Here is a 144,179-nt window from a genome sequence, read left to right as displayed (position 1 = left end):
AATTGCAGTTGTTTTCAACAATTTCCAGCAATCATACCCATATAGGTCAGTTATTTTCTGACATTTGAGTTTTTAAAAAAGAAAAGACAAGAAAACCTAATTCAAATGTCAACCCTAAACCCAATAGAAGTATCACACGCTGAAATGAACATTCAAAGTAGCAGTAACAGGCAATCATCAAATTACACAAGTGCCAGAGCACATGATAACTTCAAAACCTGTGGGCATCAATAAATCAAAATTAATTTTTGGCTACCTCTAATACAAACATCCAAACATGAATGACTATTCCATCTTCCAAATATAACCTACTTTCAGCTCAATCTAATACATTCTGTCTGTTCCATAGTATCACAAAATACTAACACCAAGTAAAATACATCACAATCAAACAAAATAGAGAACCTAATAAGCTACCTTCAAATAAACATTGATTCATAGAAGAAAACAGAATCACAAAAGCAAAGAAAATTATATTGGGTATATATAAAAAATTGTCTCTGGTACAAGAAAATTAAGACTCCAGAATGTTAAGTAGTTGATTCTTTCATAAAGTAACAAAGTTTAATCATACACAATCAAATTAGTCAAATTAAGGCTCTATTTGGGTAGAACATATCAGAGAGATTAAAAGGGAAAGGGGGTCGCTGGAACAAGGAAGGAATCAGATTCTTTTTTTTTTCAAAACGAAGCATAAAACGGCAACGTTTCATATAAACCGGCCGGATCCAGGTTCGATCGGCCGGTTCAACGGTTTTTATGCAGTTTTGAAATGGTGGTTTCTTCTGATGGACTGAATCGCAAAAATTTTCCGTTCTTGATCGGACCGGTTCGATTGGTCTGTTCAATTCAGTCCAATTTATAGAACTATAGTTTTAAGTGTATATCAAAATTAATTATTAATGTATAATATATATTAAAATACAAAATTTATATTAAAAACAAATTAAATTATATATATTTATATAAAAATATTTAGTGACTTATTGTACAAATAATATTTTTGCGAAAAAAAAAACTTCCAAATCACACCGTAGATGCCAAATATGTAATTAATTAATAAAAACAATCAACAAGTCCGAAATCAAAGAATTTGATCTGAACATAAAAACACAAAAGGTTCTTTCACTATCTTAAATGGAGCTTCTTTTACGAAGAGCTATCAAATGCAAGTGAAGAAATTTGGGATATTATTTTGTTGTCCCCCCAAATCTCTTGTGAAGAAAGAGAATGGAGTCTTTGTTCAAACCTGCATGGCTGCATGAGTTAATGACCTCTACAAACCTAACCCCACATGTTTCCTGACAGAAGAATATAATCCCTCCTCAATATTTTATTTTTATTTTCTAATTATAATTTCATCATCTAAACATAATTATCAGAATTAAATCGATAATTCATCTAATCAAAATACTTTATTACTGAATCATTAATTCAACAATTAGATTACCAATTAAACTGATCGATTTGTTATAATTAAATAATTATATAAATTTTTTTATAATATTTTTTTTAAACTTTTTATTAACTATTATGTTTGGATTTAAATTTAATTCCAAAACTCTCTGAAGAGTCCCACATCTATAATGATATCTATGTACAATTTATATTTATATACATTTTTTTTTTACCAAAAATAAAAAAAACTCTAACCCGCAACTTTTAAATGAGTATAGAAAGATTATATCATTTGAGTTATAATTTATTGGCATATTTATATATTTTTTAAATATATATGAATATAAAAAATTAACTTTTAATTAGTTAATATTAGTCATTTTTTCTGTAAAATAAATTTTTAACTCTTATTTTTAAAAGAGTTAATTAGAATTTAAAATATAAAATTTAAAATAAAAAATAATATAAAAATTAACAAATATTAGCCGAGAAAAATAATTCTCTAATTGAATTTGTTAAATATTTATTATGCACGTTGATTATGAATTATATCAAAACTATATCAAATGCTTTTCGATTACCATAAATTTTGTAGAGATAATCAATGATACATATACTTTTTGTATCTATTAATCTAATAGCAGGTTTTTTTTTTTTTTTTCTCACAAAAGGTTGCACTAAAAAATTGATTGGTCTATATATTTAGTACATATATATAGGCTTTGTTAAATTGGAGGGCACTATGTATTGTGCTGTATTTTTTTTATTCATTTGATGTGTACACTTGATTGCCGCATGAGTATTTTCTTTGATTTTCACTCATGATTATAGATGTAGGGTTAATATTAAAAGATATTGAAAAATCAAACAATCAATTTAAAAAATTACTACATATATAATTTTATGTTTTAATTTTGACTAATGTTAATTATAAGATTTCATGACCTAAATTTCTCCTCTTACTTATACAAATAAATTAAACACTCCTCTCACAAATAGAAGTATTTTTATGAGCTTTCACATATATACGATTTGAGCTATTTTCTTTTTAATTTTAATAAAATTATTATGAAAGCATATACCCTTTATATTTATCAAATGCACCGTCAGTCGTCAGATAGAAAACGAAAAGAGAAGAGTCACAGTTGATTTTTCGTATATATATATATATATATATATATATATAGTGCACCTGGTCAAATTTCCCGTCCTACCTCTTGACACCTCTGTTAGGTAGTGTTTAGTAGAGAGACGGAGATTGAAAGACTGATATTAAGAGACGGAGACTTAGAAATATAAACTAAAATAAATTTTAATATTCTGTTTGGTGCAAAATGGAAGATAGAAATTGAAACAAAAATGAAACTCTAATTTAATTTGTACAAAGAATAAAATTGGAATTAATTAATTGAAATGAGTGTATTTTAGATATAAAATGTTATTAAAATTTCAGTATCCGTCTCTAAAAATTTCAGTCCCCTGTATCTCTACTTTTTAGAAGTACTGAAATACTGAAATTTTAGAGACAGAGACAAAAATTTTAATACCAGTTTCTGAACCAACAAACATGATATTAAATTTCAGTCTCTCAATATCTATCCTAATACTTCAAAACAAACGGCTACCTTATGTCTAGAAAATAAAAAACATTAATTTTGGAACACAAAAAATGTTTCATGGAAGGTGACGTTGTATCGAACGACATTGAAATAATTGTCAACAACTAGTTTATAAATTTAGTCCTTAATTTTATATAAATATTATCTATATCTATTACTTATATATAAAATGATATCGAGAAAAAAAAAATTAGTACACACGTTTTACTTTTTGAAATATTTTTCATTATAATTAACTTAAAATAAAATATTTATTATATTGACTAATATCACTTATATTATTATTATTATTATTATTATTATTGTTATTATTATTATTATTATATACTTTTTAATTGTTAGAATATAATTGATCCTAATTGCTTTTAATTATATTCTAATATTAATTGTTACGGCCCGGTCCAGAACCAGCTTTGGGCCGACCCGACCCATGTAACACCCGACCCGGGCACGCGCCCTACAACCGACCCGGACACGCGTCCCGTACGGATTACACACGTGCTGCAGGACAGCGTCCTTGGGAATATGGGCCTGTCACGTAAGGGGCCCACTACTGACATGTATATAAGGGGAAGATTGGCTCTTCCCCCGAGGTACGTCACATTCTCTCACTCCATTATTCTGCCCGCCTGCACGTTGCTGACTTGAGTGTCGGAGTGTCTTTGCAGGTGGCCCCCCCCTCGTCCGTTCGCCAGTACAAGTGCTCGCCAGCTCGGCAGACCCACAATCAGTGCGACCAAGACTAAGACATCCTCACCTATCCATCTTGCATCTTCTGTCCACCCGACCTGTTCGGAAGCCGACTAACGAACATTGGCGCCGTCTGTGGGGACTCTAAATGGAGGCTGTACTGGGTCTTGGCGACCAAGGCCGGGCTGCCGGAGCGGAGGGGGCAGCCTCCGTCGCCTCGCAAGGGGGGCGGCAAAGGTCCCCCCATCGACGCACGGGGACACGACCATTCGGAGGAACGGGCGGCGATAGCGCCATAATAATGCAAGAGCTGCGCCACCGAGTCCAGAACCTGGAGCGGCAGCTTGCCGACCGGGAGCGGGACGGACGCTCTACCGATCCGAGCTATACCCCGTCTCCCGGAAGCGAGGAGGAAGACTCTTACCGAAGCCGCCCACGGACGGAAGCAGAGAGTTCGCGGGAGGAGTCACCCATAATGAGGAGACGAAATGACACGATCATCTACTCCCGAGGCAGACCGACCCATCGAGCGACAAGAGGTCGCGAAGACGGAAGAACACGACAACCTGTGATAATGGGCGCCACCCCGTTCCACCGATCTATCCTCGAGGTCCGGCTGCCGAAACACTTCGACAAGCCAACGGACATGAGGTACGACGGAACTCAAGACCCTCTAGAACACCTGACGGCCTTCGAGGCCAGAATGAATCTAGAGGGGGTAGGCGACGAAGTGAGATGCCGCGCCTTCCCGGTGACCTTAGCAGGACCAGCGATCAAATGGTTTAACGGCCTCCCCCAAGGTTCTATCTACAATTTCTCAGACATCAGCCGCGCTTTCCTGGCTCAATTCACAACGCGAATAGCAAAGGCTAAGCACCCCATCAACCTTTTGGGGATAACCCAGAGACAAGGAGAATCGACGAGGAAGTACTTGGATCGGTTCAACGACGAATGCTTGGAAATTGACGGCTTAACCGACTCGGTGGCCAGTCTTTGCCTAACGAACGGCCTCCTCAACGAGAACTTCCGGAAACACCTCACCACGAAACCAGTTTGGACGATGCATGAAATCCAAACAGTGGCCAAGGAGTATATAAACGACGAGGAAGTCAGTCGAGTCGTGGCTGCCAACAAACGGCAGTCCGGTTACAGCCAAGCACGGCAGCCCGTCGACGGAGAGAGAGCTAAGGAAAAAGCTAGGGAAGAGGCGTCAAACAGGGCACCTCGACCATTCCCCAGGGTCGGGAAATTCAACAATTACACCCCACTCACTCTCCCCATCGTGGAGGTCTACCAACAGATAGCGGAGAAGGGAATCATCCCGAAGCCCCGAGCACTTAAGGACCGAACAGGAGGAAACAAGAACCTTTACTGTGATTACCACAAGGGGTATGGCCATCAAACACAGGACTGTTTCGACCTGAAGGATGCACTAGAACAGGCGATAAGGGAAGGAAAGCTAGCCGCGTTCTCCCATCTCATCAGGGAGCCGAGAAGGCGTTATCGCGATCAAGATGAGGAAGCCAAGGCGCGCTCGACCAGGCGACGGCAGGAACCCGAAGGCGGGAACCATGGCCTCACCGTGATAAACGTGGTAACGGCAAAGAACGCCGCACCAAAATCCCGGTCGGCACACAAAAAGGACGCCAAGGTTTTGGCGATCTCATCTCCACCCGTGCAGAGTACCAAGAAACCTCCGTCCATTTCTTTTGGCCCAGAAGACCAATGGTTCAGCAACGCCCCGGAAAACCCTCCCATGGTCATAACGGCCAGAGTGGGAACCGGCCTCGTCAAACGGATCCTTGTCGACACAGGAGCTGATTCAAACATCATGTTCCGCAACGTGTTCGACGCACTAGGGCTGAAGGATGCCGACCTGACGACACACCAGCACGGGGTCATCGGGTTAGGCGACCACTTCATCAAACCAGACGGAGTCATTTCCCTACCAATCTCGGTGGGACAGGCGCAGGGTCGGAGGTCGGCGATGGCCGAGTTCGTAATCCTCCGAGACTCCACAGCCTACAACATCATCTTGGGAAGAAAAACAATCAATGATTTTGAAGCCATAATCAACACCAAGCTACTAGTTATGAAGTTTGTCACCGATGATGGATCCATAGGGACCATAAGAGGAGACCTCGAGACGGCGGTCGCTTGTGACAACGCCAGCCTTTCCCTCAGAAAGAAGTCCAAGGAAGCATCCGGCGTATTCCTAGCCGACCTCGATGCCAGAGTAGAGGACAAGCCGAGGCCGGAACCAGAAGGGGACCTGGAGAAATTTAGCATCGGTAACGAAGGGGAAAAGTTCACATTCGTCAACAAGAACCTCCCACATGAGTTGAAGGAGCCTTTGATTGAAATGATAAGGGCCAACAAAGACCTGTTCGCATGGACGCCAGCCGACATGCCGGGCATAGATCCACAAATCATCTCCCATCACCTAGCCGTCAAGCCGGAAGCACGCCCAGTGGCTCAACGAAGGAGAAAGATGTCGGCGGAAAGAGCAGAGGAGGTAGCCAAGCAAACGGCCGGCCTCCTAGAAGCAGGCTTCATACGAGAAGTGGACTACTCAACGTGGCTCTCAAATGTGGTATTGGTGAAAAAACACAATGGCAGATGGAGAATGTGCGTGGACTACTCTGACCTTAACAAAGCATGCCCCAAAGATTGCTTCCCCCTCCCCAACATAGATGCACTCGTCGACGCCGCGGCAGGGTACCGATATCTGAGTTTCATGGACGCCTACTCCGGTTACAATCAGATACCGATGCACCGACCAGACGAAGACAAAACGGCGTTCATAACGCCAGGAGGAACTTTTTGCTACAAGGTAATGCCGTTTGGCTTGAAAAATGCAGGGGCGACATATCAAAGGCTGATGAACAGGATATTCCACGACCTCATAGGGAAAACGGTCGAAGTTTACGTGGACGACATCCTGGCAAAAACAACACGACCTGACGACCTCCTAAACGACCTGGCAAGTGTGTTTGCGTCCCTCCGTCAACATGGTATGAGGCTGAACCCCCTCAAGTGCGCCTTCGCCATGGAAGCCGGCAAGTTCCTGGGATTCATGATAACTCAGAGAGGGGTAGAAGCCAACCCGGAGAAATGCCAGGCAATACTTCAGATGAAGAGCCCGGGCTGTGTCAAGGACGTCCAGAGGTTGGCAGGGCGATTAACATCACTTTCCCGGTTTCTCGGGGCCTCGGCGACAAAGGCCCTACCATTCTTCAACCTCATGAAGAAAGGGATGGCGTTTGAATGGACACCCGCGTGCGAAGAAGCCTTTCAACACTTCAAGGAAATCCTAGCGGCACCTCCCGTTCTCGGGAAGCCAAGGGACGGAGAACCACTGTACCTGTACCTCGCTATAACAAGCGAAGCCCTGGCCGCAGTACTAGTGCGGGAGGACGGGAGGACCCAGCAACCAGTCTACTTCATAAGCAGGGCCCTACAAGGAGCAGAGTTAAGATATAGCAAGTTGGAAAAGCTAGCCTTAGCACTCCTAACTTCCTCGAGAAGGTTAAAACAGTATTTCCAGAGTCACCAGGTGGTCGTCAGAACGGACCAAGGGATCCGACAAGTTCTCCAAAAACCCGACCTGGCGGGAAGAATGATGACTTGGTCCATCGAGCTCTCTCAATATGACATACGGTACGAGCCCCGACAAGCCATCAAGGCACAGGCCATGGCAGATTTTTTGGTTGAAGTAACAAGAGACCCAGGCGAAGACATGGGTACACGGTGGAAGCTCCATGTAGACGGAGCCTCCAACCAGACCTTCGGAGGAGCCGGGATCATCCTAGAAAGTCCAAACGGGGTCGTATACGAGCAGTCAGTCAGATTCGAGTTTCCCATCTCGAACAACCAAGCAGAATACGAAGCCCTCATAGGAGGCTTGACCCTAGCAACAGAGGTCGGTGCAAAAAGGCTGGAAGTATGCAGCGACTCCCAAGTCATCACTTCCCAAGTAAACGGCAGCTATCAAGCCAAGGACCCCTTGTTGCAGAAGTACTTGGAAAAGGTCAAAAGCTTGAGCCAAAAGTTTGACGAGGTCACGGTCCAGCATGTACCCAGAGAAAGGAACGCACGAGCAGACCTCCTATCAAAATTAGCCAGCACTAAGCCAGGGGAGGGAAACCGGTCTCTCATCCAAGGCATGACAAGGGAACCTGCAATTGCACTACACATAACAACCCTAAGTTCTTCATGGCTAGACCCCATCACCAACTACTTAGAACACGGCCAAGTCCCTGGTGACGAAAAGGATGCGGTGAAATTAAGGAGGGAAGCGGCCAAATACGCCGTCATCCAAGGACAGCTATTCAGAAAAGGGCTCAGCCAGCCCCTACTGAAATGCCTACACCCCGACCAAACGGACTACGTCCTTAGGGAAGTCCACGAGGGCTGCTGTGGGCACCACATCGGAGGAAAAGCCCTAGCAAGGAAGTTGATCCGAGCTGGGTACTTGATGAGCGGATATTTTGTACGCTTTTTGGGGGTAATTTCATGTAGATTTTAGCATGTTTCAGTTAGTTTTTAGTAAAATAATATTAGTTTTTAGGCAAAAATCATATTTCTGGACTTTACTATGAGTGTGTGTATTTTTCTGTGATTTCAGGTATTTTCTGGCTGAAATTGAGGGAGTTGAGCAAAAATCTGACTTAGGCTGAAAAAGGACTGCTGATGCTGTTGGATCCTGACCTCCCTGCACTCGAAATGGATTTTCTGGAGCTACAGGAGTCCAATTGGCGCGCTCTCAACGGCGTTGGAAAGTAGACATCCAGGGCTTTCCAGCAATATATAATAGTCCATACTTTGCGCAAGGATAGACGACGTAACTTGGCGTTGAACGCCAAGTACATGCTGCTGTCTGGAGTTAAACGCCAGAAAAACGTCATGATCCGGAGTTGAACGCCCAAAACACGTCAAAACCTGGAGTTTGACGCCAAGAAAGGCCTTTACACGTGGAAAGCTTTAGTCTCAGCCCCAGCACACATCAAGTGGGCCCCAGAAGTGGATTTCTGCACCAATTATCTTAGTTTACTCATATTCTGTAAACCTAGGTTACTAGTTTACTATTTAAACAACTTTTACAGACTTATCTTGTACCTCATGCTATTTTCAGATCTGAATTACATACTTTGTGACGGCATGAGTCTCTAAACTCCATTGTTGGGGGTGAGGAGCTCTGCAGCGTCTCGATGATTTAATACAATTCCTTTGTTTTCCATTCAAACACGCTTGTTCTTATCTAAGATGTTTATTCGCGCTTAACTGTGGAGAAGGTGATGATCCGTGACACTCATCACCTTCCTCAATCCATGAACGTGTGCCTGACAACCACCTCCGTTCTACATCAGATTGAATGAATATCTCTTAGGTTCCCCAACAGAATCTTCGTGGTATAAGCCGGATTGATGGCAGCATTCATGAGAATCCGGAAAGTCTAAACCTTGTCTGTGGTATTCCGAGTAGGATTCCGGGATTGAATGACTGTGACGTGCTTCAAACTTTAACCTGCTGGGCGTTAGTGACAGACGCAAAAGAGGGATTCTATTCCAGTAGGAGCGGGAACCAACCGGTGATTGGCCGTACTGTGACAGAGTGCGTGCATAGCTTTCACTGCGAGGATGGGAAGTAGCCATTGACAACGGTGACACCCTACATAGAGCTTGCCATGGAAGGAACCTGCGTGTGAGAAAAGGATTTCAAGGAAGAGTTGAAGTCAGAGGACAAAGCATCTCCAAAACTCCAACATATTCCCCAGTGCTGCAAATCAAAGTAACATTGTTCCCTCTTTTATGAAATCCAGTAATTTCACTTTTAATCCAAATTAATCCTTGTTGACATCCTAACTAAGATTAATAAAATAAATATTGATTGCTTCAAACCAATAATCTCTGTGGATTCGACCCTTACTCACGTAAGGTATTACTTGGACGACCCAGTACACTTGCTGGTTAGTTGAACGGAATTGTGCCCACTCGTACCAAAAAATCCTAAGTTCCACAATTCTACAATAAATACATTAATGCTATATTGATGTGATCACAATTTCGTCCACCAAGTTTTTGGCGCCGTTGCCGGGGATTATTGAGTTTGAACAATTAAAGGCTTATTTTATTTCTTAGATTAGGAATAATTTATTTTTATTTTTATTGTTATAGAGTCATTAAATTTATATTGATAGGATAGGATAGTTTCTTTTCAAAAATTATTATTTTTCTTTTAATTAATTGTTAATTTTCGTGAGTTTAGTGTCTTGTTCTAAGTTTGGTGTCAATTGCATATCTCATATTTTTCTTTAAAATTTTCGACTTGTGTTCTTTGTTCTTCATTGATCTTCAAGTTGTTCTTGTTTATTTTTCTTGTTTGATCTTTAATTTTTCTTGTTTTGTGTCTTTTCTTGTTTCTCTTGTGCTTTTTCAAAACATTAGTTTTCAAAAATTTATTTTATTCATAAAAAATAATACATCTTTAAAATACATTACATTTTTAATTCAGTTGGTTATAGTGTTGGCTTATGTTCTTGGCAATTGGGCACCAGTTCTTTTGAAAATCTTTTTCAAAAATAATTTTTCTTGGTTTAATCTGTGCCAAACTTTAAGTTTGGTGTTTTCTTGTTAATTTTAATATAATTTTCGAAAACTTGTCTTGATTTTCTAAAAATTTTAAGTTTGGTGTTCTTTCTTTTGTCCTTGGTGTTCTTGTGAATCTTCAAAGTGTTCTTGAGTTTTTCTTGTGTCTTGATCTTAAAATTTTTAAGTTTGGTGTTCCTTGGTGTTTTCCCTCCAAAAATTTTCGAAAATAAGGAGTACTAGATCTAAAAATTTTAAGTCTTGTGTCTTTTGTGTGTTTTTCTCTTTCATCATAAAATTCAAAATTCAAAAATTTTATATTTTCTAACTAATTTTGAACCACTTTTTCGAAATTTTTATATAAGTTTCAGATTTTAATTTCAATTTTTTTCGAAAAGTTTTCAAAAAAAAAAAAAAAAAAAAAAATTTTATTATCATATTTTCTTTTTATATATTTTGTTTTACTTATTCCATTTTTCTAAATCAACATATAAATTATCTCTTGTATTCCAATTCTAAAGTAAGTATGAATGGACAAGACAAGAGGACTCTGGGGTCATATGCTAACCCCACTACTGCTTCATATGGGAGTAGTATTTGTATACCCTCCATTGGAGTTAGTAGCTTTGAGCTGAATCCTCAGCTCATTATCATGGTGCAGCAAAACTGCCAGTATTCTGGTCTTCCACATGAAGAACCTACAGAGTTTCTGGCACAATTTCTGCAAATTGCTGATACAGTACATGATAAGGAAGTGGATCAGGATATCTACAGATTACTACTGTTTCCATTTGCTGTAAAAGATCAAGCTAAGAGGTGGTTAAATAACCAGCCTAAGAACAGCATAAAAACATGGAAACAGCTGTCAGAAAAATTCCTGAATCACTATTTCCCTCCCAAACGGATGACACAGCTAAGGCTAAACATCCAAGGCTTCAAACAAGGAGATAATGAATCCCTTTATGATGCTTGGGAGAGATACAGAGAGATGCTAAGAAAATGCCCCTCTGAAATGTTTTCAGAATGGGTGCAATTAGACATCTTCTACTATGGGCTTACAGAAAAAGCTCAGATTTCTCTAGACCACTCAGCTGGTGGATCTATACACATGAGAAAAACAATTGAAGAAGCTCAAGAGCTTATTGATACAGTTGCCAGAAATCAACATATGTATCTAAGCAGTGAATCTTCTAAGAAAGGAGAAGCTAAAACAGTAACTGCAGAACTCAGTCCGGTGGATCAGGCTAATGAATTTAATCAGCAATTAGACTTTCTAACTCAGCAGCTAGCCGAATTCAATGAGATATTACAGGAAACAAGAATGGCAAACAGGAACATGGAAGTGCAATTAAAGCAAACAGAAAAACGACTGTCAAAACAAATAGTAGAAGAATGCCAAGCAGTTCAATTAAGAAGTGGGAAAACATTAAATACCTCACTTCAAAGCAGCAAGAAGCAAGGACATGAACGAATAGCTAATCAAAATCCCTCTGAGGACAAGCAGAGCCCAGAAAGGGATAAAGCTGGCGCTGAACGCCCAGACCATGCTGATTCCTGGCGTTCAACGCCAGAAACAAGCTTGAATCTGGCGTTGAACGCCCAAAAGGAGCATGGTTCTGGCGTTCAAACGCCAGTAACAAGCAAGGAAGTGGCGTCTAACGCCACTCCAGCTCCTACCTCTGGCATTCAAATGCCAGTAGGGAATCAGTCACATACAAGTGCTGATAACAAGGCTTCCCAACCCACTTCTGTAGGTAATAAACCTGCAGCAACTAAGGTTGAGGAATACAGAGCCAAAATGCCTTATCCTCAAAAACTCCGCCAAGCGGAACAAGATAAGCAATTTGCCCGCTTTGCAGACTATCTCAGGACTCTTGAAATAAAGATTCCGTTTGCAGAAGCACTTGAGCAAATACCCTCTTATGCTAAGTTCATGAAAGAGATCTTAAGTCATAAGAAGGATTGGAGGGAGACTGAAAAGGTTTACCTCACTGAAGAATGCAGTGCAGTCATTCTAAAAAGCTTACCTGAGAAGCTTAAAGATCCTGGGAGCTTTATGATACCATGCACATTAGAAGGTAATTGCACCAAGCAAGCTTTATGTGACCTTGGGGCAAGTATCAACCTAATACCTGCATCTACTATCAGAAGCTTGGTTTAACTGAAGAAATCAACCAACCAGGATATGTCTTCAACTTGCTGATGGCTCCATTAAATACCCATCAGGCGTGATTGAAGACATGATTGTCAAGGTTGGGCCATTTGCCTTTCCTACTGACTTTGTGGTGCTGGAAATGGAGGAGCACAAGAGTGCAACTCTCATTCTAGGAAGACCTTTCCTAGCAACTGGCCGAACCCTCATTGATGTCCAAAAAGGGGAAGTAACCTTGAGAGTCAATGAGGAGGAATTCAAGTTGAATGTGGTCAAAGCCATGCAACATCCAGACACCCCAAATGACTGCATGAGTGTTGACATGATTGACTCTCTGGTAAGAGAGGTCAATATGGCTGAGAGTCTCGAATCAGAGCTAGAGGACATCTTTAAAGATGTTCAGCCTGATTTGGAGGAGTCAGAGAAGATAATAGAACCTCTGAAAATCCCTCAGGAAGAGGAGAAACCTCCAAAACCCGAGCTCAAACCATTACCACCATCCCTGAAATATGCATTTCTGGGAGAAGGTGAAACCTTTCCTGTAATTATAAGCTCTACCTTGGAGCCACAGGAAGAGGAAGCACTAATTCAAGTGCTAAGGACGCACAAGACAGCTCTTGGGTGGTCCATTAGTGATCTTAAGGGCATTAGCCCAGCCAGGTGCATGCACAAAATCTTGTTGGAAGATGACGCCAAGCCAGTGGTTCAACCACAAAGGCGGCTGAATCCAGCTATGAAAGAAGTGGTGCAGAAAGAGGTCACTAAATTACTAGAGGCTGGGATTATTTATCCTATTTCTGACAGCCCCTGGGTGAGCCCTGTCCAAGTTGTCCCTAAGAAAGGAGGCATGACAGTAGTTCACAATGAAAAAAATGAACTGGTTCCTACAAGGACAGTTACAGGGTGGCGTATGTGTATTGATTATAGAAGGCTCAATACAGCCACCAGAAAGGATCATTTTCCTTTACCATTCATAGACCAGATGCTAGAAAGACTAGCAGGTCATGAATACTACTGCTTTCTGGATGGATATTCAGGTTATAATCAAATTGCAGTAGATCCCCAGGATCAAGAGAAAACGGCATTCACATGCCCTTCTGGAGTATTTGCATACAGAAGGATGCCATTTGGCTTATGCAATGCACCTGCAACCTTTCAGAGGTGCATGCTCTCAATTTTCTCTGATATGGTGGAAAAATTCCTGGAAGTCTTCATGGATGACTTTTCAGTATTTGGAGACTCATTCAGCTCCTGCCTTAACCATTTAGCACTTGTTCTGAAAAGATGCCAAGAGACTAACCTGGTTTTAAACTGGGAAAAATGTCACTTTATGGTGACTGAAGGAATTGTCCTTGGACACAAAATTTCGAACAAGGGGATAGAGGTGGACCAAGCTAAGGTAGAAGTAATTGAAAAATTACCACCACCTGCTAATGTTAAGGCAATCAGAAGTTTTCTGGGACATGCAGGGTTTTATAGGAGGTTTATAAAGGATTTTTCAAAAATCGCCAAACCCCTGAGCAACCTGCTAGCTGCAGACATGCCCTTTATCTTTGATGAGGAGTGTCTGCAGGCATTTGAAACTCTGAAAGCTAAATTGGTCACAGCACCAATCATCTCTGCACCAGACTGGACATTACCATTTGAACTAATGTGTGATGCCAGTGACCATGCCATTGGTGCAGTGTTGGGGCAAAGGCATGACAAGCTTCTGCATGTCATTTACTATGCCAGCCGTGTGCTAAATGATGCACAGAAGAATTACACAACCACAGAAAAAGAGCTACTTGCAGTGGTTTACGCCATTGACAAATTCAGATCCTACTTAGTAGGATCAAAAGTGATTGTGTACACTGATCATGCTGCTCTTAAATATCTACTCACAAAGCAAGATTCAAAACCCAGACTCATCAGATGGGTGCTGCTTCTGCAAGAGTTTGATATAGAAATAAGAGACAGAAAAGGGACAGAAAATCAAGTAGCAGATCACCTGTCCCGAATAGAACCATTGGAAGGGGCGTCCCTCCCTCTCACTGAAATTTCTGAAACCTTTCCGGATGAGCAATTACTAGCCGTCCAGGAAGTGCCATGGTTTGCAGACATTGCAAACTACAAGGCAGTGAGATTCATACCCAAGGAGTACAGTAAGGTGCAATCAAAGAAATTAATCACAGATGCAAAATACTATCTCTGGGATGAACCATATCTCTTTAAGAGATGCGCAGACGGAGTAATCCGTAGATGTGTGCCTAAAGAAGAAGCACAGAAGATCCTTTGGCATTGCCATGGATCACAGTATGGAGGACATTTTGGAAGTGAACGAACAGCCACAAGAGTCCTCCAGAGTGGCTTCTACTGGCCTACTCTCTATAAAGATTCCCGAGCATTTGTGCTTAACTGTGATAGTTGCCAGAGATCAGGCAACCTGCCCCACAGTTATGCTATGCCTCAACAAGGAATCTTGGAAATTGAGTTGTTTGATGTATGGGGTATTGACTTCATGGGACCTTTCCCACCATCATACTCAAACACCTATATTCTGGTGGCAGTGGATTATGTATCCAAATGGGTGGAGGCTATTGCAACACCCACTAATGACACTAAAACAGTGTTAAAATTCCTCCAGAAACATATCTTCAGCAGATTTGGTATCCCCAGAGTGTTAATCAGTGATGGGGGTACTCATTTCTGTAATAAGCAGCTCTACTCTGCTCTAGTCCGTTATGGAGTCAACCACAGGGTGGCTACTCCATATCACCCACAGACTAATGGGCAGGCAGAAGTCTCAAATAGAGAACTTAAAAGAATCCTGGAACGGACTGTAATTAACCGCAGAAAGGATTGGGCAAGAAGCTTGGATGATGCTCTGTGGGCATACAGAACAGCATTTAAGACCCCTATAGGGACCTCTCCATACCAGCTTGTGTATGGAAAGGCGTGTCACTTGCCAGTGGAACTGGAACACAAGGCCTACTGGGCAACCAGATTCCTGAACCTTGATGCCAAATTAGCTGGAGAAAAACGATTGCTCCAGTTAAATGAGCTAGAAGAGTTTAGACTCAATGCTTTTGAAAATGCAAAAATTTACAAGGAAAAAGCAAAAAAATGGCATGATAAGAAATTGTCATCCAGAGTCTTTAAACCAGGGCAGAAAGTTCTGCTATTTAACTCTAGGCTCAAATTATTCCCCGGGAAATTAAAATCCCGGTGGAGAGGTCCATATGTAATTACAAGTGTATCACCATATGGCTACATAGAGCTTCAAGATAATGACTCTAACAAAAAGTTCATTGTCAATGGACAAAGAGTTAAACATTATCTTGAAGGCAATTTTGAGCAAGAATGCTCAAGACTGAGACTTAATTGAAGAATCAGTGATAGTCCAGCTAATGACATTAAAGAAGCGCTTGCTGGGAGGCAACCCAGCCATATACAAAGTTTAATTACTAATTAAATAAATTTTCTTTCTTTACAGGTTTAGGTATAAGTATCTTCAAAGGTGAAATAACAAATTAACTGAAGTCCCAAGAGTTACAGAGAAATTTGGAAGTTCACTGGCATGAAAAAGCCAGTAAGAAACACTTTGGGCGTTAAACGCCCAAAAGAAGCACCCACTGGGCGTTTAACGCCAGTAAGGGTAGCCTTCTGGGCGTTAAACGCCAGAAAGGAGCATCTTCTGGGCGTTAAACGCCAGAAAGATGCACCTTCTGGGCGTTTAACGCCAATCTGCTAGCATTCTGGGCGTTTAGAAAAACGCCCAGTAAAGAAGGACCTCCTGGCGTTCAACGCCAGGAAGAAGCATCACATGGGCGTTGAACGCCCAGGAGAAGCAACATGTGGGCGTTAAACGCCCAAACCATGCACCATGTGGGCGTTTAACGCCAGGATGGTGGGAGGAGGTACAATTTCGTTTTTCTTTGCAATTTTTCAAAATTTTTATGTTTCAATTCATGATTTCTTGCATAAACATATTTTAAATTATCACTTTCAATTCCAAAAAGTTTATCCTAATTTCTAAAATCCAATGATTGCAAATTTTTTTTTAGATTTATCTTAACCCAAAAGAATAAATGGCTTTCCAATTCAATCCATCATCTTTTCAAATTTGTTTCCAACACATCTTTAACTCCTTTTAAAAATCCTTTTCAAAATTAAAATTCAATTCTATCTTTTAAATTTTGATTCATATCTTTTCTTTTTTTTTAAATTATATCTTTTTCTAATCCAATTCTTTTTCAAATATTTTTAATTTCTTCTCATATCTTTTAACTCATCTTATCTTTATGTGAAAATGCCTTTCCTTCTTCTCCTCTCCTTTCCTTTCTTTTGCTTGAGGACAAGCAAACCTCTAAGTTTGGTGTGATTTGCCATGATCACTGAGCTAAAACTCATTAAGATCATGGCACCTAAGAGAACAGGAAGAGCAAGGATGTGAACTTAAGGGAGCTGAAGCATCAGAAATTAATTCTTGAAGGCATCCCACAGACTAAAGGAACATCCACTTCCCAAAATACAGGTTGTTAAGTTCTAATTCCAGCTTTAACTCTGTGATAGTATTATTATAAGATTTTACCTTAGAAGTTATATAGGAGTAGTAGTACTTAGCATATCTATTTTGATTTTATTTCCAATTAAGCTATAATTTATTTTTCTCATCATCATCAGGCATGAATAAAGTAGTAAATTTTTTTTAGAATAAAGAAGTAATTTATATTTTTTGAGTTCTTAGTAATAAAGACTATAATTAATTATATGTGGTGGCAATACTTGTTGTTCTCTGAATGAATGCTTAAACAGTGCATAAATTGTACTTTGAATTTGATGAATATTAGCTCCTGAAAGGATGAGGAACACGAAAAATATTATGGATGATCTGAAAAATCATGAAATTGATTCTTGAAGCAAGAAAAAGCAGTGAAAAAGAAAGCTTGCGAAAAAAAAAAAAAAAAAATGGCGAAAAAAAATAGAAAAAAAAAAAAGAAAAAAAAAAAAAGAGAAGGAGCAGTAGAAAAAGCCAATAGCCCTTAAAACCAAAAGGCAAGGGTAAAAAGGGATCCAAGGCTTTGAGCATCAATGGATAGGAGGGCCTAAGGAAATTAAAATCCAGGCCTAAGCGGCTAAATCAAGCTGTCCCTAACCATGTGCTTGTGTCATGAAGGTCCGAGTGAAAAGCTTGAGACTGAGTGGTTAAAGTCGTGATCCAAAGCAAAAGAGTGTGCTTAAGAGCTCTGGACACCACTGACTGGGGACTCTAGCAAAGCTGAGTCACAATCTGAAAAGGTTCACCCAGTTATGTGTCTGTGGCATTTATGTATCCGGTGGTAATACTGGAAGACAAAGTGCTTAGGGCCACGGCCAAGACTCATAAGTAGCTGTGTTCAAGAATCAACATACTATACTAGGAGAGTCAATAATACTATCTGAATTCTGAGTTCCTAAGGATGCCAATTATTCTGAAATTCTAAAGATACAGGGAGATGCCAAAACTGTTCAGAGACAAAAAGCTACAAGCCCCGCTCATCTAATAAGAATCTGAGCTTCATTTAAAACTCTAAAATATATATTACTTCTTAATTTCTGTTAGAACCTATTTTATTCATCTAGTTGCTTGAGGACAAGCAACAGTTTAAGTTTGGTGTTGTGATGAGCGGATATTTTGTACGCTTTTTGGGGGTAATTTCATGTAGATTTTAGCATGTTTCAGTTAGTTTTTAGTAAAATAATATTAGTTTTTAGGCAAAAATCATATTTCTGGACTTTACTATGAGTGTGTGTATTTTTCTGTGATTTCAGGTATTTTCTGGCTGAAATTGAGGGAGTTGAGCAAAAATCTGACTTAGGCTGAAAAAGGACTGCTGATGCTGTTGGATCCTGACCTCCCTGCACTCGAAATGGATTTTCTGGAGCTACAGGAGTCCAATTGGCGCGCTCTCAACGGCGTTGGAAAGTAGACATCCAGGGCTTTCCAGCAATATATAATAGTCCATACTTTGCGCAAGGATAGACGACGTAACTTGGCGTTGAACGCCAAGTACATGCTGCTGTCTGGAGTTAAACGCCAGAAAAACGTCATGATCCGGAGTTGAACGCCCAAAACACGTCAAAACCTGGAGTTTGACGCCAAGAAAGGCCTTTACACGTGGAAAGCTTTAGTCTCAGTCCCAGCACACATCAAGTGGGCCCCAGAAGTGGATTTCTGCACCAATTATCTTAGTTTACTCATATTCTGTAAACCTAGGTTACTAGTTTACTATTTAAACAACTTTTACAGACTTATCTTGTACCTCATGCTATTTTCAGATCTGAATTACATACTTTGTGACGGCATGAGTCTCTAAACTCCATTGTTGGGGGTGAGGAGCTCTGCAGCGTCTCGATGATTTAATACAATTCCTTTGTTTTCCATTCAAACACGCTTGTTCTTATCTAAGATGTTTATTCGCGCTTAACTGTGGAGAAGGTGATGATCCGTGACACTCATCACCTTCCTCAATCCATGAACGTGTGCCTGACAACCACCTCCGTTCTACATCAGATTGAATGAATATCTCTTAGGTTCCCCAACAGAATCTTCGTGGTATAAGCCGGATTGATGGCAGCATTCATGAGAATCCGGAAAGTCTAAACCTTGTCTGTGGTATTCCGAGTAGGATTCCGGGATTGAATGACTGTGACGTGCTTCAAACTTTAACCTGCTGGGCGTTAGTGACAGACGCAAAAGAGGGATTCTATTCCAGTAGGAGCGGGAACCAACCGGTGATTGGCCGTACTGTGACAGAGTGCGTGCATAGCTTTCACTGCGAGGATGGGAAGTAGCCATTGACAACGGTGACACCCTACATAGAGCTTGCCATGGAAGGAACCTGCGTGTGAGAAAAGGATTTCAAGGAAGAGTTGAAGTCAGAGGACAAAGCATCTCCAAAACTCCAACATATTCCCCAGTGCTGCAAATCAAAGTAACATTGTTCCCTCTTTTATGAAATCCAGTAATTTCACTTTTAATCCAAATTAATCCTTGTTGACATCCTAACTAAGATTAATAAAATAAATATTGATTGCTTCAAACCAATAATCTCTGTGGATTCGACCCTTACTCACGTAAGGTATTACTTGGACGACCCAGTACACTTGCTGGTTAGTTGAACGGAATTGTGCCCACTCGTACCAAAAAATCCTAAGTTCCACAATTCTACAATAAATACATTAATGCTATATTGATGTGATCACAATTTCGTCCACCAGTACTACTGGCCGTCGATGATGGCGGATTCCAAAGAGTTTGTCAAAAAGTGCGTAAAGTGCCAACAGAACGCCAACTTTGCCAAGGCACCGGCAAACGAGTTGAGCTTGCTGACGACTTCCCGGCCATTCGCTCAGTGGGGAATCGACCTCTTGGGGCCTTTCCCTGTCGGCCCTGGGCAGGTCAAATATCTCATAGTGGCAATTGATTACTATACTAAATGGATAGAAGCCGAACCATTGGCTAGCATATCCTCAGCCAATTGCAGAAAATTCATGTGGAGGCAGGTGATAACACGGTTCGGGATACCAGAGGTCGTCATCTCGGACAACGGCACACAATTTGCTGACAAAAAGTTCACAGAATTTCTCAACGGCCTAGGTATAAGGCAAAGGTTCTCTTCGGTAGAACACCCTCGGACGAACGGACAAGTGGAGTCCGCCAACAAGGTTATCCTTTCAGGGCTAAAGAAGAGGTTGGACAACAAAAAGGGCGCTTGGGCCGACGAGCTGGCATCGGTCCTCTGGTCTTACCGAACAACCGAGCAATCCTCCACCAAGGAAACCCCATTCCGACTGACGTACGGGGTGGATGCAGTAATACCCGTGGAAATCGGCGAACCAAGCCCACGATTGCTCTTGAAAGGAGTAGAGGAAACTGTAGAAAAGGACCTGATAGAAGAAGCCCGAGAAATGGCCCACTTGACAGAAACGGCGCTAAAACAAAGAGTGGCGCTCCGTTACAACACCAAAGTGCTCAAGAGGGAATTCGGACCAAACGACCTTGTCCTGAGGCGAAATGATATCGGCCTACCGACCCCAGGAGAAGGCAAGCTAGCGGCCAACTGGGAAGGCCCATACAGAATCAAGAAAGTGATGGGAAAAGGGGCCTTTAAGTTAGAAAGGCTCGATGGCAAGGAGGTCCCGAGAACATGGAACGCGGACAACCTTAGAAGATTCTACTCCTAGAGGACGCAGCGACCTGCCGGCTAATCTAGCTAAGTAGTTAATTTGCCATTTGAACTTCATAGTAACTTTCAAGTCTTTTATGTGGATACCGAATAAGATATACTTGTGCAAATTCTCCACCATGTTCTATCTAAGTTTTTCAGATAAACCGTCCCATCGTGACTGACAACGACGTGCGACCCGGGACTGATCACCCCGGGAAGTCGTCAATCAACGTCTTAACAAACAACTACACGAAAGGCCACGGGCCGCCAGTCTAAACAACTTCAAACCAAAAACGGTTAATAGGAACGATAACACGAGCAAGCGAGTAAACGACGAAGTATAAACCAATACGGTTAGAAATGATAACGCACTCAGACAAATAAAAAGCTTATCACGACAACATGGGCAAACGGCTAAAATGGTCATTAATCACAAGCCAAAATAAAACGGCTAAATTGTTCGCAAGCCAAAAACGGCCAAGACTAAGATAGTTTACAAGTCATAACAAAGCGGCTGCACGAAAGGCTGTAAACAAGAAATTCACTTCTTGGGGACGTCGACAACCTTGCCATCAAGAATAACCTTGCGGACACCAATCGCCGACGTGTCGAACTCAGGAGCAACAACTTTAATTTGAGCTTTGAGGGCTTCCTCAGTACCCAAGATCGCGGCCTTGCCCTGCTTAACGACATCTTTATACTTCGCCTTCCACGTTGCCAGCTCGGCCTCCGCGGCCTGCTTCTCTTTCTCGACTTCGGCCGTACGCTTCTGCGCTTCGCCGACCTGTTTCTCCAGAGCCATCTCACGCTCGACTAGACGTTCAATCGTCGCGTCTGACTCTTTCTGTTTCTTCTCGGCAGCGGTTAACTTTTGTTCGGCGGAAGTAGCTTTCTGCTCGGCGGTGGTGGCTTTTTTCTCGGCGGCATCCAACTTCTCCGAAGTTTGAGTCAACCGCTCCCGAAGAGTTTCCACTTCACTTTTCAATTCATTGTTGGCCTTCCCAGCGGAGTCCAACTTCCGACGGAGAGACTCCATCCCGGATAGCTCAAACTCGGCCTTCCGGGCTATCACGGCGCCCCGCAGAAGAGTTCGGTACATCCACCTCGCCTGCCCGGCAAGGGAAGACTCGTGGAAGTACTCCTCAGTGCCAGGAATGAGTTGGGTATCTATGAAGTTGCTGGCATCGAAATTCCTTTCCATGACGGTAAGGACACCCTCAGGACTAGAGGACGCCGTGGATGTCTTCTTTCTCTTTCTCTTCAGGCTAGAGACCTCCACCACCTCCTCCTCATCATCCGGATTGGGCATCGAACCCCCAGTCCCGACAACCTCACGGATAGGAGAAACACGGGCCGCCTCGCCACCTTCAACCGAGGCGCCCTGAGTCGAGGTCCCGATCCCATCGGTTGCGGCCTTCTGCTCGGGAGCGTCTTTGTCCTCCGGTGCATTAGGTCCCTTTGAGGCGGGTTGCTCGTCACTCTCCTCATCGTCGCCACCACCAAGGAAAGTTTGAAACAAGTCAGGAAGACCCGTCACGGACGCCGACATATCCACTGCGGGAAAACAAGTAAGGTCGGTTAGTCGTCACATAATATCAACAAGAAAGGAAAAAGATAAAGCGTAAAGTAAAGAGCTTCTCACAAATATAATTACGACCGAAATCCCGATCACCCATGAGGAGGTGGGGATTTACTGGGTTCTTCCCAAAAACCGCGTTTAGCACCTCGGCAATCTGCTGATCTTCTGCCGACATGTTTTTATAAACTACCTTAATAAAACTATTGGCTCCTGCCCCGAAGCTCCAATAAGTCGGGATGAGCCGTACCCCCTCCAGAGACAACCAAAAGGGGTGGCGACCTTTGGCCGGACGGACCTTAAAATACTTGTCCTTAAACCCATGGTAAGAATCTTCGAACAAGCCGAAAATCTTCCGACCCTGAGCAGCCCGGAAGGACATGAACCCTTTCCTGTGTTTCCCCTGCTTGGTAGGGTTTGTGAGGGTGAAGAAAAAGAGAAAGACATCTACGGACACCGGCAGGTCGAGATATTCACAAACCATCTCGAAACAGCGGATCGAAGCCCAACTGTTCGGATGCAACTGCGACGGTGACACAGAAATTCGGTTTAAGAGCGCCATTTGAAAGGCTGAGAACGGAATGCGAACTCCGACTTGAGTGAACATGGCCTTGTAGAACCAAATCCAGTCGGCGACCTGGCGGGGTTGGAAGTTGATTTCATACAACCGCTCGTGAGCAGCCGGGACGAAGGCGTCATAATTGGCCTCCTCGTCAGTCCCGCCACACAGATACCCGGCTTGTCGGAACTCGGTGAGCTCCTCTTCGCTCATTTGGTTGGGTGAATCCCTCACATCTGAGACGACCCAAGCATACTGGTCGTAAGCCGCAGGGTTAACGGATGCTCGGGAGACCGTGCGGGCCATACCTACATGGGGGTACCATCCAGTTAGTCTAAGAGATCGGTCGCTCAGGCCGAAAACAAACACCACCCCCCACGACTTCCCGACTAACGGCAAACAAGATTAGAAGACTAAAGGAACGAGAAAAAGCCTACCCTAGAATGGTACTTCCCCCCTAACACGTCTACTCGCAACTAAGGCTACGCAGTAACATTAAAAGAACCAAATAACAAGCATGCAGAAGTAATGCACAAAAGGGAGGATGATCAGGAAAAATTACCTGAATTGATGAGAGGAAGATGGAGTTGAATCTGGTAAAATGCAAGAAACCCGAACGGAGGCACCACAGCAAAGCCTTGTAGCAAGGAGGGGGAAGGGAGAATAGAGGGTGCGGAAAAAGTACATAAAATGAAGAAATACCAAAACCGCTCGTTTAAAAGCTGCCTCCAGAGCGCGAAACGCCTGGGGGCAAAATGGTCTTTTCAAACGGGGTTTTTCACCCCATTATGAGCATTCAATGCTCGGCGCAGGAAACGAGGCGATGAAACGGTTGTTTGAGCAACCAAGAGACGCGCCTTAGGGGCACGTCCTCCCCACGAGCGACCGACCAGACGAGATGCGAGACGACACGCCATTGGTAGCTCCCACGACTACCATTGGCGCGTGGGGGCACTGTTACGGCCCGGCCCAGAACCAGCTTTGGGCCGACCCGACCCATGTAACACCCGACCCGGGCACGTGCCCTACAACCGACCCGGACACGCGTCCTGTACGGATCACACACGTGCTGCAGGACAGCGTCCTTGGGAATATGGGCCTGTCACGTAAGGGGCCCACTACTGACATGTATATAAGGGGAAGATTGGCTCTTCCCCCGAGGTACGTCACATTCTCTCACTCCATTATTCTGCCCGCCTGCACGTTGCTGACTTGAGCGTCGGAGTGTCTTTGCAGGTGGCCCCCCCTCGTCCGTTCGCCAGTACAAGTGCTCGCCAGCTCGGCAGACCCACAATCAGTGCGACCAAGACTAAGACATCCTCACCTATCCATCTTGCATCTTCTGTCCACCCGACCTGTTCGGAAGCCGACTAACGAACATTAATAAATAAAATGTTTGGTTAATAGATGCATTATTGATATACTAGCGTACATAATTAAAATTAGAAAGAATTTGGTGCATAATTCTTTTAAAGAATACTCCTCATTATATATATAATATTGCTATTTCTAAAATTTGAACGCTCTTAGTTTAAGTTTAAAATATTTATCATCTAAATTAATTTCATATTTGTTATTAATTTATATGATACAGTGAGTCAATTTGCTTAGCTATGATCAACTTTATGATTAAAAAAAAAATTAAAGTGAGTGGAATATTTAGACCTTAAAGTAATTATTTCTTGAAAAAAAAATGACTTTTATGATAGCAAAGATTAGATACATAATGTTCTTCTATTAATTCATTATGTAAAATTTAGCGGTGGTAGTTATATAAACCGTTAACTATTGTGACATATTTATTTATAAAAAATTATCACATAGATAATAACTTTTAAAATGAAACTTTACTTATTTTGGAAGAATTTGTAATTGTTTCACTCGATTTTTGGTACTTTTCAATAGGGTATCGAATCGAGCTTCTATCAAAATTTCAGTTTGGGGAGCAGATACGACTCCTCTGAAAAAGAGTGAGTTCGACTTGAAAATTACTTAGTAATAGTGTCGAAACAACTTGCGTCGAAATTACCAGTGACAAATTTATGATGAACAAAATAAAATGAACACATAAATAAATAAAAAAAAGCTTTAAATAAATAAAAATATAAAATTTGAGTTGCAAAGCAAATAAAATAACAACACAACATATAAAGGAATGAATGAAAATGGATTAAACATAAAACAAAAGAAAATAAATTAGACAAAATGACTTCTAACACTCACATGCACTTGTATTCCATGCTTTTCTGTTGCGTCGCTGAGACTGAGAAAATTTATGAGTTTATGTGATGATCTAGTGTTGTTGATTGAAGTCCCCCTTTTCTCTTCTAGATTGTTTTTATTTATAAACATTAAAAGTGGACCTGCTTCTGAAGAATTTTTTTACCACTACCTTGGTTCCTCCTTTTCTCAAGTCATGATCTTACCTTGACCTTGAAGAATCTTCTTCGTATGGTATCATCACATTCTATCTTATTTTATCTTTCAAACCTCACGTTCTTGCATCGTGTGTTCGTATTTGATCACGTGGTGTTGACTCTGATGGAAGCTCGACTTACTCTGAACCAACCAATCCCTCGACCTCAAGTGTCCTTTCTTTTCGTAGTCGCAAGAGGATTTCCATAACCAAGTGACAATCATTTTAGTTCAATCTCAACTCCCTATGAATCGAATCTTTATGGTTTGAAATTTATACCAATAAATTGTCCCTTAAAACTTATCTTTTCAAAATTTGAAATGATAAGTTTTATCTAATCCTGTGCCAATCACGTGCCTTTTTAAATTTTCAAATTTTTGAAAAATCAATTACGAGAACGAAATGGTTTGTGCGTTTCTTGGGAATATGCAACGTTCTCAATGGGTTTTAATGAAACTTTATCATTTAAAATCTTTTCGTGTTCCTCAAATCATCATTATTCATTTTCATTCTTCTTGTTTCAAAATTCTTCATCTTCTCTGCAACATTTTTATTATTGGAAAATTTCACTTTCATGGATTCTTAATCCGGTCTTCACTCCCGTCGTACTCCAGCCATTACGGCTGTATCATCTTCTTCCACCACCATTGCAGCGACTACTACCACTATTATTCTCGTCACCACCTCCATTGTTGGCGCTACTATATCTTCTTCTCTTCCTGCCTCTGCCTCCGCTGCTGTAGCCACTGCTCCAAGTGGGGAACCCGCTACCCCTGGTTCTTCTTCACGAGAAGAAGATGACAACGATGTTCATGTCGTGGATCTTCCTTTTTTTGGTGACAAATGTATCACAGTTTTACAATGATGATAGAATCCTAAGAGCTCCAAACCCTTATGTAGAGACCACCGTTCTATGGCAGAGTCAAGTACTACTTCTATTCAAAGTCTTCAACGTTTTGTATTCATATTTAGGGTCTATCTCTACCCAAGAGCAAGTCGAGTCAATTTCTTCTTTCTTTCCGTTTCCTCTTGAACATCTTCCCTTGATTTTTTGCAAGAACGTTAAAGCCATATATTTTGCTAGTCGAGTTTTTAAGGCTGCACCACCTAAAGAGTTAAGTTCCTTATTTTTGACATGGTTGTTGAGACTTTCTCCAACCTACAAACCTATGTGAAGGTCTTTGGACATAGTATCTACCCTTCGAATGACTACATATGATTTGTCTTACACTGCCCCACTTCTTGGTGCTAGTTTATATTTTTGGTATCTAGCCACAAATAACTTTGATTTTCCATATGGAATGATGGGTCTGACCTTAATGGAGATTTTATCCTGATTGGTCTATCTTCTGATGAGGAAGATGTATGCTGGATAACTTCATGCCCTAAAGACATCTTTGATATCAACTTCGAATCGACTTTTATGTCTGGTTTTATTCATAATAATATGGGTTCCGAGGGTGATCCTATTATTGACAGTGAGCATGTTACCTTTCTCTTTTTATGGTTCAATGCTTTTATTTTTTGCCCAAATTCGATCCAAATTTAAAAAAAGCAATTACTCCCATTAGCTATTATGCTCCATCACAAAAAAATCGACCTTTCCTCTCTTATTGTAGGTCAGTTATATGAGACACTTTTTTTGGTGATTAGTGAAATTTGACGGGTGATGAGCGGATAATTTATACGCTTTTTGGCATTGTTTTTATATAGTTTTTAGTAAGTTTAAGCTACTTTTAGGGATGTTTTCATTAGTTTTTATGTTAAATTCACATTTCTGGACTTTACTATGAGTTTGTGTGTTTTTCTGTGATTTCAGGTAAATTCTGACTGAAATTGAGGGATTTGAGCAAAACTCTGAAAAAGGCTGACAAAAGGACTGCTGATGCTGTTGGATTCTGACCTCCCTGCACTCGAAATGGATTTTCTAGAGCTACAGAACTCCAAATGGCGCGCTCTCAACGGCGTTGGAAAGTAGACATCCAGGGCTTTCCAACAATATATAATAGTCCATACTTTATTCGAAGAATGACGACGTAACTTGGCGTTAAACGCCAAGTACATGCTGCTGTCTGGAGTAAAACGCCAGAAAAACGTCATGATCCGGAGTCAAACGCCCAAAACACGTCATAACCTGAAGTTTGACGCCAAGAAATGCCTCTACACGTGGATTGATCAAGCTCAGCCCAAACACACACCAAGTGGGCCCCGGAAGTGAATTTATGCATCAATTACTTACTCATGTAAACCCTAGTAGCTAGTCTAGTATATATAGGACCTCTTACTATTGTATTAGACATCCTGGATTGTATTTTCTATCCTGTGATCACGTTCAGGGGGCTGGCCATTCGGCCATGCCTGGACCTCTTGCTTATGTATTTTTAACAGTGGAGTTTCTGCACACCATAGATTAAGGGTGTGGAGCTCTGCTGCACCTCAAAGATTAATGAAGTTCTATTTTCTTTTATTCAATTCCTCTCTTATTCTTATTCCAAGATATTCATTCGTACCCAAGAACATGATGAATGTGATGAGTTAATAATCCTCATCAATGTTCTCACTCATGAACGCGCGTGATTGACAACCACTTCCGTTCTACATGCAAAGAAGCTTGAATGTGTATCTCTTAGATTCCCCAACAGAATCTTCGTGGTATAAGCTAGATGGATGGCGGCATTTATCTGGATCCGGAAAGTCCAACCTTGTCTGTGGTGTTCCGAGTAGGATCCTGGGAATCCGGAAAGTCTCACCTTGTCTGTGGTATTCCGAGTAGGATTCCGTTCATGAATGACTGTGACGTGCTTCAAACTTTAACCTGCTGGGCGTTAGTGACAAACGCAAAAGAGGGATTCTATTCCAGTAGGAGCGGGAACCAACCGGTGATTGGCCGTACTGTGACAGAGTGCGTGCATTAGCTTTCACTGCGAGGATGGGATGTAGCTATCAACCATGGGTGATGCCTCCAGACTGGTTAGCTGTGCGAGTGACAGCCGCACAGGTTATTTCCCCGAGAGGAATGAAAGTAGCCACAGCTGATAGTGAACCCCTATACAAAGCTTGCCATGGAAAGGAGTAAGAAGGATTGAGTAGGAGGAATAGGAAGGCAGGCGTCCGAGAGCTCTACAGCACCTCCATTCCGCTTATCTGAAATTCCCACCAATGAATCTGCATAAGTATTTCTATCCCTTTTATTATTCCTTTTTATTTAACAATCCAATTATCACTATTACCCTTTAATCCGCCTAACTGAGATTTGCAAGGTGACCATAGCTTGCTTCATACCAACAATCTCTGTGGATTCGACCCTTACTCACGTAAGGTTATTACTTGGACGACCCAGTACACTTGCTGGTTAGTTGAACGGAGTTGTGAAGAAAATAAACAGTGCCCTAAGAGTAAAATCATACAAGACCAAAAAGTCAAATCACAATTTCGTCCACCAAGTTTTTGGCGCCGTTGCCGGGGATTGTTCGAGTATGGACAACTGACGGTTCATCTTGTTGCTCAGATTAGGTAATTTTCTTTTCAAAAATCTTTTTCAAAATTTTTCTTTTTATTTTTCGTGTTTTTAAACTTTATTTTCGAAAATAATTAATAAAAATCCAAAAAAAAAAAAATAGAAAATCATAAAAATCAAAAATATTTTGTGTTTCTTGTTTGAGTCTTGAGTCAATTTTTAAGTTTGGTGTCAATTGCATGCTTTTAAAATTTTTCTTGCATTTTTTCGAAAATTCCATGCATTCATAGTGTTCTTCATGATTGATGAGCGGATAATTTGTATGCTTTTTGGCATTGTTTTTAGTATGTTTTTAGTAGTTTTAGTTGAGTTTTTATTATATTTTTATTAGTTTTTAGTTAAAATTCACTTTTCTGGACTTTACTATGAGTTTGTGTGTTTTTCTGTGATTTCAGGTATTTTCTGGCTGAAATTGAGGGACCTGAGCAAAAATCTGATTCAGAGACTGAAAAGGACTGCAGATGCTATTGGATTCTGACCTCCCTGCACTCGAAGTGGATTTTCTGGAGCTACAGAAGCCCAATTGGCGCGCTCTCAACGGCGTTGGAAAGTAGACATCCTGGGCTTTCCAGCAATATATAATAGTCCATACTTTGCCCAAGATTTGATGGCCCAAACCGGCGTTCAAAGTCACCTACAGAAATCCCAGCGTTAAACGCCGGAACTGGCACCTAATTGGGAGTTAAACGCCCAAACTGGATTAAAAGCTGGCGTTTAACTCCAGAAAACGTCTCTACACGAAATTCCTTCATTGCTCAGCCCAAGCACACACCAAGTGGGCCCGGAAGTGGATTTTTATGTCATTTACTCATCTATGTACACCCTAGACTACTAGTTTTCTATATATAGGACCTTTTACTATTGTATTTTCATCTATCTTTTGATCATGTTTTGATGATTGAACCCTCATTGGGAGGCTGGCCATTCGGCCATGCCTAGACCTTGTTCTTATGTATTTTCAACGGTGGAGTTTCTACACACCATAGATTAAGGTGTGGAGCTCTGCTGTACCTCGAGTATTAATGCAATTACTATTGTTCTTCCATTCAATTCCGCTTGTTCTTTGTCCAAGATATCACTTGTTCTTCAACTTGATGAAGGTGATGATTGACGCCCATCACCATTCTCACCCATGAATAAGGTGACTGACAACCATTCTTGTTCTACAAGCATCTGAGGCTTAGTGAATATCTCTTGGATTCTTCGGAATCTTCGTGGTATAGGCAGGACCTGATGGCGGCATTCAAGAGAATCCGGAAGGTCTAAACCTTGTCTGTGGTATTCTGAGTAGGATTCAATGATTGAATGACTGTGACGTGCTTCAAACTCCTAGCAGGCGGGGCGTCTGGTGACAGATGCAAAAGTATCGATGGATATTATTCCGGCCTGACCGAGAACCGACAGCTGAATTCCGCTATGCCGTGACAGGACATATGCAATCGCTTTCACTGAGAGGATGGGAGGTAGCTGCTGACAACAGTGAGACCCTACACGAGCTTGCCATGGAAAGGAGTAAGAAAGGATTGGATGAAGACAGTAGGAAAGCAGAGAGACGGAAGGGAAGGCATCTTCATACACTTGTCTGAAGCTCTTACACCAATGAATTACATAAGTATCTCTATCTTTATCTTTATGTTATTTTCGTTCATCACCATTATACATTTGAGTCTGCCTGACTAAGATTTACAAGATGACCATAGCTTGCTTCATACCACCAATCTCCGTGGGATCGACCCTTACTCACGTAAGGTTTTATTACTTGGACGACCCAGTGCACTTGCTGGTTAGTTGTGCGAAGTTGTGTAATGCCATGGTATTGAGCGCACCAAGTTTTTGGAGCCATTACCAGGGATTATGAGAGTTGTGAAAAAGTATAGTTCACAATTTCGCCGACCAAGTTTTTGGCGCCGTTGCCGGGGATTGTTCAAGTTTTGAGCAAGCTCTTTGTCCGGTAACATCAGTGCCAAAATCCGGCAACAGCACCAAGTTTTTGGCGCCGTTGCCGGGGATTGTTCTTGTGTATGGACAACTGACGGTTCATCTTGTTGCTTAGATTAGGCATTTATTTTTCTTCAGAGTTCTTAAGAATGAATTCTAGTGTTTCAAGGTGATGTTCTTATCATCACCAAAGCTGATTGATCATCATCAATTTAGCTCTTGAATGCAATGTCTTGCTGAAGCATAGCTAGCTATGTCTAATTCCTTTAGACTAAAGCTTTAGACTAACATTGCATGATTCCTGGAATTCTCACTAAGAATTTTGATACCTTTATTTTCCCTTTCACTTAATTTTCGAAAAAGCCAAAAAAAAATTACAAAATCATAAAAACCAAAAATATTTCTTGTTTGAGTATAGAGTCTCATCTTAAGTTTAGTGTCAATTGCATGTTTCTGTGCTTAATGCATTCATGCATGTGTCCTCATTTGATCTTCAAGTGTTCTTGATGATCTCCTTGTTTTGATCTTTGAATTTTATTGACTTGAGTGTTTTGTTGTTTCTCATATGCATTCTCATTTTGTTAGTGTCAGTAGTAAACAAACTGCTAAGTTTGGTGTCATGCATGCATTATTATTTGATTTTAGTTGCATTTTGATTATTCCTTATTATTAAAAAAAAAATCCAAAAATATTTTTAATTTGTGTCTTTTCAAGTCAATAATACAAAGAATTGAAGATTCAGAACATACTGCAGAGGAATTATACAGAAAAAGCTGAGCATTCAAAAATGCCCAGTGAAGAAGGCAGACTGGCGTTTAAACGCCAGCCAGGGTACCTGGTTGGGCGTTTAACGCCCAAAGAGGTAGCATTTTGGGCGTTAAACGCCAGAATGTATACCATTCTGGGCGTTTAACGCCAGGATGGTGCTAGGGGGAAGATTTTGTTTTCAAATCAATTTTTTTCAAGTTTTTCAAAATCAAATCTTTTTCAAATCATATCTTTTCAATCAAATGTTTTCAAAATCAATTTCTTTCCTTTTTCAAAGATACTTACTAACAATTAATGATTTGATTGAACATTTTTTGCCTTTTCTGTTAAGGAAGGTTTTATGCTTGAATCATATCTTTTCTTGTTAGGCAAGTCATTAATTTTTAAAATCATATCTTTTCAAATTGTTTTCAAATCATATCTTTTCAATTACATCTTTTTAAAACCAATCATATCTTCTTAACCACATCTTTTTCAAAATAATTTTCAATCAAATCTTTTTGAGTTCTAATTTCAAAATCTTTTTCAAAAATCATTTTATTTCTTTCCCACTTTCATTTTCGAAAATTAAGTAATGTTTTTCAAAAACATTTTCAAAATCTTTCACTTAATTTTCGAAAATTACTTCCCTTCTTCTCACATCCTTCTATTTTTGGACTAACACTATCCCTTAATGCAAAATTTGAACTCCATCTTCTTTGATAAGTTCGAATTTTCTACCTCTGTCTTCCATTTTTCTTTTCCTCTGACACCTCAAGGAATCTCTATACTGTGACATAGAGGATTCCATATTTTCTTGTTCTCTTCTCTTTCATATGAGCAGGAACAAAGACAAAGGCATTCTTGTTAAAGCTGACCCTGAACCTGAAAGGACCTTGAAGAGAAAGCTAAGAGAAGCCAAAACACAACTCTCTTTAGAGGACCTGACCGAATTCTTCAAAGAAGAAGAACACATGGCAGCCGAAAACAACAACAATGCAAACAATGCAAGGAAGGTGCTGGGTGACTTTACTGCACCTACCCCCAACTTCTATGGGAGAAGCATCTCTATCCCTGCCATTAGAGCAAACAACTTTGAGCTTAAGCCTCAATTAGTTTCTCTAATGCAACAGAATTGCAAGTTCCATGGACTTCCAATGGAAGATCCTCATCAGTTTTTAGCTGAGTTCTTGCAAATCTGTGACACAGTCAAGACTAATGGGGTTGACCCTGAGGTCTATAGACTGATGCTATTCCCTTTTGCTGTAAGAGACAGAGCTAGAATATGGTTGGACTCTCAACCTAAAGAAAGCCTGGACTCTTGGGAAAAGCTAGTCAATGCCTTCTTGGCAAAGTTCTTTCCACCTCAAAAATTGAGTAAGCTTAGAGTGGAAGTCCAAACCTTCAGACAGAAGGATGGAGAATCCCTCTATGAAGCTTGGGAAAGATACAAACAACTAATCAGAAAATGTCCCTCAGACATGCTTTCTGAATGGAGCATCATAGGTATTTTCTATGATGGTCTCTCTGAACTATCCAAGATGTCTTTGGATAGCTCTGCTGGAGGATCTCTTCATCTGAAGAAGACGCCTACAGAGGCTCAAGAGCTCATTGAAATGGTTGCAAATAACCAATTCATGTACACTTCTGAAAGTAATCCTGTGAACAATGGGACAAGTCAGAAGAAAAGAGTTCTTGAGATTGACACTCTGAATGCCATATTGGCTCAGAACAAGATATTGACTCAACAAGTCAATCTAATTTCTCAGAGTCTGTCTGGAATGCAAAATGCACATGGCAGTACTAAGGAAGCTTCATCTGAGGAAGAAGCTTATGATCCTGAGAACCCTTCAATGGAAGAGATGAATTACCTAGGAGAACCATATGGAAACACCTATAATTCTTCATGGAGAAATCACCCAAATTTCTCATGGAAGAATCAAGAGAGACCTCAACAAGGTTTCAATAATAATAATGGTGGAAGAAACAGGTTTAGCAATGGCAAGCCTTTTCCATCATCTTCTCAGCAACAGACAGAGAGTTCTAAGCAGAATACTTCTGACTTAGCAACAATGGTCTCTGATCTAATAAAGACCACTCAAAGTTTCATGAATGAAACAAGGTCCTCCATCAGAAATTTGGAAGGACAAGTTGGTCAGCTGAGCAAGAAAATTACTGAACTCCCTCCTAGTACTCTCCCAAGTAATACAGAAGAAAATCCAAAAGGAGAGTGCAAAGCCATAGACATGGCCGAATATGGAGAGGAAAGAGAGGAGGAGGACGCCACTGAGGAAGACCTCAGTGGGCCTGTACCAATCTCCTCTGAGTTCCTCAATGAGGAACAATGGGAATCTGAGGCTCAAAATGAGACCATAGAGATTCCATTGGACTTACTTCTGCCACTCATGAGCTCTGGTGAGTATTCTTCCTCTGAAGAGGATGAGTATGTCACTGAAGAGCAAGTTGCTAAATACTTTGGAGCAATCATGAAGCTAAATGACTAGTTATTTGGAAATGAGACTTGGGAAGATGAACCTCCCTTGCTCACCAAGGAACTGGATGACTTGTCTAGGCAGAAATTGCCTCAAAAGAGACAAGATCCTGGGAAGTGCATGGAAGAATCCATCATCCTTGGCAGACCCTTCCTAGCCACAGCAAAGGCTGTGATTGATGTTGATAGAGGAGAATTGATCATTCAAGTGAATGAAGAATCCTTTGTGTTTAAGGCCCAAGGACATCCCTCTATCACCATGGAGAGGAAGCTTGAAGAGCTTCCCTCAAATCAGAGACAAACAGAGCCCCCACAGTCAAACTCTAAGTTTGGTGTTGGGAGGCCACAACCAAACTCTAAGTTTGGTGTTGAACCCCCACATTCAAACTCTAAGTTTGGTGTTGGGAGGTTCCAACATTGCTCTGATCATTTATGAGGCTCCATGAGAGTCCTCTGTCAAGCTAATGACATTAAAGAAGCGCTTGTTGGGAGGCAACCCAATGTTTTATAATTAACTATTTTCTTTTGTTATTTTATGTTTTTTGTAGGTTGATGATCATGAGAAGTCACAAAATCCATTGAAAAAGCAAAAACAGAATGAAAAACAGGAAGAAAAAACAGCACACCCTGGAGGAAGAACTCACTGGCGTTTAAACGCCAGTGAGGCTAGCAGTTGGGCGTTTAACGCCCAGTCTGGCACCATTCTGGGCGTTTAAACGCCAGAAAGGGGCACCAGACTGGCGTTAAACGCCAGGAAAGGGCAAGAACCTGGCGTTAAACGCCAGGAATGGGCACCAGCCGGCGTTTAACGCCAGAAATGGCTCAAAACGTGGATTTTGATGCTATTTGGTGCAGGGATGACTTTTCCTTGACACCTAAGGATCTGTGGACCCCACAGGATCCCCACCAACCCCACCACCCTCTCTTCTTCTTCACCCATTCACCAATCACCTCAATACCTCTTCACCACTCACATCCATCTCCTCCATTTCTTCTTCTTCTACTCTCTTCTTTCTTCTTTTGCTCGAGGACGAGCAAACCTTTTAAGTTTGGTGTGGTAAAAGCATTGCTTTTTGTTTTTCCATAACCATTTATGGCATCCAAAGCCGGTTCAACTGAGAAGGCATGACCTCAAGCCCATCACTAAGAAGAAGATGGAGCAAACAAGAGACCCCTCTCATCAAGAGATCCCTGAGATACCTCAAGGGATGCACTTTCCTCCACAAGACTACTGGGAGCAAATTAACACCTCCCTAGGAAAATTAAGTTCTAACATGGGACAACTAAGGGTGGAGCACCAAGAACATGCCATCCTCCTCCATGAAATTGGAGAAGATCAAAGGATCATGAGAGAGGAGCAACAAAGACAAGGAAGAAACATTGAGAAGCTCAAGCACTCCATAAGACCTTCAAGAGGAAGAACAAGCCGCCATCACTGAGGTGGACCCGTTCTTTAATCTCCTTGTTCTTTATTCTTCTGTTTTTCGAATTTTTATGCTTATGTTTATCCATGTTTGTGTCTTATGATCATTAGTGTCTTAGTGTCTATGCCTTAAAGCTATGAATATGAATCCATCACCTTTCTTAAATGAAAACTGTTTTTATCACAAAAGAACAAGAAGTACAGGATTTCAAATTCATCTTTAAAACTAGCTTATTTAGTTTGATGTGGTGGCAATACTTTTGTTTTCTGAATGTATGCTTGAACAGTGCATATGTCTTTTGAATTTGTTGTTCATGAATGTTAAAATTGTTGGCTCTTGAAAGAATGATGAAAAAGGAGACATGTTACTGAGGATCTGAAAAATCATTAAAATGATTCTTGAAGCAAGAAAAAGCAGTGAATACAAATTTAAAAAAAAAAAAAAGAGAGAAGCAGAAAAACGAAAAAAAAAAGGAGAAAGAAAAAGAAAAGAAAGAAATAAAGTTGTGATCCAAGGCAAAAGAGTGTGCTTAAGAACCCTGGACACCTCTAATTGGGGACTTTAGCAAAGCTGAGTCACAATCTGAAAAGGTTCACCCAATTATGTGTCTGTGGCATGTATGTATCCGGTGGTAATACTGGAAGACAGAGTGCTTTGGGCCACGGCCAAGACTCACAAAATAGCTGTGTTCAAGAATCATCATACTTAACTAAGAGAATCAATAACATTATCTGGATTCTGAGTTCCTAAAGAAGCCAATCATTCTGAATTTCAAAGGATAAAGTGAGATGCCAAAACTGTTCGGAGGCAAAAAGCTACTAGTCCGCTCATCTAATTTGGAGCTTAGTTTCATTGATAATTTGGAGTCTATAGTATATTCTCTTCTTTTTTATCTTATTTGATTTTCAGTTGCTTGGGGACAAGCAACAATTTAAGTTTGGTGTTGTGATGAGCGGATAATTTGTATGCTTTTTGGCATTGTTTTTAGTATGTTTTTAGTAGTTTTAGTTGAGTTTTTATTATATTTTTATTAGTTTTTAGTTAAAATTCACTTTTCTGGACTTTACTATGAGTTTGTGTGTTTTTCTGTGATTTCAGGTATTTTCTGGCTGAAATTGAGGGACCTGAGCAAAAATCTGATTCAGAGACTGAAAAGGACTGCAGATGCTGTTGGATTCTGACCTCCCTGCACTCGAAGTGGATTTTCTGGAGCTACAGAAGCCCAATTGGCGCGCTCTCAACGGCGTTGGAAAGTAGACATCCTGGGCTTTCCAGCAATATATAATAGTCCATACTTTGCCCAAGATTTGATGGCCCAAACCGGCGTTCAAAGTCACCTACAGAAATCCCAGCGTTAAACGCCGGAACTGGCACCTAATTGGGAGTTAAACGCCCAAACTGGATTAAAAGCTGGCGTTTAACTCCAGAAAACGTCTCTACACGAAATTCCTTCATTGCTCAGCCCAAGCACACACCAAGTGGGCCCGGAAGTGGATTTTATGTCATTTACTCATCTATGTACACCCTAGACTACTAGTTTTCTATATATAGGACCTTTTACTATTGTATTTTCATCTATCTTTTGATCATGTTTTGATGATTGAACCCTCATTGGGAGGCTGGCCATTCGGCCATGCCTAGACCTTGTTCTTATGTATTTTCAACGGTGGAGTTTCTACACACCATAGATTAAGGTGTGGAGCTCTGCTGTACCTCGAGTATTAATGCATTACTATTGTTCTTCCATTCAATTCCGCTTGTTCTTTGTCCAAGATATCACTTGTTCTTCAACTTGATGAAGGTGATGATGACGCCCATCACCATTCTCACCCATGAATAAGGTGACTGACAACCATTCTTGTTCTACAAGCATCTGAGGCTTAGTGAATATCTCTTGGATTCTTCGGAATCTTCGTGGTATAGGCAGGACCTGATGGCGGCATTCAAGAGAATCCGGAAGGTCTAAACCTTGTCTGTGGTATTCTGAGTAGGATTCAATGATTGAATGACTGTGACGTGCTTCAAACTCCTAGCAGGCGGGGCGTCTGGTGACAGATGCAAAAGTATCGATGGATATTATTCCGGCCTGACCGAGAACCGACAGCTGAATTCCGCTATGCCGTGACAGGACATATGCAATCGCTTTCACTGAGAGGATGGGAGGTAGCTGCTGACAACAGTGAGACCCTACACGAGCTTGCCATGGAAAGGAGTAAGAAAGGATTGGATGAAGACAGTAGGAAAGCAGAGAGACGGAAGGGAAGGCATCTTCATACACTTGTCTGAAGCTCTTACACCAATGAATTACATAAGTATCTCTATCTTTATCTTTATGTTATTTTCGTTCATCACCATTATACATTTGAGTCTGCCTGACTAAGATTTACAAGATGACCATAGCTTGCTTCATACCACCAATCTCCGTGGGATCGACCCTTACTCACGTAAGGTTTTATTACTTGGACGACCCAGTGCACTTGCTGGTTAGTTGTGCGAAGTTGTGTAATGCCATGGTATTGAGCGCACCAAGTTTTTGGAGCCATTACCAGGGATTATGAGAGTTGTGAAAAAGTATAGTTCACAATTTCGCCGACCAATGATCTTCAAGTTGTTCTTGACAAGTCTTCTTGTTTGATCTTGATGATTTCTTGTTTTGTGTCTTTTCTTGTTTTTCTTGTGCATTTTTGCATTCATATTTTCCATGCATTAAAAATTTCTAAGTTTGGTGTCTTGCATGTTTTCTTTGCATAAAAAAATTTTTCAAAAATATGTTCTTGATGTTCATCATGATCTTCAAAGTGTTCTTGGTGTTCATCTTGACATTCATAGCATTCTTGCATGCATCTTGTGTCTTGATCCAAAATTTTCATGTTTTGGGTCATTTTTGTGTTTTTCTTTAAAAATTTAAAAATCAAAAATATCTTTTCCTTATTTCCCTCCAAAAATTCGAAATTTTGGGTTGACTTGGTCAAAAATTTTCAAAATTAGTTGTTTCTTACAAGTCAAGTCAAAATTTCAATTTTAAAAATCTTATCTTTTCAAAATCTTTTTCAAAAATTATATCTTTTTCATTTTTTTTTTATATTTTTCGAAAATTTCAAAAATTGTTTTTCAAAATATTTTCAAAATCTTTTTCTTATCTTTATATGTAATTTTCGAAAATTAACTAATGATTAATGTGATTGGTTCAAAAATTTGAAGTTTGTTACTTTCTTGTTAAGAAAGGTTCAATCTTTAAATTCTAGAATCTTATCTTGTAGTTTCTTGTTAGTTAAGTCATTTTAAAAATTAAATCTTTTTCCAAAATGTCTTTTTCTTAAAAATCTTCTTATCTTTTTATCTTATCCCTTTCAAAATTTTATCTTTTTCAAAATTTGATTTTAAAATATCTTATCTAAACTTCCTATCTTCTTTTCTTTTTCAAAATTTGATTTCAAATATTTTTCAATCAACTAACTAACTTGTTGTTTGTTTCTTATCTTTTTCAAAACCACCTAACTACTTTTCCCTCTTCTATTTTCGAAAATATCTCTCTCTTTTTCAAAAATTCTTTTTAATTAATTAATTGTTTCATGTTTTAATTTTAATTTTATTTTATCTTTAATTTTCGAAAATCACTAACTTCTTGTTCAAAATTATTTTCGAAATCTCCCTCCTCTTTTCTTCTTCTATTTAATTATTTAATTACTAACACTTCTCCTCACCTCTCTTCATTCATCTCATCTCACATCTCTGCCATCCTCACAGTTGTGTTTCTTTTCTTCCACTCTTCTTCTACCCCCTTCTTTTTCTACTAACATAAAGGAATCTCTATACTGTGACATAGAGGATTCCTCTTTCTTTTCTTGTTTTCTTCTCTTTCATATGAGCAGGAACAAGGATAAAGGCACTCTTGTTGAAATTGATCCAGAACCTGAAAGGACTCTGAAGAGAAAATTAAGAGAAGCTAAATTACAACAATCCAGAAACAACCTTTCAGAAACATTAGCACAAGAGGTGATGGCCGAAAATTATAATAATAATGCAAGGAGAATGCTTGGTGACTTCACAAAGCCAACATCCAAGTTTGATGGAAGAAGCATCTCCATTCCTGCCATTGGAGCCAATGACTTTGAGCTTAAGCCTCAACTAGTTGCTTTAATGCAACAAAACTGCAAGTTTTATGGACTTCCATCTGAAGATCCTTACCAGTTTTTAACTGAGTTCTTGCAGATCTGTGACACTGTAAAGACAAATGGAGTTAATCCTGAAGTCTACAGACTCTTGCTTTTCCCTTTTGCTGTAAGAGACAGAGCTAGAGTATGGTTGGATTCACAACCCAAGGATAGCCTGGACTCATGGGATAAGCTAGTCACTGCCTTCTTGGATAAGTTCTTTCCTCCTCAAAAGCTGAGCAAGCTGAGAGTGGATGTTCAAACCTTCAAACAAAAAGATGGTGAATCCCTCTATGAAGCTTGGGAAAGATACAAGCAGCTAACAAAGAGATGTCCATCTGACATGTTTTCAGAATGGACCATATTAGATATATTCTATTATGGTCTCTCTGAATTTTCGAAAATGTCATTGGATCATTCTGCAGGTGGATCTATTCACCTGAAGAAAACGCCTGAAGAGGCTCAAGAACTCATTGACATGGTTGCAAACAACCAGTTCATGTACACTTCTGAGAGAAATTCCGTGAATAATGGGGTACCTCAGAAGAAAGGAGTTCTTGAAATTGATGCTCTGAATGCCATATTGGCTCAGAACAAAGTGTTGACACAACAGGTCAACATGATCTCTCAAAATCTGAATGGACTGCAACATGCATCCAACAGTAATAGAGAGGCAGCTTCTGAAGAAGCTTATGATCCTGAGAACCCTGCCATGGCAGAGGTTAATTACTTAGGTGAACCTTATGGAAACACCTATAACTCATCATGGAGAAATCATCCAAATTTCTCATGGAAGGATCAACAAAAACCTCAACAAGGTTTTAACAATGGTGGACGCAACAGGCTGAACAATAGTAAGCCATATACATCATCTTCTCAGCAACAGACAGAGAACTCTGAACAAAACACTTCTAATTTAGCCAATATAGTCTCTGATCTGTCAAAAGCCACTTTCAGTTTCATGAATGAAACAAGATCCTCCATTAGAAATTTGGAGGCACAAGTGGGCCAGCTGAGTAAGAAAGTCATTGACACTCCTCCCAGTACTCTCCCAAGTAATACAGAAGAAAATCCAAAAGGAGAGTGCAAGGCCATTGATTTAATCAAAGTGGCCGAATGCACCAAGGAGGAGGAGGACGAAAATCCTAGTGAGGAAGACCTCCTGGGACGTTCCTCAAGCAAGAAGGGGTTTCCTATTAAGGATCCTGAGGAATCTGAGGCTCATCTAGAGACCATAGAGATTCCTTTAAATCTCCTTCTGCCATTCATGAGCTCTGAAGAATATTCATCCTCTGAAGAGAATGAAGATGTGACTGGAGAGCAAGCTGCTCTATATTTAGGAGCTATCATGAAGCTGAATGCCAAGCTGTTTGGTAATGAGACCTGGGACAGTGAACCTCCCTTGCTCATTAGTGAACTAGATACTTGGATTCAGAGAACTCTACCTCAAAAGAAACAAGATCCTGGCAAGTTCTTAATACCTTGCACCATTGGCACCATGAGCTTTGAAAAAGCTCTATGTGATCTTGGGTCAGGGATAAATCTTATGCCACTCTCTGTAATGGAGAAGCTGGGAATCATTGAGGTACAACCTGCCTTGTTCTCATTACAATTGGCAGATAAGTCCATAAGACAAGCTTATGGAATAGTAGAGGACGTACTAGTAAGGGTTGAAGGCCTTTACATCCCTACTGATTTCATAATCCTAGACACTAGGAAGGAAGATGATGAATGCATCATCCTAGGAAGACCTTTCCTAGCCACAGCAGGTGCTGTAATAGATGTCAACAGAGGTGAATTAGTCCTTCAATTGAATGGGGACTACCTTGTGTTTCAGGCACATGGCCATCCCTCTGTGACAAAAGAGAGTAAGCATGAAGAGCTTTTCTCAGTTCAGAGTCAAGAAGAGCCCACACAGTCAAACTCTAAGTTTGGTGTTGTGAAGCCACAACCAAACTCTAAGTTTGGTGTCCAAACCCCATATCCAAACTCTAAGTTTGGTGTTGGGAATACCACACTTAAGTTGACCTGATCACCTTGTGGCTCCATGAGAGCCACTGTCAAGCTATTGACATTAAAGAAGCGCTTGTTGGGAGGCAACCCAATTTTATTTATCTAATTTTATTTTATTTTGTTTCTTTGTTATTTTTGTGTTTAATTAGGTACATGATCATGAGGAGTCACGAAAAAAATCAAAAAAATTAAAAACAGAGTCAAAAACAGAAGAAAAAAATTTTCACCCTGGAGGACGCACGGGCTGGCGTTCAACGCCCAGAAGGTGCATCTGGCCGGCGTTCAACGCCAGAACAGAGCACCATTCTGGCGCTGAATGCCCAAAACAAGCTACATCCTGGCGTTTAACGCCAGGATGCGCACACAGAGGACAATCTGGCGCTGAACGCCAGAAACAAGCTTGAAACTGGCGTTCAACGCCAGAAACAAGCATCACATGGGCGTTTAACGCCCAGAACGTGCATCAATGGGCGTTTAAACGCCAGAATGATGCATGGAGGCATGTTACATGCTTATATGGTGAAGGAATGGTATTTGTTTTCACCTCAGGATCTGTGGACCCCACAGGATCCTCACCTCAGGATCTGTGGACCCCACAGGATCCTCACCTAACATATTCCCACCTTACTTCCCAATCCTAGTTTTTGTGATGTGATTCCCCATGTCACAATTCCCAACATCTTCTTCATCAATCACCTCAATTCCTCCTCCCAATTTACCCATTCACCATTCACATCAACCTCCTCTTCCCCATACACCCCACCTACCTCCATAAAAATTCAAATTCAATTTCCCACCCTTTCCCACCCAAAATGGCCGAACCTATACCCTCCCCCCTCCCTATAAATACCCTTCTTTTCTTTTACATTTTCACACAACACAAACCCACATTCTCCCACATAGCCGAACCCTCTCTTCTCCCTCTCTCCATATTTTCTTCTTCTTCTTCTACTCTTCTTTTCTTTTCTTGCTCGAGGACGAGCAAATTTTAAGTTTGGTGTGGTAAAAAGCCTAAGCTTTTTTATTTTTCATTCACCATCAATGGCACCTAAGACCGGAGTTTCCTCAAAGAAAGGAAAAGGAAAGGCAAAAGCTTCCACTTCCGAGTCATGGGAGAAGGAGAGATTCATCTCCAAGAGCCATCAAGACCACTTCTATGATGTTGTGGCAAAGAAGAAAGTGATCCCTGAGGTCCCTTTCAAGCTCAAGAAGAATGAGTATCCGGAAATCCGACATGAAATTCAAAGAAGAGGTTGGGAAGTCTTAGCCAACCCCATGCAACAAGTCGGAATTCTCATGGTTCAAGAGTTCTATGCCAATGCATGGATCACTAGGAACCATGACCAAAGTATGAACCCAAACCCAAAGAATTATCTCACAATGGTTAGGGGGAAATACTTGGATTTCAGTCCGGAAAATGTGAGGTTGGCGTTTCATTTGCCTATGATGCAAGGTGATGAACACCCCTACACAAGAAGGGTCAACTTTAACCAAAGGTTGGACCAAGTCCTTACGGACATATGTGTGGAAGACGCCCAATGGAAAGTAGACTCCAAAGGCAAGCCAGTCCAACTAAGAAGACTGGACCTCAAGCCTGTAGCTAGAGGATGGTTGGAGTTCATTCAAAGATCCATCATCCCTACAAGCAACCGATCTGAAGTTACTGTGGATCGGGCCATCATGGTTCATAGCATCATGATTGGTGAAGAAGTAGAGGTTCATGAAGTCATCTCCAATGAACTCTACAAAATAGCTGACAAGCCTTCATACATGGCACGGTTAGCCTTCCCCCACCTTATATGCCATCTATGTTACTCAGCTGGAGTTATCATAGAAGGAGATGTCTCCATTGAAGAAGACAAGCCCATTACCAAGAAAAAGATGGAGCAAACAAGGGAAGCTCCTCACGGCCTCCAAGAAGAACATGAGGAAGTGCATCATCAACAAATGCCTCAAGGAATGCACTTTCCTCCTAACAACTATTGGGAGCAACTCAACACCTCCTTAGAGGATTTGAGCCATAATGTTGAACAACTAAGGGTGGAACATCATGAACACGCCCTCACTCTCCAAGAAATAAGAGAAGATCAAAGAGCAATGAGGGAGGAGCAACAAAGGCAAGGAAGGGACATAGAAGAGTTGAAGAACATCATTGGTCCTTCAAGAAGAAGACGCCACTAAGGTGGATTCATTCCTTGTTCTTTATTTCTTTCTGTTTTCGGTTTTTAATGCTATGTTTATTTATGTTTTTGTGCTTCTACTTCATGATCATTAGTATGTAAACCATGCCTTAAAGCTATGAAATAAAATCCATTAGTCCTTCACCTCTCTTAAAAGAAAAATGTTTTAATTCAAAAGAACAAGAAGTACATAATTTTCGAAATTATTAGTGAATTTAATTTAATTACATTGATGTGGTGGCAATAATTTTTGTTTCCTGAATGAATGAATGAACAGTGCATATGTCTTTTGATCTTGTTGTTTATGAGTGTTTAAATTGTTGGCTCTTGAAAGAATGAGGAACAAAGAGAAATGTTATTGATGATCTGAAAAACATCATGAAATTGATTCTTGAAGCAAGAAAAAGCAGTGAAAAAAAAAAAAAAGAGGCGAAAATTCTAAAAGCAAGGATCCAAGGCTTTGAGCATCAATGGATAGGAGGGCCCAAGGAAATTAAATCCGGGCCTAAGCGGCTAAATCAAAGCTGTCCCTAACCATGTGCTTGTGTCATGAAGGTCCAAGTGAAAAGCTTGAGACTGAGTGGTTAAAGTCGTGATCCAAAGCAAAGAGTGTGCTTAAGAGCTCTGGACACCACTAATTGGGGACTTTAGCAAAGCTAAGTCACAATCTGAAAAGGTTCACCCAGTTATGTGTCTGTGGCATTTGTGTATCTGGTGGTAATACTGGAAGACAAAATGCTTAGGGCCACAGCCAAGACTCATGAGTAGCTGTGTTCAAGAATCAACATGCTTCACTAAGAAAGTCAATAACACTATCCCAAATTCTAAATTCTCCCAGAGACGCCAATACCTCTAAACTACAAAGGAAAAAGTGAGATGCCAAAGCTGTTCAGAAGCAAAAAGCTACAAGCCCCGCTCATATAATTAAATTAATATTCATTGATATTTTGGACTTTATAGTATATTCTCTTCTTTTTATCCTATTTGATTTTCAGTTGCTTGGGGACAAGCAACAATTTAAGTTTGGTGTTGTGATGAGCGGATAATTTATACGCTTTTTGGCATTGTTTTTATATAGTTTTTAGTAAGTTTAAGCTACTTTTAGGGATGTTTTCATTAGTTTTTATGTTAAATTCACATTTCTGGACTTTACTATGAGTTTGTGTGTTTTTCTGTGATTTCAGGTAAATTCTGACTGAAATTGAGGGATTTGAGCAAAACTCTGAAAAAGGCTGACAAAAGGACTGCTGATGCTGTTGGATTCTGACCTCCCTGCACTCGAAATGGATTTTCTAGAGCTACAGAACTCCAAATGGCGCGCTCTCAACGGCGTTGGAAAGTAGACATCCAGGGCTTTCCAACAATATATAATAGTCCATACTTTATTCGAAGAATGATGACGTAACTTGGCGTTAAACGCCAAGTACATGCTGCTGTCTGGAGTAAAACGCCAGAAAAACGTCATGATCCGGAGTCAAACGCCCAAAACACGTCATAACCTGAAGTTTGACGCCAAGAAATGCCTCTACACGTGGATTGATCAAGCTCAGCCCAAACACACACCAAGTGGGCCCCGGAAGTGAATTTATGCATCAATTACTTACTCATGTAAACCCTAGTAGCTAGTCTAGTATATATAGGACCTCTTACTATTGTATTAGACATCCTGGATTGTATTTTCTATCCTGTGATCACGTTCAGGGGGCTGGCCATTCGGCCATGCCTGGACCTCTTGCTTATGTATTTTCAACAGTGGAGTTTCTGCACACCATAGATTAAGGGTGTGGAGCTCTGCTGCACCTCAAAGATTAATGAAGTTCTATTTTCTTTTATTCAATTCCTCTCTTATTCTTATTCCAAGATATTCATTCGTACCCAAGAACATGATGAATGTGATGAGTTAATAACCCTCATCAATGTTCTCACTCATGAACGCGCGTGATTGACAACCACTTCCGTTCTACATGCAAAGAAGCTTGAATGTGTATCTCTTAGATTCCCCAACAGAATCTTCGTGGTATAAGCTAGATGGATGGCGGCATTTATCTGGATCCGGAAAGTCCAACCTTGTCTGTGGTGTTCCGAGTAGGATCCTGGGAATCCGGAAAGTCTCACCTTGTCTGTGGTATTCCGAGTAGGATTCCGTTCATGAATGACTGTGACGTGCTTCAAACTTTAACCTGCTGGGCGTTAGTGACAAACGCAAAAGAGGGATTCTATTCCAGTAGGAGCGGGAACCAACCGGTGATTGGCCGTACTGTGACAGAGTGCGTGCGTACATTGACCTCTGTCAGTGTTCTTTCCAGAAAGAACCAGCCCCTTTGTTTAATTTGCTCAATAGTGTACTACTGGAGGGCTTCTGGAATTTTCAGAGTTCGTTCTAGGTATAGATTTCTGGAGTCTGCAAAAGTCGGGTACTTCAGTTCACAGTACCGGTTTGCAAATTTTATAGGATCAGTCGAAGGGAGCAGCTGGTCAGCCTTTTCCTGCTGTGTGAAGTTCTTCTCCCGCCATGAAGAATCGTGCATTAGAGCAATGATGGACTGGGAGGAAGCTCTTCGCTTGCGCTTGCCAGTAGCCTTGCCTTTACCTTTCTTTTGTGAAGCAGACATCCTGAAAAACAGAAAACTAGGATATGGATAAAAAAATAGGAAAGCAAATAGGCAAGTAAACAAAGGAAACTCAAAGCGCTAAGGGAGAAATAAAATAAGGAAAATGAGTAATTGAAATGTGGTTGAATGAATGTTAAATGGAAAGAGAAAAAAAATCAATATGCCATAGTGAGAAAGTTAGAGGAAAGTGAAAATAATTAGAAAAGAGATCAAAAGGGTTAGTATGGTTAGAATTTTGAAAAAGAAATTAGTAAATTAAAATTAGTGAGTTAGTAAAGTGCGGGTTAAAGTAAGTGGCATAGAAAAATTTCATATAACAGTGATTCACAGGTAAGAATAGAAGTACTCATAATTGAACAAGCAGTTTATGAACCAGGAAATCAAAAAGGATAAGAAAGTCTGCCATAGCATTCATGAAATGGTCTGGGTAAAGCAGAGTGAAACAGATTTCAGAAATGCCAAACCAAAACATGAATGAAAATTATTTTCAAAAAATTTGGGCAGCATTCCGGCTAAAATTGGATTGTCCTGGAAAATAAACAGCAATCATATCAGTTCATATGAATTAAAAAAAATCAAGCTGCATGTACATAGATATAAAATAAACATAAAAACTCAATGTAAACAGCAGCGAGATACAAGAAAGCAGCATATGAATCATGAATATAGCAGCACAGAGTTGCACATAGGATAAAACAGAAGTAAGAACAGTGCAAGTAAACAGACCTATATCCACTAACCACAGCCTAAGCTACCTAACAACCTAAAAATCCACTACAACATGCAAGTCTAGCTATCCTAATTATGAACAGAAACGAAAAAAATTACAGAAAAATGACGAACGGATAAAAATGGTGGCGTGTTGCGGAACCTGATAAGCAGAAGGGGTGGAACAGGGAAGAAGTGGCTGCGGCGGCGTCCGGCGCGGTGGTGGTGCACGGCGACGCGGTGGCGGCTGAGGGGTAGTGGTGGCTAGGGTTTTGGGTTGGTGATAGAAGAAGGGGGCGCGGTTGGGTGACGGAGAGAGAGGCGGCGCGGTGGTGGGCGGTGCTCGCGGTGGCAGTGGCGGAAAGGGGAGGGGAAGAGGAGGAAGGGAGATGAAGGGAGGGAAGGTTGTTGGGGCGGCGGCGTACGGGGTGGCGGCAGCGTCTGGGTGGTCGGCGGTGGCGGCCGGGTGGTGCTGGGTGGTGGTTGGAGGGAGAGGAAGCAGAGAGGGAGAAGAGGATTGGGGGTGGGAGGGCTGCGCGACTGATAGGATTCGCGTGGCTGGGGGGGTAATGCTTTCGAATCCACGCGGCCGCGTGGGGCACGCAGTCGCGTGGTTGGGGCAAAAATGGGAGTGACGCGATCGCGTGGGGTGCGCGATCGCATGAGAGGGGGGAAAGAAGGTTGACGCGATCGCGTGGGTCTCGCGATCGCGTCGCTGGAATTTGTGCTAAACGCACGACTCCAGCGCCGTTTCAGTGCAACTCTCTGTCTCCTTTTGGGGTGATGTACAATCCATGCGACGCGATCGCGTCGCTCACGCGGTCGCGTAGGATTGGTATTGTGCAAGTGACGCGATCGCATGGGGCATGCGATCGCGTGGACCAATTTGCGCGAAACGCACAAGGGCCGCACGATTCCAGCCCAACTTTCTGTTCGTTGGATCCTTACGCCGATATATATATCACGCGGCCGCGTGATTCACGCGGTCGCACGGGTGGTGTTTTCGCAATATGACGCGATCGCATGGGACATGCGGTCGCGTTGTGCAACCCTTTTTTTTAATTTTTTTTATTATTTTTTTTTTATGCATGAAAAATGCAGAATACAATGACTATCATGAATGCTTATGCAAGATTCCAGGGTTAATAAATTAAAATGAAAAAGGAAAAATGAAAGCAATTAACAAGAAATAAATTGAAAAAGAAGCGATCATACCATGGTGGGTTGTCTCTCACCTAGCACTTTTAGTTAAAGTCCTTAAGTTGGACATTGGAAGAGTATCCTGTTATGGTGGCTTATGTTTAAATTTGTCCAAAAATTTCCACCAGTGCTTGGAATGCCAATAGCCTCCGGGGTCCCAAACTAAGCATGTGAAGCTTCTCAACAGCCTTAAATATATTGTTAGGCTCCCGGGACGACAAATGTCAGAATAAACTCCAGGATTCCAAGCCTTGCTTTTAAATCCGCCTCCGTCTTGATCTACATGTCTCCATCCGGGCGGTTTAAAAAGTAGAATCTCACCGTGGTGACCAAACGTTCTCCGTGATCCATGCAATTGAGCATGATACCAATCCATGTACTTCGAGGTGAAGCGTGGAACCTTATTGAACCTTGTGCACCAGCTCTGAGTACGAGCCATTTCCCTCTTACTCTTAAAGCCGCAGAGAGCTCTAAGCTAGCCATCTGTTTCAAGCAAACCATATTCAAGTGAATAAGTGAAGTTATAAGTTAAGGATTATACCCACTTGAAGCTTGTATTAGGTGATAGTGGCCTTGGGAAAGGTGTTGCTGGTGGTTCTGTAAGTTTTACTCCCTTATGCTCTTCTGTGAGTTCCTCCACATCCTTGCAAGAGTCCTCAATTGTATCTGTGTCCTGGTCGAAGTATCCTATGTCTTCCTCATCACTTGAGTCATAGATTGGAGGTTGAGAGAAATCTACCTCCGCATCATCTTCATATTCACTTGGGGAAGATTCTTCGATCTCAGAGAATTCACTTGCGGACGTAAGTTTATCACTAGGAGAACTAGACTTGTGACTATCGCCATCAAGGAAAATTGCTTCTTGGATTACTCCGTCTAATTCTTCGTAAACGACTTGCCTTGGAGATTGTACGGTATCCTCCTTAGCATCAACTGTGGCATCTTGGACGGAGTTTTCCTCAATTCTGGATTCCCAAGGAAGTTCAGCATCGCCTAGATCTTCAACCAACTCTTTTTCTTGAACAAAGACAGCTTTTTCTAATTGTTCTAGTACAAATTCATTCTCTGCCTTGTCCACTGGAGTCTCTAGTATTTCTTTCATGCTACGCTCTTCATCGGGTTGTCCACATGGAACCGTGGTTGATCCTTGTATATTTGAGCGTTTAGTGGCCCATTGGATTAGTGCATGCTCCAGTTGTTGAATGGTTGTTTGAAATTTAATTATTGTTTCTTTTAGGCGATCCTCTGCTTCGCGGTTTGCTGGACTTAGACATGATACATAGGGAAGTGGTGATGATTGGGAACGATTAGATTGGTATTGGGGTGAGGGAGGATCATATGATGGCGAATGGTGAAGAGAAGCTTGTGAGTGTGGTGGTTCAAGGTTATGTTGAAAGGACGGTTCATATGCATGATGAGCGGATAATTTGTACGCTTTTTGGCATTGTTTTTAGTATGTTTTTAGTAGTTTTAGTTGAGTTCTTAATATATTTTTATTAGTTTTTAGTTAAAATTTACTTTTCTGGACTTTACTATGAGTTTGTGTGTTTTTCTGTGATTTCAGGTATTTTCTGGCTGAAATTGAGGGACCTGAGCAAAAATCTGATTCAGAGACTGAAAAGGACTGCAGATGTTGTTGGATTCTGACCTCCCTGCACTCGAAGTGGATTTTCTGGAGCTACAGAAGCCCAATTGGCGCGCTCTCAACGGCGTTAGAAAGTAGACATCCTGGGCTTTCCAACAATATATGATAGTCCATACTTTGCCTAAGATTTGATGGCCCAAACCGGCGTTCAAAGTCACCTACAGAAATTCCAGCGTTAAACGCCGGAACTGGCACCTAATTGGGAGTTAAACGCCCAAACTGGCATAAAAGCTGGCGTTTAACTCCAAGAGAAGTCTCTACACGAAAATGCTTCATTGCTCAGCCCAAGCACACACCAAGTGGGCCCGGAAGTGGATTTTTATGTCATTTACTCATCTCTGTACACCCTAGGCTACTAGTTTTCTATAAGTAGGACCTTTTACTATTGTAATAGATATAGAGAGTCTTTTGATCATGTTTTGATGATTGAACTCACTTTGGGAGGCTGGCCATTCGGCCATGCCTAGACCTTGTTCTTATGTATTTTCAACGGTGGAGTTTCTACACACCATAGATTAAGGTGTAGAGCTCTGCTGTACCTCGAGTATTAATGCAATTACTATTGTTCTTCTATTCAATTCCGCTTGTTCTTTGTCCAAGATATCACTTGTTCTTCAATCTGATGAAGGTGATGACTGACACTCATCATCATTCTCACCTATGAACAAGGTGACTGACAACCATTCTTGTTCTACAAGCATCTGAGGCTTAGTGAATATCTCTTGGATTTCTGATTGCATGATGCATGGTTGATCGCCTGACAACCGAGTGCTCGCCTGACAAACGAGCCAACCATTCCGTGAGATCAGAGTCTTCGTGGTATAGGCAAGAACTGATGGCGGCATTCAAGAGAATCCGGAAGGTCTAACCTTGTCTGTGGTATTCTGAGTAGGATTCAATGATTGAATGACTGTGACGTGCTTCAAACTTGTAACCTGCTGGGCGTTAGTGACAGACGCAAAAGAGGGATTCTATTCCAGTAGGAGCGGGAACCAACCGGTGATTGGCCGTACTGTGACAGAGTGCGTGAGCATTAGCTTTCACTGCGAGGATGGGAGGTAGCCACTGACAACGGTGAAACCCTACACGAGCTTGCCATGGAAAGGAGTAAGAAGGATTGGATGAAGGCAGTAGGAAAGCAGAGAGACGGAAGGGAAGGCATCTTCATACGCTTGTCTGAAGCTCTCACCAATGATATACATAAGTATCTCTATCTTTATCTTTTATGTTATTTTCGTTCATCATCTATACCCAATTGAGTCTGCCTGACTGAGATTTACAAGATGACCATAGCTTGCTTCATACCACCAATCTCCGTGGGATCGACCCTTACTCGCGTAAGGTTTATTACTTGGACGACCCAGTGCACTTGCTGGTTAGTTGTGCGAAGTTGTGTTTATGCCATGGTAGTGAGCACCAAGTCTTTGGAGCCATTACTAGGGATTGTTTATGTTTTGAAAAGTATTGATCACAATTTCGTGCACCAAGTTTTTGGTGCCGTTGCCGGGGATTGTTCTTGTGTATGGACAACTGACGGTTCATCTTGTTGCTTAGATTAGGCATTTATTTTTTTCGAAATTCTTGAAGATGAATTCTAGAGTTTCATGATGATTTGCTGAAATCTGGCTGGCTGTAAAGCCATGTCTAATTTCATTGGACCGAGGTTTCAACTTATCATCACAAGAGCTTGTTGATCTTGCTTTGGAGCAGTGATCTGCTAAGGCTTGGCTGGCCTTTGGCCATGTCTAGTGTTTTGGACCGAAGCTTTCTTTGAAAGCTTGGCTGGCTGTGAAGCCATGTCTAATTCCTGGACCGGAGTCTTAGACTAGCATTGCACTGATTCCTGGAATTCTCATTAAGAATTTTGATGTTTTCACTTAATTTTCGAAAAACACAAAAAAAAATTAGAAAATCATAAAAACCAAAAATATTTCTTGCTTGAGTCTAGTGTCTCATCTTAAGTTTGGTGTCAATTGCATGCATTCATTCTTGTGTCTTAAGGATCTTCAAGTAATTCTTGATGATTTCTTACTCTGATCTTTGAATTCTCTTGACTTGAGTGTTTATGTGTCTCATATGCATTCTTATTAGTGTCAGTAGTATACAAACTGCTAAGTTTGGTGTCTTGCATGCACTGTTATTTGATTCTTGTTGCATTTTGATTATTAAAAATCCAAAAAATATTTTCAAATTGTGTCTTTTCAAGTCAATAATACAGAGAATTGAAGATTCAGAACATACTGCAGAGGAATTATACAGAAAAAGCTGGGCATTCAAAAATGCCCAGTGAAGAAGGCAGACTGGCGTTTAAACGCCAGCCAGGGTACCTGGTTGGGCGTTTAACGCCCAAAAAGGGTGCATTTTGGGCGTTAAACGCCAGAATGGATACCATTCTGGGCGTTTAACGCCAGGATGGTGCTAGGGGGAAGATTTTGTTTTTCAAATCAAATTTTTTTTCAAGTTTTCAAAGTTTTTCAAAATCAAATCTTTTTCAAATCAAATCTTTTCAATCAAATGTTTTCAAAATTAATTTCTTTCCTTTTTCAAAGATACTTACTAACAATTAATGATTTGATTGAACATTTTTTGCCTTTTCTGTTGAGGAAGGTTTTATGTTTGAATCATATCTTTTCTTGTTAGGCAAGTCATTAATTTTTCAAATCAAATCTTTTTAAAATTGTTTTCAAATCATATCTTTTAAAATTGTCTTCAAATCAAATCTTTTTAAAACCATAACTTTTCAATCATATCTTTTTAATCACATCTTTTTCAAAATAGTTTTCAATCAAATCTTTTTAATTTCTAATTTTAAAATCTTTTTCAAAAATCACTTGATTTCTTTTCCACTTTTATTTTCGAAAATCAATTAGTGTCTTTCAAAAAATGTTTTCAAAATGTTTTAATTAATTCTCGAAAATCTTCTTCCCTTCTTCTCACATCCTGCTATTTATGGAGTACTACTCCTTCTTAATGCACAATTCGAACCTTATCTAATTAAAGTTCGAATTCTTCTTCTCCTTCTTCTTTCTATTTCTCTTTTCCTCTGACACCTCAAGGAATCTCTATACTGTGACATAGAGGATTCCACATTTTCTTGTTCTCTTCTCTTTCATATGAGCAGGAGCAGAGACAAAGGCATTCTTGTTGAAGCTGACCCTGAACCCGAAAGGACCTTGAAGAGAAAGCTAAGAGAAGCCAAAGCACAACTCTCTTTAGAGGACCTGACCGAATTCTTCAAAGAAGAAGAAGACATGGCAGCCGAAAACAACAATAATGCAAACAATGCAAGGAAGGTGCTGGGTGACTTTACTGCACCTACTTCTGATTTTTATGGGAGAAGCATCTCTATCCCTGCCATTGGAGCAAACAACTTTGAGCTTAAGCCTCAATTAGTTTCTCTAATGCAACAGAATTGCAAGTTCCATGGACTTCCAATGGAAGATCCTCATCAGTTCTTAGCTGAATTCTTGCAAATCTGTGACACAGTCAAGACTAATGGGGTTGACCCTGAGGTCTATAGACTGATGCTATTCCCTTTTGCTGTAAGAGACAGAGCTAGAATATGGTTGGACTCTCAACCTAAAGAAAGCCTGGACTCTTGGGAAAAGCTAGTCAATGCCTTCTTGGCAAAGTTCTTTCCACCACAAAGATGGAGTAAGCTTAGAGTGGAAGTCCAAACCTTCAGACAGAAGGATGGAGAATCCCTCTATGAAGCTTGGGAAAGATACAAACAATTAATCAGAAAATGTCCTTCTGACATGCTTTCTGAATGGAGCATCATAGGTATTTTCTATGATGGTCTCTCTGAACTGTCCAAGATGTCTTTGGATAGCTCTGCTGGAGGATCTCTTCATCTGAAGAAGACACCTACAGAGGCTCAAGAGCTCATTGAGATGGTTGCAAATAACCAATTCATGTACACTTCTGAAAGGAATCCTGTGAACAATGGGACTAGTCAGAAGAAAGGAGTTCTTGAGATTGATACTCTGAACGCCATTTTGGCTCAGAATAAAATATTGACTCAACAAGTCAATTTGATTTCTCAAAGTCTGTCTGGAATGCAAAATGCACCAAGCAGTACTAAGGAGGCTTCATCTGAGGAAGAAGCTTATGATCCTGAGAACCCTTCAATGGAGGAGGTGAATTACCTAGGAGAACCCTATGGTAATACCTATAATTCTTCATGGAGAAATCACCCAAATCTCTCATGGAAGAATCAAGAGAGACCTCAACAAGGTTTCAATAATAATGGTGGAAGAAACAGGTTTAACAATGGCAAACCTTTTCCATCATCTTCTCAGCAACAGACAGAGAATCCTAAGCAGAACCCCTCTGACTTAGCAACCATGGTCTCTGATCTAATTAAAACCACTCAAAGTTTCATGACTGAAACAAGGTCCTCCATTAGGAATTTGGAAGGACAAGTGGGACAGCTGAGCAAGAAAGTTACTGAACTCCCTCCAAGTACTCTCCCAAGCAACACAGAAGAAAATCCAAAAGGAGAGTGCAAAGCCATCAATATGGCCAAATTTGGAGAGGATAGAGAGGAAGTGGAGGCCACTGAGGAAGACCTCAATGGACGTGCATCAACTTCCAATGAGTTCCCCAATGAGGAACCATGGGAATCTGAGGCTCAAAATGAGACCATAGAGATTCCATTGGACTTACTTCTGCCTTTCATGAGCTCTGATGAGTATTTTTCCTCTGAAGAGGATGAGTATGTCACTGAAGAGCAAGTTGCTAAATACCTTGGAGCAATCATGAAGCTAAATGACAAGTTATTTGGAAATGAGACTTGGGAGAATGAACCTCCTTTGCTCACCAAAGAGCTGGATGACTTGTCTAGGCAGAAATTACCTCAAAAGAGACAAGATCCTGGGAAGTTTTCCATACCTTGTACCATAGGCACCATGACCTTCAAGAAGGCTCTGTGTGACTTAGGTTCAAGTGTAAACCTCATGCCTCTCTCAGTAATGGAGAAGCTAGGGATCTTTGAGGTACAAGCTGCAAAAATCTCACTAGAGATGGCAGACAACTCAAGAAAACAAGCTTATGGACTTGTAGAGAATGTTTTGGTTAAGATTGAAGACCATTACATCCCTACTGGTTTCATAGTCCTAGAGACTGGGAGGTGCATGGATGAAACCATCATCCTTGGCAGACCCTTCCTAGCCACAGCAAAGGCTGTGATTGATGTTGATGGAGGTGAACTGATCATTCAAGTGAATGGAGAATCCTTTGTGTTTAAGGCTCAAGGATATCCCTCTGTCACCATAGAGATGAAGCATGAAGAGCTTCTCTCAAATCAGAGTCAAGAAGAGCCCCCACAGTCAAACTCTAAGTTTGGTGTTGGGAGGCCACAACCAAACTCTAAGTTTGGTGTTGAACCCCCACATTCAAACTCTAAGTTTGGTGTTGGGAGGTTCCAACATTGCTCTGAGTATCTGTGAGGCTCCATGAGAGCCGTCTGTCAAGCTACTGACATTAAAGAAGCGCTTGTTGGGAGGCAACCCAATAATTATAATTTATATAGTTTCTTTTGTTATTTTATGTTTTTTGTAGGTTGATGATCATAAGAAGTCACAAAATCCATTGAAAAAGCAAAAACAAAATGAAAAACAGGAAGAAAAACAGCACACCCTGGAGGAAGATGTTGCTGGCGTTCAAACGCCAGTAAACCTAGCAGTTGGGCGTTTAACGCCCAGTCTGGCACCATTCTGGGCATTTAACGCCAGAAAGGGGCATCAGACTGGCGTTAAACGCCAAAAAAGGGCAAGAACCTGGCGTTAAATGCCAGGAATGGGCACCAGCCCGGCGTTTAACGCCAGAAATTGCTCAAAACGTGATTTTGAGCAACATTTGGTGCAGGGATGACTTTTCCTTGACACCACAGGATCTGTGGACCCCACAGGATCCCCACCAACCCCACCACCACTCTCTCTCTTCTTCCCCCATTCACCAATCACCTTAATACCTCTTCCCCAAAACCCCTTCACCTATCAAATCCCATCTTTCTCTTCACCACTCACATCCATCCTTCATAAAACCCCACCAACCTCACCCTTCAAATTCAAACCACTTCCCCTCCCAAACCCACCCAATATGGCCGAACCCCATCTCCCCTCTCTCCTATAAATACCCTTCTTCACCCCTTCATTTTCACACAACCAAAACACCACTTCTCCCCCTCTTTGGCCGAATACACCACCATCTCCCTCTTCCTCATTTCTTCTTCTTCTACTCTCTTCTTTCTTCTTTTGCTCGAGGACGAGCAAACATTTTAGTTTGGTGTGGTAAAAGCGTTGCTTTTTCGTTTTTCCATAACCATTATGGCATCCAAGGCCGGAGAAACCTCTAGAAAGAGGAAAGGGAAGGCAAAAGCTTCCACCTCCGAGTCATGGGAGATGGATAGGTTCATCTCAAGGGTGCATCAAGACCACTTATATGAAGTTGTGGCCTTGAAGAAGGTGATCCCCGAGGTCCCCTTTTCACTCAAAAAGGGTGAATATCCGGAGATCCGCCATGAGATCCAAAGAAGAGGTTGGGAAGTACTTACCAACCCCATTCAACAAGTTGGAATCTTGATGGTTCAAGAGTTCTATGCCAATGCATGGATCACCAAGAGCCATGATCAAAGTATGAACCCGGATCCAAAGAATTATCTTACTATGGTTCGGGGGAAATACTTGGATTTTAGTCCGGAAAGTGTGAGGGTGGCGTTCAACTTGCCTATGATGCAAGGAGATGAACATCCTTACACAAGAAGGGTCAACTTTGATCAAAGGTTGGACCAAGTCCTCACAATCATATGTGAAGAGGGCGCACAATGGAAGAGAGATTCAAGAGGCAAGCCGGTTCAATTGAGAAGGCATGACCTCAAACCCGTGGCTAGAGGATGGTTGGAGTTTATCCAACGCTCAATCATTCCCACTAGCAACCGGTCCGAAGTTACTTTAGACCGGGCCATCATGATCCATAGCATCATGATTGGAGAAGAAGTGGAAGTTCATGAGGTTATAGCCCAAGAACTCTACAAGGTGGCGGATAAGTCCTCTACCTTGGCAAGGTTAGCCTTTCCTCACCTCATTTGTCACCTCTGTTATTCAGTTGGAGTTGACATAGAGGGAGACATCACCATTGATGAGGATAAGCCCATTACCAAGAAAAGGATGGAGCACACAAGAGACCCCTCTCATCATGAGATCCCTGAGATGCCTCAAGGGATGCACTTTCCTCCACAAAACTATTGGGAGCAACTAAACACCTCCCTAGGAGAATTGAGTTCCAACATGGGACAACTAAGGGTGGAGCACCAAGAACACTCCATTCTCCTCCATGAAATAAGAGAAGATCAAAGAATCATGAGAGAGGAGCAACAAAGGCAAGGAAGAGACATTGAGGAGCTCAAGCACTCCATAGGATCTTCAAGAGAAAAAAAGAGCCACCATCACTAAGGTGGACCCGTTCCTTGATTTCCTTGTTCTTTATTCTTCTGTTTTTCGAATTTTAGTGCTTATGTTTATCCATGTTTGTGTCTTATGATCATTAGTGTCTTAGTGTCTATGCCTTAAAGTTATGAATGTCCTATGAATCCATCACCTTTCTTAAATAAAAACGTGCTTAATTGAAAAGAAAAAGAATTGCATGAATTTTGAATTTTATAACAGTTTAATTATTTTGATGTGGTGGCAACACTTTTGTTCTCTGAATGTATGCTTGAACAGTGCATATGTCTTTTGAATTTGTGGTTCATGAATGTTGGCTCTTGAAAGAATGATGAAAAAGGAGACATGTTACTGAGGATCTGAAAAAATCATAAAAATGATTCTTGAAGCAAGAAAAAGCAGTGAACACAAAAAAAAAAAGAGAAGCAAAAAGCAAACGAAAAAAAAAAAGAGAAAGAAGAAAAGAGAAAGAGAAAGAAAGAAATAAAGTTGTGATCCAAGGCAATAAGAGTGTGCTTAAGAACCCTGGACACCTCTAATTGGGGACTTTAGCAAAGCTGAGTCACAATCTGAAAAGGTTCACCCAATTATGTGTCTGTGGCATGTATGTATCCGGTGGTAATACTGGAAGACAGAGTGCTTTGGGCCACAGCCAAGACTCAATAAAGTAGCTGTGTTCAAGAATCATCATACTTAACTAGGAGAATCAATAACACTATCTGGATTCTGAGTTCCTAAAGAAGCCAATCATTCTGAGTTCCAAAGGATAAAGTGAGATGCCAAAACTATTCAGAGGCAAAAAGCTAAAAGCCCCGCTCATCTAATTAATACTGATCTTCATAGATGTTTTTGGAGTTCATTACATATTCTCTTCTTTTTATCTTATTTGATCTTTAGTTGCTTGGGGACAAGCAACAATTTAAGTTTGGTGTTGTGATGAGCGGATAATTTGTACGCTTTATGGCATTGTTTTTAGTATGTTTTTAGTAGTTTTAGTTGAGTTCTTAATATATTTTTATTAGTTTTTAGTTAAAATTCACTTTTCTGGACTTTACTATGAGTTTGTGTATTTTTCTGTGATTTCAGGTATTTTCTGGCTGAAATTGAGGGACCTGAGCAAAAATCTGATTCAGAGACTGAAAAGGACTGCAGATGTTGTTGGATTCTGACCTCCCTGCACTCGAAGTGGATTTTCTGGAGCTACAGAAGCCCAATTGGCGCGCTCTCAACGGCGTTAGAAAGTAGACATCCTGGGCTTTCCAACAATATATGATAGTCCATACTTTGCCTAAGATTTGATGGCCCAAACCGGCGTTCAAAGTCACCTACAGAAATTCCAGCGTTAAACGCCGGAACTGGCACCTAATTGGGAGTTAAACGCCCAAACTGGCATAAAAGCTGGCGTTTAACTCCAAGAGAAGTCTCTACACGAAAATGCTTCATTGCTCAGCCCAAGCACACACCAAGTGGGCCCGGAAGTGGATTTTTATGTCATTTACTCATCTCTGTACACCCTAGGCTACTAGTTTTCTATAAGTAGGACCTTTTACTATTGTAATAGATATAGAGAGTCTTTTGATCATGTTTTGATGATTGAACTCACTTTGGGAGGCTGGCCATTCGGCCATGCCTAGACCTTGTTCTTATGTATTTTCAACGGTGGAGTTTCTACACACCATAGATTAAGGTGTAGAGCTCTGCTGTACCTCGAGTATTAATGCAATTACTATTGTTCTTCTATTCAATTCCGCTTGTTCTTTGTCCAAGATATCACTTGTTCTTCAATCTGATGAAGGTGATGACTGACACTCATCATCATTCTCACCTATGAACAAGGTGACTGACAACCATTCTTGTTCTACAAGCATCTGAGGCTTAGTGAATATCTCTTGGATTTCTGATTGCATGATGCATGGTTGATCGCCTGACAACCGAGTGCTCGCCTGACAAACGAGCCAACCATTCCGTGAGATCAGAGTCTTCGTGGTATAGGCAAGAACTGATGGCGGCATTCAAGAGAATCCGGAAGGTCTAACCTTGTCTGTGGTATTCTGAGTAGGATTCAATGATTGAATGACTGTGACGTGCTTCAAACTTGTAACCTGCTGGGCGTTAGTGACAGACGCAAAAGAGGGATTCTATTCCAGTAGGAGCGGGAACCAACCGGTGATTGGCCGTACTGTGACAGAGTGCGTGAGCATTAGCTTTCACTGCGAGGATGGGAGGTAGCCACTGACAACGGTGAAACCCTACACGAGCTTGCCATGGAAAGGAGTAAGAAGGATTGGATGAAGGCAGTAGGAAAGCAGAGAGACGGAAGGGAAGGCATCTTCATACGCTTGTCTGAAGCTCTCACCAATGATATACATAAGTATCTCTATCTTTATCTTTTATGTTATTTTCGTTCATCATCTATACCCAATTGAGTCTGCCTGACTGAGATTTACAAGATGACCATAGCTTGCTTCATACCACCAATCTCCGTGGGATCGACCCTTACTCGCGTAAGGTTTATTACTTGGACGACCCAGTGCACTTGCTGGTTAGTTGTGCGAAGTTGTGTTTATGCCATGGTAGTGAGCACCAAGTCTTTGGAGCCATTACTAGGGATTGTTTATGTTTTGAAAAGTATTGATCACAATTTCGTGCACCAATGCACGGGGTGGGGCTTGTTGGTAGTTACAAGGTTGTCCACCATGTTCTTCAGCTGGGTATGCGCGGTAAAATGGTCTTTGTCCAGGATATCTCGGAGGGTGTTGCTGCCAAAAGGGTTGATTAGATCCTCTTGGTTCCATCCATCCTTGATTGGTCTGACCTTGATGCACATTCCTGCTGTAACTTCTATTTCCTTTAACAATATTAGAACCAAACTCAAAGCGAGAGGGGTGAGAATTCATAGTAGCAAATAAAGATAAAAAGGAAAAACAAAAATAAATAAACAAGCAAAAGAAAAATATTTACAATAACCAATAATAAGGCACACGTTAGCAATTCCCCGGCAACGGCGCCATTTTGACGTTAAGATTTTTGCCAGTAAAAAATTATTAAAAATATTCGCGTTGTAGATATAGTCTCTAAACCGACAAAAATCCCTTTGTACAAACGTTTTGGGTGTCACAAGTAACAAACCCCTTTAAAATTGTTAACCGAGTATTCAAACCTCGGGTCGTCTTCTCAAGGAACTGCAAAGAAGTATGTTCTTATTATTGGCTATAAAGGTTGTGAATTCGGGGTTTAGAAGGTGAGAAGCAAATGATTTAAATGACAAGTAAAGTAAATGGCAATAAAATAAATAAATAACTGTAAAACAACTTTTGGCAAGATAAGGGAATTTAGAGGTCTAACTTAGTTATTTCTCTCAACTATAATAAAAGTTGAATCTAAACTCCACTTGGTCAACCTTTACTAGGGCAAAGGAAAGTCAAGGGACTAATTAAATTGACCTTTGAATCCTAATTATTTCCTAAGAAAAGGTTGGGATTATTTAGGTTTAGCTCAATTAGCAAGATAACGATTATTAATTACGTTGAGTTTAATAACTGTTGAGTTACTAAATTCTTAATCAGAACCAAAAGGAGAAAAAGTAAAATTGCTGGAATAATAAAAATATCTTCAAATCGTAAACAATGATAATCATAAATTAACAAGAGCAATAATAAACTGAAAATACCTCAATACCATTAATTCAAATAATTATCTGTAACATGAAATAATTCATAAATTAAATTATAAAAGTAAATGATCAATTCAAATGCTGGAATAAATAATTGTAGAACTAAAATAAAAAAACATTTAAAACCTGGATCCAGAGTTACTCTTAAAACAAGAAGAAATCCTAAATCCTAAAAGAGAGAGAGAGAACCTCTCTCTAGACTAAATCTAAATCATTGAAAACTAAAATTATGCGAGCTCTCCTTGAATGGATGCATTCCCTCACTTCATAACCTCTGGTCTATGCTTTCTGGACTTGGATTTGGGCCAAAAAGGGATTTAGAACTCGCTGGGGCGTGTTCTGTAATTTTCTGGTGCGTGGCCTCTGTCACGCGTCCGCGTGGGTCACGCGGTCGCGTCATTCGGAGCTTTTCCTTGCCACGCGGTCGCGTCAGTCATGCGACCGCGTCATGTGCGTTCTGCTTAAGGCGCGCGGTCGCATCAGTCATGCGGCCGCGTCGCTGAATCTTCGCTTGGCACGCGATCGCGTCGTCCATGCGATCGCGTGAACACCAGTTTCCTTAAAGCTCCGTTTTGCTTTCTCCTTCCATTTTTGTATGTTTCCTTTTCCATCCTCTAAGTCATTCTGGCTTAGAAAATCTGAAACTACTCAACACACTAATCACGGCATCGAATGGAAATAAAGGTAATTAAAATAATTAATTTTTAAAGCTTAGGAACATGTTTTTTTTCATAATATGGCATAATAAGAAAGGGAAAGTAAAACCATGCAATTAATGTGAATAAGTAGGTGAGGGATTGTATAAATCACTCAAATTAAGCACAAAAGAACTCATGAAATATGGGTTTATCAGACGCATGGGAGGCATTTTTCCCACATGACGCGGACGCGTCAGCGACGCGGTCGCGTGGTTCAATATGTGCCCAAGGCACGCCTCCAGCCACGCTCTCGCATGACTCTCTGTTCACTTTTCTTTTCTCCCTAATGCACTTGCGACGCGGACGCGTCAGCGACGCTGTCACGTCGCGTGCAAAATTTTTTTATAATGCAGTATGCAGAATGCAATGCTTAATATGAATGCTATGCAAGTATGCATGATTTCAGGTTCAATCAAAACTCAAAAACAAACAAAACAGACTAAAATTAAAACTGAAAAGGGAACGATCATACCATAGTGGGTTGTCTCCCACCTAGCACTTTTAGTTAAAGTCCTTAAGTTGGACATTTGGCGAGCTCCTTGTCATGGTGGCTTATGCTTGTACTGATCCAGGAATTCCCACCAATGTTTGTACTTCCAATAGCCTCCGGGATCCCAGACTAGGCGCAGAAAGCCTTTAAGCAAGTTAAAGCAAGTGACAAGGCCCCACGAGTGTTGATTGTTGGAATGAATTCCGGGGTCCCAAACCTTGCTTTTACACCCGTCTTTGTGTAGATCATCATGATTCCATCCGGGTGGCACGCGATTGAAATTCTCACTAGAGCTTCCAAACAACTTCCAAGACCCATTCAATTGAGCTCTACACCAACCTTTGCATTTAAACTTAGAGCTTCCAACCATAATGAACCTTGCAGGACAATTCTTACCACTGACCATCTTCCTCTTACTCTTAATGCCACAAAGAGCTCTAAGTTGACCATCCGTCTCTAGTAGCCCATATTCAAGTGGGAAAGTTAAGGTCTAGGATAAGAATTTTACCCACTTGAACGTCGTGTTGGACGGTAATGGCCTTGGGAGAGGTGTTTCTAATGAACTTGCAAGCTCCATTCCCTTGTGCTCTTCTTTGACATCTTCCACCTGTTTGTAAGCTTCTTCAATATCGACCTCTTCTTCTTGGTAGCTTTCTGCCAATTTAATCTCTTCTTCATTGCTTACCAAGGGCATGGGAGGCTGTGCTTCTGCTTCTTTAGTCTCCATCTCTTGATCAACCTCTTCCAAGTCTTTAACCATGACATGCATTGGAGGTTGTACACCCTCCTCAACATTAATTTCAAGCATCTTGGAAGGAGGCTTTATGAATGGACTTTCCAATGGAGGTTCGGCATCTCCTAAGTCTTCAACCACTTCTTCTTCTTCAATAATTCTGGCTTCCTCCACTTGTTCCAGTACAAATTCATGTTCCTTACTGTCCACCAGAGTTTCTAATGTCTCCTTCATGCTACGTTCTTCATTAGATTGTCCACATGAAGCCATGGGGGTTCCTTGAGTGTCCGAACGTCGGGAAGCTAATTGATTTATTGCTTGCTCCAATTGATGAAGGGATGCATGAAATTGATCTACTGTTTCCTGGAAATGATCCCTTGACTCTTGTTCCTCCTTGATGATTACCATTCCATGACAACTCCCTTCAATTACTCCTTCATCTTCAAGGGTCTCTCCTACCTTCACCTTTAGTGCCTCCTCTAGCTCCTTATGAAGTATGGATTCGCGAAGATGATCCTCTCTCTCTCTCTTGTTCCATATCAATAGCATCATTGGGATCATCTTGCTCTTGGATTGATGGATGTGGGTGCTCTTCCATGGATGGCGGTGATGGGATGCGTGAATCATTATGTGGTTGAGATGGAAGTGCATTGGAGCTTGAGGGTTGAATATTAGGGGTATTTGGTGGTCCGATTTGGGCGGCGAGAGCTTGTATAGTAGAGTTTAGATCGGCAAATGCTTTCTCCATAGAGGTTTGGGGTGGATAGGAGGGTTTATTTATTGGGAGAAAAGGTTCATAACACGGAAGTGGTTCCTCTTGATAAGGATATGGAGATGGTGTATATTGAGGTGGTGGTTCTGTGTATGGTTCATTTGGCTCATAAGGTGGTTGGTATGGTGGATACGGGTTAGGGTCATATGGAGGTGAATGGTGGAAAGGGGCTTGTGAGTATGGTGGTTCAAAATTATATTGAGGAGGAGGGGGTTCATGGGCATATGGTGGGTCTTGTTGGTAACTACAAGGGGGTCCACCATATCTATCATCTTGGTATGCATTGTAGAATGGTCTTCGTCCATGATATCTTGGAAGGTGTTGTTGCCTAAAGGGTTGATCAGATCCTCTTGGCTCCGTCCATCTTTGATTGCTTTGACCTTGATGCATATTCCTGTTATAGCTTCCTCTTCCTGCAACATAGTTGTAACCAGACTCATAGCCAAAAGGGTGAGAGTTCATGGTAGTAAGAGAAAATAAAAATAAAAATTAATAAAAAGAAAATATTTTGAAAAAAATTTTGATTTTTTTTTTTGAAAAAATAAGATAAGATATATATTTTTTTAAATATTTACAATAACCAATAATAAGACACACATTTGCAATTCCCCGGAAACGGCGCCATTTTGACGTTGAGATTTTTGCTAGTAAAGAATTTTAACAAAAATATAGTCGAGTTGTGAGTATAGATTCTAAACCAACAGAAAATCCCTTCGTACAAACATTTTGGTTGTCACAAGTAACAAACCCCTAAATAAATTGATAACCGAAGTATTTAAACCTCGGGTCGTCTTCTCAAGGAATTGCAGGGAGGTGTTCTTATTATTAGTTATGAGTCTTGTAAATTAGGAGTTTTGAAAGTAAGAAAGAAGTATGTTAAATGACAAGTAAAATAAATAAATAACTATAAAATAAACTCTTGGCAAGATATGAGAAATTGGAAGTCCTATCCTAGTTATCCTTATCGATGGTGTTGAGAATTGAGTTTTAATCCCACTTAGTTAACCTTTACTAAAGCAAAGGAAAGTCAAGTGGACTAATTAGTTTGATCCTCAGGTCCTAGTCAATTCCCAAGAAAGGACTAGAGTTATTGGAATTCAATTCAATTAGCAAAAATAGCAATTATGAATCACGATGAGTTTGATAACTCAAGAGTTACCAATTAATCAACCAAAGCCAAGAATGTAGAAAGCTAAATTAAATCATATAACTGAAAACATCTCAATAATGTGTATTAAATAAGAAAATCAATCCTAACATGAAAAGTTCATAAGCCAATTGGGCAGCACAAATCAGATACAAATGAAAGCATCAGAGTAAATGAAAGTAGAAGAGAAACATAAATTATTGAACCTGGTATGAAGAAACAATCCTAATGACTAAAAGAAATCCTAAATCCTAATCCTAAGAGAGAGGAGAGAACCTCTCTCTCTAAAAACTACATCTAAAACCTAAAATTGTGAGTAATGATTGAATCCTTCATTCTGCTCCACTCTCAACCTCTAATCTGTGTTTTCTGGGCCGAGAAATGGGTCAAAAACAGCCTAGAAATCACTCCCAGCGCTTTCTGGTCCGTACAGGTCGCGGCAAAGTGACGCGGAGGCGTCATCCACGCGTTTGTATGGAATGAGATTCACAGATGCGACGCATCCGCGTGGAGCGCGCGTTCGCATTGCTATCTGTACGGCCACTATGGCAAATTATATATCAAATCGAAGCTCCGGACATTAGCTTTCCAACTCAATTGGAACCGCATCATTTGGACTTCTATAGCTCAAGTTATGATCGTTTTAGGGCGAGAGGGTCAGGCTGACAGCTTTGCAGTTCCTTCAACTTCTTGTATTCCTTCCACTTTTGCATGCTTCCTTTCCATCCTCTGAGCCATTCCTGCCCTGTAATCTCTGAAATCACTTAACACACATATCAAGGCATCTAATGGTAATAAGAGAGGATTAATATTAGCAAATATAAGGCCAAAGAAGCATGTTTTCAATCATAGCACAAAATCAGGAAGGAGAATGTAAAACCATGCAAATCATATGAATAAGTGGGCAAGGACTTGATAAAAACCACTCAATTGTGCACAAGATAAACCATGAAATAGGGGTTTATCACTCACCTCCCACCAATACAAAACTTAATACTAAATACTTAATTTTTTTAATTTGTTCTTTGATTAGGATTTTTGAGGAAGTCGACAATCTTATACCTCCAATCATTTGGATCTAGAGTGTTTGCACAACAAACTCCTCTTACTTCTAAAGGAGTTAAGTTGGTTTAAATTTCACTAAACTCTTTTATCAATTTAGGAGATATTTTATAGCCAGAAGCAATCTGAGCTAACTTTAGCATCCTGATTCAACACTCTAAATATGTGCTTAATCGAAACCGAGTCAAACTCAGCTAAGAGTCGAACGGCTACTACAAAATACTTGGCCAAATTCTTACTAATAACTCGATAGTTTCTGGCTAATTGTTGAATCACTAATTGTGAATCTCCCAGTATTTCGACTATTCTAGCTCCTTTCTCAATTAAAAGCTCTAGGCCAATGACTAAAGTCTCATACTCTGCTTTATTGTTTGATAATCCTGACTCCAATCAAAATATAAATTTGGTCGAACTATCATCATGGGTGATTAAGTTTTTTTCTACTCTTACTCCGTTTTGATGTTTCGACCCATCAAAAAATAACCTCCAAGGTTTGAGCTCAAGATACTTAATTTTGGGTTGTTTATCAATCTCAACACAAGGATGATCTGCTAAGAAATCCACAATCACTTGCCCTTTGACAACCTTGGAAGGGACATAAAACAAAGTATATTTGATTAATCCTAACATCCATTTGTCAATTTTTCCCTTTAGTATTGGGTAAGAAAACATGTATTTGATAACATCAAATTTTGATACAACATAAATATTCCTTCTAATTAAATAACTTTTAAGTTTAGTACAAGAGAAATAAAGGGATAAACAAAGTTTTTTGACTGCACTATATCTAGTTTCTATATCAGTTAACATTCGACTCAGATAGTAAACTACTTTCTCATTTTCATCTTTGTCTTCTTGGCCTAGCATGCTCCCTAAAGTTGTATCTGATGTAGCAATATATAATTTTAGTGGTCGACCTCGTTTGATCGGTGCCAAGATTGGTGGTTAAAATCAAATACTTCTTTATTTGGTTGAAAGCTTCCTGATGCTCTTTCTCCCATTTGAATTCTTCCCCCTACTTCAATTTTAATAAAGGAGTAAATATCTTTGTTTTTGCAGATAGATTTAAGATGAAGTGTCAAAAAAAATTATTTTACTTAAGAAAGATTAAAGTTCTTTCTTGATCTTGGGAGGGGATGACTCGAAAATATCTTGGCATTTATTAGTGTGGATGGCTACACCCTTTTTCTGCACAATGAATCCCAGAAAGTTTTCTACAGATACACCAAAAGCACATTTTAGTGGGTTCATCTTGAGTCGATGATGTCTCATTCGCTTAAAAGCCATTTCTAGATTACATAAATGAGCTTTTTTTTTACTTTAATTTAATTACCACATCATCAATGTAAATTTTTATAAATTTACCGATAAAATCATGGAAGATCGAGTTCATAGCTCTTTGGTAGTTAGCCTTAGTATTTTTAAACCCAAATGACATAACTAGCCATTCATAAGTGTCAATGGCTCTAAGGCATCGAAAAGCTATCTTTGACACATCTTCTTGGGATATGAAAATCTGATTATATCCTGAATATCCATCCATGAAGCTCAGAAGTTTACTTTTCGCAGCAGAGTCGATCAACATCTTTGCAATTGGCATGTGATATTCATCTTTTGGTGTATCTTTGTTCAAATCCATGAAATTAATACATTCTCTTAATTTCCCATTTTTCTTAATAACAGGAACAATATTAGCAATCCATTTGACAAACCTGGCTGTGCAGATGAACCCGGCTTTTAGTAAGTGGTCGACCTCTTCCTTTATCTTAACCATGATTTTAGGAGCAAAACATCTAGGAGTTTGTTTAATGGATTGAGCATTTTCAATTGGAGAAAGTTTATGCTCAACTAGAGATCTATCCAGACCAGATATTTTCTCATATTGCCAAGCGAAACAATCTTAAAATCTCTTCAAGACTTTTATTTGTTCTTTCATGAATTCAGGATCTAAGCTTTGGATAATGTAAGTTATTCGACATTTCCTACCAATCTTGACCTCGTCGAGAGAATCTTGTACTTCAAATTTTTTATTGTACAAATCTTCAAAAACTAAATCTGACCTTTCAAACCCAAAAGGGTCGAGGTCATATATACAATCCAGTATATGTTCTCCTGTGCACTTCTTTTCTCAGCCATATAGGTTGAGAGTCGAGCCCAGTGGCTCAATGCATCTATCTAATAAGTGGATATTGTGGCCAAGCTTTTCTTGGCCTTAGGGACCAACTTCATACCATGGGTCCCGACATAGCAATTTTTTATAAGAGTGGGATCAAAAGTGCTCATATCAATATCCAGTGGTCAAACAATGATATGATATTCTTTGAAGCTGACATTCGTTTGCTCGACATAGCATGGGATATCATCAGCTTTAATTTCCTTAATCTTTCTATCCTCGTCCTAAAGCACCAACTTTTGATGCAACGTCGAAGGAATTGCCCCTACTCCATGGATCTAGTCTCTTTCTAGCAACATGTTGAAGGTTGTCTTAGTAGGCACCACAATAAACACTGTGAGTCTTTCCACACTTCCTACCTTAACCCTTAGTGGGATCATTCAAAGGGTTGTTGTTGATTTACCATTAAATCCAATAACAACCAAGTTCATTTTAATTATATCTTTGACTATTTTTTAGAACGGAGGTAACATGCTCTCTGGCAATAGATTAATTGCTACTCCTCCATCAACTAATATACGATTCATTACTAATTCTTCAACCTTTGCTTTAATATGCAATCGTCAAAGATGACCCTTAATGATCTCAACAGGTCTTTCAAATAATTCTTCCTTAATCATACCGTTTTCGACAAATCGGCATTCATCTCCTGAGATGGTGTCATCACAATCTCCTTCGAGACAATTCCAAGACCCTTTAGGATTGCCTTGGAAGTCGTAAGAGAGAATAGAAACAGTAGCAATATACCCAAAACCACTTTCTCCAAACATCACATCCAAATCATCCTCAAAATCAGAATTGAAGTCTTCTGTCAGTGCCTCTTCTTCTTCCTTTCCCTTAAGAATCGACTTGGTTAATGAAGCTTCTTCTAACTCACCTTTCACTTATTGACCTTCCACCAAGGAGACTCTTTTCCCTTCTGTCCTTATCCTTGAGGCTACTTACTCTCCTTGCTCAATTATGCATATGGCCCTTGGGTCTCAACATAAGCCTTTTGTGCTTGAGCTACAACTCTTGGAATGAAGGGAGCTTTTTCCTGACATTTGCGACAAAACATGGCTTGACCACCTCCTTTTTTACTTGCCCCTCATTGAAAAGCACATATTTTCTAGCCTCCAGCCCAATTCCCAAAATCGCATCTAGGAACATTAAAATTGTAATTCATGGAGTAGTTTGGAGCATTGTTTTGTATCCATCTGTTATTCAACACATTTGATTGGGGAACTCTGGTCTGACTTAACACCCCTTGTGGTTTTTGGTCGACTGTTACCACAGTGTGCATTTGCTGTTTGTAGGGAAGTTTGCAGAATCTTGACTTTTAGCTCCTTGCTTTAATCGAGCTTCTCTTAATTCCTCTTGATAAACACACTCTCTACTCTTTTTATATGATTTGAAAGCCTTGGCAACTGAGATATCAAACAGCGCACTGCATCAAGGGCATATAACCACATTTTCTTCGTCCTTTCTTTGCCTTAGCAAAAAATCCAACAAATCCTCTCCTGCTTTTGGATAAATAAACCTTTCTAATTTGAACATATCCAATTCGAATTAATCTTCTTTCTTTTCATGTTTAACAAAAGACATGTTGATTAAGAAGACCATTTGTTCTGTTTCAACAAAGTTTAATGTGACCTAGAAAGGATCAGATTGACCTACATCTCAGTTTTGTCAACAAACTTCAATCAACCTTTTTTAATAGCCTTTTGTAGCAAGTCCCTGAAATGAATACAATTATTAGTATAGTGCCCAGAAGCTAGATGAAATTTACAAAACTTTTTATTTCTAATCTCAAAAACAAATGGCACTATTTTCTTTAAGGAAGTACAAGTTGCTTATCTTTTAATAACATATCAAAAATCAACTCAGCTTTGTTAAGTCGAAAGAAAAATTCTTTTCTCCTGACAAAAGGCCTTATCTTTTGCTAGATTAAGAGATTGGTATACATAAGGAAGTCTATTTTTTAATTCTGCAACAAAAGTAGATTCATTATTTGAATCTTCCTCACTCATACAATCAACAAAATTTACCTTTTTATTAAAGAAATATTTTCTTTTATTTGATTCTATCTCTTCCTTTTCTTTATTCATTTTTTTTAATTTGCTGCACTTTATCAGCTAACTGAGCTAAGTCGAGAAATTATTGATTTATTAATTTCTTTCGAATATTGAAATCGAGCCCATTGATTGCTATCTTAACTACTTCAGGTTCTGGAATAGGAGTGAAACATTTATTTCTCATATTATTAAACTGGATAAGATAGTCATTGATTGACTCAACTTTTTTCTCTTCATGATGAATAAATCAGACAAAGTCACCTTTATTTCTCTCCTAAAGAATTGATCATGAAAATTCCTTTCTAATTGAACCCAATTATAAATCGAACTAGGTTGCAAGTTTGAAAAGCAGGTAACGACATTTTTTATGAATGAAGAAGGGAAGTATCTCATTTTCAGATATTTATTATTGATCAATCCACCAATTTCAACTGTATATCGAACAATGTGTTCTACGGATGATTTTCCACTTTTTTCAGCAAACTTTGTAAGAAATTTAGGAGTTTTAACTCCCCTTGAAAGTTTAGCTTGCAAGACATAACTCAAAAAGGGATATAAAATAAGGTTGATTTGTCACCTCTATATTCAATCTCGCTCTATTTAGAATTTGCTCGATAGCTTGAGTTATGTTTTCACCATAAGCTTGAGCAACATTGTTTGCTCTAACTTCAATTAATACTCTATTTGGATCTGCTTCCCTATTCAGTATTCAAGGAGGATTATTAGCATGAAATTCTCCTAGAGGTGGAATCAACGGCCGATTGATTGTTACTGCAATATCATTGACTCATCGAGCGGCCTGTTATATTCTAACATTATTATTTTTTAACATGGGATTTAGCACTGTGATCATTTGCTGAGTAAGTATATTTACTAAATTATGGTGATTGTCCTTGATTTGTTATCTGAACATAGCCAACAACTCGATTGTCTTAGGGTTCCGACAGGAATCTGTCTCGACATGTCTGAAAAAATAGAAGGACGTACCCCTCCTGTGAGCAACCTACCCATCGCAATGCCTTGTGTGGAAATAATATTCGGCATTGTAAAAGTAATTTGTGCTAAAAGTACTGACCTTAAATAAGGAGGATTATTCATCAAATACTGATGTGTATCATAATTTGGCATATAAGGGTAGTATTAATTTGGTACACCCATTGAAGGATAACTTGAAGGAGATGATATAGGATTATACAAAGGGTTATTCCTTATATTACTAGTACTTCCAACATATCCAGTATTAGAATTCTCTAAAGGTGACGAATAATTCGGAGGTAGCCCATATTGAAGCCATGTAATAGGTATATCTATTAGAATCCCTTCCATTGACTATCAACCCGAGAGTCCGGTCAAAGTGACAGCCCTATTTTAGGGACTCTCGTGGAATCTTCAATATGATTATTTGACGTATCTGTCGAAGTTGAGGCTCTGTCAGACATTATTAACTTACCACTGTATAATCACATACACAGCTTGACACAAACTTAACCCAGAGTCCTACAGGGCCTGCCAATATGTTTCACTAGATTTTTGGTACTTTTCGATAGGATGTTGAATCGAACTTGTATCAAGATCTCAGTTCGAAAAGCGGATACGACTCCTTTGAAAAAGAGTGAGCTCGACCCGAAAATTACTTAGTAATAATGTAGAAAAAACTTGCGTCAAAATTACTAGTGGCGAATTATAATGAACAAATAAATAAATAAAGAAAAGCTTTAAATAAATGAAAATATAAAATTTGAATTGCAAAGCAAATAAGATAACAACACAACACATAAAGGAATGAATGAAAATGGATTAAACATAAAACAAAACAAAATAAATTAGAAAATGACTTCTAACACTCACTACATTTGCACTCCATACTTTTCTGTTGCGTTGCTGAGACTAAAAAAATTTATGAATTTATGTGATGATTTAGTGTTGTTGATTGAAGTCGTCATTTTCTCTTCTAGATTTTTTCTATTTATAGACAATAAAGGTGGACCTGCTTCTAAAAAAATTTTTAACCACTACCTTAGTTCCTTCTTTTTCTCAGGCCATGATCTTACTCTGACCATAAAAAATCTTTATATGGTATCCTCACGTTTTATCTTGCCTTGTCTTTCAAACCCTACGTTCTTGCATTGTATCTGTATTTGATCACGTGGTGTCAAACTTGATGGATGGATGCTCGACTTACTTTGAACCAATCAATTCCTCGACCTCAAGCGTCCTTTGTTTCTGTAGTCAAAAGAGGATTTTCATAACCAAGTGACAATCATTTTAATTAAATTTTGACTCCCTATGAATCGAATATTTATGGGTCGAAATTTATACCAACAGTGATAAATAGAGAGCAATTAATAAAAGTTATGTAAAGCTCAAAAAATAATAAATATTTTATTGTCCAAAACTACATTATTTTTATATTCATGTTACAACAATAAAACACGGTAGATAATGAAATACATAAGCAACTTCGTTTCATTTCACATTATCCGTCATTTACTATCGTAAAGAATCTAATAAATACTCTAGATATATACTCTCACTATCAAAAATCTAATTGTCATTTTAATCTTAAATTAAAATTGACTAGTAAACATTATCGTTGGATCAATATATACTCTCTCTATCAAGTGTTGGTACAATAAAAATAAATACACATTTTTTTATTTACTCCATTTAGTAAATTTAATTCTTCTTTCAAATCATTTATCTATTTTTTGTTTTTACTTTTACTTTTTTGTTTCTCTTAATTTTTAAAATTTGATGGAAAAAATCACTCAATAAAAAAAATTCTTCCTCAATATATAAAAATAATATCTAAATTGTATTCGCGATAGAATAATATTGTATCCACTACTTGATAACCTTTTACTTTATTATATTTACTTGTTGGATCATTTTTTTTCTATTTTTTATGTATCAGTATAATTTAGTAAATTAAAATATTAAAATTATTGTAAATTATATAATATATATATTTTCTTAATAATTTTTAAGTATATATATATTTCAAGATGTATCTTCACACACATGGTTACTGCTTTGTATATATATAATAAATAGCAGAAAATCAAGAAACTTAAATGAACAAAGGTTTGATGGCATTATATGGCCGAGTTTGGTTGCTGTGCATGTTCGTTAGAAACGTAAATTCGGTGATACATATCTATTATTCGTTTAGTAAGACATCAATTTTGAAAGGATATTCTGGTATATAATGACACACAAAATTATATATTTAGTATCTTATCGTCAGAAAGCTAAGTTTGGACACAAATTTTTATTATAATTTTATTGCTTTAAGACTTTTTAAATTCTACTTCCTTCCTTATTAATAACAATAACAAAAATAAAATTGATTTTTATTGACAGATATATTTATGTCTTCTAATTATATAAATTTATATGTATCTTTGTCCCTATATATGTGTAACCTTATGTATGTGTTTTTATTATTTTGATATAGTAAATAAATCCGGCTAATGAACACATAAAGACCTTATCATTTTCAAGTTCAACCTTATGGTACGGTACACATTTTGCTAAACACAAATTTGTATATGTTATTAAAGACAGAAGTATATAAAAATAAGAGTATATATTTAAATAGGTCTCTAAAATAATAAAATATTTAGGTCGGATGTTTATATTCTTTAAAATTTTTGTTACATTTAAATCAATAAACTTTTTAAAAATAAAACATATAAATTCTTATGTCACATTTTTAAGAATTTATTTGTCTAAATAAAAATAATAAGTCTAATTAAGATAGAAATCTATATTTCTTTTTTATAAAATTTGGATGCGGAACTATTTGGATATATACTCTAAAAATAATACAAGTTGAGGTAAGAAAGATATCAATAATGACTTCAAAATTCAAATTCTCCAAAAACGTGATGGTGCAAGTAGTGCAAGCTTAGCTCTTATTATTTCCCATTTTGGCCACTTATATCAACACGTTGCTTCCTGGAAACAGCACACTCCTTCCAATACTATTATTATTCTTAGGCTTCAAGTTTTCTCATCTATCTCAATCAAAGACTAGTCAAAAAGATACTTACATATATATCACATTTTGAAAATTTTACTTTGACAATTACACAAGCCACTACTATATGTAATAAATTAAAGCCTACCCTTCATTCACTCATTCATTCATTCATTTACTTTCATTATCAATTCATAATAGTATGATTTCTATCTAACTTTACATTACAAATAGTTTTCTTCATTCACTTAAATTATGGCTGCTAGTGCTACCAATGATCATAATCAATGGAAGCAATTCTATAATCAGCACCAAACTCATCAGATGACGGCGGCGGTGGCGGCAACAACCACCATGGTGGCAGCATCATCATCATCAGAGAGTATTTTGAGTCCAAAAGGAAGTGGTGTTACAAAACCAATTAGAAGAAGATCAAGAGCATCAAAGAAAACACCAACAACACTTCTCAATGCAAACACCACCAATTTTAGGGCATTGGTGCAACAATTCACAGGGTGTCCTAATAGCAACAACAGCATTATGTCATGTTCATCACTAATTGGGGTCCATAACAAAGGTCCTATTACCTTAAATTTCCAACAAGGTTCATCATCATCAGCAGCAAGAAGAACAATAATTCCATCATCATTTGTTGTTGGTGGGGGAAGTGGAAGAGATTATTGTTATGATGATCATAACCAGGGTCAACAACAATTAGCTGCTACTACTACTACTAATAATAATTCTCTTTTTCCATGGCAGAAGCAACAGGATCATCAATTGCAAGAGCAAGAGAGTGGTTACTCTTTTGATGAGTATGTTATGAAGAACAGTTATAATAGTGATGATCATGGCATGATGATGATCATGGATAATGATTTTAGTTTGCATGATCTTGCTGTCAATAATAATGCCTTCCCTGATCATGATACTTATTAATAAGAATTAGTGAGTGGTATCAGTAATTAATTATTAGTTATATATATTATGTAATGAAACTATGAAAGCGTTTGATATATTAATCTATCTCTTGATTAAATTGCTGTTCTTGTATCTAGAATGTTAAATATTGTTATTAAGTTGTGTTTGAATGATTCATGTTTGAATATGAATGTGAACATGAATGAATGTTCAAACAAGTGATGGAGTGAGTCTTTGGTCAACGGGGCCAACTTGAGAGAGGTAATTAAGAGACAAAAAATAAATAAATAAATAAAAGATATATTATATTATATGAGGTTTTAGACTTTAGAGTGTTGGTCAAAGGATTAGGAATAAGAAAAATAAAAGGTATTAATGTTGGTATGATATCTCATCTAATATATTAAAATCTTAAAGTTCTTTACTTTATAAAATCTTGTTATTTCTTTTCAATGCTTGATTTTAAGAACTGATTAAGTAAATCTTTATTTTATATATCTTATTCTAACACAGACATTAATTATGTAAAAGAAAATATACCACTCCCTGCGTCTAAAAATAAGTGTTGCTTTAACTTTTTTGATACATTAAAAAACCAATGTATTTAGCTGCAAAATAAGTTAGGGGGTTAAAAAAGGATCAACACATTATCTTCTTTTTCTGTCAACTTTGACGTGTTCATCACTATTTTTCGTGTCGACAATTATAATCCCAAAAGATATTGAAAGAAAAAAGTAATAAAATAGAAATAACTATTTCCACAGAAATTGAGATTGATAAATAACAACCACTTGTTTACATGACCATACAACATCCTTGCAATTTAATCTAAAGAACCAAAAAAAGAATAAGTTGAAATTAAAAGAATGGCTATGGAGTAACGTGTGTTGATGAAACTCCTTATTTTTCATAAAACCGAAGTTCTGCCATAAACTCTTGGCGCTGGGGACAATACCATGCAACTGCTTTTGCTGAAAGAAGTACTTGCAATGCATACTCAATTGCTATTACTGAATCCTTTGCTTTTACAATGTTAGGGTCCTTCAAATCAATTGTTACTCCTGAATCAACTCTAAAACTCAATGGCCCAAAAATCTGCAAAATCACACAAACATGTGTTGGTAAGTGGTAACATGCAAGCAGCTTTAAGAACCAAATTTTTGTGCAGCATTGTAGAATTTAGACTTTCTACTAGCCTCTAATTTATTTAAGATAGATTACATTCACTTCCTTTGAGGTTAGGAGATATTTACACACAACATCCGTTGATTTGTCATGTCTACACGAACCTCCTTACGGCGGAGGTCAATGTAAGTTATGTCGTGTTTATAAAGGTGATTAGTGTCACGGTACACAAAATATGAGCAAGGGTGCTGAGTGGCATATAAACTAAATCTAAAAGAGATTAGTATATACTTCTACAGATAGAGGGGTGTCATGAGAAATAATTCCCAACCCACCCATGCTACGTGTACACTAGAAATCAATTACCCATTTTTGGTGGGTACATAGCATTTTTGTTTCCCACCACAAGGGAGGTTAGTGTAATTTACCCATTTGCAGTCCTTTCAAGATGGAATTGAACTAGCCAGGAAAAACTTCTAAGAATGTGAAATCGGACGAGTGAATTGGTACTACCTGCTGTTGAAAAGATAAGGTGGCATTGGGGCAAACTGCCTGAAAATCATCCAAGCTGGGCTTTCTGGATTGGAAATATTCTCGTGCTAGATTTCTCGCACCATAAAAGAATTTGGTACCTGAAGGTATATTCAGCTGGGCCTGAAATCGCGTAAGATCTAGATAACGCTTTTGGAAGTTTCCAAGTTGGGCTGTAAGAGAAGCAGATGCAAATGTATCCGCTAGAAACGAAGCATTAAGCCCATCAGAATTATCAATAAAAAAACCTATGGGATCTTCATTTGCCAGTGCTCTTTCTGCGCTCTCTCCAAAACCAGTTGTAGCAGCAGCACCTTATAAGAGAATTCAAAGAACAAATAAGAAAAATGCCTATGGTATCCAATCCATGACATTAAGCAATCATTTAGTTATAGAACGACGATCATTTTATATCTATCTAAATCTCTTTGTCTTGACTATTTGAGAAACTATCACAGAGAAGTGGCCATCTTACCGATATTCCATGATGCAGACACATTAGGATTAGAAATGAACAAGTCATATGGTTGCACCAATTTCAACTTAGGAGCTTCACTTTTCCAAATATCAACCTTGTTCCTGAAAGATATGGAACTTTTGAGGGCTAAACCTGGAAGTATGTTTCGTGGTGGTCCGCCAATTTGATTTTGGATCCTGTCAAAGGGCTCAGGTGACCCAGAGTTATAGTGCGCAGATAAATGATAACTCATAGAAGAATCGCTGGTTGATAGAGAAGCAAAGTCGATCGCCATTGAAAATGGAACATCCCAATAATTACCAGACTTGTCAACAAAAAGACCAGGAGAAACTGCCTCCACTGTGAGTTCATGACTAGGAAACTACAACCACACACCAATTGTACAGTTAGTATAAATACACAAAATCTAGTTCAGTATACACACAGCATGATATCGTAAAGTAAGAAAGATAGATAAAAGTAGTTAGCTAATGTGGTTTGTATTAATGGTGTATGTCCAAATTTTTAGCTAACTTAGAATTCATAATCAATTAATAAATGAAAAAGTTACATTCATAGACAAATTTATCCCGAAATATGGCCACAATAACCGAACACCCCTCAAAGGAAAAATGAAAAGTACCTAATAGGAAAAGAGAAAAGCTCACTTAACAATCTAATGTCTTGTCATAGAATTCTAAAACAGAATACTAAAATTCATCAAGAAATGGAGCCATGCAAGGAACTTTAGAAACTCAAAAGAATATACACTCAAATGCTTACCTTGTGACGAAGAATTGCTTTCCCTCTTGGATTATCATCATAGTCTAAGGCCAAATGTAAGATATCATCCGATGTTAACTGGAACTCTGAAAACAAGCCCAGTGCATATAAGGATTTCTGCTGCAGCTGTCTCCCAATGGTTTTAAACCAAGACGAAACTCGAGATGGCTTTTCCTCACTTCTTTTAACAAATGAAATGAATTTTTGCAAATGGAATTGACCAAGAAGATATACAACCCTGCAAAACTTTCAGACTTGAAAATCAGAATTCCATGAGAATTGACATAGTTCAATTATGACAAAGACACAGCTAGGAAAAGAAGAAAAATTAACTTAACAGGATAATTCAAACAATAACTAACATGGTCACTTTAATCCTGTCCTAGTCCTACACATAAATCTACCCTCAATGAACTCATTAATTCACCCACATTGTAATAAATAAAAAATTCCACAATGTCACATCTCTTCAAATTAAAACTAACCACATCCAATACTGCTGTTTCAGTAGAAGCATGCCATTATCTAAGAGAGCAACATAACTATAAAAATTCCAAATTTCACCCCCCTTTAACTTTCTCCTATTGAATTGATTGATGCAATCAAAATTCAGAACATTGGCAGCCAACCCATAAACAAAATGGGAAGACCCTCAACAAGTAAACATATCCAAAATGCAGCCACAAAGAGATAAAAACAGCAAATTTAACATACCCCGCTGCAAATTCCGTCAATTGACCCACCACATGAACAAAAACAAGAATACCCAGATACACAAAACACATAAAAATCAAAACTTTTAACTATGGGAATGAACGAAAATGTGAAATTAAGCTAATATTTTGATACCAGTCATCGTTGAGTGGGAGGGAGAGGACTCGCTGGAGGGAGAGTCCATTTGGTTTGGCGAAGGAAGGAACAAACGGAGCGAACATGAAGCGCTGCATGAAGTCAACCTGCTTGGGCCTGGAAAGCCTGGGCCCCCTGGAAAGGCCCAAGGGTAGAGGATTCCCAGACACAGGGCAGGCCGAACCCTCGAGGGTCTTTGGAGTTGAGACATCAAGGTCCCAAAAGCCTCCTCCATCCATTACCCATCTCAACTTCCTCATCACTCACTGTTTCGCATACGGTTGTGTTGATTTCACATTGACACTGGTGAAGTGTGTGTGTGAGTGTGTTGAAAATTGGAATGACTCTTCTATATACTCTACTATTTCTGAATTCTGAGTGAGAGTGAGTGCGTGTGGCTTCTTCCCAAATGATTGTTGAATAGAATCGATCCTTTCCTTGAGAGTTGAGTCACAAGGAAAGTGGTGAAAGAACAGAACAAACAGGAGAAGACACGAAAAGAGGCTTCTATGGTGGTTGCTAATTTCTACTTACAATAAAATATCATTTCTGTTAGTGCAAAAAATTTCAACTAACTTTATACTTGCAAAAGATTTATCTAAATTTAGTTTGACAAAAATTATTTAATAAAATAATTATTCGAATTTTTTTTTCATTTAATTCAATTTTCATAAAAAATGGGGCATCCAAACAGGCCTTAAGAATTAAAAGAGAAAAAAAAAAACAAAAACAAAAGAGAGAGAGACAAAATAAGGGAAGAGCAATACGAAGAAAATGTGAAGCTTAAAATGGTTGTAGGGTCACTTACCAGTTACCACCGAAAAGGGTTTTTTACGAATTAAACCCAAAATGGTCTCTAAGATTGACATTTTGTACTAAAATTATTCCTGAGATTTCAATTGCACCAATTATGTTTTTGAAATTGAAAAAAATGCACCATATTAGTCCTTAATCTATTTTCTATTAACGACGTGATGACATGGCATGATGACGTGGACTGTAAGTGACACGTGTCACTTCATGATTTGGCAACGTGTAATGGTATGATGATGTGGTGACCAGTGACACGTGGCATGCTGACGTGGATGGTTGTACCACGTGTCCGGTTGTGCCACGTGTTGCAACAGTATTCGTCCACGTGTCATTCATTATGTCATCGTTGTATATGCACCAAATTAGTCCCTCACTTTGCATTAAATGACTCATTTTAGTCCCTAAAATTGATTGTCGTGCACCAAACTAGTCCCTTCACCAGCTTTTTCTCATTTTTTTCTATAAATTCAAAATTCTCAATATTTTTGAATGCATTAATTTCAATTCTATTTTTTCACATGTTCTTCAAATACAAGTGCTTTTATAAAAATTTTTAAGATTTTAGTTTTAATTATATAATTTTTTTAATAATTTAACATTTGTAAATTTTGTAATATATAAGTATGTTATTATAAAAAAATAATTATATGATTGATTAGACACATTTTTTTTCTTAAAAAAAATGTGTTTTTAACAAGAAATTAATAATTAAAATAAATATTTTTTTATGAAATACACGTTTTCGTTATGTATAAATGAGCTAGATTAAAGAAACTTCAAGCACCATCACTACCACTTTTGACCTTTGCAGTCTAGACGAAAGAGGTCAGAGATGGTAATGAGGAAAGCTTGAAATGCCTTCACGTCAACTCCAAGACGACGGCTATTAGAGGTATCCGCAAGAAAAAAATATTTTATAAAAGTACTGAAAGAGGTCGGAGATGGTAGTGAAGGTGTTTGAAAAGCCTTCACGTCAACTCCAAGTCGGATACCTCTAATAGCCGTCGTCTTGGAGTTGACGTGAAGGCATTTCAAGCTTTCCTCATTACCATCTCTGACCTCTTTCGTCTAGACTGCAAAGGTCAAAAGTGGTAGTGAGGGTGCTTGAAGTTTCTTTAATCTAGCTCATTTATACATAACGAAAACGTGTATTTCATAAAAAAATATTTATTTTAATTATTAATTTCTTGTTAAAAACACATTTTTTTAAGAAAAAAATGTGTCTAATCAATCATATAATTATTTTTTTATAATAACATACTTATATATTACAAAATTTACAAATGTTAAATTATTAAAAAAATTATATAATTAAAACTAAAATCTTAAAAATTTTTATAAAAGCACTTGTATTTAAACTATATATGAAAAAATAGAATTGAAATTAGTGTATCCAAGATATTAAAATTTTAAATTTAAAAAAATGAAAAAAAATTGGTAAAGGGACTAGTTTGGTGCACGTCATTCAATTTCAGGGACTAAAATAAGTCACTTAATACAAAGTGAAGGACTAATTTGGTGCATATACAACGATGGCATAATGGATGACACGTGGACGAATACTATTGCGTCACGTGGCACAACCGGACACGTAGTCAAATAACATTGTGACACGTGGCACAACCATCCACGTCAACATGCCACATGTCACTGGTCACCACATCATCGTACAATTACACGTGGCCAAATCATGAAGTGACACGTGTTATTTACAGTCTACGTCATCATGTTATATCATCATGTCGTTAATGGAAAATAGGTCAGGGACTAATATGGTGCATTTTTTTCAATTTCAGAAATGTAATTGGTGCAATTAGAATCTCAAAAACGATTTTAGTGCAAAACATCAATCTCAGAGACAATTTTAGAGTTTAACTCGGTTTTTGACTGATGAATCGGTGAACAAATGGAAGAGGGTTTTAGGTGGAGGAAGGTTCGAATAGAAACAAAGTGTGTAATGAGGTGGCTTGAGAATGTGTGTGAGCGGTGCAAGCAAATTAGGATACGATTGTTGCTGTCATTGTGGAGTGTTAGGGTTTTATAGGTATATTAAAAATCAATCATTAAATTATTTATTTTATATATGTAATATTTTATATCGATAGTTGATTTTATTAAAGGTTGTTTTTGATAATATAAAGTTAGTTTACATTTTTATTATCGAAAATAATAATCTATTCTCTCTAGTTAATAACTGTTTTGAGTAAAAAAGTGAGGGTAACAATATGAAGTTTAGGATACAGCTTGTAATTTTACTCATACTTAAATTTGATGATTAGGAATATTATTTTCTGTTGATCGTGACAATTATGATGATGACACCAAAATGGTCAAAGTTTTTACTGTTAAAACTATAGGAGTCAACAAAAATAAATGTGAAGATGAAAGATAGCTCAAAAGTACAAGTTAAAAATAGTTTTTTGTTTAGCTCAACGACTATTTGTGTAGTCGACGTAAAAAAGCAATTGTGAGTTTGTGACAATATGTAATGTAATCCTATGTTTGTGTAAAACATGTTTATATTAAATGTATATAAAAATCAAATCTAAAATGAAATAGGAGTAAATTATTTTTTTTTAAATATATGTTAAATATAATCTAAAATCTTACATATATCTTAAAGAAGGAGGTATATTGATATTGTTGAGTAGAAGATGAGAGGCGTATTGATGTTAGAGTTTGGTGTTCTTAGAGAGATTTGTGCTTTTTATTTTTCCTACCATTTTTCTCTTTTTTGTTAGATAAAATGAACTCACTTGAAGTTCAAACACAATGGGAAGTGAGGAAAGGTACACAGTTCAAACAGAAGCAACAAAAAGATAACCAACCAACCAGCCAACATTACAATTGATCCTATTTCTGAACTCCATATCCCTTAGTTTTGTGTACAATATCCAGCTGCAGGATGCAACATTTAATGCTTCATTACATGACCTTCCCACTCCACTTGACAATCCTGCTTTTTTCTAATCTATAAGTTATGAACTTAAGATTCTGTTACAACCAAGCTACACGCATAAGTATATCAAAATACAGTAGTTCAGATCATATTTTAGTTTACACTACAATGTCAACTATCACTGTCACTATCACTAAGAGAAAATATTGAACCATTGATCTGAGATTTCTTCTCTATTTGATTTCTATTTTTAAGTTTACAAAAAAGTATGGAACTATCCTTGATGGGAGAAACCCCAAGACTTTGAGAAGCGACAAGAAGACGCTTCCCAACTCTGGATTTTCTCTCTTTGGAAACCAAGTCAGCATGAAACGGAGCATGTTTTCTGGATCTTCTCCTTTTAGGCCCTGCTTTTTTGGAAACCAAGTCAACCCGAAATGCAGCATGCAGAACAGGTGGAGCTGTTTTGGGAGTTACCGGTGCCGGAATATTGATTCGTCTTTTCAAACAACTCTGTGGTGTAGCTTTTGATTGAACTTCGATATCACTGTGAACAGCATTGGATGTAAAGTCTGAGTTTGGAGAACTGTTAATATTGTCAATCCCATTGAAGCCCAGAAAGTATTTATTGATTATGGCTGACACTGATATCACTTGTGTTGACATCTTACTGAGACTGCCTTGCATTGAGTTTGCATGCAACACAGCCTGATTTTCAACTTTATTTTCTTCCTTCAAATATTGACTCTTCTCGGTGGTGCCGGTAGGTTTTTCGTCTTCTAGAGTTCCACCAGCTGCATTTTGCATGTAATTTTTGCAGAACCCTTCCGCTCTTTTTTCCTCACTATTGCATATAACTTTGTTCTCACCATTTGAGGTCATCAAGCCCTGGCGTTTGGAAAGAATGGCTATGCCACAGGGTGAACATGGAATATGCGAACGCGTTAAATGCTGAATGTCCATGTGAAGAAACCATGTTCTCCTCATCTTGGGGAAAACATGCTTTATAGGCAGGGAATCTGGCAGGTAGTAGAAGCATGATTTTCGCTTGACCTAGCAGAATATGCAGTAATTTCTTGAGCACAAATTGCTTGTTGAACAAGTTCATAAACAAAGCATAGATACCTAAACATTAAGAACTTACCATTAATCCATTAACTTGGATTTCTCCTGTATCTGGTAAACATCCGAGGTGTACTCTCGCAAAGTCTCCTGAAGAACAATCATCACATCAATCATTTCTAATGTCAGAACAAATGAACTCTTAGTTAAACTGCATTTAATCAATAAAAGAAAGACTATAATACTCAAAGAACACTAGATTTCGAACATGCCATTTCAAACGGAATTTGCATCCCCAAGGAAGAATTCCAAACAATGCAGGAAAAACGAAGAACCGTGATGACATTATCATCGGTTAACTTCCACTAAAAATTTTGCAGAGACATTGCCAGGTGGTAAATATATCTAACTTAATAATCATAGACTCGTGGATCCAACGATACACTCCTCCAGTATAATGTTAGTATTACTATTCAATGAAGCAATTAAAAGAACAATTTGATTTGACATACTGTCTCTAAACCTAAACTAAAAGAAGAAATTCAACCAACTTCCCTTCCAGAACAGTCCACACTAGATGCTGATAAAACCTTGAATGAGGATATAAACAAAGAGTAGAACTAATAAAATAAAAAATTCAAATGGCTCTAACAAGGTACAAACTCTATGAGGAGAACATTCAGGGCACATGCAAAAGATTCACAACATAAAAGATTAACCAAACTTGTTTCCCTCTCACAATAATAAGTACATTAAAGTTACAACTAAGATATAAATTGAAATTTGAGGATTCATAAAACTAACAAAGAACTCATGACGGAAAAGAAAGAGAGATTGGATGATACTTTTGAGTGATGCAACTGTAACGTGGGGAAAGGCTTTGAAAGCAATGCGAGTGCCAAAATTGGTGTCCACAAACACAGCAACTTCACCAGCTTCCATAGTTGGCATTCAATCTTTGTTCAGAGTAACGAAACAAAAAGAGAGCGTGACGAAAGATGAACGAGGCGGTAGCAGAAGCGTCTTTCTCAATTCCTCCTTTTGGGATCATCAATTCATCAACGCCTCCAAGGACCTATTGACAAAATATTTATATTTTGCTGCCAAAACCAAAAGTTAATTAAGGTGTTCATCAAAAAAGAAAAGAAAAATTAAAAAATATTCTAATTAAGGTATTAAAAGTGGAAGTTTTGTAATTTTTAAAGAGAGAGAGAGAGAGAGAACCAAATTTTATAATATTAAAGAAGTTCAAAATTTACCATTTTTCTCTTTTGCGTCATCTCACATTAAAAATTAGTTATTAACTAATTATTCATATAAATATATATAAAATAACATATATAAATATAGATAAATCTATAATTGATTTTTAATGTGTATATAATATTTTTTATAATTATAAAACACAGTTTTTGAGGTAAGCATCAAAGTGGTCCCTGAAATTATCATGGAGGCTCAAAATAATCTCTGAAATTAAAAATTTGTCTAGATCGTCCCCGAAGTTGATCTCCGGTACTCATAGTGGTCCTTTCGGTGAGTTTCGTCCAGCTGGCGCAACCGGAAATCTGACCTGGCGTCGTTGGTGACACATTAGCAGCCCAAACGACGTCGTTTGTGGGGTGGCGCCAAAAAGACATAAAACGACGTCGTTTTATGCCAAAAAAAACCCCTCCCTCAATGTTACACTAACGTATCGTCTCCCACACTCAAACACACAAACACAACACAAAGCAGAGGTCTCTTCTTCTCCGTTACCCTCTTCACTGGCGCCAGTGCTATTGCAGTCACTGGAGCGTATTTCAGTGGAGAACCTAAGCTCTAGAGGATCGCCTTCATCATCTGCATCAGACAGAGAGTTGTGAAAACAGGTTTCTCTGATACATGTACGCAAAAAAAGACATAAATGTGTGGTGAAACTCTATTTTTTGAATTTTGTTGTTAATCTATTATTCACAAGGGAAAAAAACGTTTTCTTGGAGTGTTGTGTGTTGGAATGCATGCTTGTGTTTTGGGGTAGTGGCTAGGGTTTGATCAGGAGAAGGTTTCTTAGTGGTTAGGCTAACTAAGGGAATTTTTGTTAAGACGGAAACTTGTTTTCTATGTCCAAGGGTTTACTGCAGTTACAGTTTTAGTTATGGAGTTAGTAAGTTGGTAATGTGGTTGAAGTTTAGGGAGGCTGATATAAGAATAAAATTTTAAATTGCAGATGGGTGATGATTTGATTACCATCCTATTTCACCATGGAGGATCATTCATCACAGATATTGATGGAGGTGTGACTTACAATGGTGGAGATGTCTCTGAGTTGCCAGGAGTTGATACAGACAAACTGGATGTCTTCTTTGTCTGAGACTACCACAAGGATCTTGGATATGACAAGGTCAGTCAAACATGGTGGCTAGTTCCTAATAGGCCGTTGTAAAATGGTCTAAGGGCTTTAACAAATAACAAGGAGCTGTTGGAGATGTGCTACCTTGGTTAGCAGAACAAGGGGGTTGTTCATGTTTACTATGAACATGGAGTCTCAGAACCTCTGTTCATTGAGGAAGCAAAGGCAGTTTCATCTAAAGGGAAGGAGCTCTTGGTGATACCCTAAACCCCACCACCAATGATAATGTCGAGCCAATTCCCACCACAGCAGCATCTACTCCAACCTCTGCACCAAATGACACCACTATTCCCACCGAAAAATCAGACTCAACTACAAAGCTCCCACCTATTTCAATTACTGTTAGTAAACCAGCAAAAAAATACACCCCCACCCAATGCAACTCCTATGTCAAACCCCAATCTACCCCCAAAAACAATGACTCAACCCAGTAATACCAAGCCAAAAAATTCACCAAAAAAAATGTCGCTCCCCACTGAAATGCCTAAACCATGGTCGAAATCAAAAGAGTCCAAGAAGTCTACTGTACCAAGGAGAGGGACTAGGAATGTAAAATCTGCAGCACCAAAACCATATGGAAGGAGGCCATTAACAAGAGCAGCTGCTAGTGGAACTAGTGTAAGACGTAATGGTAAAGGAAAACAGCCCCAAATAGAACATGTGGCATTGTCTAGCTCAGAGGATTCCTCAGATAGTGAAGCGAGTGATGGTTGTGAGGAGGATGAACCATATCGGCCTGATGGTGATTTAGTGTCTAGTGAGGAAGATGTGGGTGTGGAGAGAGTAGCAGGAAAGAAAAAAACAAATGTGAAATTCAGAACCAGGATAGATAAGAAAACTTCTAAACAGAAGAGGGCTGTAATGGTTGAGGATGATGGTCCCATGTGTGCTGACTCAGGCTCTGAGGATGATGCACGTTTTTTGGACTAATTCCTAGGTTCGGGTCCATGGGAACATATGATGATGCCCAAGATGAAGGTTATGAGGAATCTGATGGTGGAGACTCATGGCACTCAGAAGAACTGAAGACTCCTCCAAACTCTGAGGATGAATTGGAGGAGGTTGATTCGGATGAGGTTTTTCCTGTGTTCAGAGATGGAGGTTGGTTTGTGGAGCTTTAGGCTTGCTGTTAGAATGATATTTACTACAAAGATGGAGTTCAAAGAGGCTGTGCGTGAATATTGTATACAGGAGGGTCGGAGGATTTGGTTTAAAAAGAATGATAATGTAAGGATGATAGCAGTGTGTAAGGATGAGAACTATGGATGGCTTGTGTATGCTGCTAACAACACTGAGAACAATTACTGGCAGATCAAGACGTTCAATGATTATCACAGTTGTGCAAGGGAAACCAAAAATAGATTGGCTAATAGGAAGTGGCTGGTCGGAAAATTGGTGAAGAAGCTACGAAAATATCCTAACTTAAGACACTGTGAGGCTGCTCAGTATTTTAAGACAAAATGTGACTTGGAACTAAGCAAGTGTTCACTGACTAGGGCCTTAGGAGATGCTAGGGCTGTCGTGTATGGTGATGCTGCTGCCCAATATGGGATGGTAAGGGATTATGGGCTGACACTACTTAGGAGTAACCCAGGCTCTACTGTCACAGTTGGAGTTATCCCTCAGCCCAACCCTGATGATGAACCAATATTTGAAAAGATGTACATCTGCTTGGATGCCTGTAAGAAGGGATTTCTGGCTGGCTGCAGACTACTCATAGGCTTGGATGGAGCTTTTCTGAAGACCCAGCATGGTGGCCAGATCTTGTCTGCAATTGGACAAGATGCAAACAATCACATATATGTGATTGCATATGCAATTGTCCCTATTGAAAATACTAAAAACTGGAGGTGGTTCTTGGAATTACTTCATCAAGACTTGGGAGATTATAAGCAAAACAAGCTCTGTTTCATTTCAGATATGTGGTGGACGAAATTGTGATCATGCTAGTATTATTTGTGATCAATGTTCTAATTATTCTGAGATGAAGGCTTCTTATGGCACTGGTTGAATTCACAACTCCGTTCAACTAACCAGCAAGTGTACTGGGTCGTCCAAGTAATAAACCTTACGTGAGTAAGGGTCGATCCCACAGAGATTGTTGGTATGAAGCAAGCTATGGTCACCTTGTAATCTCAGTTAGGCAGATTAAATTGTTTATGGGTTCGAAAATAGAAATAATAAAATAGAAATAATAAAAGGGATAGAATACTTATGCAGATTCATTGGTAGGAATTTCAGTTAAGTATATGAAGATGCTGTATGGCTCAAGGACGCCTGCTACTCTCCTGCTTCAACTCAATCCTTCTTACTCCTTTCCATGGCAAGCTGTGTATAGGGGTTCACCATCAGCAGTGGCTACTTTCAATCCTCTCGGGAAAATGGTCCTCTGCGGCTGTCACTCGCATGGCTAATCGTCTGGAGGCATCACCCATGGTTGATGGCTACATCCCATCCTCGCAGTGAAAACTACGCTCACGCACTCTGTCACAGCACGGCTAATCACTGGTTGGTTCCTGCTCATACTGGAATAGAATCCCTTGATTCTTTTGCGTTTGTCACTAACGCCCAGCACTTGCAAGTCTGAAGCACGTCACAGTCATTCATTACCGGAATCCTACTCGGAATACCACAGACAAGGTTAGACTTTCCGGATTCCCAGGATCCTACTCGAATACCACAGACAAGGTGAGACTTTCCGGATCCTCATGAATGTCGCCATCTATCTAACTTATACCACGAAGATTCTGTTGGGGAATCTAAGAGATACACATTCAAGCTCTGTTGCATGTAGAACGGAAGTGGTTGTCAATCACGTGCGTTCATAAGTAAGAATGATAATGAGGGTTATCTAATCATCACATTCATCATGTTCTTGGGTGCGAATGAATATCTTGGAATAAGAATAAGAGAGAATTGAATAGAAGAAAATAGAATTGCATTAACACTTGAGGTACAGCAGAGCTCCACACCCTTAATCTATGGTGTGCAGAAACTCCACCGTTGAAAATACATAAGTAAAAGGTTCAGGCATGGCCGAGAGGCCAGCCCCCTAAACGTGATCAATAGTCTCTTAGGATGAAGAATAAAACAAAACTGAGACCAAAGATGTCTAATACATTAGTAAATCATCCTATTTATAATAAACTAGCTCCTAGGGTTTACATGAGTAAGTAATTGATGCATAAATCCACTTCCGGGGCCCACTTGGTGTATGCTTGGGCTGAGCTTGATCAATCCACGAGCTGAGGCTTCTCTTGGAGTTGAACTCCGAGTTATGACGTGTTTTGGGCGTTCAACTCCAGATCATGACGTTTTTCTGGCGTTTAACTCCAGACAGCAGCATGTACTTGGCATTCAACGCCAAGTTACGTCGTCATTCTTCGAATAAAGTATGGACTATTATATATTGCTGGAAAGCCCTGGATGTCTACTTTCCAACGCCGTTGAGCGCGCGCCAATTGGAGTTCTGTAGCTCCAGAAAATCCATTTCGAGTGCAGGGAAGTCAGATTCCAACAGCATCAGCAGTCCTTTTGTCAGCCTTTTTCAGAGTTTTGCTCAAGTCCCTCAATTTCAGCCAGAAATTATCCGCTCATCACAACACCAAACTTAAATTGTTGCTTGTCCCCAAGCAACTGAAAATCAAATAGGATAAAAAGAAGAGAATATACTATAAATTCAGAAATATCAATGAATATTAATTATAATTAAATGAGCGGGACTTGTAGCTTTTTGCTTCTGAACAGTTTTGGCATCTCACTTTTTCCTTTGTAGTTTAGAGGGATTGGTGTCTCTGGAGAACTTTAGAATTTGGGATAGTGTTATTGACTTTCCTAGTTAAGCATGTTGATTCTTGAACACAGCTACTAATGAGTCTTGGCCGTGGCCCTAAGCACTTTGTTTTCCAGTATTACCACCGGATACATAAATGCCACAGACACATAACTGGGTGAACCTTTTCAGATTGTGACTTAGCTTTGCTAAAGTCCCCAGTTAGTGGTGTCCAGAGCTCTTAAGTACACTCTTTTGCCTTGGATCACGACTTTAACCACTTAGTCTCAAGCTTTTTTGCTTGGACCTTCATGACACAAGCACATGGTTAGGGACAGCTTGATTTAGCCGCTTAGGCCTGGATTTTATTTCCTTGGGCCCTCCTATCCATTGATGCTCAAAGCCTTGGATCCTTTTTACCCTTGCCTTTTGGTTTTAAGGGCTATTGGCTTTTTCTACTGCTCCTTCTTTTTCTATATACTCTTTTTAGCCATTTTTTTTCACTGCTTTTTCTTGCTTCAAGAATCAATTTCATGATTTTTTTCAGATCATCAATAACATTTCTCTTTGTTCATCATTCTTTCAAGAACCAACAATTTTAACACTCATAAACAACAATGTCCAAAGACATATGCACTGTTCAAGCATTCATTCAGAAAACAAAAGTATTGTCACCACATCAATATAATTAAACTAGATTCACTAATAAATTCGAAATTTATGTACTTCTTGTTCTTTTGAATTAAAACATTTTTCATTTAAGAGAAGTGAAGGACTAATGGATTTTATTTATAGCTTTAAGGCATGGTTACACACTAATGATCATGAAGTAGAGACACAAAAACATAGATAAACATAATACTAAAAACCGAAAACAGAAAGAAATAAAGAATCAAGGAATGAATCCACCTGAGTGAGGGTGGCGCCTTTTTGAAGAACCAATGGTGCTCTTTTGAGCTCCTCTATGTCTCTTCCTTGCTTCTGTTGAATGATTCCTAGTAATTTTTGTGTTCCTCCACTTAGTTGCTTCCAATATTTGTGTGGAGGACAACTTATCCCCTGAGGTATCTCAGGGATCTCTTGATTTGCAGCCACATGTTCTACCACTGAGCTATGACGGCTTATATTTAGTCTTTCCATCTCCCATGACTCATAGGTGGAAGCTTTTTGTCTTCCCTTTGAGGTTTCTCTGGCTTTAGGTGCCATTAATGGTAATGGAAATGCAAAAAAGTTATGCTTTTACCACACCAAACTTAAAATATTGCTCGCCCTCGAGCAAGAGAAGAAAGAAGAGAAGAAGAAGAGGAAGAAGACAATGGAGGAGAGTGAGGGGAGATGGAATCGGCTATATGGGTGGGATTGGGTGGGAAGGAGAAGTTTGAATTTTGAAGGTGAGTGGGGTTTGTGGGAAAGAGTGAGTGGTGAATGAAAAATAGAAGGGATGACCATGAATAGAGAGAGAGAGGGCGAGGTAGGTGGGGATCCTGTGAGGTTCACAGATCCTGAGGTGTCAAGAAATTCCATCCCTGCACCATATAGGCATGTAAAATGCCTTCATGCATCATTCTGGCGTTCAAACGCCCATTGGTGCATGTTCTGGGCGTTCAACGCCCATGTAATGCATGTTTCTGGCGTTGAACGCCAGTTTCATGCTTGTTTCTGGCGTTCAGCGCCAGTTTGTCCTCTCTGTGCACGTTCCTGGCGTTTAACGCCAGGTTGTTGCTTGTTTCTGGCGTTCAGCGCCAGAATGGTGCTCTGTTCTGGCATTGAACGCCAGCCAGATGCACCTTACTGGCGTTGAACGCCAGTCTGCGCTACCTCCAGGGTGAAAAATTTTTTCTTCTGTTTTTGACTCTGTTTTTAATTTTTTTGATTTTTTTCGTGACTCCTCATGATCATGTACCTAATTAAACACAAAAATAACAAAGAAACAAAATAAAATAAAATTAGATAAATAAAATTGGGTTGCCTCCCAACAAGCGCTTCTTTAATGTCAATAGCTTGACAGTGGCTCTCATGGAGCCACAAGGTGATCAGGTCAATGTTGTATAGTTGTCCACACCAAACGTAGAGTTTGGATATAGGATTTTAACACCAAACTTAGAGTTTGGTTGTGGCCTCACAACACCAAACTTAGAGTTTGACTGTGAAGGCTCTTCTTGACCCTGAACTGAGAGAAGCTCTTCATGCTTACTCTCTTTTGTCACAGAGGGATGGCCATGTGCCTTAAACACAAGGTAGTCCCCATTCAATTGAAGGACTAACTCACCTCTGTTGACATCTATCACAGCTCCTGTTGTGGCTAGGAAAGGTCTTCCTAGGATGATGCAATCATCCTCTTCCTTCCTAGTGTCTAAGATTATGAAATCAGCAGGGATGTAAAGGCCTTCAACCTTTACTAACACGTCCTCTACTATTCCATAGGCTTGTCTCAATGACTTGTCTGCCAGTTGTAATGAGAACAAGGCAGGTTGTACCTCAATAATCCCCAGCTTCTCCATTACAGAGAGTGGCATTAGATTTATCCCTGACCCCAGATCACATAGAGCTTTTTCAAAGCTCATGGTGCCTATGGTACAAGGTATTAGAAACTTGCCAGGATCTTGTCTCTTTTGAGGTAGAGTTTTCTGAATCCAAGTATCTAGTTCACTAATGAGCAAGGGAGGTTCACTTTCCCAAGTCTCATTACCAAACAACTTGGCATTCAGCTTCATGATAGCCCCTAAATATTGAGCAACTTGCTCTCCAGTTACATCTTCATCCTCTTCAGAGGATGAATAGTCTTCAAAGCTCATGAATGGCAGAAGGAGATTTAATGGAATCTCTATGGTCTCTATATGAGCCTCAGATTCCTTTGGATCCTTAATAGGAAACTCCTTCTTGCTTGAGGGACGTCCCAGGAGATCTTTCTCACTAGGATTTTCGTCCTCCTCCTCCCTTGTGCATTCGGCCATATTGACTATGTCAATGGCCTTGCACTCTCCTTTTGGATTTTCTTCTGTATTGCTTGGGAGAATACTGGGAGGAGTTTCAATGACTTTCTTACTCAGCTGGCCCACTTGTGCCTCCAGATTTCTAATGGAGGATCTTGTTTCACTCATGAAACTGAAAGTGGCCTTTGACAGATCAGAGACTACATTGGCTAAATTAGAGGTGTTTTGTTCAGAATTCTCTGTCTGTTGCTGAGAAGATGATGGATATGGCTTGCTATTGCCCAGCCTGTTGCGTCCACCATTGTTAAAGCCTTGTTGAGGCTTTTGTTGATCCTTCCAGGAGAAATTTGGATGATTTCTCCATGATGAATTATAGGTGTTTCCATAAGGTTCACCCATGTAATTAACCTCTGCCATGGCAGGGTTCTCAGGATCATAAGCTTCTTCAGAAGCTGCCTCTCTAGTACTGTTGGATGCATGTTGCCATCCATTCAGATTTTGAGAGATCATGTTGACCTGTTGAGTCAACACTTTGTTCTGTGCCAGTATGGCATTCAGAGCATCAATTTCAAGAACTCCTTTCTTCTGAGGTATCCCATTATTCACGGAATTCCTCTCAGATGTGTACATAAACTGGTTGTTTGCAACCATGTCAATGATTTCTTGAGCCTCTTCAGGCGTTTTCTTCAGGTGAATAGATCCACCTGCAGAATGGTCCAATGACATTTTCGAAAATTCAGAGAGACCATAATAGAATATATCTAATATGGTCCATTCTGAGAACATGTCAGATGGACATCTTTTGGTCAGCTGCTTGTATCTTTCCCAAGCTTCATAGAGGGATTCACCATCTTTTTGTTTGAAGGTTTGAACATCCACTCTCAGCTTGCTCAACTTTTGAGGAGGAAAGAATTTATCTAAGAAGGCAGTGACAAGCTTATCCCATGAGTCCAGGCTATCCTTGGGTTGTGAATCCAACCATACTCTAGCTCTGTCTCTTACAGCAAAAGGGAAAAGCATGAGTCTGTAGACTTCAGGATCAACTCCATTCGTCTTTACAGTCTCACAGATCTGCAAGAACTCAGTTAAAAACTGATAAGGATCTTCAGATGGAAGTCCATAAAACTTGCAGTTTTGTTGCATTAAAGCAACTAGCTGAGGTTTCAGCTCAAAGTTGTTGGCTCCAATGGCAGGAATGGAGATGCTTCTTCCATCAAACTTGGACGTTGGCTTTGTGAAGTCACCAAGCATTCTCCTTGCATTATTATTATTTTCGGCTGCCATCTCCTTCTCTTGTTCTAATGTTTCTGAAAAGTTACCTTTAGAATAATTTAATTTAGCTTCTCTTAATTTTCTCTTCAGAGTCTTTTCAGGTTCTGGATCAATTTCAACAAGAGTGTCTTTATCTTTGTTCCTGCTCATATGAAAGAGAAGAAAACAAGAAAAGAAGATGAATCCTCTATGTCACAGTATAGAGATTCCTTTATGTTAGTAGAAAAAGAAGGGGGTAGAAGAATGAAGAGGGAGATTCGGATTTTTGGATGAAGAGAGGTGAAGAGAAGTGTTAGTAATTAAATAATTAAATAGAAGAAGAAAAGATGAGGGAGATTTCGAAAATAGTTTTTGAAAAGGAGTTAGTGATGTTCGAAAATTAGAGATAAAATGTAATTAAAATTAAAACATGAAACAATTAATTAATTAAAAAAATGTTTGAAAAAGGGATGAGATATTTTCGAAAATTAGAGAGGGAAAAGTAGTTAGGTGGTTTTGAAAAAGATAAGAAACAAAAAATAAGTTAGTTAATTGATTGAAAAAGATTTGAAATCAAAATTGAAAAAGATAAGAAGATAGTAAGTTAGATAAGATATTTTGAAATCAATTTTGAAAAAGATAAAATTTTAAAAAGGATAAGATAAAAAGATAAGATAAAAGTTTTAAGAAAAAGATATTTTGAAAAAGATTTAATTTTTAAAATGACTTAACTAACAAGAAACTACAAGATAAGATTCTAGAATTTAAAGATTGAACCTTTCTTAACAAGAAAGTAACAAACTTCAAATTTTTGAACCAATCACATTAATTGTTAGCTAATTTTCGAAATTATGATATAAAGATAAGAAAAAGATTTTTGAAAAAAATAATTTTTAAAAAAAATTTTGAAAATAATAAAAAAAAAATGGAAAAGATATGATTTTTGAAAAAGATTTTGAAAAGATAAGATTTTTAAAATTGAAATTTTGACTTGACTTGTAAGAAACAACTAATTTTGAAAATTTTTGACCAAGTCAACCCAAAATTTCGAAAATTTGGAGGGAAATAAGGAAAAGATATTTTTTTATTTTTGAATTTTTTAATTATGAAAGAGAAAAACAACAAAAATACTTTATGCATGAAATTTTTGGATCAAAACAATGAATGCATGCAAGAATGCTATGAATGTCAAGATGGACACCAAGAACACTTTGAAGATCATGATGAACATCAAGAACAAATTTTTGAAAAATTTTTGATGCAAAGAAAACATGCAAGACACCAAACTTAGAAATCTTTAATGCATGGAAAATATGAATGCAAAAATGCACATGAAAAACAACAAACAATACAAAACAAGAAATCATCAAGATCAAACAAGAAGACTTGTCAAGAACAACTTGAAGATCATGAAGAACACTATGAATGCATGGAATTTTCGAAAAATGCAAGAAAAATTTTTAAAAACATGCAATTGACACCAAACTTAAAAATTGACTCAAGACTCAAACAAGAAACACAAAATATTTTTAGTTTTTATGATTTTCTAATTTTTTGTATTTTTATTAATTTTTTCGAAAATAAAGGTTGGAAAAAAACGAAAAATAAAAGAAAAATTTTGAAAAAGATTTTTGAAAAGAAAATTACCTAATCTGAGCAACAAGATGAACCGTCAGTTGTCCATACTCGAACAATCCCCGGCAACGGCGCCAAAAACTTGGTGGACGAAATTGTGATCATGCTAGTATTATTTGTGATCAATGTTCTAATTATTCTGAGATGAAGGCTTCTTATGCCACTGGTTGAATTCACAACTCCGTTCAACTAACCAGCAAGTGTACTGGGTCGTCCAAGTAATAAACCTTACGTGAGTAAGGGTCGATCCCACAGAGATTGTTGGTATGAAGCAAGCTATGGTCACCTTGTAAATCTCAGTTAGGCAGATTAAATTGTTTATGGGTTCGAAAATAGAAATAATAAAATAGAAATAATAAAAGGGATAGAATACTTATGCAGATTCATTGGTAGGAATTTCAGTTAAGTATATGAAGATGCTGTATGGCTCAAGGACGCCTGCTACTCTCCTGCTTCAACTCAATCCTTCTTACTCCTTTCCATGGCAAGCTGTGTATAGGGGTTCACCATCAGCGGTGGCTACTTTCAATCCTCTCGGGAAAATGGTCCTCTGCGGCTGTCACTCGCATGGCTAATCGTCTGGAGGCATCACCCATGGTTGATGGCTACATCCCATCCTCGCAGTGAAAACTACGCTCACGCACTCTGTCACAGCACGGCTAATCACTGGTTGGTTCCTGCTCATACTGGAATAGAATCCCTTGATTCTTTTGCGTTTGTCACTAACGCCCAGCACTTGCAAGTCTGAAGCACGTCACAGTCATTCATTACCGGAATCCTACTCGGAATACCACAGACAAGGTTAGACTTTCCGGATTCCCAGGATCCTACTCGGAATACCACAGACAAGGTGAGACTTTCTGGATCCTCATGAATGTCGCCATCTATCTAACTTATACCACGAAGATTCTGTTGGGGAATCTAAGAGATACACATTCAAGCTCTGTTGCATGTAGAACGGAAGTGGTTGTCAATCACGTGCGTTCATAAGTAAGAATGATAATGAGGGTTATCTAATCATCACATTCATCATGTTCTTGGGTGCGAATGAATATCTTGGAATAAGAATAAGAGAGAATTGAATAGAAGAAAATAGAATTGCATTAACACTTGAGGTACAGCAGAGCTCCACACCCTTAATCTATGGTGTGCAGAAACTCCACCGTTGAAAATACATAAGTAAAAGGTTCAGGCATGGCCGAGAGGCCAGCCCCCTAACGTGATCAATAGTCTCTTAGGATGAAGAATAAAACAAAACTGAGACCAAAGATGTCTAATACATTAGTAAATCATCCTATTTATAATAAACTAGCTCCTAGGGTTTACATGAGTAAGTAATTGATGCATAAATCCACTTCCGGGGCCCACTTGGTGTATGCTTGGGCTGAGCTTGATCAATCCACGAGCTGAGGCTTCTCTTGGAGTTGAACTCCGAGTTATGACGTGTTTTGGGCGTTCAACTCCGGATCATGACGTTTTTCTGGCGTTTAACTCCAGACAGCAGCATGTACTTGGCGTTCAACGCCAAGTTACGTCGTCATTCTTCGAATAAAGTATGGACTATTATATATTGCTGGAAAGCCCTGGATGTCTACTTTCCAACGCCGTTGAGCGCGCGCCAATTGGAGTTCTGTAGCTCCAGAAAATCCATTTCGAGTGCAGGGAGGTCAGATTCCAACAGCAACAGCAGTCCTTTTGTCAGCCTTTTTCAGAGTTTTGCTCAAGTCCCTCAATTTCAGCCAGAAATTACCTGAAATCACAGAAAAACACACAAACTCATAGTAAAGTCTAGAAATATGAATTTAACATAAAAACTAATGAAAACATCCCTAAAAGTAGCTTGAACTTACTAAAAACTACCTAAAAACAATGCCAAAAAGCGTATAAATTATCCGCTCATCACAACACCAAACTTAAATTGTTGCTTGTCCCCAAGCAACTGAAAATCAAATAGGATAAAAAGAAGAGAATATACTATAAATTCAGAAATATCAATGAATATTAATTATAATTAAATGAGCGGGACTTGTAGCTTTTTGCTTCTGAACAGTTTTGGCATCTCACTTTTTCCTTTGTAGTTTAGAGGGATTGGTGTCTCTGGAGAACTTTAGAATTTGGGATAGTGTTATTGACTTTCCTAGTTAAGCATGTTGATTCTTGAACACAGCTACTAATGAGTCTTGGCCGTGGCCCTAAGCACTTTGTTTTCCAGTATTACCACCGGATACATAAATGCCACAGACACATAACTGGGTGAACCTTTTCAGATTGTGACTTAGCTTTGCTAAAGTCCCCAGTTAGTGGTGTCCAGAGCTCTTAAGCACACTCTTTTGCCTTGGATCACGACTTTAACCACTTAGTCTCAAGCTTTTTTGCTTGGACCTTCATGACACAAGCACATGGTTAGGGACAGCTTGATTTAGCCGCTTAGGCCTGGATTTTATTTCCTTGGGCCCTCCTATCCATTGATGCTCAAAGCCTTGGATCCTTTTTACCCTTGCCTTTTGGTTTTAAGGGCTATTGGCTTTTTCTACTGCTCCTTCTTTTTCTATATACTCTTTTTAGCCATTTTTTTTTCACTGCTTTTTCTTGCTTCAAGAATCAATTTCATGAATTTTTCAGATCATCAATAACATTTCTCTTTGTTCATCATTCTTTCAAGAACCAACAATTTTAACACTCATAAACAACAATGTCCAAAGACATATGCACTGTTCAATCATTCATTCAGAAAACAAAAAGTATTGTCACCACATCAATATAATTAAACTAAATTCAATAATAAATTCGAAATTTATGTACTTCTTGTTCTTTTGAATTAAAACATTTTTCATTTAAGAGAGGTGAAGGACTAATGGATTTTATTTATAGCTTTAAGGCATGGTTACACACTAATGATCATGAAGTAGAGACACAAAAACATAGATAAACATAATACTAAAAACCGAAAACAGAAAGAAATAAAGAATCAAGGAATGAATCCACCTGAGTGAGGGTGGCGCCTTTTTGAAGAACCAATGGTGCTCTTTTGAGCTCCTCTATGTCTCTTCCTTGCTTCTGTTGAATGATTCCTAGTAATTTTTGTGTTCCTCCACTTAGTTGCTTCCAATATTTGTGTGGAGGACAACTTATCCCCTGAGGTATCTCAGGGATCTCTTGATTTGCAGCCACATGTTCTACCACTGAGCTATGACGGCTTATATTTAGTCTTTCCATCTCCCATGACTCATAGGTGGAAGCTTTTTGTCTTCCCTTTGAGGTTTCTCTGGCTTTAGGTGCCATTAATGGTAATGGAAATGCAAAAAAGTTATGCTTTTACCACACCAAACTTAAAATATTGCTCGCCCTCGAGCAAGAGAAGAAAGAAGAGAAGAAGAAGAGGAAGAAGACAATGGAGGAGAGTGAGGGGAGATGGAATCGGCTATATGGGTGGGATTGGGTGGGAAGGAGAAGTTTGAATTTTGAAGGTGAGTGGGGTTTGTGGGAAAGAGTGAGTGGTGAATGAAAAATAGAAGGGATGACCATGAATAGAGAGAGAGAGAGGGCGAGGTAGGTGGGGATCCTGTGAGGTTCACAGATCCTGAGGTGTCAAGGAATTCCATCCCTGCACCATATAGGCATGTAAAATGCCTTCATGCATCATTCTGGCGTTCAAACGCCCATTGGTGCATGTTCTGGGCGTTCAACGCCCATGTAATGCATGTTTCTGGCGTTGAACGCCAGTTTCATGCTTGTTTCTGGCGTTCAGCGCCAGTTTGTCCTCTCTGTGCACGTTCCTGGCGTTTAACGCCAGGTTGTTGCTTGTTTCTGGCGTTCAGCGCCAGAATGGTGCTCTGTTCTGGCGTTGAACGCCAGCCAGATGCACCTTACTGGCGTTGAACGCCAGTCTGCGCTACCTCCAGGGTGAAAAATTTTTTCTTCTGTTTTTGACTCTGTTTTTAATTTTTTTGATTTTTTTCGTGACTCCTCATGATCATGTACCTAATTAAACACAAAAATAACAAAGAAACAAAATAAAATAAAATTAGATAAATAAAATTGGGTTGCCTCCCAACAAGCGCTTCTTTAATGTCAATAGCTTGACAGTGGCTCTCATGGAGCCACAAGGTGATCAGGTCAATGTTGTATAGTTGTCCACACCAAACGTAGAGTTTGGATATAGGATTTTAACACCAAACTTAGAGTTTGGTTGTGGCCTCACAACACCAAACTTAGAGTTTGACTGTGAAGGCTCTTCTTGACCCTGAACTGAGAGAAGCTCTTCATGCTTACTCTCTTTTGTCACAGAGGGATGGCCATGTGCCTTAAACACAAGGTAGTCCCCATTCAATTGAAGGACTAACTCACCTCTGTTGACATCTATCACAGCTCCTGTTGTGGCTAGGAAAGGTCTTCCTAGGATGATGCAATCATCCTCTTCCTTCCTAGTGTCTAAGATTATGAAATCAGCAGGGATGTAAAGGCCTTCAACCTTTACTAACACGTCCTCTACTATTCCATAGGCTTGTCTCAATGACTTGTCTGCCAGTTGTAATGAGAACAAGGCAGGTTGTACCTCAATAATCCCCAGCTTCTCCATTACAGAGAGTGGCATTAGATTTATCCCTGACCCCAGATCACATAGAGCTTTTTCAAAGCTCATGGTGCCTATGGTACAAGGTATTAGAAACTTGCCAGGATCTTGTCTCTTTTGAGGTAGAGTTTTCTGAATCCAAGTATCTAGTTCACTAATGAGCAAGGGAGGTTCACTTTCCCAAGTCTCATTACCAAACAACTTGGCATTCAGCTTCATGATAGCCCCTAAATATTGAGCAACTTGCTCTCCAGTTACATCTTCATCCTCTTCAGAGGATGAATAGTCTTCAAAGCTCATGAATGGCAGAAGGAGATTTAATGGAATCTCTATGGTCTCTATATGAGCCTCAGATTCCTTTGGATCCTTAATAGGAAACTCCTTCTTGCTTGAGGGACGTCCCAGGAGATCTTTCTCACTAGGATTTTCGTCCTCCTCCTCCCTTGTGCATTCGGCCATATTGACTATGTCAATGGCCTTGCACTCTCCTTTTGGATTTTCTTCTGTATTGCTTGGGAGAATACTGGGAGGAGTTTCAATGACTTTCTTACTCAGCTGGCCCACTTGTGCCTCCAGATTTCTAATGGAGGATCTTGTTTCACTCATGAAACTGAAAGTGGCCTTTGACAGATCAGAGACTACATTGGCTAAATTAGAGGTGTTTTGTTCAGAATTCTCTGTCTGTTGCTGAGAAGATGATGGATATGGCTTGCTATTGCCCAGCCTGTTGCGTCCACCATTGTTAAAGCCTTGTTGAGGCTTTTGTTGATCCTTCCAGGAGAAATTTGGATGATTTCTCCATGATGAATTATAGGTGTTTCCATAAGGTTCACCCATGTAATTAACCTCTGCCATGGCAGGGTTCTCAGGATCATAAGCTTCTTCAGAAGCTGCCTCTCTAGTACTGTTGGATGCATGTTGCCATCCATTCAGATTTTGAGAGATCATGTTGACCTGTTGAGTCAACACTTTGTTCTGTGCCAGTATGGCATTCAGAGCATCAATTTCAAGAACTCCTTTCTTCTGAGGTATCCCATTATTCACGGAATTCCTCTCAGATGTGTACATAAACTGGTTGTTTGCAACCATGTCAATGATTTCTTGAGCCTCTTCAGGCGTTTTCTTCAGGTGAATAGATCCACCTGCAGAATGGTCCAATGACATTTTCGAAAATTCAGAGAGACCATAATAGAATATATCTAATATGGTCCATTCTGAGAACATGTCAGATGGACATCTTTTGGTCAGCTGCTTGTATCTTTCCCAAGCTTCATAGAGGGATTCACCATCTTTTTGTTTGAAGGTTTGAACATCCACTCTCAGCTTGCTCAACTTTTGAGGAGGAAAGAATTTATCTAAGAAGGCAGTGACAAGCTTATCCCATGAGTCCAGGCTATCCTTGGGTTGTGAATCCAACCATACTCTAGCTCTGTCTCTTACAGCAAAAGGGAAAAGCATGAGTCTGTAGACTTCAGGATCAACTCCATTCGTCTTTACAGTCTCACAGATCTGCAAGAACTCAGTTAAAAACTGATAAGGATCTTCAGATGGAAGTCCATAAAACTTGCAGTTTTGTTGCATTAAAGCAACTAGCTGAGGTTTCAGCTCAAAGTTGTTGGCTCCAATGGCAGGAATGGAGATGCTTCTTCCATCAAACTTAGACGTTGGCTTTGTGAAGTCACCAAGCATTCTCCTTGCATTATTATTATTTTCGACTGCCATCTCCTTCTCTTGTTCTAATGTTTCTGAAAAGTTACCTTTAGAATAATTTAATTTAGCTTCTCTTAATTTTCTCTTCAGAGTCTTTTCAGGTTCTGGATCAATTTCAACAAGAGTGTCTTTATCTTTGTTCCTGCTCATATGAAAGAGAAGAAAACAAGAAAAGAAGAGGAATCCTCTATGTCACAGTATAGAGATTCCTTTATGTTAGTAGAAAAAGAAGGGGGTAGAAGAATGAAGAGGGAGATTCGGATTTTTGGATGAAGAGAGGTGAAGAGAAGTGTTAGTAATTAAATAATTAAATAGAAGAAGAAAAGAGGAGGGAGATTTCGAAAATAATTTTTGAAAAGGAGTTAGTGATGTTCGAAAATTAGAGATAAAATGTAATTAAAATTAAAACATGAAACAATTAATTAATTAAAAAAATGTTTGAAAAAAGGATGAGATATTTTCGAAAATTAGAGAGGGAAAAGTAGTTAGGTGGTTTTGAAAAAGATAAGAAACAAAAAAGAAGTTAGTTAATTGATTGAAAAAGATTTGAAATCAAAATTGAAAAAGATAAGAAGATAGTAAGTTAGATAAGATATTTTGAAATCGATTTTGAAAAAGATAAAATTTTAAAAAGGATAAGATAAAAAGATAAGATAAAAGTTTTAAGAAAAAGATATTTTGAAAAAGATTTAATTTTTAAAATGACTTAACTAACAAGAAACTACAAGATAAGATTCTAGAATTTAAAGATTGAACCTTTCTTAACAAGAAAGTAACAAACTTCAAATTTTTGAACCAATCACATTAATTGTTAGCTAATTTTCGAAATTATGATATAAAGATAAGAAAAAGATTTTTGAAAAAAATAATTTTTAAAAAAAATTTCGAAAATAATAAAAAAAAATGGAAAAGATATGATTTTTGAAAAAGATTTTGAAAAGATAAGATTTTTAAAATTGAAAATTTGACTTGACTTGTAAGAAACAACTAATTTTGAAAATTTTTGACCAAGTCAACCCAAAATTTCGAAAATTTGGAGGGAAATAAGGAAAAGATATTTTTTTTGATTTTTGAATTTTTTAATTATGAAAGAGAAAAACAACAAAAATACTTTATGCATGAAATTTTTGGATCAAAACAATGAATGCATGCAAGAATGCTATGAATGTCAAGATGGACACCAAGAACACTTTGAAGATCATGATGAACATCAAGAACAAATTTTTGAAAAATTTTTGATGCAAAGAAAACATGCAAGACACCAAACTTAGAAATCTTTAATGCATGGAAAATATGAATACAAAAATGCACATGAAAAACAACAAACAATACAAAACAAGAAATCATCAAGATCAAACAAGAAGACTTGTCAAGAACAACTTGAAGATCATGAAGAACACTATGAATGCATGGAATTTTCGAAAAATGCAAGAAAATTTTTTAAAAACATGCAATTGACACCAAACTTAAAAATTGACTCAAGACTCAAACAAGAAACACAAAATATTTTTAGTTTTTATGATTTTCTAATTTTTTTGTATTTTTATTAATTTTTTCGAAAATAAAGGTTGGAAAAAAATGAAAAATAAAAGAAAAATTTTGAAAAAGATTTTTGAAAAGAAAATTACCTAATCTGAGCAACAAGATGAACCGTCAGTTGTCCATACTCGAACAATCCCCGGCAACGGCGCCAAAAACTTGGTGGACGAAATTGTGATCATGCTAGTATTATTTGTGATCAATGTTCTAATTATTCTGAGATGAAGGCTTCTTATGGCACTGGTTGAATTCACAACTCCGTTCAACTAACCAGCAAGTGTACTGGGTCGTCCAAGTAATAAACCTTACGTGAGTAAGGGTCGATCCCACAGAGATTGTTGGTATGAAGCAAGCTATGGTCACCTTGTAAATCTCAGTTAGGCAGATTAAATTGTTTATGGGTTCGAAAATAGAAATAATAAAATAGAAATAATAAAAGGGATAGAATACTTATGCAGATTCATTGGTAGGAATTTCAGTTAAGTATATGAAGATGCTGTATGGCTCAAGGACGCCTGCTACTCTCCTGCTTCAACTCAATCCTTCTTACTCCTTTCCATGGCAAGCTGTGTATAGGGGTTCACCATCAGCGGTGGCTACTTTCAATCCTCTCGGGAAAATGGTCCTCTGCGGCTGTCACTCGCATGGCTAATCGTCTGGAGGCATCACCCATGGTTGATGGCTACATCCCATCCTCGCAGTGAAAACTACGCTCACGCACTCTGTCACAGCACGGCTAATCACTGGTTGGTTCCTGCTCATACTGGAATAGAATCCCTTGATTCTTTTGCGTTTGTCACTAACGCCCAGCACTTGCAAGTCTGAAGCACGTCACAGTCATTCATTACCGGAATCCTACTCGGAATACCACAGACAAGGTTAGACTTTCCGGATTCCCAGGATCCTACTCGGAATACCACAGACAAGGTGAGACTTTCCGGATCCTCATGAATGTCGCCATCTATCTAACTTATACCACGAAGATTCTGTTGGGGAATCTAAGAGATACACATTCAAGCTCTGTTGCATGTAGAACGGAAGTGGTTGTCAATCACGTGCGTTCATAAGTAAGAATGATAATGAGGGTTATCTAATCATCACATTCATCATGTTCTTGGGTGCGAATGAATATCTTGGAATAAGAATAAGAGAGAATTGAATAGAAGAAAATAGAATTGCATTAACACTTGAGGTACAGCAGAGCTCCACACCCTTAATCTATGGTGTGCAGAAACTCCACCGTTGAAAATACATAAGTAAAAGGTTCAGGCATGGCCGAGAGGCCAGCCCCCTAAACGTGATCAATAGTCTCTTAGGATGAAGAATAAAACAAAACTGAGACCAAAGATGTCTAATACATTAGTAAATCATCCTATTTATAATAAACTAGCTCCTAGGGTTTACATGAGTAAGTAATTGATGCATAAATCCACTTCCGGGGCCCACTTGGTGTATGCTTGGGCTGAGCTTGATCAATCCACGAGCTGAGGCTTCTCTTGGAGTTGAACTCCGAGTTATGACGTGTTTTGGGCGTTCAACTCCGGATCATGACGTTTTTCTGGCGTTTAACTCCAGACAGCAGCATGTACTTGGCGTTCAACGCCAAGTTACGTCGTCATTCTTCGAATAAAGTATGGACTATTATATATTGCTGGAAAGCCCTGGATGTCTACTTTCCAACGCCGTTGAGAGCGCGCCAATTGGAGTTCTGTAGCTCCAGAAAATCCATTTCGAGTGCAGGGAGGTCAGATTCCAACAGCATCAGCAGTCCTTTTGTCAGCCTTTTTCAGAGTTTTGCTCAAGTCCCTCAATTTCAGCCAGAAATTACCTGAAATCACAGAAAAACACACAAACTCATAGTAAAGTCCAGAAATGTGAATTTAACATAAAAACTAATGAAAACATCCCTAAAAGTAGCTTGAACTTACTAAAAACTACCTAAAAACAATGCCAAAAAGCGTATAAATTATCCGCTCATCAATATGCAGAAGGTACGGTTTATCCATGTATTTGTTGTTTTGTTGTTGTATAATTTGTATAGGCTGCTCTGATAGTAGCATGAGTAATTGCATAATTTGTATAATTTGTATAGGCTGCTCTTATGTTTGTTGTTTTGTTGTTGTATAATTTTGTTTTATATATGCTGGACTGCTAAACTGTTGTGTATATAATGAAATCCTGCTTTGCCTAAATAGATGGACTACTGCTCGATGAACTGGTACATATATATTGAACTGATATGTAATGCAACGAACAGGGGCTAAATTGATGTCACTTATAAAAATGTAGGGACTAAATTGATGTCACTTATAAAACTTAAGGGACTAAATTGATGTCACTTATAAAACTAAAGGGATCCGTTTGATGCTCGATAACATGTATGTCATTGTTTTCTTTTTTAAATTCAGGGCCTAATCCATGCTGTTAAGGAGGTTTTTCCTGGTGTCCATCACAGATTCTGTGTGTGGCACTTATGGAAGAACTTCAATAAGCAGTGAAAAGATCTCTAGCTAAGAGGGTTGCTATGGGAGTGTGCAAAGTGCACCAGCCAAGATGGATTCCTAGAGAGTATAAAAAAGATTGAGAGGGTTAACAAGGAAGCTTGGAAGTATTTGAACAAGTGGCCTAGAGACTCTTGGAGCCGGGCTTTCTTCAACAACGCACCTAAAATAGACAATATCTGCAACAATGCTTGTGAAGTCTTCAACTCAATGATCAAAGAAGCTAGAGCCAAACCTATCATTATACTGTTAGAGGAAGTCAGACTGTATGCAATGAGGTCAATCGCTAGGAACAAAGTGAAGTTTAGTTCGAACACTGGTATTCTACCACCTATACAGCGCAGCAGATTGAAAAAAATAAGGAAGGAGTCAAAGAGTTGGGTCCCGATATGGTCTGGTGACTCTGAGTACGAGAAATTCGAAGTTCACGGATGGCCGACTAACATGGTTGTTGATCTGGGAAAGAGACTCTGCACATGTGGTTTTTGGCAATTGAGTGGTGACATACTTTTACTTGTTTCTTGCTTCGTTATTTTTTTCTTGACTGTTGGCTTAATATTGGTAATCTTCGAACTTGTGATAATGTTATTTAGGGATGCCGTGTGTGCATGCTTGTGCTGCATTGGCAAGGGTTGGTAGAAGACTAGATGAGTTTTGTCACCAGTGGTTGACAATGGAAGCATATAATAACACATATGCCTTCCATATCAACCCAATTCCAGGTCAAGCCCTATAGGAAAAGTCACCACATAATAGACCACAAGCACCTAAATTTAAAAAGAAACCAGGTCCACTTATGAAAAAAAAGAAGAAAGGATGCAGATGAGGAGCCAAGTGGGGGTAAAAAGCAGAGGAAGAGGATGAAAAGAATCTATCAAAAAGGTCACTATTGTTATTGTGGTGAATCGGGACACACAAAGAGAAACTGTGGAAAGAGAGCTGCTGATGAGGTGGCTGCTGCTACTGCTAAGGCTGCTGCTGCAGCTAATGCTGCTACTACCGAGGCTGCTGCTATCCAACCTCTAGCTGCTAATGGTGGTGAAGCCACCCTTGTCCCAGAACCCCCACCGAAATTCAACTTGAAGTCAGTCAACCACCATTGTCACAAACCAATGACTCTCAAGAGGTTCACAAAATTAAATCACATTCAATCTTATTATGTGCATGTTCTTATCCACTTTTAGTAACTATTATACATGTCTTCACTAATAGGTCTTGCCTCCTCCTATGAGGCCACCAAAACTGCCTCCCAAAAGGAAGTCATCCAAACAAGAAAAGGCAACTCCAGGAAGCAGCTTTCAAGCAGCAACCACCCCACCTGCTGCCACCCCACCAGTAACCACTCAACCCACAACTCTTCCTCCGTCTCATCCTATGAAAGGTGCATCACAGGGGACCGTAACAAGACTTTTTAACTTCATGAAGTTTGTTCCGAATCCTAGATTCAGACCACCAAGAAACAAAAAATGAAGACTAGGTTTATTATGTTTAGGAGAACATTATTTTGTTTAACTATTTTGATGAAGCAGTGTGCTTTCTGCATTTAGAACCCAAGTGTTGGAAATTTTTTTGTTCAAAACTTGTGTTCTCAATATGTTGAGAACTTCTGATATACTTGCAGAATATTGCCCTGGCTCTTCCTTGCCTATTTTGTACATGTTTTCTGCATTAATATATGATTATGGATTATGACCTCACTGAACTTGAGATGTGCCGTATTTTCTTTTTATTGTTCTCTGATATGCCATTACGATTAAAAAAATTAGAGGATTCCATTAGTACTGCAGGAACAATTATTTACATATAACCTCTGCTTTATTCAGATTCCAAATTACTCTTGGACAGTCATGTGAAACAGTTTAATCTGCATTTTTTTTCAACCAAAATGACAAGTAACATGAACAGAACAACATATGCATATCACATGTCACTTAGTTTTTGGCTAAATACAATTGACTCTGCTGCCTATCCAACCTTAAGACAAGCACAACAACTGTAACCAGTAGCAGCAGCATACATGTAAACAAGAAAATCCCCCCATTTTCAGAACTCTAACTTCAGACTCTAGTTTTCCAAGTTTCCAAGTAATCTTCATCTTCCATTCTTCGTTGTCGTTTGAAGGGCTTGTTCTACCATCACATGTCACCGTATCTTCTTCCAGAATTTTGTCCACCCAAAGAAACAACCCACACCATCTCTTACCTGCAGTCTAAACCTAGGAAAGTGAATCAACCAACTTTACCTCCAGATTTACAACAAAGAACATAATCAAGCACTTACGTTGTAGTTTGGGCAACCCACGAATGCTCTCCCTGGATTAGAATTTGTCGCTGACCATCGCAGCATTGGTCTCGACCCGCATGCACACCATTCTGGCAGACGCGCATCTCTGTTTCTATTCATTCTCCTCATGATGCTTCCAAACGATCTTGGGTTATTGGAGCTCCCAGCTGCGTTGCTTGCGCTAGCCATAACGTCTGGTGTTCGAAGATGAAGACAACACTGAAGACTCACCTCTGGTGCGATGGAGATGAACGGACAGTAGAGAAGAACATCGTGTGCGATGGAGAAGAAAGGAGAACAGAGTCAATTTGAGGGTTAGGGTTTTTAAACTAAAATTAGGGACCAAATTGACTCTAAAACGTTTACTTGGCCACGTCAGCTAGCCGTTGAGCTGCTAATGTGTCACCAACGACGTCAGGTCAGCTTTCCGGTTGCGCCAGCTGGACGAAATTCACCAGAAGGACCACTATGAGTATCGGAGATCAACTTCAGAGACGATCTAGAAAAATTTTTAACTTCAGGGATTACTTTGAGCCTCGAGAATAACTTCAGGGACCACTTTGATGCTTACCTCCACAGTTTTCACAAGTGTCTTTAGAAAAGTTGTTAAGAAACTTTATTAAATTTTGCATTTTATTTTTCCTATAAAGACTTTCTCCTTTCAATTCTTTAAGAGTGAAAATTACATCTAAAATATGAGGCGTAAAGTGCCTCAGTTAATCATTTCATTCTATATTCCTAAACTCTAGAAATTTGAGTAATAGGTGTGAAGAATTAACAAAAGTAGAACATTACTCTCGTGGTGTAGTCCTTAATGCTGTTTAAGATTTTGAGAATAAAACTAAACAGCACATTGAAAATAAGATATATATAACAAAAAAATATTAATTAGTATTATTGTATTTTGTTTGATGATAAATTAAAAATAAAAATAAATAATTTATAAAAAACTAATTTATTTTTATTTTTTAAATAAAAAAATATAATGATAAAAAAATTTTATAATTATAAAAAGTTAATAAAAAATAAATTGTATTTTTTATTAATTGTTTTAAAGAAAAACTCAATGATAAAAGATTAGAAGAGCAGAATTTTGGAGAGAAGAATAGAAAGTGAACAAGAGGCGAAAAGGAAAACCTGTGTAAAGTATATATGAAGAGCGTTAAAAAACTTGTGTATTTATAATATCTAAGCTAGGCCTTTACAAGCATGCAACTAAAACACTTAAGGTAACGTTTGGTGGAGAGATAGAGACGAAAAGACAGAGATTGAGAAATAGAAACTAAGAGACAGAGATTGAAATAAATTTCAGTATTCTGTTTAGTGTAAAGTGGAAGACAGAAATTGAAACAAGAATGAAATTCTAATTTAATTTATACAAAGGATAAATTTGAAATTAATTAATTGAAATGAAAGTATTTTAGGTATAAAATATTATTAAAATTTCAGTCTTCATCTCTAAAAATTTTAGTCTCCTGTGTTTCCACTTTTTAAAGATACTGAAATTTTGGAGACAAAGATAAAAATTTTAGTACCAGTCTCTGAACTAACAAACATGATACTAAGTCTTAATCTCTGAATCTCTGTTTCAGTACCTCAAAACAAACGCTACCTAACCGTATTAACAATCTGAGTTTTATATTATTATGTCATAAAATGACTTCTTTTAAGATTTAATCAATAAAAAAAACACATGAATAATAATAAGAAAAAAAATACATAAACTAATACACTATATACTTTTAGTCTTTGCCTTTTTTATAAAAAATGATACAAAATACATTAAATTAGTATCTTAAAACATAATCTTTGTGTTCATATCTCATCTGCAAAGCATAATTTTATGTCTCTACATTCCTATCACAAAGTTCTTTGCCTATAGACAAGCACAACCTAAGAAATGTGACCATCACAAGTATCCTTGAGAATTGAGACCTTTAGGTGTGACGAGATCATCTGGATTCAGATAAAGTGCATGTTATGGTGCCTATATACATTTGTCTAACTAAAAAGAAATAAAAATAAATATTTAAATTAAAAATATAAAAGTAAATAAAATTTTAATTTTTAAAACTTACCATAAAAGGCAAGTTCGGCAATTTCAGCACCAAAATTATAGGCACCACAGAATTTGCCTTCAGATAATATGGACTTGGTGTATGCCTCATGAGTGCCTAATTCGAATCTGAGTGGGATCGTATAGTCCATCTTTCTCCAGCAAATCAACATATGCAAACAACTGTAAATACACCTTGTTAATTTTCAGCCATTGATATTTACCCTTTCTAAAATAGATAAATAGCAAAAGGATGCCAACATCATTGTTAAAAAGAAATTAAGCAGCATAGTGCGAGGAAGAAAAGGAAGCCCTTGAATCAGCTTATTAAAAAATGATAATAACTCACATGTAAAGAGAGAATTGGCAACAACTAACAATACATCCCCTATGTCCCATGCCATTGGATGCATAGGACTACAAATTACAAAATTCTAGGTTTAACAGCTAGTCGTTCAAAACATAAGGATCAAATAATCAAGGAAGGATCCTCTTTCGTCTGCGCGGAGTCTCTCGCTTCACATACATCTTCTCCATCTCGTTCAGTGGCCGAGTTGAGCCATCAGGCATGCTAGCAAATTTCCAGCCACCACCACCTCCACGCTTCCCGCGGGGTCCCATTTTCTCTACAGTAAAAGTCCATCCATCTGAAGGGCGTCTTCGACTATACCTGTGGCACCTCACCTCTCCAGCCATCTGAACACCACCAAAATCCCATTATTCAGTGAAGATTGAAATGTAGTCCCATTATTTATCATGTGTAATCGCAGAACAACAACAAATGTTAATAAGAGTGAAAAAGTGGAATATGAATTCAAATAACTATCACCGAGTCCTATCTCTGTTCGCTTACTCCCTCTCCAGTCTCCTTTAATACTCTCATTTAATACGGGTATAATTGGGGGGAAATGTAATCTAGATTTCTTAAAAGAACAATTATTTGTAAAAAAGAGAAAACAATAAAAACAATAACATATCATTTTCTGTTTTCATTTTCTCTTTACAAAAACACCGAAAATAAAACACCTTTAAAATAAAAACACAAACCAAACATGCCCTAAAAAGTCATATGTGAAATATTTTGCCATTCATTCGGCGGAAATAAAATAGGACAAAACTGGATTCTATTATTCCACAATATAAGGCCTATTGATATCTGGAAAGTATATACCCTTATGATTATCATATTAGGACATAAAATAATGGCCAAGTGAGCTTACTTTCTTTTTGTTGAAGTTCATCTTCTCAACAAATTCTCGATAGAGCATTTCATCTTCCTTTTTGGAGATTTCATAATGAACTTCATCCAAATCCTTCGTAATGCCATCCCATCCCTCAGGCATTACCTTGAAGTCAGGTTTGTAAGGAAGGGATGCAACATGGAACTCCCTATCATGGGAATTAAAGAACCTGCAAGAACAATGATTATAGCAAACAAATCAACAATAATCGAGATTTAAGAAAAAGCTCCACTGTTCTTCTACAATTACTACATTGCCTTAACACAAATACACAATGCTCTCTTAATTCCAAATTTAACTTAAAAGTTCAAAATCACACCATGTATTCAAACATAAAAAAGGTAATCATATTCTGCTACACATAAAAGCCGGAACAGGAATAATTAAGATAAAAGCTAATATCAAAGTGGTGCTTTACAATCCTAGACTACCTACAGCCATCAAATACTACTAAAATTGACATCAGGATGTGTAGCATCATGTAATTCACTCAAGTAAATCCAATTGAAGAAAACTTGAAAGTTGAAACCAATCCAAAAAGTGATAGTCCACCATAATGCTGCTCAATGTAGCTAGACTGCTACAGAAGCAAAGGAAAGCCGCACAGTTTAGCAAATCATCACTAAAGTAAATCAGAAGACACATCATTAGACATGTACAATTCTTAACAACGAAGTTTCAAGCAGTGAACAAAAAGAAACCCACTGATACAAGTTTTAAGTTATCATATTTTGTAACAACTCCATTTTCAAACAATTCTAAAAGCAGCAGTTATCAATTTAGATCAGCCACTTCTCTAATGATAAACAAAAATTGAAAACCACCAAGGACAAAATTAAGCTTTCCAATGCAACAAAGCAAATGATCAGTTTTTACGAAACAAACTACCAAGAGTTTCTCCACTAGTTATGGTTGGCTACATGGATCAAACAGCTACTATATTTTTTAATATAAATTACACTCACTTCTCCTAATGTTTGTTTAAATTAACATCGAACTTCCCCTAGTTGTCCAACATGCACTATCCTTCACTAATTTACTCTTTTTTTTCTGGAATACCAAAATCTCCCTGGCATCATCCCCACCCCCTCTCTCACCATCTCCTCTACTACCAGACAAAACCACCATCCAACCCTCTTCTCCCACCACAACTCCTTGCGGAAATGATCAAGAGCATAGTGGTAAGGGAAAGGGGAATTGACATTATTGTTGGTGGGATCTTGATCATTGATCACTAATTGTAGGGTGCATTTCAAAATAGCAGATTTCAAAATCAATTGATAGATCCCTCAGAAAGCCAAGTATCAACATAGGAGGGAGCATGGCTTCAAAAATCGAAAAAGGGTTCCTCAACCCCATTGCAAAAAAGTTGTGCAGAGGGAGCCCCCATGTTTGTTTTGATTACAATTCTGTTACGCATTACAACAAGGTAACAGTTTATGCTGTGCTTCCTCCTTCGGATTACTAAAGTTATCCTCACAGGGAAAAATCCACCAACCAACAAACCAAAAAAATGGTAGAGCTCTTACTGCTTAAATATTTGAAAATTAAAACATTGCCTTTGAACCATAATGTGTGTTTCAGAATCAATGGATAGATCCCTCAGAAAGCCAAGTATCAACATAGGAGGGGGACAGCTTCAAAATCGAAAACAGGTTCCTCAACCCCTTCACAAACAAGTTGCGCAGAGGGAGCCCCAATGTTTGTTTCGATTCTGATTCCAGTACTCATTACAACAAAGTAAACGCTGTGCTTCCACCTTCAGATTACTAAAATTTTCCTCACAGGGAAAAATCCACCTACCGAGGAACCAAAAAGAAATGGTAGGGTTGTTAATGCTTAAATATTTGAAATGGCAACCATTTGATCTGTTGTGTGTTGCTTTGAATTGGAAAGTGCAAAATATGCAAAACCATGGAGACTGAGAACAAAGAAATCTTTGTGCGAACACTTTTTTTTCTATTAATTACGAATGTAACACATCCACATAAGATATATTTTCTTTCCAAATAATCAATCTACGTAAGGGTAAGGCAGAGCTCTACGATGTTTCTTCACGATCTTTAATGCATTCTTTTTTTTTTTACATAGATGTTACTTGAGAATCACTCTAGTGTATCAATTTAATACATTTAACATTAGAAATGCATCCTTTCTTAATCATACATTCTTTATTCATCACAATACCATTATCTAATGTATAAACTGCATATGAAATTCACCAAACAAGCATATCACCGAAGTAAAACACAGAGGAACTCACTCGGGAAAGGAATCGAGCAGTTGCTCAACAGAGTCATCAAGGGGCCTGCCAAGCTTCTTCTCCTCCTCCTCCTCAAGCTCCTTGAGCCAAAGGATAGCATGGACCCTCTGCCTCATAACCCTGTAATCTTTAGCAAGCTTCTCTACAGTGTAAACCTCAGGATTCTGCTTATGCAAGCGGTACATTTCAGCCTTCTCGGAATCTTTGAGGTAGGATCCCCTGGCGCCAGGCTCCTGGACCTGCTTAAGGAGAGCGGCAGTCTCCATCATCCTGTCCTTCCACCCATCCAAGAAAATCTTGCTCTTCCTGTTCTCAGAATCCAGCTCCCTATCAAAGTCATCGATTTCCTGCATATCGGAGAGGGTTTTTGATTGTTCATCGGAGAGTGAGGGAACGGACGTGGTGGGAGGGGCGGTGGATTCGCCGTTGAAGTGGTCCTTGGTGATGCCGGTGGACCAAGTGGTGGTGGAGGAGGGGGAGTCCCAGCCTAGGTCATCTTCGTCGAAGGGGTTGCCCCCAGATGATAAGGCTCTGGAAGGGAGGGATCGAATGCGACGGGTTTCGTGGTTGATGAGGAGGTCGGAGGCGGAGGCAGTTCGTCTGGCGGCGGAAATGAGGCGGTGAAGGGTTTGCATTGTGACGGCCAACACGAAAGAAAAAGAATGAGTGAAAGAAGCAAAATAGGCTGTAGACTGGGCCTGTGGCTTGTGAGGGAGAGGGGAGAAATGTTAAGGGGTTTAGCAGTGGTGCCATATGGTGAAATTTATCAAAATAACTACAATCATCGTTAACTAATTTGGGTTGATAGAGTGGTTAGTTCATTTGTCTATCTAATTAAATGTTGGCGAATCCGATCTAGTAATTTATTGGCCAATAACAAACTTTTAAATTAATGAAATTTTATTCATATAGGACTTATTCAAGTAGCTGCTAAACTTAACTTTAGGTTAGGAATCAACATATGTGTTTTAATTGCTATACTAAAAAGTCATTGTCATGATAATATAGTATTTTTTAATTGTTATTCTAACTTTTTCATGAATTTTAAAAATGAATATACCTCTGAAAGACTGAAACTCTTAAATTATATATTAAAACTTCCAAAGACATTATTGATGAAAAATATGATCCTTTTAAAATAATTTATAGAATATATTATAAAAGTACAAAGGTAAACTACAATTTTAGAGTTAGAAGAGAATAGTCAAAAGATAAAACTGTTATTATTCATGTTATTTACGAAGATCTTTTGTTTAAATACCTAAAAAACTCTAACATGAAGAATATTCCTAAAGAATGGATTTTAGAATATATAGTAAAAAAAATAGAGAATACAGAAATAAGAGAAATTATTAGAGAATAAAAAAGAAATTACTCCTAGGCACTCTATAGATAATTCTATTATAAACGAAAAAGTTATAGAAATAAATAACAATATACCAAATATAACAACTCCTTTATATGGGACAGAAAATAATTACTCATCAATTGTCTCTCAAATTTTAGGAGTTATAATAAAAGAGGAATTTTTTGAGATTGATAAAAATTGGATTAATAAAGATTTTAATGCACAATATAATACGGAATTAAAAAAATAGTATTTTACTAGATATTCTGAAAAAGAAACCATAGAAATAAAAAAATAATTTTATAATTACTTAATAAACATGCAAATCACTTAAACATGTATAAAATGAGAACAGAATCACTACAGCAATATTCTATGGCTTAATTACACTAAATCCAGGACAAAAACTCTAATTGCACCTCAAATCAGTCAAAACACATTGAAAGTACTAAGTGATTACTTGTCACAAATTCAGTTTAAAACATGCAAATCACTCAAACATCTATAAATAGACATAAAAATTACTCAAATATGCATAAAATGATAATGAAATCACTACAACAACATTTTATGGTCTAATTACATCAAATTCAGGACAAAAAAAATCAATTGCACCTCAAATTCAGTCAAAATGCACCAAAAGTGCTTACTGATTACTACAACAACACTCTATGGCTTTGTTACATCAATTCAGACAAAATACACCAAATCATCTAACTGATTACTACACACGAACTCAATTCTAAAGATGCAAATCACTCAACCATGCATAAAACATATTCAAATCTCTCAAACTCATGCAATATAGGTTAAACGATACGAGAAGCACTACAACAACATTCTTACACCGACGTAATACAGTTATCACAAAATGAACACTATAATGAGAATAGTAATATCTACTTTATCTTTAGAACACAAAATAAATCTACAAAATAAACAAAAATATGACTATTTAGTGTTTTGCGATCGAAATTGCGAAAGAGAAAAATAAGAAAAACACGGAGGATTAATTTTTGAGTACCTTGAATCATGTTTCGTTTTCTCTTTTTGTATTTTTTGGTGAAGATTTCGAATGTAATACCCTAATTACCCTAAGCCTTACCTCATGTCGTAAAGCAAATGTTAATTGATAAACCCCATTTGTAGGGTTTATCTTGTATTAATTTTTGGGGATTTTATCACATTTTACCCACATTTATTCAATGAAATAGCATGGTTTTGTATATTCTCCTTTAATTGTGCTTAAGAGTGAAAACATGCTTTTTAGGACTTAAAATAGCTAAATCTAATTCTCCTTGATTCCATTAGATACCTTGATATGTTTGTTAAGTGATTTAATGTTTAGGAGGCAAAGATTGGATCAAGGGAATGAAGAAAAAAAGCATGAAAAGTTGGAGAACTCAGGAAGAAATGAAAGAACCGGAAAGCTGTCAAGCCGACCTCTTCGCACTTAAATGACCATAACTTGAGCTACAAAGGTCCAAATGATGCGGTTCCAGTTGGGTTGGAAAGCTAACATCCGGGGCTTCGAAACGATATAAGATTTCATAGTTGCTATATGCATAAGGACCCGTACGCGTACTGTACACGTACACGTTGTTGGTGCACGTGGTTCACTTCATGCAAACTCGTGGCTAGCGAATTTACAAGCCTTGTGGGCCCAATCCAACTCATTTCTGATCCTATTTAAGCCAAGGATTGAAGAGGGATGGACATGTTAGTTACCATTAGCATAGTTTAGTAGTTAGAGTTAGTTTCTAGAGAGAGAAGCTCTCACTTCTCTCTAGGATTAGGATTAGGATTAGTTCTTAGATCTAGGTTTTAATCTTTGCTTTCTTCCACTTCTATCTCTCAATTCTTTGTTGCTACATTCATCTTCTTCTACTCTTTTGTTGTAATTTCCTTTATGTTGTTCTTATATTTTGTTGTAGATCTAGTATTGTTCCTTCTACATTCTTCCAATTCAATAAGAGGTAATTCATACTAAATGTGTCTTCTTTGCTTTTCTATTATTGTTCTCTTGTTTTTGTAGCTGTAGATTCCTTTAATTCTTGCATTTAATAATGATTACTTCTATTGCACTTTATGTGTTTGTTGAAATGTCTCTTTTAGTTTTAGTGTAGATTTTGTTCCTCTTGGCCTAGGTAGAGTAATTAGTGACACTTGAGTTATCTAATTCCTTTGTTGATTGATAATTGGAGAGATTGCTAATTGGTTTGGAGTGCACTAAAGCTAGTCTTTCCTTGGGAGTTGGCTAGGACTTGTGGCTCAAGTCAATTCATCCACTTGACTTTCCTTTATTTAGTAAAGGTTAACTAAGTGGTAGCAATGAACAATTCTCATCACAATTGAGAAGGATAACTAGGATAGGACTTCTAATTTTCATACCTTGCCAAGAGCCTTTTATAGTTGTTAGTTTATTTTCGTTGCCATTTACTTTTCATGCTTCTTATCCAAAATCCCAAAATAACTCATAACCAATAACAAGACACTTTATTGTAATTCCTAGGGAGAACGACCCGAGGTTTGAATACTTCGGTTTATAAAATTAGGGGTTTGTTACTTGTGACAAACAATCTTTTGTATGAAAGGATTATTGTTGGTTTAGAAACTATACTTGCAACGAGAATTCATTTGTAAAATTCTAAACCGTCAAAAATCCAATCATCAAAATGGCGCCGTTGCCCGGGAATTGCAATGGTGTTGTGTTATTGGTTATTGTATATATGTGAATATTGTGAATATGTTTGCTTTTTGCTTCTTTGTTAGTTTTTAGTTTGTTCTACTCTTTATTTGTTACTATTTTTTTGTTTTTGCCCTCTCTTGCTATCATGAATTCTCATTTTGGCTATGAGTGTGATTACAACTATGTTGTAGGTGATGAGAACTTCAATGAAGACATGCATCAAGGATGGGACAATCAAAGGTGGGAGGAGCCATATGCATATGATCAATCTTCATGGCAACAACCTCCACCAATGCACTATGAAGAAGAGCCATTTTTTGATGCATATCAATCCAATGGCTATGGTGAATCTCCTTGTGACTTTCAAGAGCCACCACTATATGCTTATGAACCCCCTCCTCAACATGGGCCCCAACCACACTCACAAGCCTCTTTTCGCCAACCACCTTCATATGATTCTAATCCATATCCATCATTCCAATAACCATATGAGCCATATGAACCACACATAGAGCCACCACCATCCCAACATCACCACTTTCAAGAGCCACCCCTTCCATATTATTACCAAGATGAACCACCTCCAACATATGAAAATTTCCAACCACAAGATGAATACTACTTTCCACCACAACCTCCCATGGAAGAATACTTATGTCCTTCAATCCAAGAGTCCTATGATCCTACTCATGACATCCAAGAGGAACAAGAGTCAAGGGATCATCTCAAGGAAGCATTGGATCAATTTCAAGCAACCATGGAGTGTGTTGTGCAACAAGTAGAAAGAGTGGAAAACATTGAACCACCACAACTCTACCAAGAAGAACAACCTTCCTATTATGAACCCTCTCCGCAAAATGAGGAACCCTTCCACCCACCCCAATCTCTAATGGATGAAACCCTTGGTGTTCTTGTTCAAGGGCAAGAAGAGATAAAAAGAGATGTGCAAAATTTTATGACCGCCTTGGAAGCGGTAACAAATCAATTAGCCTCCCAATGCTTGAACACTCAAGGAACTCCCATGGCTACATGTGGAGAATCGAATGAAGAACATAGCATGAAGGAGAGATTGGAAACTCCGGTGGGAAATGAAGGAAGTTGCTTTGTATTGGAACAATTGGAGGAAGCTTTAATTGTTGAAAACAAGGAAGAAGTGGTAGAAGACTTAGGAGATGCGGAGCCTCCATGGGAACATAGAGTTGAAGAAAACCCCTCCAAGATGATTGAAATTGATGCTAGGGAGGAAAGTGCACACCTTCCAAGGCATATTCCATATGAAGACTTGGATGGGATAGAGAAAGAATTGAGTTCCCTTGGTGATGAAGATCAAGCATCAAGTCTTAGTGGTGAAGAATCCTTTGAGCATGAAGAACCTTCTCCGGTTGGATTTGAAAGCGTTGAGGAGGTAAATTTTTCTCACCTTCCCTATTATGATTTGAGTAAAGGAAAAGGTTTCGATAAAATTGTTGAACAAAGGATTGAGATCAAGAGATCTTGTGAAGAGGTGGAAGTCCCTAGAAATAGAAGAACGAGGGTTGGCTATGCTTTGTCAAGATCTTTGGAAGCATCTTTGCCTAGGTTGCCATCTATACCTTCATTTGAGTGGGTGAAATTCATTTCTATTAGTTTTATTATACCACTTGAATATGGTTTGCTTGAAACGGATGGCCAACTTAGGGAAGTTTGTGGGATGAAGCGTAAGCGGAAAAGGTTTTGTGGTGGGTGTTGCAAATCAAGGCTCATTATGGTTGATGCATCAAACATGAGATATAAAGGTTGGAGTAGTGCTCAAATAGATGGGTCTAGGAGGATTGTTGGCCACTATATAGAGAATTCACCTTACTCACCACCCGGATGGACTAATAATTATGATCAACTTCAAGACAGGTGTGAAAATAAAGTGTGGGATCCCAGATTAGAAAAAGAGGATCAACATGGGGAGCCCCAAGCTTGTGAAGAACTCCATCAACACTTGGCTCAACCCATAGGAAATCTTGGGGCACAATGGAGAACCAAGCATTGGTGGGAGTTCCAAGATGAATACAAGCACAAGCCACCTTGATGAGGAGCTCCCCATAAGTCCAACTTAAGGACAATAAACAAAAGTGCTAGGTGGGAGACACCCCACCATGGTAAAATCCTTTCATTTTCTCTTTTGTACATATTGGTAGAATTAGTTTAATTTCATGTTTTGTTTAGTTAGTTGAGTGATGAGCGGATAATTTGTACACTTTTTGGCATTGTTTTTAGTATGTTTTTAGTAGTTTTAGTTGAGTTCTTAGTATATTTTTATTAGTTTTTAGTTAAAATTCACTTTTCTGGACTTTACTATGAGTTTGTGTGTTTTTCTGTGATTTCAGGTATTTTCTGGCTGAAATTGAGGGATCTGAGCAAAAATCTGATTCAGAGACTGAAAAGGACTGCAGATGCTGTTGGATTCTGACCTCCCTGCACTCGAAGTGGATTTTCTGGAGCTACAGAAGCCCAATTGGCGCGCTCTCAACGGCGTTGGAAAGTAGACATCCTGGGCTTTCCAGCAATATATGATAGTCCATACTTTGCCCAAGATTTGATGGCCCAAACCGGCGTTCAAAGTCACCCTCAGGAATTCCAGCGTTAAACGCCGGAACTGGCACCTAAATGGGAGTTAAACGCCCAAACTGGCATAAAAGTTGGCGTTTAACTCCAAGGAGAGTCTCTACACGAAAATGCTCCATTGCTCAGCCCAAGCACACACCAAGTGGGCCCGGAAGTGGATTTTTATGTCATTTACTCATCTCTGTACACCCTAGGCTACTAGTTTTCTATAAGTAGGACCTTTTACTATTGTATTTTCATCTTTGGATTATTTTTAGATCCTTTGATCATCTTTGGACATCTAGTTCTTAGATCATTAGGAGGCTGGCCTCACGGCCATGCCTAGACCTTGTTCTTATGTATTTTCAACGGTGGAGTTTCTACACACCATAGATTAAGGTGTGGAGCTCTGCTGTACCTCGAGTATTAATGCAATTACTATTGTTCTTCTATTCAATTCCGCTTGTTCTTGTTCCAAGATATCACCTGTTCTTCAACTTGATGAATGAGATGATCCGTGACACTCATCATCATTCTCACTTATGAACAAAGTGACTGACAACCACTCTTGTTCTACAAGCATACGAGGCTTAGTGAATATCTCTTGGATTCCTGATACACGATGCATGGTTGATCGCATGACAAACGAGTGCTCGCCTGACAAACGAGCCAGCCATTCCGTGAGATCAGAGTCTTCGTGGTATAGGCGAGAACTGATGGCAGCATTCAAGAGAATCCGGAAGGTCTAACCTTGTCTGTGGTATTCTGAGTAGGATTCAATGACTGAATGACTGTGACGTGCTTCAAACTCCTAGCAGGCGGGGCGTTAGTGACAGACGCAAAAGGATCGATGGATTTTATTCCGGCCTGACCGAGAACCGACAGCTGATTAGCCATATGCTGTGACAGAGCATGGGAACATTTTCACTGAGAGGATGGGAGGTAGCCACTGACAACGGTGAAACCCTACATGAGCTTGCCATGGAAAGGAGTAAGAAGGATTGGATGAAGACAGTAGGAAAGCAGAGAGACAGAAGGGAAGGCATCTTCATTCGCTTATCTGAAGCTCTCATCAACGATATACATAAGTATCTCTATCTTTATCTTTATGCTTTATTCGTTTATCACTATACCCATTTGAGTCTGCCTGACTGAGATTTACAAGGTGACCATAGCTTGCTTCATACCAACAATCTCCGTGGGATCGACCCTTACTCACGTAAGGTATTACTTGGACGACCCAGTGCACTTGCTGGTTAGTTGTGCGAAGTTGTAGTGATCACAATTTCGCCCACCAAGTTTTTGGCGCCGTTGCCGGGGATTGTTCTTGAGTATGGACAACTGACGGTTCATCTTGTTGCTTAGATTAGGTATTTTTCTTCAGAGTTCTTAAGAATGAATTCTAGTGTTTCATGGTGATCTGCTGAAATCTGGCTGGCTGTGAAGCCATGTCTAATCTGATTGGACCGAGGTTTCAACTAATCATCACAATAGCTTGTTGATCTCTATCAATCTTGCTACTGGAGCGATGATCTGCTAAGGCTTGGCTGGCCATTGGCCATGTCTAGTGTTTTGGACCGAAGCTTTCTTTGAAAGCTTGGCTGGCTGTGAAGCCATGTCTAATTCCTGGACCGGAGTCTTAGACTAGCATTGCAATGATTCCTGGAATCCAAATTGAGAATTCTGAAACTTTTATTTTCTGTTTTCACATAATTTTCGAAAAAAGCACAAAAAATTTTAAAATCATAAAAACCAAAAATACTTTATGTTTCTTGCTTGAGTCTAGTGTCTAATCTTAAGTTTGGTGTCTTGCATGCCTTGTTTATTTGATCTTGGTTCTATTTTCAAGTCAATAGTACAGGGGACTGAAGATTCAGAACATGCAGCAGAGGAATTACACAGAAAAACTGGGCGTTCAAAACGCCCAGTGAAGAAGGACAGACTGGCGTTTAAACGCCAGCCAGGGTACCTGGTTGGGCGTTTAACGCCCAAAAAGGTAGCATTTTGGGCGTTAAACGCCAGAATGGATACCATTCTGGGAATGGATACCATTCTGGGCGTTTAACGCCAGGATGGCACAAGGGGGAAGATTTTGTTTTCAAATCAATTTTTTTTTTCAAGTTTTCAAAGTTTTTCAAAATCAAATCTTTTTCAAATCATATCTTTTCAATCAAATATTTTCAAAATCAATTTCTTTCCTTTTTCAAAGATACTTACTAACAATTAATGATTTGATTGAACATCTTAAGTATGTTGCCTTTTCTGTTGAGAAAGGTTTAATGTTTGAATCATATCTTTTCTTGTTAGGCAAGTCATTAATTTTTAAAATCAAATCTTTTCAAATTGTTTTAAAATCAAATCTTTTTAAAATTGTTTTCAAATCATATCTTCTAAATCACATCTTTTTAAAACCATAACTTTTCAATCATATCTTTTTAATCACATCTTTTTCAAAATAAATTTTCAATCAAATCTTTTTAATTTCTAATTTCAAAATCTTTTTCAAAAATCACTTGATTTCTTTTCCACTTTGAGTTTTCGAAAATTATCAATCAATTTTTCAAAATGTTTTCAAAAATCTCTTTGATTAATTTTCGAAAACTCTCTTCCCCTCTTCTCACATCCTTCTATTTATGGAGTATCACTCCTTCTTAATGCACAATTCGAACTCTATCTGATCAAGTTCGAATTCTCCTTCTTCTTTCTTCTATTTTTCTTTTCCTCTGACACCTCAAGGAATCTCTATACTGTGACATAGAGGATTCCACATTTTCTTGTTCTCTTCTCTTTCATATGAGCAGGAGCAGAGACAAAGGCATTCTTGTTGAAGCTGACCCTGAACCTAAAAGGACCTTGAAGCGAAAGCTAAGAGAAGCTAAGGCACAACTCTCTGTTGAGGACCTAACCGAATTCTTAAAAGAAGAAGAACCCATGGCAGCCGAAAACAACAACAATGCCAACAATGCAAGGAAGGTGCTGGGTGACTTTACTACACCTACTCCCGACTTCTATGGGAGAAGCATCTCTATCCCTGCCATTGGAGCAAACAACTTTGAGCTTAAGCCTCAATTAGTTTCTCTAATGCAACAGAATTGCAAGTTCCATGGACTTCCATTGGAAGATCCTCATCAGTTTTTAGCTGGATTCTTGCAAATCTGTGACACAGTCAAGACTAATGGGGTTGACCCTGAGGTCTACAGACTGATGCTATTCCCTTTTGCTGTAAGAGACAGAGCTAGAATATGGTTGGACTCTCAACCTAAAGAAAGCCTGGACTCTTGGGAAAAGCTAATCAATGCCTTCTTGGCAAAGTTCTTTCCACCTCAAAAATTGAGTAAGCTTAGAGTGGAAGTCCAAACCTTCAGACAGAAGGATGGTGAATCCCTCTATGAAGCTTGGGAAAGATACAAACAATTGATCAGAAAATGTCCTTCTGACATGCTTTCTGAATGGAGCATCATAGGTATTTTCTATGATGGTCTCTCTGAACTATCCAAGATGTCTTTGGATAGCTCTGCTGGAGGATCTCTTCATCTGAAGAAGACGCCTACAGAAGCTCAAGAGCTCATCGAAATGGTTGCAAATAACCAACTCATGTACACTTCTGAAAGGAATCCTGTGAACAATGGGACTGGTCAGAAGAAAGGAGTTCTTGAGATTGATGCTCTGAATGCCATACTGGCTCAAAATAAAATATTGACTCAACAAGTCAATTTGATTTCTCAGAGTCTGTCTGGAATGCAAAATGCACCAAGCAGTACTAAGGATGCTTCATCTGAGGAAGAAGCCTATGATCCTGAGAACCCTTCAATGGAAGAGGTGAATTACCTAGGAGAACCCTATGGAAACACCTATAATTCTTCATGGAGAAACCACCCAAGTTTCTCATGGAAGAATCAAGAGAGACCTCAACAAGGTTCCAATAACAATAATGGTGGAAGAAACAGGTTTAGCAATGGCAAGCCTTTTCCATCATCTTCTCAGCAACAGACAGAGAATTCTAAGCAGAACCCCTCTGACTTAGCAACCATGGTCTCTGATCTAATCAAAACCACTCAAAGTTTCATGACTGAAACAAGGTCCTCCATTAGGAATTTGGAGGCACAAGTGGAACAGCTGAGCAAGAAAATTACTGAACTCCCTCCTAGTACTCTCCCAAGCAACACAGAAGAAAATCCAAAAGGAGAGTGCAAGGCCATCAACATGGCCGAATTTGGAGAGGAAGGAGAGGAAGTGGATGCCACTGAGGAAGGCTTCAATGGGCGTGCACTGACCTCCACAGAGTTCCCCAATGAGGAACCATGGGAATCTGAGGCTCAAAATGAGACCATAGAGATTCCATTGGACTTACTTTTGCCTTTCATGAGCTCTGATGAGTATTCCTCCTCTGAAGAGGATGAGTATGTCACTGAAGAGCAAGTTGCTAAATACCATGGAGCAATCATGAAGCTAAATGACAAGTTATTTGGAAATGAGACTTGGGAGGATGAACCTCCTTTGCTCACCAAAGAACTGGATGACTTGTCTAGGCAGAAATTACCCCAAAAGAGACAAGATCCTGGGAAGTTTTCAATACCTTGTACCATAGGCACCATGACCTTTAAGAAGGCTCTGTGTGACTTAGGGTCAAGTGTAAACCTCATGCCTCTCTCTGTAATGGAGAAGCTAGGGATCTTTGAGGTACAAGCTGCAAGAATCTCACTAGAGATGGCAGACAACTCAAGAAAACAAGCTTATGGACTTGTAGAGAATGTTTTGGTTAAGATTGAAGACCATTACATCCCTACTGATTTCATAGTCCTAGAAACTGGGAAGTGCATGGATGAAAACATCATCCTTGGCAGACCCTTCCTAGCCACAGCAAAGGCTGTGATTGATGTTGATGGAGGTGAACTGATCATTCAAGTGAATGAAGAATCCTTTGTGTTTAAGGCTCAAGGATATCCCTCTGTCACCATGGAGAGGAAGCATGAAGAGCTTCTCTCAAATCAGAGACAAGCAGAGCCCCCACAGTCAAACTCTAAGTTTGGTGTTGGGAGGCCACAACCAAACTCTAAGTTTGGTGTTGAACCCCCACATTCAAACTCTAAGTTTGGTGTTGGGAGGTTCCAACATTGCTCTGAGTATCTGTGAGGCTCCATGAGAGCCCTCTGTCAAGCTACTGACATTAAAGAAGCGCTTGTTGGGAGGCAACCCAATGTTATATTTTATATATTTTCTTTTGCTATTTTTTGTTATTTTGTAGGTTGATGATCATAAGAAGACACAAAATTAATTGAAAAAGCAAAAACAGAATGAAAAACAGGAAGAAAAACAGCACACCCTGGAGGAAGAACTCACTGGCGTTTAAACGCCAGTGAGGCTAGCAGTTGGGCGTTTAACGCCCAGTCTGGCACCATTCTGGGCGTTTAACGCCAGAAAGGGGCACCAGACTGGCGTTAAACGCCAGAAAAGGGCAAGAACCTGGCGTTAAACGCCAGGAATGGGCACCAGCCCGGCGTTTAACGCCAGAAATGGCTCAAAACACGATTTTGAATGCCATTTGGTGCAGTGATGACTTTTCCTTGACACCACTAGGATCTGTGGACCCCACAGGATCCCCACCAACCCCACCACTCTCTCTTCTTCTTCACCCATTCACCAATCACCTCAATACCTCTTCCCCAAAAACCCCTCACCTATCAAATCCCATCTTTCTATTCACCACTCACATCCATCCTTCATAAAACCCCACCAACCTCACCCTTCAAATTCAAACCACTTTCCCTCCCAAACCCTCCCATAATGGCCGAACCCCATCTCCCCCCTCTCCTATATAAACCCCTCTTCACTCATTCATTTTCACACAACCTTAAAACCACTTCTCCCCCTCTTTGGCCGAATACACTAAGCCATTCCCTTCTTCCTCATTTCTTCTTCTTCTACTCTCTTCTTTCTTCTTTTGCTCGAGGACGAGCAAACCTTTAAGTTTGGTGTGGTAAAAGCGTTGCTTTTTCGTTTTTCCATAACCATTTATGGCATCCAAGGCCGGAGAAACCTCTAGAAAGAGGAAAGGGAAGGCAAAAGCTTCCACCTCCGAGTCATGGAAGATGGATAGATTCATCTCAAAGGTGCATCAAGACCACTTCTATGAAGTTGTGGCCTTAAAGAAGGTGATCCCCGAGGTCCCCTTTTCACTCAAAAAGGGTGAATACCCGGAGATCCGCCATGAGATCCGAAGAAGAGGTTGGGAAGTGCTTACCAACCCCATTCAACAAGTCGAAATCTTGATGGTTCAAGAGTTCTATGCCAATGCATGGATCACCAAGAACCATGATCAAAGTGTGAACCCGGATCCAAAGAATTATCTTACTATGGTTCGGGGGAAATACTTGGATTTTAGTCCGGAAAGTGTAAGGTTAGCATTCAACTTGCCCATGATGCAAGGAGATGAACATCCTTACACTAGAAGGGTCAACTTTGATCAAAGGTTAGACCAAGTCCTCACAGTTATATGTGAAGAGGGCGCACAATGGAAGAGAGATTCAAGAGGGAAGCCGGTTCAATTGAGAAGGCATGACCTCAAGCCCGTGGCTAGAGGATGGTTGGAGTTTATCCAACGCTCAATCATTCCCACTAGCAACCGGTCCGAAGTTACTCTAGACCGGGCCATCATGATTCATAGCATCATGATTGGAGAAGAAGTGGAAGTTCATAAGGTCATAGCTCAAGAACTCTACAAGGTGGCAGACAAGTCTTCCACCTTGGCAAGGTTAGCCTTTCCTCATCACATTTGTCACCTCTGTTATTCAGTTGGAGTTGACATAGAAGGAGACACCCCCATTGATGAGGACAAGCCCATCACCAAGAAAAGGATGGAGCAAACAAGAGACCCCTCTCATCATGAGATCCCTGAGATACCTCAAGGGATGCACTTTCCTCCACAAGACTATTGGGAGCAAATTAACACCTCCCTAGGAGAATTGAGTTCCAACATGGGACAACTAAGGGTGGAGCACCAAGAACACTCCATTCTCCTCCATGAAATTAGAGAAGATCAAAGAATCATGAGAGAGGAGTAACAAAGACAAGGAAGAAACATTGAGGAGCTCAAGCACTCCATAAGACCTTCAAGAGGAAGAACAAGCCGCCATCACTAAGGTGGACCCGTTCTTTAATCTCCTTGTTCTTTATTTCCTTGTTTTTCGAAAATTATGCTTTATGTTTATCTATGTTTGTGTCTTATGATCATTAGTGTCTATGCCTTAAAGTTATGAATGTCCTATGAATCCATCACCTTTCTTAAGAACTGTTCTTAATTGAAAAAGAAAAGAATTGCATGAATTTTGAATTTTATAACAGTTTAATTATTTTGATGTGGTGGCAACACTTTTGTTCTATGAATGTATGCTTGAACAGTGCATATGTCTTTTGAATTTGTGGTTCATGAATGTTGGCTCTTGAAAGAATGATGAAAAAGGAGACATGTTACTGAGGATCTGAAAAATCATAAAAATGATTCTTGAAGCAAGAAAAAGCAGTGAAAAAAAAAAAGAGGCGAAAAAAAAAGAGAGAAAAAATCGAAAAAAAGAAATAAAGTTGTGATCCAAGGCAATAAGAGTGTGCTTAAGAACCCTGGACACCTCTAATTGGGGACTTTAGCAAAGCTGAGTCACAATCTGAAAAGGTTCACCCAATTATGTGTCTGTGGCATGTATGTATCCGGTGGTAATACTGGAAAGACAGAGTGCTTTGGGCCACGGCCAAGACTCAATAAGTAGCTGTGTTCAAGAATCATCATACTTAACTAGGAGAATCAATAACACTATCTGGATTCTGAGTTCCTAAAGAAGCCAATCATTCTGAGTTCCAAAGGATAAAGTGAGATGCCAAAACTATTCAGAGGCAAAAAGTTAAAAGCCCCGCTCATCTAATTAATACTGATCTTCATAGATGTTTTTGGAGTTCATTGCATCTTCTCTTCTTTTTATCTTATTTGATCTTCAGTTGCTTGGGGACAAGCAACAATTTAAGTTTGGTGTTGTGATGAGCGGATAATTTGTACACTTTTTGGCATTGTTTTTAGTATGTTTTTAGTAGTTTTAGTTGAGTTCTTAGTATATTTTTATTAGTTTTTAGTTAAAATTCACTTTTCTGGACTTTACTATGAGTTTGTGTGTTTTTCTGTGATTTCAGGTATTTTCTGGCTGAAATTGAGGGATCTGAGCAAAAATCTGATTCAGAGACTGAAAAGGACTGCAGATGCTGTTGGATTCTGACCTCCCTGCACTCGAAGTGGATTTTCTGGAGCTACAGAAGCCCAATTGGCGCGCTCTCAACAGCGTTGGAAAGTAGACATCCTGGGCTTTCCAGCAATATATGATAGTCCATACTTTGCCCAAGATTTGATGGCCCAAACCGTCGTTCAAAGTCACCCTCAGGAATTCCAGCGTTAAACGCCGGAACTGGCACCTAAATGGGAGTTAAACGCCCAAACTGGCATAAAAGCTGGCGTTTAACTCCAAGGAGAGTCTCTACACGAAAATGCTTCATTGCTCAGCCCAAGCACACACCAAGTGGGCCCGGAAGTGGATTTTTATGTCATTTACTCATCTCTGTACACCCTAGGCTACTAGTTTTCTATAAGTAGGACCTTTTACTATTGTATTTTCATCTTTGGATTATTTTTAGATCCTTTGATCATCTTTGGACATCTAGTTCTTAGATCATTGGGAGGCTGGCCTCACGGCCATGCCTAGACCTTGTTCTTATGTATTTTCAACGGTGGAGTTTCTACACACCATAGATTAAGGTGTGGAGCTCTGCTGTACCTCGAGTATTAATGCAATTACTATTGTTCTTCTATTCAATTCCGCTTGTTCTTGTTCCAAGATATCACTTGTTCTTCAACTTGATGAATGAGATGATCCGTGACACTCATCATCATTCTCACTTATGAACAAAGTGACTGACAACCACTCTTGTTCTACAAGCATACGAGGCTTAGTGAATATCTCTTGGATTCCTGATACACGATGCATGGTTGATCGCCTGACAAACGAGTGCTCGCCTGACAAACGAGCCAGCCATTCCGTGAGATCAGAGTCTTCGTGGTATAGGCGAGAACTGATGGCAGCATTCAAGAGAATCCGGAAGGTCTAACCTTGTCTGTGGTATTCTGAGTAGGATTCAATGACTGAATGACTGTGACGTGCTTCAAACTCCTAGCAGGCGGGGCGTTAGTGACAGACGCAAAAGGATCGATGGATTTTATTCCGGCCTGACCGAGAACCGACAGCTGATTAGCCATATGCTGTGACAGAGCATGGGAACATTTTCACTGAGAGGATGGGAGGTAGCCACTGACAACGGTGAAACCCTACATGAGCTTGCCATGGAAAGGAGTAAGAAGGATTGGATGAAGACAGTAGGAAAGCAGAGAGACGGAAGGGAAGGCATCTTCATTCGCTTATCTGAAGCTCTCATCAACGATATACATAAGTATCTCTATCTTTATCTTTATGCTTTATTCGTTTATCACTATACCCATTTGAGTCTGCCTGACTGAGATTTACAAGGTGACCATAGCTTGCTTCATACCAACAATCTCCGTGGGATCGACCCTTACTCACGTAAGGTATTACTTGGACGACCCAGTGCACTTGCTGGTTAGTTGTGCGAAGTTGTAGTGATCACAATTTCGCCCACCATTGAGTTTAATTGGTAGTTTAGTATGTTAAATAAGGTTTTATGGTATTTTGGTAGCTGTTTGGAGGTTTGGAATGCTTGGATTGGTGCAAAAACATAGCAAAAATTTTTGAAAAACAGAGCACCATCCACGCGTACGTGCACTGCGTGCGTGCGCGTGCATCAAGCGTTTTGGACCATCCACGCGAGCGTGCCATGCGTGCGTACGCGTGGATTGAGAAGTTCCACCCTCCATGCATTTTTCCAGAGAGTTGTGCCTACGCCGCGCCAACGGTGTGCCTTTGGCACAACCCCACTTGCGCGGATGCGCACACGACGCGCACGCGCCACTCTCGAAATAAACCATCTGCGCGCGCGTGGCATGCGTGCGTACGCGCGGATTCCCTTCCTTCAATCCACTTCTTTTCTTCCCCTCTTTCCATTTCTTTCCTCCTCCTTTCTTCTTTCCCTCTCCTACGCTTCATCCAACACTCCCAAACACCATTGATAACCATTTATTTTAGTTAGTCAATTAGTTAGTTTTTGTTTAATTTTCATTTCAATTTCTCTTTTCCATTGTAAGTGTTGGATTGTTATTCTTGTTTACCATTAATTGCTGCTAAGCATTAAAAAGGGCTGTCTTCTTAACATCATTATGTTTACAATCTTTGTTGGATTCTATGATTGAGGTTATATTTTGCTACTTGGTTTTGAGTTTTTCATGCTTACCTTTTGAAAAAAAAAATACCAAGTGATGAGAATTGCCTTCGAACTTGTAACTCTTCTTGAATTACATGATTTGTCCACCATCTGATTTGAGCCTTATTTTGTGATTAGGCGACCTCTTGATGGATGACGTTGTGCATTTACCTTAATGCCTTATGTTATGATTATATGCATCCATATGTGTTTGACTTGAATGCTTTCATGCTTCTTTAATGCTTGTTTTACATTACAAGTTCACTTAAAGCATCTCAAGCATACTAGAATGAGTAAAGTGCATGCTTCTTTTGTGACATAGCTTTTATGCTAATGTGTGTTCTAAACCGCGCAATTTAGAATTCACACACCTAATATTTCTTAATGTCACACTAATTCACTCACTCAATTCTAGTGATTTACCTCACTCCAACAAAGTATGCTTCCTTGATTTTGTATTGTCTCATCTTATGGTGTTATATTTTTGTCTTTCATGACGAATGCACCACAAGCAATAACGGAAGCAAGACTAAGAACACGCAGCAATCCGGAGAGTCGCCGTACCCCCTTGCTTATCTTTGAGTGCACCGAGGACGGTGCAAACTTTTAAGTGTGGGGAGGTCGTCCGACCGGTCGGCGATTTTGGGTGACAAATTTCTAATCCCAACACTTTTGCATTTTATTTTAGGTTTTTAGGATTTTTGTTGCATTTTTTTTGCATATATATACACAATAAGCTTAGTCAAATAATGAAAATTTTCAAGATTTCTATCTATAGGGCACCAATTGATTTGAGTGAAAACTTTTCATAGAACTTGCTTGAATCATATATATTGTGGAACATGAATTTTTGAGCTAAGAACACAAGCAAGTGATTTTTGAGCCTAATGGTGTGGTTATTAATCAAAGGTTATGACAATTCTAAGGCTTATACGTATTATGTAGAAAGAAATAATATATTCTAGAAGCCCGACGAAGGATTAAGCTCAAAAGCAGAGTTTGAAAAATGCAAAACGTTCACACGAAGCTACACTAAACGAGGCACAAGATAATAATCACAAAGATCTAGCCGCCGCTTGCAGAGTTTAAGTCGGCTAGCTATATACAGACATACAGAGTTTAAACAGCTTATACAAACTTCTTCTCAAGTTAAGCCTCTAGGTAAAATAAATACAAAAGTGAGAGAAACTAAACAAAATAACCAAAAGGACTTCAAAACAAGATAGCAATCCTCCGCTTTGTCACCACCAAGCAACTCACCGAGGTGGGTTGCGACCTGCATCTGAAAAACAACAACAAAATATGGTATGAGAATTGAAGATTCTCAATATGGTAACATTGCTCAGTGATGTAAGATATAAGACTCCGGGACGCCAGAGGCAATCCTAGAACTTCATATCCATCACAAGATTCATCTTAAACCATAACCAAAACATTAAATTAAAGCATAACTTAAAACCATGATATAATAAAGGGGTAATCTAACTTAGTGGATTTCTAAACTAATAACTCTCCGCTGTCCCACAGCCATCATGACCTATCCTCCATGCGATCCCATCGCCACCGCCTTCCGAACCTCCTCAATCCCAGTAGAATACACAATTAGTACAATGCAAGTATAAGCATGTATATCAAATGATTCAAATAGGCAATTAGGCATGTTATACAATTAGGCAAACAATACAAGTCGCCAAAGCAAATAAACAGATAGAATATGCACATGATGAATGCATGTCCTACTGGCTGTGATATCACATTGTTCGTTCAACTGCCAACCCGACACATCTCCTCGGGATGTTGCCTTTCGATCACGAATAAAATGGGTACCCCTGGTGATATCGTGCCTGGTTCACGATCCAGGGATATAGTGCCCGAGCGCACTCTTGTGATTCCGAAAGGATGCGAGTGGGATACACTGCCATAGACCTCACATCTCAACGTAAGCGGGACGAACCACCACCTTTACGCCGCCGCCGCAACCTCGACAGACAGGATTAACTGCCGTCCCTGCCAGGCGCATAACATCTCAACAATCTCATTAAAATGTTTCATCAGTAGTTTTCAAAATCATTTCATTCAGAGCTCATTAGATCACTACTTTCACAACTTATTCCAATCTCATTAGTTCACCTCTTTCACAATTCATTCTGAACTCATTAGTTCACCACTTTCACAATTCAATATCAAAAATCACCCATACCATATACCGCCCTCTCACTCAACCAAAACCGGCCTCAGTACTCCAGAAACCAAGCCTCCGTTCTCTAACCCTTTACCAGAAATACCGAATTGAACCACCTAAGACCTTCTCTATGTTTTGACATCCAAAAACAAGCCAAAGAGTCTTAGATAAGTGTCACAAAAGTTTACAAGCTTGTCGGGAAGGTGAAATAGTTAAAAACAAGGTTTTTATTGAAAAACAGGGTAGTGTGCATACGCATAGGTGTGTGCGTACGCACGCCCAAGAAGATTTTCAAGAAGTGTGCGTACGCATAGAGGTGTGCGCATGCACAGGGGTAAAAATCTCCAACAGAATGCACCTTCCAGCGTGTGCGTGCACACAGCTTGCAAAACTTTGTTGGTTGTGTATGCACACAGAGCGTGCTAGCGCTCCCAACAACAGCCATAACCTCGTGTGTGCGTGCGCACAGGAGTGTGCGTGCGCACATTTTAAAAAGTTCACAGGGTGTGCGTGCGCACACAAACTAAAAATCACAAATTCTGCAACATTCACAGAATTCTAATTTCAGACACCAACTTTCAATGATCATATATTTCTCTACAGAATTCAAATTTCCACAAAATTTTTACCATTTAAAAGCTTTTTAAATTATCTTTCATTTGATATAAAATGCACTAAATTTCAAATACCGTAGTGAAAGATATGATCCGTCAAAATTTACTAAAAATTCATTTTTACCAAAGTTCCCTAAATTCTCAACTTATCAAAATTTTCAACCAAAACCAAAACCAAAACCAAACCTAAACCACACCAAACTCCAATATACTTCATAACTAACCTTTTGTGTCACAAAACACCATTTACACCTGTTGAGTTAAGAAATTAATTAATAAAATTGATGATGACAAACATTTGATTAGTGGGCTAATCACCCAATTAGTTTTTATTATTATTGATAAGTGATGCAGGCCAAAAATAAGTGTTGCAGCAGCCCAACATCAAACAAAAGAAATATGCTAATGGGCTGAATGGTAAGTGAAAAATAAAAACAAGCCCAAGTCATTCATCTCAAGTAAAATTCACCAATGAAGCTAAGCAAGGCACCAACGGGCTAAAGTAGAGAAAAACCCGATCCAAGCCCGAAATTGATTTTCAATTTCCCACCATCTTGCCTTACCAGAAGCAACGTTCCTCTCCTCTCTAATCAAGTCACATCAAGGCTTCAGAAAAGTAAGAAAGAGAAAGAGATAAAGCTTCCTCCCTAAGCTAGTAACCAAAGAAGCAAGAGAGAGAGAAATTTAAGCTTGAAGCACAGAAAGCTAAAACAGAAAATTCAAACCAAATCAAGCTTTGGTTAAAGGTAATCTATCTCATCTTGCATGCATCAGATCTTCTTCTCTTCTTTCCAACTCTCTGCTCTATCCGAAAATGGCATTCAAGGGAAAGTTGTTCTCTGCCCAATTCTGCTTCACATCTACGGTCACAAGTGATACTTGGGGACCAAGTAGTTTTTCAATGGCTAAGATCAAGTTGACCATGAGAAGATTTCCATGGTTGCTGTTTTGTGGCTTTCGGTCAAGATGAGGAAGTCAGAGGGAAAGTTTCTACTCTGAGGATTAAAGAGGAAAAGTGAACATGTGGGCTGGTAAAGCTCAAGGCTCAAGGTGTTGACCTTGGAAGAAGAACCAAGAAACATGCAAGGAGATAAAAAGAAGCTTGCTGTTCATTCAGAGGCAAGGAGAGAAAACCAGAGTTTGTGAGTTGTGTTCTGTAAAGTTCCTCTACTTGGATAATGCTCTCTTTCAAAGAAGCATTCGACCAACACTGAAGAACTGTATCTGAGGTTTGCAAATATGGTTTTGCACATAGCAAAGAGGCTGCTGATGAAGTCAATCTCCTTCATGTTTACTGATTGTAATGTACTTTTCTACGTTTATCTTTCTGTAATTTCTTGTGAGAAAAGGCATTGTGAGAAAGCTCAAGTAAAAGCCATGAGTGGAAAAAGGCTGAGTGATACACTTGAGAGAAAAGCCTAGAGTTATTTTTCTGATTTCTTTAGGTTGGTTAAGTGTCTTGTATCTTGTACCTGTCTGGTATCCCTTTCTTAGTTGGGTTAGCACTAAGAGTGAATAGTTAGGAGTTAGCATAGCCAATGTCAAGTTAGGTTAGAACTTGAGTGTGAAATTGGTGTATGTAATACTGTTAACTATAGTAAAATTCTTCCATAATTGTGGAGGAGACTGGATGTAGGTTGCATAGCACAAGGTAACCGAACCAGGATGCATGCTGGTGTTCGCTTTTCTCTTCTCTGCTAAGTTCTGTTTTCTGATATTCAAGAGACAAAAATAAATTGTCTCATAAATTTTCGCTGCTGAGTTCAAACAGAATCAGAATTGTAATTTTGTTTAAAAAAGGGGTCATAACAGCAACTTAAAAAGGAAGGCATAGATTCAACCCCCCTTCTCTAAGCCTACCACAACCTTCAATTGGTATCAGAGCTAAGGTCTCAAGAATCAAGCTTAACCGCTTGGAGCAAAGATCCAATGGCAAACAACTTGGGCACAACCACAGTTGCTTACACCCTCACTAAAGGCCAGTCAAACAACCGGCCACCTTTCTTCAACGGGAAGAACTATTCCTACTGGAAAGAAAGGATTAGGATCTTCATCCAATCCATTGACTATAATATATGGAAGATCGTTGTGAGTGGTCCCAAAATCCCAACAAAAACAAGTGCTGATGAAGTGGTGACTCCAAAAGAAGAAGCTGAATGGAATGAAGATGGCAAGAAGAAGATAGAGCTGAACGCTAAAGCAATCAACCTTCTTCATTGTGCTATCAGCTTTGAAGAGTACCGGAAGGTGTCTAGATGCAAGACATATTGTAGGGTATTCCACAACTAGTAAAGCATATAGGGTTTATCATCAAGATGCTAGAATTATTGAGGAGTCCATACATGTTACATTTTGTGATACTAACTTGGTGCAAAGCATTTTGGAAGATTGTGATGCAGGAAATCAAGCTCAAAAGGAGGATGAAACCGCTCAAAATCATGGAAAAGAAAATTCCGGACAAACTGAACCAGAAACTGCAAATGATGAAAATTCAAGAGACAATTCCATTTTGTCTCATGAATCTAAAGGAAATCCTGCAGCCAGCAGCGCCCAGAATCCCTTGGTGTCTGAATCTGCCTCCAAGTCCACCAGACCTCGTGAGTGGAGATTCTTGAAAAATTATCCTGAGGAATTTGTCATTGGGGACGTCTCTCATGGAGTGCAAACAAGGTCTTCCACTAGAAACGCCAATGAAGGATCCAACATTACCCTTCTATCACAAATAGAGCCTCAAAACGTCAAGGAAGCACTTAGTGACCCTTCTTGGGTTAAAGCTATAGAGGATGAGCTTCTTGAGTTTAAAAAGAACCAAGTATGGACTTTGGTTCCAAGGCCAAGTGGAAAGAAAGTGACCGGCACCAAGTGGATATTTCGGAACAAGTTGGGAGAAGATGGTAGCATCGCAAGAAACAAGGCAAGGCTAGTGGCTCAAGGATATGACCAAGAAGAAGGAATAGACTTTGATGAATCTTTCGCCCCTGTTGCTCGAATGGAAGCCATAAGACTTCTCTTAGCTTATGCTGCATTTTGTGGTTTTAAATTATATCAAATGGATGTGAAATGTGCATTTTTGAATGGTGTGAAAGATAGAGAAGTGTATGTGGAGCAGCCTCCTGGTTTTGAAAATAAAGAATATTCTAATCATGTTTTCAAATTGTCTAAAGCTCTCTATGGTTTAAGACAAGCTCCTAGAGCTTGGTATGAGAGACTTAGCTCTTTTCTTTTGAAAAATGGTTTTCAAAGAGGCACCACTGACACAACTCTATTCATCAAGAACTCTAATGATTCTTTTATTCTAGTCCAAATATATGTTGATGACATTATTTTTGGATCAGCAAATGAATCCATTTGTTCTGAATTTGGAAAACTCATGACAAGTGAATTTGACATGAGTATGATGGGTGAACTTAATTTTTTCCTTGGGCTGCAAATTAAACAAACTGAAAAAGGTATTTTTATTCATCAAGAAAAGTATGCCAAGGAATTAGTTAAGAAATTTGGTATGGAAAGTGACAAACCCATGGGAACTCCCATGCATCCTAGTTCTAAATTAGATAAGGGAGAAACTGAGAAAGATGTTGATAGGACTAGGTATAGAGGGATGATTGGTTCTCTTATGTACCTAACTTCCTCTAGACCCGATATTGTGCAAAGTGTTGGACTGTGTTCTAGGTTCCAATCCAAACCTAAAGAGTCACATCTTTCTGCAGTTAAAAGGATCATTAGATATGTTCATGGCACATCTAATTTTAGTCTTTGGTATCCTAAGATTGATGATTTTTCTGCAGTTGGTTATTGTGATGCAGATTTTGCTGGTGATAGAGTTGATAGAAGGAGCACTTCTGGTTTATGTTGCTTCCTTGAAAAGTCCTTAAATGTTTGGTCAAGTAAGAAGCAACCAACAGTGGCCTTATCCACTGCAGAGGCTGAGTATATAGCTGCTTCTTCTTGTTGTTCTCATCTTTTATGGTTAAAAACACAGCTTGCTGATTACAAATTAAAGGCTGAATATATTCCCTTGATGTGTGATAATATGAGTGCCATTAATATTTCTAAAAATCCAATTTTGCACTCAAGGACGAAGCATATTGAAGTGAAATTTCACTCAATAAGAGAACATGTCCAAAAAGGGGATATTAGTATTCAATTTGTTAAATCTGAGGAGCAATTAGCAGATATTTTTACAAAACCATTAGCTGAGGATAGATTCTGTATGCTTAGGACTTGTCTAGAAATTTTGAGTTATAATTCTTTATTTGAAAATTGCTGATGTATTTGCTGGAGATTTTTTTTTGTCTCATAAACAGGTATGAGACAATTCTGGGCAGGTGATGAACGTCTCCATCAAGCCAGCATGTTCTAGGTTTGTTTCAAATGAAAGATAATCTGGGCCAACCTCAAAATCAGATCTAGAATGGTCCATTGTGTTTTCTTAAATCCAACTATCTCTGGGCCCATATGTGAATGTTATATTTTTTTGGTGATGGGCTGTGTGTTTATTTTTTAATAATTTTTCATTTAATGTTTATAATCCAAAAAAGATTTTCAGTTTATTTTTGGTTTTTCAAAATTTAAAATTCATTGCCTGTTTTATTTTCAATTCAAATCAAATCTTAAATTTATGAGGTCAGGTCTTTTCATGTCAATTCAAAAAAGGTGATGCAGTTGCATGGTTTTGGAAAACCACTTTTGGGTACGGTTACCAACACTCCCTCTCTTCCCTCCATAACTTCTCCTCAACCCTTCGGTTTCTTCCTTCTCACTCTACTGTCTCCTCCACCAAAAGCTTAAATCCAACCAAAATGGGGAAGAAAGTTATTGCTAAAAGAGCACCTCGTGAGAAAATTCATAAACTTCCAGGATATCCTAGACCATTAACCCGTTCTCAAGACACCACTTTCACTCCCTCACCTTCTCCTCCTACCTCTCCTCCTCGAACTGATCCCATGGCGCATACCAAGACCACTCCAAGGTATCCTTCTCCTGCCAAACCGACGCCACCATCAAAGGCAACGCCATCCAAACCAAGTTCCACAAAACCTAGTTCATCCAAGGGTAAGCGTCCTGCTGTTGAAGAGCCTGTTCCTGAGCCTACAAAACCTAAGTCAAGGTCTGTTCCTGTGCGTTCACAAAGAGGTAACCTTCATCACCCTCTCAAATCTGTTAGCGAACCAGACATTGATCCCTTTGCTCATAAATCACACTTCATGACATCTCACTCAGACTTTAACCCACATCGTTTCAAATCTGCCATGAACCATGATTTCTATGAGGGAGTTATTAAGTATCGCACTCTTTGTCCATCTTTTCTTGCTAATTTACCTGATTTGAAAAAGAAAGGTTTTCCTTTTGTTGAAAATCTGGAATTTTTAGACTGGAATCACCTTTTCAAAATCAAAAAACCAGTATATCCTAAGTTAGTCAAAGAATTTTATGCAAACATGACTTACCATGAAGGAAGCATGCATTCTTATGTTAAGGGCAGAGACATTATCTTGAATAATGAGACAATCAGTGACTCCTTGAAGTACACTAATGTAGGGCCGTGTGCTTATACATCTGTGAAGTGGGATGAAGGTGTTGGTATCTCTTACCATGATGCTTTGGCTCACATTTGTGAACATGTTTCATTAATCGATGGCATCACACCCACTCACAAAGCCCTCGGATATGAACGTGCTCAGTTGCACCGTATTGTCAACCACATTTTAATTCCTCAAAGTGGTTCATATCAAAGGGTTTCTTACACGGACACACTTGTTTTGTATGCCCTAATCACTAAAACAGAAATCTCTTTTGCCTATTTGATGGCTAGATACATGTTTGATTCTATTAGAAGTGTGAAAGATAAAGCACTACCTTATGGCATATTTTTGACTTGCATATTTGAGACTTTTGGTGTTGACCTGTCCAATGAGGCTTATGAAAATAAACATTCATACCTAAAAGGGGGTGGTTCAATAAAACAGCAAAAAGGACCAACTCGATCTGAGAGAGTGGTTCTAGATGATGATGATGAAGAATACATCCCAGATGACTCTCCTCCTCTTTCCACTGAGGGTACTTCCATTTCCACTGGGAAGAAATCTGCTCTGCTGAATGTGGTCAAGGATGTTGCTCAAGATTTTGTTTCACAATCAAATCACTTAATTGCCATGAGCAAGGAACAAAGGAAGCTAGCTAGCAAGCATGAGAACTTCCTGAAGAAATCAAGAGATAGGGTGGCTGTGCTCATGACCTTCATTGATAACCTTAATAATGATGAAGACATTGCCACTGATGTTGAAGAGGAAGCTGTTTCGGAGGGGGATGGTTCTGATGCCTAAAATTTATCTCGTGAAAACTGTTGATGATGCTCTGTTTTCTGTCTCATAAACTCTGTTTTATTTGCTACTGTTTGGCCTACTTTTTTTTGTCTTAGATGATTGTAATAACTTTAGATACTGATGCACTTATGGTAGTTTAGTTAGTTATTTGGACTATGCACTAACCTTTCTTGCAGGATTTATAGTGCTGAATTTGTTGCTCATGCTTATTGACCACCCTTGATGACAAAAGGGGGAGTAAAAGCAATATAAGATGATGTTTGACTAGTATGATATTTTACTAGTATTTACTTGATTTCACTTGCTGATGATCTCACTTGTTGATGATATTAGCTAAATGTTGGGCTGTTTATATAGTGTTGTTTGCTTGATGTCCCTTAGACAAGATAATTGTGTACAACTCTCTAGTGTGTTATCTTTAAGTACAATGTAAAACAGGAATAAAGAAGAAAGCATAAATCCAGGGGGAGCTAATCTTGAAAAGGAAAGGGGGAGCAACACTAAAGCAAGAAACATCAAATGGAAGTTTTCTAACTTTACTAAAATCTTAATTCCTTTGATCATTGCTTAATTATGTTTGTCATCAAGGGGGAGATTATTGAGTTAAGAAATTAATTAATAAAATTGATGATGACAAACATTTGATTAGTGGGCTAATCACCCAATTAGTTTTGATTATTTTTGATAAGTGATGCAGGCCAAAAACAAGTGTTGTAGCAGCCCAACATCAAACAAAAGAAATATGCTAATGGGCTGAATGGTAAGTGAAAAATAAAGACAAGCCCAAGTCATTCATCTCAAGCAAAATTCACCAATGAAGCAAAGCAAGGCACCAACGAGCTGAAGTAGAGAAAAACCCGATCCAAGCCCGAAATTGATTTTCAATTTCCCACCATCTTGCCTTACCAGAAGCAACGTTCCTCTCCTCTCTAATCAAGTCACATCAAGGCTTCAGAAAAGTAAGAAAGAGAAAGAGATAAAGCTTCCTCCCTAAGCTAGTAACCAAAGAAGCAAGACAGAGAGAAATTTAAGCTTGAAGCATAGAAAGCTAAAACAGAAAATCCAAACCAAATCAAGCTTTGGTTAAAGGTAATCCATCTCATCTTGCATGCATCAGATCTTCTTCTCTTCTTCCCAACTCTCTGCTCTATCCGAAAATGGCATTCAAGGAAAAGTTGTTCTCTGCCCAATTCTGCTTCACATCTACGGTCACAAGTGATACTTGGGGACCAAGTAGTTTTTCAATGGCTAAGATCAAGTTGACCATGAGAAGATTTCTATGGTTGCTGTTTTATGGCTTTCGGTCAAGATGAGGAAGTCAGAGGGAAAGTTTCTACTCTGAGGATTAAAGAGGAAAAGTGAACATGTGGGTTGGTAAAGCTCAAGGCTCAAGGTGTTGACCTTGGAAGAAGAACCAAGAAACATGCAAGGAGATAAAAAGAAGCTTGCTGTTCATTCAGAGGCAAGGAGAGAAAACCAGAGTTTGTAAGTTGTGTTCTGTAAAGTTCCTCTACTTGGATAATGCTCTCTTTCAAAGAAGCATTCGGCCAACACTGAAGAACTGTATCTGAGGTTTGCAAATCTGGTTTTGCACATAGCAAAGAGGCTGCTGATGAAGTCAATCTCCTTCATGTTTTACTGATTGTAATGTACTTTTCTACGTTTATCTTTCTGTAATTTCTTGTGAGAAAAGGCATTGTGAGAAAGCTCAAGTAAAAGCCATGAGTGGAAAAAGGCTGAGTGATACACTTGAGAGAAAAGCCTAGAATTATTTTTCTGATTTCTTTAGGTTGGTTAAGTGTCTTGTATCTTGTACCTGTCTGGTATCCCTTTCTTAGTTGGGTTAGCACTAAGAGTGAATAGTTAGGAGTTAGCATAGCCAATGTCAAGTTAGGTTAGAACTTGAGTGTGAAATTGGTGTATGTAATACTGTTAACTATAGTGAAATTCTTCCATAATTGTGGAGGAGACTGGATGTAGGTTCCATAGCACAAGGTAACCGAACCAGGATACATGCTGGTGTTCGCTTTTCTCTTCTCTGCTAAGTTCTATTTTCTAATATTCATGAGACAAAAATAAATTGTCTCATAAATTTCCGCTGCTGAGTTCAAACAGAATCAGAATTGTAATTTTGTTTAAAAAAGGGTCATAACAGCAACTTAAAAAGGAAGGCATAGATTCAACCCCCCTTCTCTAAGCCTACCACAACCTTCAACACCAATTCCCATTCATATTATACATTCCTCAACCCCAATTATCCATTATTTCACACACTAAAATATTTTTCAACCAACACAATCACCCATCATCATTATATCACCAACAATCATCATGATCAATCTCAATCTCAATCTTTAACACTATATTATCAACATCAACATCACAATTTATCAAAACAACCCAAATCATCATACAACAATTCGAACAACCAAATTTAATTCAATCCTATCCTATAGGTCTCTAGCCTTAGTGTCCAAAAATATTATATATTACATTGAGGAAACCGAAACCATAGCTTAGCCGATTCTCAATATGCACTAAATCAACAAATTGACCTCCACCAAGCTTCCACGAGCTCTCAAACTCAAATCAAGCCACCAAGTCCACTTTCAAGTCACCAACATTTTCCACACAACACCAATTCAAGTTAGAAATTACACAATTTCCATAAATCAAATATAGGATTTCATATATACACAAAACCATAAGAGATCAAGCATACTCACCTTATCAGATGTGGATTGGATTAAAATCCAATAGGAATCAAGTGTTAGAGTGTACCTAAACATCCAAAGTCCCAAGATTTCACTCAAAACCAAAACCAAATTTTTGAATTTCACAAGGGCAGGAAAACGGGGAAGGAATTTTGAGATCTTACCTACATAAGTGAGATAGAACTAACGAGCTCAGCGAGAACTTTGCGTAGCCGCTGACGACATGCGAATTGGAGCACCGTAACTCGAGATATGGCCACCGGAAGTGGAGGATGAATAGTAACAAAGGTGGAAAAGCTCTCCCCTCTCTCTTCTTTCCTTTCAGTTGTGTTGATGTGGTTTAAGTGATGATTGATGAATGAGGCTGAATGGCTTTCATATAAGCTTATATATATGTTGGGCTTGAGCTCAACTTGGGTCCGGTCTAATACATTAGTATTTTTGGCTCGTTTGGCCCAACTTTGTGCCAAACCTTTAAAATTAGTGTCTGGTTTTCAAGTCTAAATATTTTTCTAAGGTTTTCTACTATTTTTAATTATTCTTACACAGTACCGGACAGACTTAAGCCGGCACTGTCGGTTAATTTACCGGTTCGCATTTTCTACACAATTTTTCGAAGAAAATTATATTTTCCAACTCAAAAAAATCTACTGAGTCCAAATATCATATTTATATTTTCTAATTGATATTCTAAAATTTTGAATCTATTCTGGACAATTAAATTATTATTATTTTACATTATAATCGGTTAATTAATTCACGATTCTTACATTCTCTCCACCAAAAAAAAAAAAAATGTTGCCCTCAAAATTTGGTTTACCTATCATCTTCCTTAAATGCTTTTCTCAAGTTAATCGTACCTCTCCCCGTTCCTCTTTTCAATCCTCCATGTAGGCTTAAGTTACTATTCACATCCTCCATCCTTATTTATGACTCCATATCTTAATCGATTTCATGCTTATGATGCACTCATCCTTGTCCCTCTCAGCTTCTTTCAGTCAACCTCAATACAACATTAACATTTTCAATTTAATGTTCTCCAAATCTATCTTGCAAAACCAACAATTTGTTCATTACCATCTACACACAAATCCAATATATCTGTAATCATCTCCAAAATCTATTCTGAATTAATCTAATTTCGCAGCCACAATTAAACTTAGTTTCTTAGAAATCTTTACTTACATCAACCCATTAAACTCTTCAAGTATTCAAGTCTAAGATACGTTTAGTCATTGTCCTACAACCTTTACTCACAATTATTATGTACTATTGCATTCCGCAAGCTTTTGCTACGCCACTCTGATTTTCAGCCACTACTTTACTAACTAATCCAAACGTTTACACGAGTCATACATCATTATCGGATTACAAAACCTAGGCTCAATTCTGAACTCTATCAACTTGACGCAATTAGGATTTATGCTCATCCTAAGACTAAGCAATAACTTAGGACCTTATAACATCTCTATGCCTAATTCTAATCTTAAATAATTTTCTACAGCTCCAAGTACCATATCCATCAATTTTCAACCATCCAACACTCAATAATTCCAACATCTCAAATATTCTATTTTCCATTTTCTTTACTCATTTGACAAAATTCCAAGATCCACAATACCTCCATACCGTTTATTCTACATCTAATTATCCAATTCATTTTCAATTTCATCAATGTATACAATTCAGCTTCCCTTAGAAATACTAAACAACCAATGGATTTCTACTTAT

The 144,179-nt window shown here is 38.9% G+C and overlaps 7 protein-coding genes and 2 non-coding genes across 10 annotated transcripts; 4 read left to right on the top strand and 5 right to left on the bottom strand.

Annotated features, from left to right (window-relative positions):
- Positions 1 to 53,474: 53,474 nt before the first annotated feature.
- Positions 53,475 to 53,582, bottom strand: LOC130978652 (small nucleolar RNA R71). The gene has a single exon (XR_009086272.1). It is a non-coding gene; the product is annotated as a small nucleolar RNA R71 (small nucleolar RNA).
- A 20,582-nt stretch (positions 53,583 to 74,164) lies between these two features.
- LOC130973440 (uncharacterized) lies at positions 74,165 to 75,126 on the top strand. The gene has a single exon (XM_057897946.1). The coding sequence runs from the start codon at positions 74,303 to 74,305 to the stop codon at positions 74,984 to 74,986; it is 684 nt and encodes a 227-aa protein (XP_057753929.1). The 5' UTR covers positions 74,165 to 74,302; the 3' UTR covers positions 74,987 to 75,126.
- A 580-nt stretch (positions 75,127 to 75,706) lies between these two features.
- LOC130977031 (protein TRIGALACTOSYLDIACYLGLYCEROL 4, chloroplastic) lies at positions 75,707 to 79,258 on the bottom strand. Its single transcript, XM_057902027.1, has 5 exons — positions 78,714 to 79,258; positions 77,865 to 78,102; positions 77,100 to 77,463; positions 76,607 to 76,938; positions 75,707 to 76,063 (listed from the first exon to the last, which is right to left on the bottom strand). The coding sequence occupies exons 1-5, from the start codon at positions 78,971 to 78,973 to the stop codon at positions 75,869 to 75,871; spliced, it is 1,389 nt and encodes a 462-aa protein (XP_057758010.1). The 5' UTR covers positions 78,974 to 79,258; the 3' UTR covers positions 75,707 to 75,868.
- A 3,108-nt stretch (positions 79,259 to 82,366) lies between these two features.
- LOC130976912 (uncharacterized) lies at positions 82,367 to 84,582 on the bottom strand. Its single transcript, XM_057901864.1, has 3 exons — positions 84,333 to 84,582; positions 83,570 to 83,637; positions 82,367 to 83,478 (listed from the first exon to the last, which is right to left on the bottom strand). The coding sequence occupies exons 1-3, from the start codon at positions 84,436 to 84,438 to the stop codon at positions 82,597 to 82,599; spliced, it is 1,056 nt and encodes a 351-aa protein (XP_057757847.1). The 5' UTR covers positions 84,439 to 84,582; the 3' UTR covers positions 82,367 to 82,596.
- A 2,446-nt stretch (positions 84,583 to 87,028) lies between these two features.
- LOC130974796 (uncharacterized) lies at positions 87,029 to 87,817 on the top strand. Its single transcript, XM_057899646.1, has one exon. It carries the CDS (start codon positions 87,029 to 87,031, stop codon positions 87,815 to 87,817), a length of 789 nt encoding a protein of 262 aa, XP_057755629.1.
- Positions 87,818 to 106,000: 18,183 nt separating this feature from the next.
- Positions 106,001 to 106,526, top strand: LOC130974795 (uncharacterized). The gene is made up of 2 exons (XM_057899645.1): positions 106,001 to 106,271; positions 106,384 to 106,526. The coding sequence occupies exons 1-2, from the start codon at positions 106,001 to 106,003 to the stop codon at positions 106,524 to 106,526; spliced, it is 414 nt and encodes a 137-aa protein (XP_057755628.1).
- A 124-nt stretch (positions 106,527 to 106,650) lies between these two features.
- On the top strand, positions 106,651 to 107,482 carry LOC130974793 (uncharacterized). Its single transcript, XM_057899644.1, has 3 exons — positions 106,651 to 106,878; positions 107,003 to 107,171; positions 107,412 to 107,482. Exons 1-3 carry the CDS (start codon positions 106,651 to 106,653, stop codon positions 107,480 to 107,482), a joined length of 468 nt encoding a protein of 155 aa, XP_057755627.1.
- Positions 107,483 to 109,817: 2,335 nt separating this feature from the next.
- Positions 109,818 to 114,348, bottom strand: LOC130977053 (protein GAMETE CELL DEFECTIVE 1, mitochondrial). Of its 2 annotated transcripts, XM_057902052.1 has the most exons (5): positions 113,634 to 114,348; positions 111,350 to 111,539; positions 110,479 to 110,825; positions 110,152 to 110,312; positions 109,818 to 110,029 (listed from the first exon to the last, which is right to left on the bottom strand). In XM_057902052.1, exons 1-3 carry the CDS (start codon positions 114,266 to 114,268, stop codon positions 110,607 to 110,609), a joined length of 1,044 nt encoding a protein of 347 aa, XP_057758035.1. In that variant the 5' UTR covers positions 114,269 to 114,348; the 3' UTR covers positions 109,818 to 110,029; positions 110,152 to 110,312; positions 110,479 to 110,606. The 2 variants fall into 2 exon arrangements, with proteins under 2 accessions (XP_057758035.1, XP_057758034.1); XM_057902051.1 differs by having other exon boundaries at positions 110,152 to 110,825.
- Positions 114,349 to 123,583: 9,235 nt separating this feature from the next.
- LOC130978059 (small nucleolar RNA R71) lies at positions 123,584 to 123,691 on the bottom strand. The gene has a single exon (XR_009085723.1). It is a non-coding gene; the product is annotated as a small nucleolar RNA R71 (small nucleolar RNA).
- Between the last annotated feature and the right edge of the window lie 20,488 nt (positions 123,692 to 144,179).

The sequence above is a fragment of the Arachis stenosperma genome, chromosome 4 (genome assembly GCF_014773155.1).
Source record: "Arachis stenosperma cultivar V10309 chromosome 4, arast.V10309.gnm1.PFL2, whole genome shotgun sequence".
Lineage (NCBI taxonomy): Eukaryota > Viridiplantae > Streptophyta > Magnoliopsida > Fabales > Fabaceae > Arachis > Arachis stenosperma.
Note: the sequence above shows the minus strand (reverse complement) of the source record. Positions and strands in the feature narration are given on the sequence as shown.

Bases quoted from the DNA above. Each gene is read 5' to 3' on its own strand.
- LOC130973440 (XM_057897946.1), top strand. From the start codon at position 74,303: ATGGCTGCTAGTGCTACCAATGATCATAATCAATGGAAGCAATTCTAT.
- LOC130977031 (XM_057902027.1), bottom strand. From the start codon at position 78,973: ATGAGGAAGTTGAGATGGGTAATGGATGGAGGAGGCTTTTGGGACCTT. The intron at 76,939-77,099 runs GTAAGATGGCCA...TTCTCTTATAAG, and splicing joins GTCTGCATCATGGAATATCG to GTGCTGCTGCTACAACTGGT. The intron at 76,064-76,606 runs GTAGTACCAATT...GTGATTTTGCAG, and splicing joins CCTTATCTTTTCAACAGCAG to ATTTTTGGGCCATTGAGTTT.
- LOC130976912 (XM_057901864.1), bottom strand. From the start codon at position 84,438: ATGCCAACTATGGAAGCTGGTGAAGTTGCTGTGTTTGTGGACACCAAT. The intron at 83,638-84,332 runs GTATCATCCAAT...ATTGTTCTTCAG, and splicing joins TACAGTTGCATCACTCAAAA to GAGACTTTGCGAGAGTACAC. The intron at 83,479-83,569 runs GTAAGTTCTTAA...ATATTCTGCTAG, and splicing joins TCCAAGTTAATGGATTAATG to GTCAAGCGAAAATCATGCTT.
- LOC130974796 (XM_057899646.1), top strand. From the start codon at position 87,029: ATGGAGTTCAAAGAGGCTGTGCGTGAATATTGTATACAGGAGGGTCGG.
- LOC130974795 (XM_057899645.1), top strand. From the start codon at position 106,001: ATGATCAAAGAAGCTAGAGCCAAACCTATCATTATACTGTTAGAGGAA. The intron at 106,272-106,383 runs GTTTTTGGCAAT...AATGTTATTTAG, and splicing joins AAAGAGACTCTGCACATGTG to GGATGCCGTGTGTGCATGCT.
- LOC130974793 (XM_057899644.1), top strand. From the start codon at position 106,651: ATGAAAAGAATCTATCAAAAAGGTCACTATTGTTATTGTGGTGAATCG. The intron at 106,879-107,002 runs GTCAACCACCAT...CTTCACTAATAG, and splicing joins CGAAATTCAACTTGAAGTCA to GTCTTGCCTCCTCCTATGAG. The intron at 107,172-107,411 runs GTGCATCACAGG...ATATACTTGCAG, and splicing joins TCCGTCTCATCCTATGAAAG to AATATTGCCCTGGCTCTTCC.
- LOC130977053 (XM_057902051.1), bottom strand. From the start codon at position 114,268: ATGCAAACCCTTCACCGCCTCATTTCCGCCGCCAGACGAACTGCCTCC. The intron at 111,540-113,633 runs GTGAGTTCCTCT...TTGTTCTTGCAG, and splicing joins CTGCTCGATTCCTTTCCCGA to GTTCTTTAATTCCCATGATA. The intron at 110,826-111,349 runs GTAAGCTCACTT...GGTGGTGTTCAG, and splicing joins TGAACTTCAACAAAAAGAAA to ATGGCTGGAGAGGTGAGGTG.